Source organism: Tachypleus tridentatus, chromosome 11 (assembly GCF_004210375.1).
Source record: "Tachypleus tridentatus isolate NWPU-2018 chromosome 11, ASM421037v1, whole genome shotgun sequence".
NCBI lineage: Eukaryota > Metazoa > Arthropoda > Merostomata > Xiphosura > Limulidae > Tachypleus > Tachypleus tridentatus.
In genome coordinates, this window is record NC_134835.1 from 8,356,555 (window position 1) to 8,500,733 (window position 144,179).

Here is a 144,179-nt window from a genome sequence, read left to right on the forward strand (position 1 = left end):
GGTTCTAAATCTAAAGGATTTAATGTAGTTCAGGTATAGAAAAGAGTTTTCACATTTTTATCTGGCTGCTGGTATTCCTTTGACCAAAGAAACTGATGTCTGGTGACCAACGCTTCAGCTGTGACATGCCACTATTCACTCCACTTCAGTTAGCTGTATGTGTAGTACAGCTGTGCTATTTGAGGTACATGGGCTGGATAGTGAGTACTTCTCTCAGTAGGGTTCTCTGGTGTGGTTGTTTAGTCCAGTATCACAAAGCGCCATTAAAGTTTAAGATGCAACCTACTTGTGGGCCAAATTTTAACACCAATAAAAAAAAAAAAAAACAGATTTGTAGAAACAAGGAAGACTGCAACGTCTTTTATGTCATTTTACACACATTTGTTCAGAGGGTTTGCATTTTAATAATGTTTGCTTGAAAAAACGTAAAACAAAATTGTACAGTGGAGCGTCATTAAGTCGCGGACCAGTAAACCGCGAAATCGCTTAAGCCGCTGTAGCAAGTCTTGCCCCAAAATTTTTGATGTATAAAATCTACTACCTGGCTTTTTAAAGTTTCTCACACTCTCCATGTCGTTGACAACTGACATGACAAATGTGAGCGAGGATTATCGCGGCTTACGAATTTAATCCTGGCTTTATAACTTCAAGGGGATATTTAAAAAGGATTTGCTTTAATTTGGGGAATAAATAAAATATATTACAATAGAAATCGATCGTTAATCTACCTTATCCGCTCTCTATGTCAGCTTTATGTAGGCCGTCATTGTTACCGAATCACACCTCTCCATACATTAAAGTTAATCCGTGAAAAAAAGTGATCAATAATTGAAGTATTATTTTTAATTCGATAATCCGATATTTTTATGGAATTGTATAAATATTGGCCACAAACCGAATACATATAACTTCATTTTCTGAATTAATAACGAGCATATCATATTGACATGGCGGCCAACATGTAACACGGGAAGACGAAATTTTACAAGGAAAAGCGAACTATCACAATGCATTGGTCGTTTGTGTTAAAACGGCACTTGTCAATTGTATCTGAATAGTCCATACATTAATATTATAATGATCACGCAATGGCCCGGATGAGGCTCCTAGGCGGAGCTGTTGGCGACTTCGGCTTTTCAGTCACAAAGGTTTAAGCCGCGGTATTTGGGGGTTCAACCTGCTTAACCGCGGCTTAACGGCGCTCCACTGTATTTTTGTTAAATATCATCAATAACTCCTATCATATCTTCCTTCATCTATGCATTAATTGTCCTTCCATGAACAGTTTTAGAAAAAGGGTTTGAGGTTTGAGTTCTAAATGTAAAAAACTAGGCAAGGTTAATATAATTAACCTGAAATAAATAAATCTACTTATTCAGGGTTTAGTCACACTTCCAACTGTTAAGGGTTAGAAATGATTCGTTCATCACAGTGGAAGCTGTATGCAGAATTTAATTTTCATTTCTGTTGTTTGGTGTTCAGCCTTCAATGGCAAAACTAAGTAATTATTGAGAAAAGAGGAAACATGATATTCATTAGAAGTAGCGTGTTTTCTCTTACTGTCAAGTTTTTTTAATTCAACACATGTGCATAACTTTTGTTACTTTTAATTTAGTTTCAGATTTACAACATGATTAATGTTTAGTCATATATATTAACTGGTATGGAAATAATTTATTTATACCTTGTTTTCACTATTGCTTTGTTTGAATTCCACCTTAATAAAAGAAATACAGGTGAGGCTTGGACGATGAATTATGATAAACTGTATATTAATTTATTTCCTGAAGGAATGTGATAACATTTGTAATTAGATATTTGTTACAGTTCTTTCCTAAATATTTTTATTCAACTTTTTAAAAACATCTAAAGAATACAAGAGATTAACTTTGATCAAGGGTGTTACATATGTAAAAAATCACAAACACCTGACATTACCGTTAGAATATCTTTAAATGCTTTATATGTCGTGTCATGTCACAATAACTTGATAATAAATCAGAAATACTAGTAAGAAAAACAAAAAATTACAATCATATCCAAGTGAATATGGTTCAAACTGCCAAGTTTTAAACTTATAGGTACAACATAACATTGAATTCTAGATAGTTTATAAATACTCCCAATAACATTAACACTGTCATATATAAAACAGTCAATTAATTTGAAACATTTATCAAATAAGCTTCTGTGCAAAAATAATGTGATTTCATTATTTCTAGTTGTTGCCTCACTTATGCTAACAAGCACAGACCCACGTGTATATCACTGTAGTCTACTGGTCATCAAAAATTAACTGTTATAAGCATTTGAACTTCAAGTTTTACATCTCCTGAGTAGCCGAGTAATAATAATGTAATTTTTATTATTCCCTTTAAGTATATATTATAATGGTGTTAGTTTAAGCATGCGTGCATGCTTATAATATTAAGTTTTTATTCATTTTTTTAATAAGCTATCAGATAACTCCTTGTTAATATTTTATTTAACCAGTTGTTATGAGTAAGATTTGTTGAAGGAGAACGTTTATTATTTGTCTAGCTGTTTCACATATAACAGTTTATGCAAAAAAGTGTGATCAGAAGTCAGTGATATGCAAAAACATAACTAATCAGTGTTAACAAACTCTTGAACATGAAAATACTAACAGATCATATTTGTCTTACTACCAACAACAAGAATCAACATACCTCAAGAACCCAAGGTTTTAATATTTATATAGTAACATAATAAAGTTGAGCAAATTAATATCACTTTTAATTTTATATCTAACTGATATACAATAACTGGCTATCCAAAAATTATATTCATGTGAACTTTGATTACATTAGTTTGATTAGTAGGATATTGGCTAAGAAATATTTCAACAGTCTATAAATTCACTAACAACTTTCAAAATGTGGCCATGGCCATCCAACACTAACAAAAAAGCTTTTAAGTAAAATTATGCAGTTCAAGTAAGGCAAAGTTTACAGCAGCCACAAACTGTATGTATTATGAGCTCATACACGAGATGAGTTCATGACATAGTTGGTTATATTGCATACTATCACCCGAAATGCGCCTCATTTTCAGTCCCCTATCTGAGGGCCTTGGTCCATCGTATACTTCAAGCTCTATTTGTACACCATCAGGATGCTCCAATGAAAAACCTCTTTCCAAAGGTTGTAGTACCAGTGGCAATCCTTTTGACCCGAGTCTTTGTTGAATCTGTTCAAGAAGTTCTGCACAACATACAAGTTTGTCACCTTCAATATTAATTGTTAAGCAGATGCTCCCACTTGATGTTTTCTGAAGCTCAGAAGTACTAATATCAAACTCTAGAAACTTAGGGGAATGAGAAATACAATGAGCAAGTAACTGTGATGCACTTCCTCTTCCATGGTTAACAGTTTCTAGTGCAAGAGATGGAAAAGTCTGTCTTAACTGTTCATTAGTGGTGTGAAATTTTGACCACGTTAATAAGGATGATGTTAACTTATTACAAATACCTTCTTTTTCCTTTAATGAATTTACTAATCCCTGATCCTTGTATTTAAAATTGGCTGCTGGGTCTAAATGTTGAAAGTTATAAACTGTTTCTCTTTTACTGCAATCCATGTTAACATTTAAATCTTCTAAGCTCCTACATTGTGATGCTGACATTGGGAGGAACTGGGATGAACCTGTGGCCAAAGTCTGAAGTTTACCTGACTTGTTTTCTAATGGTGAAACTGTTGTTGTACCAATGGTGCCAGGGTATTCAGATGTGGGAGACAGCTGTACGTCCCCCATCTCATCTGTAATTCTTATCTTTGGAAACTCTTGACTGTGTGCTGAAAAATACAGACTAGTTTGAAATGGTTTTGGGTTTGGATCTTTCTGGTGAGTATGTTCAGTAGCATCTTCCTCAATCATATCCAAATTCTGAAAACCAGGAGAAGAGTTGTCCTGAGGGTATTGGCCAACTGGACTTTGAAGTCTAGGATAAATAGGTGACAAGTTTGAAGCAGAATCAAGGAAAGGCTGTAGTACAGAAGTTTGCTGTTGAATTGATGAAGTTTCACAAGAGTACGTACTTCCTGAACGTACTTCTGTAATGAACTGTCCTGTTGGTGGTGAGGATGAGGAAATTACATGGGATGTATTTCCATAACTTTGGAATGGATAGATGGGTGAATCCTGTCTTCCAAATCTAACATGACTACCTTGATGGTGGAGTTGTTGAAAGTGTTGAGTGAGGGCAGGAATGATATTAGATGAAGCATGATGAATAGGTGACCCAGAAATTGAAGGGGGTGAAGAGATGGAAGGGGTAGGTAGACCAGAATGGAGATGAGACATCTGCTGTATATGAAGAGCATGCAGTCTTTGCATCTCTGCTTGAATCTGGCAATCTACAGTTCCAGTGTCTCTCTGAAAATAATAAAAACTTATCAGAACATTTGTATATGGAAAAACAAAATGATTTTGGTAATGTCAAGAAATTTTAAACAATTAAAACTGAAAACAAAAGCAAGCCTTACAGTTGATATGTTGGAAGCTACAAAAAGTTGGAAGCTAACACGTCCTATATCCCTTCCTCTCAAAATGCCCATTTTGGATCCAACAAAGGAAGTATTCATCAGTTCATTTTTAAAATTCATTATTTACAGTTAATTTTTTGTTTTTAGTAACCATTTACGATGATAAGGATATGCCCAATATTTTAACTTGTTTTCAGACTTTTTGCTTTGAAATGTTTGCCTGAGGGAATGAATGACAATTTAATAATCTAGGAAATTGAAGCATTGAGCAGAAGTTAAACTCAGTATTAGTTAGTTCTGTGCTCTTCAGTCAATTCAGTGTCAGACAAATAATTTATTGTTACTAGTGGCTGTTATTGTGTCAATTCTGCTATTCAATTACTTTGTGGCCCCTCATTTGACTTGTAATCTCAGGGTTGCGGGTTTGAATCACCGTCACACCAAACATGCTCGCCCTTTCAGCCGTGGGGGTGTTATAATGTTACGGTCAATCATATTATTCATTGGTAAAGAGTTGGCAGTGGGTGGTGATGACTAGCTGCCTTCCTTCTAGTCTTACACTGCTAAATTAGGGACAGATACCCTTGAGTAGCTTTGTGCGAAATTCAAAAACAAACATACAAAACAGTTACTTTGTGATGTGCTAGTTTATCTATTAAAGCTAACCAAATTAGACATACGTACCAGTAGTCACAGACTTTCTATTTAAACATTATCTGTGATCTCAGGCCAACAATTTGTGTCAAAGTGAAGCAACCTTTAACAAACGTTATTGAAAATATAAATTAATTCATTATCATTCAGTGTACTGCACGACATTATTTTTACCACATAATCCAAAAGTTCTGAGTACAAGATGCGAGCTATATAGAAAATACAAAAACATTTAACAAAAAACTATTCCAATAAAATTCAAAATGAGGGATTTACTGATAATTATGTCACTAATCTGAAATCACATCATAACATATTTCTTTAAAAAATGGTAAAAGATGTAAAAATAAACGAAAAGTATAATTATTCAAACCTGCAACTGTTGATATTCCTGCTGGAGAGATTTCATGGTTGGAATTCCTTCATTCCATAACTGGTTATAAAGACGCTCCTGTACGCAGCGGTTAGGGCTAACAGTTGTGCCCCCATCGCTTGTTCGACGCATTACTAAACAATTGAAAAATTAATAAGATTGTAAATATATTATTGCTATTTGCTTACGTATATGTTTTTAAAACAATTTATACAAGATTACTTTTGTAAATCCAAATTTATTTATATCATTAATTAGTTGAAAGTATTTTATGTATATTTTGAAAGATACAATAAGGCAATGGAAATTATATGTCAATTTATAATCCTATGCTTGCATCATATCGAGAAACTTAGTCTTCTATTAAAAGCATGAATCAAATTTCAGAAGTCTAGAAGAAAAAAGATTCAAAATTATTTTAATTTAATCTTATGATTTCAGTACAAAATGTTGAAATTCTGTAATTTATTAAAAGAGCTAATAAATTTAAGAAAGTGTGTAAACACTTTACATCTAGATCAATTATCACTAATAATAATGTTTCAATTCTTTATTTAGGTGATTTCCCACAATAAGATCTTTTGCAATTTAAGAATAGTTCAAAAAGGTTTATGGAGTGCTGATTTCTGAAACCATATACCTGGCTGTTTATCTATAACTGTTAGAAGCCCCGATCTTCTCTGCCTAACTGGAGGTTGTATTCTCCTCTGACATTCTGGAGTTTCTTCTACACTGCTTCTTGGTAAGATATGTTGTTGCTTCATGTGGTTTAGAGGCTGGATGTGCCTAAAAAGAATCACTCCTGACAGATTACATAACACACAATTTACATTTAAAAGAGATTGAAATTGTATTACTTCCCAAATAATTCTAAACAGAAATTTTTGAATAAATAATTAACTATATTTCACTGTTAACCACATAATTTCCATAAAATATTATCATATGCCAAAAACTGATTAATGAGAAATTACAATTTAAGTTTGTGATATAATTACACTATGTAATAAAATTTTTACTTTTTGTTATTTCCAATTGCTGATGCCTAAACTAAATGGAAAAGACCTAATTTTCTATTCAAACTTTGTTTTTGTAACTTGGGTAATGAAATTTTCAAATTTACCCATTTTCCAGAACATTCCAGGTAGATTCAGTGCTGAGTAGCTGATAGAGAATTTTCTCGAACTTTCTAGAATGTTGTAGAACTTTCAAGAACTTTCCATTGTAATGTATATACACAGGGGCTCACCACTTCAGTTTAGTTCTACCTGCCTAAGTGAACACATAGATCAATCTGATTTTATCAAAAATGGCATCAAGAAGCTGCAAGCATTCTCCAGATGCATTCTGCTATGTATATGGGCAATTTATCAAGACAAGAGCGTAAAAGTACTCTGTGACAGCATCTGCTGAAATGTGTGAAGCCTACAAGGCATATTTTGGCAAGCCTGTCGTGGTTGAGACAAATCCTAGACACCTCATTTTACCAGCAAACACTGCAGAAAAACTCTAGAAGGTAAGATGGACAATTTTTGCTTGCTTGAATAGTAAGATTTTATATTATACACATTTTAGATCTCTTAAAATTTAAATATATTTTGGTGCACCTCAAAGAGGAAAACAAAAGCATCAGTATCTTGCTAGAAGTCTTGAAGTATGATATGTATTGCTGGGAGGTTATCGGACACTTCAAAATGGTGACATTCCTGATGGGTCTCCAAGGAGGTTTTACCAAGTTTTCCTGTTATCTTTGCTTTTGGGAAAGCAGGGATACCTCAGCACACTACAACATAAGCACTGGCCACAGTGGACCAAGTTCTCTGAAGGGAGGCACAATGTCAATTGTGAGCCACTATCAGACCTCTAGAAAGTGTTGTTCCCACCATTGCACATAAATTTGGATCTTATGAAACAATTTGTCACAGCTCTTCATAATGAGTCTGCAGCCTTCAAGTACTTTCAAGACTTCTTCCCTACACTGTTTGAGGCAAAAGTCAAAGCTGGTGTCTTCACTGGACCGTAAATATAAAAAAAATCCTGGAGTGCATAGAATTCCCCAAGAAGCTCAGTAGGAAGGGAAAAAAAAGTTTGGGGCAGCTTTGTTGCAATGGTTAGGAGTTTCTTGAGTAATCACAAGGCCAAAAATTATGTAAAACTGCTTGAGGCTCTGGTGAAGAACTACACCAAAATGGGCTGTAGGATGCCCCTGAAAGTCCATATCCTAGATGCTCATCTTGATAAATTCATGGAGAACATTGGAGCATACACAGAGGAGCAAGATGAGCACTTCCACCAAGATATACTGGACTTTGAATACCACTACCAAGGAGCATATGATGAAAACAAGATGGGAGACTATATTTGGGGACTGATACGTGAAAGTGGTGTACATTACTGTGGCAAATCTAAAAAAAAACTACTCACTTCTAAACATTTTGTACAACTTTAGTATAAATACATGTAAATCTTGATTCAGATGTTGTTTTGTTGAGACCTTATGTAAATGAAAATGTGCAAATTTGCCCGTTTCTACATAGAAAATAGGTTAATTTACAAATTTCATAAGCAATTAAGAAATAACTCATGCTATCCAGGAACAAAATTTGTCACACGGTGTTATAAGAGATTACTCTTACCTTCCTGTGTCATGTTTGTCATCATCATGAATTTTACATTCACATGGAGTTAGAGCTTGTAATGTTCCTGAAGTAGGAAGAAAAGCTGAAGTCTGCTGAAAAAAATGGAAGAAATGTATTCTAAATGTATACTGTTGCAGGTATTAAAAGTTTAAATTAAAGTAGAGAACAATGTTTCGACGTTCTTAAGTCATCTTCAGATTAATAAAGAAACTGGTTGTTGTTGTTTTCAACTTCTCAGTGAATCGGTATTGATATTTCACAGAAAGGAATGTTTTGATAACAAACTTAACAAGAAACTTATAATAAAGAGTCCTGATGGTATTACTACAAGGTACATTTAACATGTTAAATATAACATAAGCAACTGGTACCTTAATTTGAAAACTAAATACAGTAAGTTATGTACCTGTAATGTAATATTACACTTATGTAAATAAACTTACAGACACAATCTGATTTGAAGGGAGGATAAGTGATTCATGTAACAGGTGTTGCCGATAGAAAGTCTGAATGTTGGCTCCACTATCAGATGCTCGGCGACTTAATCCTTCATCTGTGTGAAATAGCAGTAAAGTATTTTGATCCAAACTCACTATTTATTTTTTAGTCTGATAAAAACATGAATAAAACATTAACTTTCAAATATTTAAAAAAAAAATAAATTTAAGTGTAATTAAAAATGCTTTTACCCATATAAAAGCTAGTGTTTGTTACACCACACTTGGTTTCTCAAAATAGAAATTATGAAAGCCAAAATGCATTTATCTAGATAGAATAGTTTGATTACTGTCTGCTCATTACAATATGCACGTTGTTGGTGCAAGGGAGCTGGAAAACCTTGTAAGAGTTGTGAGTGTTGGTTTAAACAAGCCTAAAGTAAAGACATAGTGTAGAACCAGCTATCCTGGAGGCAAGTGCATAAAGTTTATTATGAAAGTAAAAAATATGAATTGAATTTTAAACTTAAATTATTTTGAATTAAGGTATTTTCTGTTATATTATCAACGTTTTTAATAAAAAATGAAACCTCTTTAATCAATGAAGACTCTAAATTAAGAAATCAACAAATATTTTTACCTTTTTTTTGTCTGTACATTTAATTTTATAATTTCAGTACAAGTTCAGGAGTGCATATGGGGGGGGATTCTGTTAACTTTCTAAGTCTAGTGAGTGTTGGTTTATAAACCTAAACTAAAGATACATTGTTGGCTTGAGCACCCACATCTTGTGCAACCTTGTAAGTGTAGTGAGTGTTGGTTTATGAGCCTAAAGTAAAAATGTATTATGGGCTTGAGCATCCACATTTTGCTCTCCTAATTTTTATTCCTGTTCCTTCATTTCATTATTTAATTATTCTTTATATGAGACTAGCAAACAGAGGATAAGACTGATATTGATAGACAGTGTATTCCCACCACAATGTGGGTCCTACTTCCACAGTCACCTCCAAAACTAGGGTACATTTTATATCCCACATTATAGCTTGTACCCTGGGTTCCTTTTAATTTGTGCAGCATTTTGTACTTTTGTTTATACCTAATGCATACTTGCTACTGGTAGGTGTTCATAAGGTTTTAATTATAAAAATCTTAATAAAGACTAGGTTTGTGATACTCAGGGGTGTAGATTTTTTACACCCAATGGAGGGGATGATTTTTGCAACCACTTATGTGGACTGTTCAATTTACAAATTGGTAATCTCTGATTACATGAACCTGAAAGCTGTGAACATGCAGTCACAGAGTAATCTTGTTGCCACGATACTTGCATGTATACTTAGGCCTACTGACTGATACTTACAAACTATCGCTTAGATCGAAAAGCTTAGAAGCACGCCTATATTAAAGATGTACATTTCGGCTACTGAAAAAGCCTACATCTAGGCCTAATTATGTAATTCGATTGGTAAGAACACGAGAATGACAAGAACAAACACACAATTTGTAGGCCTGTGATGCAATAAAACAATTCAACAGACCAAACTGTAGGGGGGATGATTGTATGCACCATACCCCCACCTAAAATGAAGGGGATGTATACCCCCCATCCCCCCCAGGATCTATGCCCGTGGTGATACTTAATGGTAGGTATTTTACTCTATATTTAAGGGATTTTTAAAATAGTTTTCTGACACTAAAAAACTTTAATAATAAAATTTCTTTATGAAATAACAGGCACAGAGAGTGAACCTATAAAAATATATTTAGGTAATGGTTCGATTCATTTATATTTTTGACAATTTAACAGAGAAAATTAACAAACCATAACTTTCAGAGATATTTTATTTAATCTTATTATGACGGGTCAAATGTCATATGTTTGTTAACTTACATTCAAAATTTATTTAACTACTGTTTTGATGAATTTATTATGCCAATAAGTTTGGTATCAAACTGTAGATTATAATTCAAAATTTAGTATCATACATTTTTCAATTTCTTACTTTAAAAATACTTGTACATTGAGTTTTCTGTGTCACAGTATGTTGAATGTGTCAGTGGTTCATGCTAGTTGTTTGTCATGTCCAAATACTCAGTTTACAGTTTCATATGAATTAAGAACTCAAGTTACTTTATTAACAAGCTAGAATATAAAATACGAACCTCCTATCTTTTTTGTTTGCTGAGATGTCACTCGTGTATTGAATCAAATACAGTGAAGTAACTCACCATTTTTCCAGTTTTGGAAATGGACCCTCATACACATTTTAATATCTGATATGTAAACCAATCAGAATCATCAGATTGTCCCAATAATGGCTTCTTCAGCCATTTTCCTTTGTTTAAAAACAAGGTTTCAAGAAATTGGGTTGTATCTTTAGTCTGCTCAAAGTTTCATATTTTTTTATACCAAAAGACTGCTTAGTTTTACTGAACTTAATAAATTACAAGGGAATTCTATGGTTTTCATAAAGTAACTTAGGATTTTTTGGTTATTCAAAGGTGTGTAAAACCTAAAATAAATTTTGTTTCTCATCTTCCATGTGTGAAATTTCTTAAGGCTTAGCAAGCTACAAGAAGCAGCAAACATACTCAAAGGTCATAAAAAGAAAAGGTAATTGTTTGCTATTCTTTGTCATTTACTGTTCTATGCTTTAAGAAAAACAAGTTTAAGAACTTGTTTATAAAGAATAATATATAATGAATAATAACTGAAATGCAATTGTCTTTTACATAATACCAGTCCATTTTGTAAACACTAAAGGTCAGTTCTATATTAATGGATGCAGTAAATTAAGTGTACATACAACGAACCATTTTAACTTTTGTACTGTTTACCAGACACAACCAAAAGATCAATTTGATGTAATAAATAAATATAAATGTATAATGTAATGACATTTAAGCTATTTAGACTGAACATTTATATTTTTATGTTATAAGTGGCCATTCCAGAATGATAAAAATCATAATTTATATTTTTTTCCTAATTTTGTATTGTGATTACAAGGCTGGTCAAATTGACAGACATCACACCTCATATAACTATGTAGAGATAATAATACACAAAATATAAATTTTTACTTAAAACGAAAATTGAAAATGTACTTAGGAGGTTTTAGAGATTACAGAAATAACATTTGAGATTTTTGGGACAAAGAATAGATTTTTTTAATCATGACATGAAAATCACTTCTCACATGGACTAGTAATGAAACAGACTAGATATTTTCACACAGAAATCTTTAGTAAAATTACTTCATTAAAAAACTTTGATTTTCTCTGTACAAAAGACTTGTGATCATTACTAAGTCTACCAAATTTTGTGAAGATATACATAGAGCATGAAAAAATTATGAGTATTTATGTGCATAATATGTATCCAAACTTGTATTTTATACAAAAGGATTAAAAAACATGAATGTTTTACATTACAGTGATTTTGAATATGCAGATCAACAAGTAATGTGGCAATCATATAAAGTCATAGAGGAATGACCCATATAAAAACTACATTTTGAAATTAATTAACATTTTGTAGGTCAGATGATGCTACCAAAACCTAATTGCTTTTGGGAAGGTTACGTAACAGCCCACTCCAATGCAAACTATTCATAAATTTACTCAGATCATAATAATGGATTGAAATTTGTGATTTCTCTCGTAATTAATAGCATAGGACAATAAAAAAATATTGATAAACTTAGGAAACCATAATTATCCAGAAAAGATCTCCAACATGTCATATTGTAACCATGGTAATAAAAGTGCAACATAAATTAAATGGAAAAATACAATTCCATCTATAACAGAAAGTAAGTGTGTCTTATTGTGAAAATTTGTACCTAAGAGATGGACTTATAGCATGATCTGTGGCACAGGTGAGCTGCAGTTCTTTCCCAGCTAGAGAAAGTTGATCTACACAAATGTATAATGAGGACATAGCACGAGCACTTTTGTGTGTAACTATTGTTTCAGATACAGTCTTATCTCATTCACACACAGCTATTTCAATGTTCATCTTCCCCGTAAGCATTGCTAGAAAAAATTGTGATCATACACCAGTCAAAAGAATATACTTTGTCAATTTCTGAACGTGTGGGTATCGTGTGACCACTAATAGTGTTGTGCTGTCTCTACTGGCACAGCTCTCTCCATGTGCCATTCTTTCTCAATTAGTACAGCATTGTTTAAATATGTTTTTGTTTTGTTTTTTTGCATGTGACTACTGTCTATAAATGTGATTTTTGCCATTTAACTTTCTTTAATAGTTTTGTTTTACATCAGTCTCTGCTGGACAGTCATTCATGGACTACATGAGTAAAGCAAGAGGGGATTTCAACCCAACCCTGCCAAATCTTTGATTGAATAAACTGGGGCTGGTTTATCTTCCAAAATAGGGAATTGCAGATACCCACTGCACCTTCTCTGGTGTGACATTCCTCCAGATTCCTCAACATGTTTACTACCTCCCCCCATGTTTCTACTTCTCACCTCCCAGATCCCCCTAACTAGGATGCTGGACTGTGGATGCTTCTTGCAAAGTGAGTTTAGAAAGTTACTTTATCATCCATACTAATGTTTATCCACACAGTGATAAAGTGGGCACAAGTGGTTTCTCTCCTTCCATTCCCATTACAACTTTTTTTCCAGGTGAACATAGGTGGAATGGGTTTGGTTCGTGCAGGGTCCTCCTCATAATGCTGGGTTTGGGATGACAATGCCCTGTTTCTAAAGCTGTGTTCAGTATATGCCTCTGTTATTGTTATTTCTTTCTCTACTTCTATCATTGACTCTGGAAAACTGTTCCTGCTTTGTAATACTGGTAACAGGATGAATGTACTCTTTTCCTGTGATTGGGTAAATGTTCTCTGTCATCCTCATATCTCCAGGTGCAAGATGTCTCTTCCCTGCATTTACAATTGACTGAGTTATGATTTTACTCATAATACTGGTTACAACTATTACCATGTTCTTACCAGTTGAGCTGAAGCAACACCATGACCTCATAATGCCAAGTTTAGTTTCTTATACCTCTTGCTACTATCATTGTTTTGGTAGTTTGTCCAGTTTTGACCTAAATGTAACTTCCCCTTTGTAATTCCTGTTGCTTAACATACAAGACTTTGTTTACTTATGATTGGGATTTATGGGTGTGTGTGTGTGTGTATATATATATACATATCAAGGTTCAGTCCTAGCTACAGTTTTGTTGTTACAATTTTTTTCCCTCAACTTTCTACTGCTGAGGATGAGTTATGGAACCTTGTCTGGCTTTATGTGTTGCTATTGCTTGAAATATCAAAACATTACACTCGACCAATTGTTTTTTTCTTTTCCACTCATTTTGGATTAATTTCCAACTTTGGTTTGGTGAAGAGTTTGTCTGCTCCAAAAGCAGTGCAGTATGTTACTTTCCATCTCCGAGCACACCCATTCATTCTGGGTGGTTGCCTTTCACTTAGTTTCATATTTATGTGCCTGTACACCAGCCCCTCTACCTTTGTAATGTGGGATTCCAGCCTTCAATCAGGTATTTATCTTTTCCCATAATTCCTCCCCTACTAGCAGTGTTCTTTCAGAGTCTGCCAATTCTTGAAAATAAGAACAGAGTGGGAATAGCAGAAGAAACTAGTTGTGCCAGTGTAAGTGGCACAGTGGTACTGATTGAGATTAGCCACATGTTCTGAAACAGCCCAAAATTGATGGGGGCATATAGACTGGTGCAGTGATTGTGAAAACGTTTTAGCAATGCTTAAAGGGAAATAAATATGTGTGAGTAAAGGTAAGTACCTGTCAAATACATTTTTGACGTAAATACATAAAATGTATTTTATGTTCTGTATTGATTAAACAGATGTCCCCTACCACACCTGTAAAAGTATAACTCCACTAAGATCCTGAGGCAACTCTCTGTGAGTGTTACATAAGTAAAATATGTAAAACAATGTTAAGAACTGCTTCAAGTAATATTATGGTAGGGTGGGAACATAGGACCCTAGGTCCCAAAGGTGTTAATTCTGCATATCATACAAGCAAGCCTATAAAAGTGGCAACCAAGTACCACCAAATGGGCTTCTGGACACAAATGTTATTAATTTTTTTGTATCCCATAAGTGTACGATTCGTCACGAGTTAAAACTGAGTTTGCTCAGATGAACAATTGTGGGTAAACCTAACAAACAATCCATTACAATACACATTTTTTGTCAATCTGTGTTATATAAGTTTGTCTTTTTTCTGATTCCTGAGTTATTTTTAAATCATTTTAGTTTCAATGTATATATTCAACTTACTTTTGATTAAAAGTTCTAAATAATTATTCTAACATGGTATTGCTGAATATTTACAATCTAGTTTGATATGACCTCAGTATCTTTGTCTATTTGATTTGATTTAAAGTGTTGCAGACTTAGTTATTGATAAGGTAATTTCTGTTAGAGGGAAATTTCAACTCGAAAAACAGATTGAAAGGGCATAAATAAGTGTTGGCTTACTTTTTTACAATAAAACTATACACGTCACAATAATCATAAGATTTAATTCAATAACTTCCAGCATGGCCAGGTGGTTAAAGCACTTGACTCATAATCTGAGAGTTGCGGGTTCAAATCCTCGTCACACCAAACATGCTCACCCTTTCAGCCCTGGAAGCATTATAATGTGACAGTCAATCCCACTATTCATTGGTAAAAGAGTAGCCCAAGAGTTGGTGGTGAGTGGTGATGACTAGCTGCCTTCCCTCTAGTCTAACACTGCTAAATTAGGGACAGCTACCACAGATAGCCCTCATGTAGCTTCGTGGGAAATTACAAACTAACAAATTTCCAGCACTGACTTACCCTTAAGTTTTCTATCATACACTATATTCACTCTCCAAAATATCCCTTGATAAAGTCATCACAGTAAGTATATTCTATATTCTCCATACTTACCTGCTCCAAGTACTGGAGGTGGTTTCAGTAAATGTTGGTCCTTCACACAGAAATTTTGTGGATGGAAATTTTGTAGAAGTGGCAAATTTTGAGGGAGATTAGTATTTGGCAAAGCACTAAGTGGTAACTTTGTAGGTGGAAGAAGAGGTTTAAAATTTCGGCTCAGTTTGGATTTCGGGTAAACTTTCGGCAGATGTCTTCGACACGTGTTTATGCCTTGTATCGCTTGGACCAACCGTATGGCGACGCATCATTTGGTGATTAAGAGTAGTTTCTCTAATGGTTTCTTCTCTATCAGATTCCAACTTGACCTCACCAAACTATCAGAAAAATTATATTTTATGAAGAAGTAATACAGGTTGTGGGCTTCATGCTAAAGCAGTCAAACTTAACCTTGTTTTATAATTATCTTGAGATTGAATCAGTATCAACAAAGTAATAAGCACTGTTCAATGTAGAAACACAATCATTTTTTTAAATAAGTTAATATTATGAGATCTGGCACAGAAATTACAGAATCATTACACAGTTGCTATTCTCAGACACTGAGATAATCTGTCAAGTGCTTGTAAAGATGTTTAATATTTAATATTGTGTCACAAAGAGTAATGGTGAAATGATGCTAATGTCTATTATCTGAATACTTTATCTGTCCTTCCTAGTAATGGTGAAATGATGCTAATGTCTATTATCTGAATACCTTATCTGTCCTTCCTAGTAATGGTGAAATGATGCTAATGTCTATTATCTGAATACCTTATCTGTCCTTCCTAGTAATGGTGAAATGATGCTAATGTCTGTTATCTGAATACTTTATCTGTCCTTCCTAGTAATGGTGAAATGATGCTAATGTCTGTTATCTGAATACTTTATCTGTCCTTCCTAGTAATGGTCAAATGATGCTAATGTCTATCACCTGAATACCTTATCTGTCCTTCCTAGTAATGGTGAAATGATGCTAATGTCTGTTACCTGATTACCTTATCTGTCCTTCCTAGTAATGGTGAAATGATGCTAATGTCTGTTATCTGAATACCTTATCTGCCCTTCCTCCTCTTGTATAAAATATCTAAAGTTTACATACACGTATGATCCAAATCAAGAAGGGACATTCTCCCCTTTCAATTAATAATAATCAAACAGAAGAATAATGTATCAATGAAAACATCATTATAAATATAGTAACAAAACTTACTGTTTGGTTACTTTATAAATTGAATATTGGACCTAACTTGATAATTAGGACATTACATAAAAAAGTAATACCAAACATAAGGGTATGTGAAAATACCATGGTTGTATCTCTGCAAATAAATATATTAAAAAATTTAGCAAAGTAAACTACTCACTGTTTTCCTTAAATTAGCAAACAGCTATTTATTTATTAAATATGAGCTTGTATTGTGATTTACATTTTCAACGTTTTGGTTCCCGGCACACATCTGAGTAGGACTGACAGTCAACAAAGATTGGTGTTCAGAGTTACCATTCTCCATGTTAGGTGAACCTCGTTCAACTGCCAAGTCGAACAAAAAAGATGCTTTCACTTTTGTGTTGGAAAAAACATCAGATGAAGAGAGCATGTATCATTATGATTAAAACAGGTAATTTAAGTTACATTTTTCAAGGACAGAAAGTTAAAAAAACATAAAACGCATATCTTAATATCAGACAATTCACCAAAGCTTAGTGGTATATTTTATAAAATTACTTATTGTAAAATGGAATGACTTAATATTGTAACTGATTAAATATTTAACATATTTACATTTGAGTTCAAAACAATTACACATTCAGTGACTAATAATAGGATTAAAAACTATTTCTTAAAAATTCTTAAATTCTAAATTTTTGGACAAAATGTTGAAAATAACAGTAACAAATTTTTGTTTTTTTATTTGCATATTTTGACATTAAAAATAAAAAAAAGTTTGAAATGTTATTTGTTGATATTTTAATGTTGTATATTTAACAAATAAAAAGAGTATTTCATAAATTAGATATGACATTATATCATAGCATACTTACCAATTCCAGTTGTTATACTTGATTTTCTTTGTGGTTGAGCTGTAACTGGCAAGTTTTGGGGCAGCAAGGATGCCCTCTGGTGGTTTTTTAATTTATCATGAAGCAAGTGATATATGGCACTGCAGCTGTCAAAATATTTTTCTTGTACACACTGAAAATGATAATTCAGTATCATCAAGGAAAACAGATCATAATTAAAAATTAAGTTTACATGAACTGATTTCAAGACCTGTATAATAGCAGGCGAGACATTTCATGTTATATGAAATAAAATGTGTTTTCTTCTTGTATAATAAATCAGTTTTGCCTAGGTTTCAATAATTTCATGTTACGTAGAAACAACTATTAAGTAACATACTTTATCGCATGGTTCACAAATACTGAGTTGTTTAAATCTATCATATTACGTAACTTTTTTGAAACTCTGAATATAGAATAGTAACGAAACATCTTTAACACTATATACATAGCCTTATTTGTATAGTTTTGTTTTAAACAACAAAATATCCAAAAACACCAATGAAATCTTCATTAAAAATGTGTTGATTCATCATTTCTTTTAAACTGTAATCTGCCTAGCCTGTTATATAACACTGCCCCACAATAAGACAGTGATAAATCTATGGACTTACCATACCAAAATCTAGGTTTCAATTCCCTCAGGAGGATACAGGGGCTGTAGCAATAAAACCTGGTTATGCTGTAAAGCATGATTTTGAACTGATACAGTTAGCTGAAAACAGCTGCTGTTAGGACTTGGCTGTTTTTATTGAGTTTATTGCTAACTTAGGATCCTCTTTTTAATAAGTTCTTAAAAATGTTAAAGAGAGAAAAAGGGTGTAAGACAGGAATGTTTGCCCTGGGGACTGTGCTCCTGGTCCAGCAGAATGGTATCATTAACTTTACAAATGACAGACACCACATCCTAAGGCCCTTGTGCTGCTACCTACTGGGGCATTTCACAATAGCCTTGGCACTCAAGTTTAAAAAAGTGATTTCTTAAGATCTTAAATTCACTGATTATGAGGTAGGTGTATTCTCAAGTTACCATAACAGGATCCTGACTTAATAAAACATGAGTCACACTAAAAATAATTAATCAATTATAATAAATCCCATTCATTATTAATCACTCTGTGTATTTATCAGAAATTCAATGATTTCACCTAAACTTGGTTAATGGTTCTTTAAACCACTATAGTAACTAACAAAAATGTAACTGCATAATTTTATGCCATATTTGAACCCTACCAGTAGTAAATAACAAAAAACAAGTTAGTGATTTAATGGTTAGACATGCAACATTTATATCAGGTTATCACTGTTTTTCATGGTACCCATACTGAGGTTAAATGTTATAAGCTGTCAAATACAAAACCATGTATTCTAAATGTCATCTACAAACACAAAATTACACAAGTTAATACCATATTTTACCATGTAAACTGTTTTCCATCACAGATAACAAAGACAAGCATGTAAGGTAACGAAACCATGGAAATTCTTGACAATTTATTTAAACCCTTCTCGTTAAAAAATCTATCATAATTATATCAGAAATTCTTGTAGACTTTGCAAGCGTTTTGTTAAATTGGCTATATTAATTACTGTATTTACGTTTAGTTCTAACCTATGTAGGTAACCTAATGATAACCTCATGTAGGCATTAAACATTTCAACCATATATCATAGAGTGACTTAAGCTAAATTATGTAACATTCTAGATACTCCAATATTTTGTAAATTGGATAATATAATTAAATTATGTCTAGGAATGACAAACACTTCTATAAATATAATTATATCAAGGGAAAACACCTAAATTGCCTAACATACTTACGTCTACATGTGACAAAAATTCTGTAACCTGATTAGAATAAGGTTGAAATATGAAAATTTCTTGACACATCTAATCAACATTACATTTGTGTCACAACACTGATCTTGTCCAAAGACCCCATACACAAATCAAACAAACATGAACTGTGAGATTTAATTTTAATGTATAGATGTTACTTTCAAACAAGTCTCTGTTTATTGTTTAAGGAATACAGTAAATTAATATAGAAGTTCTTTAATTTTTTAAAGTGTGTGTGCATGTGTTTGTATATGTACAAAACAGAAAAGTATTTATACTGAAGAAATAAACAATCCATTCAACATATTGAAAGAAATGGTTTACTAAATATTTTAAACTCTTCTGTCTGCCATTGGAAACTATAATAATAACAATAATTCATTTTTTTAAAAAAAACAAGGTAAAGGTAATGCTGTCATCAATTTTAAGAAAGAGAGTATTTATGTAGTTAAACTAAAATTTAAGTTTGAATATGTTCCAATATGTTAACAAGGTTTGGAAACATTAAATGTTTTTGATAAGCAAATATTTTCTCTACAGTAGAATATAAAACTGATACTTTAATAATTTGTTCTTTGGTTAGTCCTGGCAGCTGGAGCATATGTTCTATTATTAACTCCTCAATAGGTTCATTTTCATGGACAGATCTTGATTGTTCCTCAAGTAATATCTTAACTTTAGGATCAAGTTCACCCATTTGAATCCACTTGTGGTGGAGAATTTGCTGTATAGTAAACCGCTTCTCTGGATCAACAACTAACATGTTGCGTATCAAGTGTTCACAGTCTGCAAAGAAAAACGCTTTAAATACAATATACCTTTAAATTTTATATATGCATTTAGTAGTTTTTTGTAAAATAATGTAAGATCTTTCAAACAGTAATTTGTTATGTAAAACGATTTATATGCATTAAAGAATCTCTAATTACAATATTAACTCTGTTTATAGAAATGGAAATAGATCAGTATTAGTGTGTCAGTAAATTTATATGCATAGTACATATTTGTTTGTTCAAAGGTATGTGTGCTATAGTACAATGGCTGACAACAGGAATTTCTTGTATACAGATCTTCAGAGATTGTTAGTTAATGTAGGATAAGTGTGCACCAACTATTTAACTTTTGGACTTGACCATACAGTAGAGTGGGGAGAATGCCACTCAATCAGTAACAGAGTCCAAAAAGTCAAACCATAAAAATGTCACTAAATTTGGGAGTTTTGAAACCAGCTTTTTGGCAAGAAAATATACATTTGTGTAACATCTTGGATAAAAGACTACACTGATCCCCTGGAATATTGATAATCAGGTTTAAACTTCTTAGTAAGTTTTGTAATAGACTTAGTTTAGTTGGTTTTAAGACATATGACTAAAATCAATACTTACTTTCAAAGTCCAAATTCAAATATTACAATCATACTCTTAAAAGCAAAGGTCACAGAGACATTCTGTTTTAGTCACTGAGCTGTAACTAAAGGAACATCTCTCTTCAAATACGTTTTAAAAGAATTTGTGCATACAATTTACTTAATTGTTGAATCTCATAATAAACCTTAGTAACTTACTCTGACAAAGTTCAAGTGTCACAATAAACCTTATTGTAAATTACTCTGACAAAGTTCAAGTGTCCCAATAAACCTTATTGTAAATTACTCTGACAAAGTTCAAGTGTCACAATAAACCTTAGTAACTTGCTCTGACAAAGTTCAAGTGTCACAATAAACCTTAGTAACTTGCTCTGACAAAGTTCAAGTGTCACAATAAACCTTTGTCACTTACTCTGACAAAGCTAAGGTTTTGCATGGATGTAGTAAAGTGTCAAAATAAACGTTATTGTAAATTACTCTGACAAAGTTCAGGTTTAAATTGGATTTATTAAAGTGTCACAATAAACTAAATAAAAACGTAGAAAACTTGTAGAAAATAAACTTACCTGTAGACATAAAATAGGGTATTCTAAATTTTCCAGACAGAACTCGAGTTCGTAAACTCTGAAGAGTGTTTGCATCAAAAGGGAGAGCTCCACAAACTAACACATAAAGCACAACTCCCATACTCTGTCAAAAATATTTTTTTGAATCAGATACAAAAAAATTACAAAGTTTGCTGCTATGAATTAGGCAAAACTTCTAAATATACAGCATGAAATGTAGACTTGACCGAGTAAGTTTGTTTTGTTGTATTTTAATGAGTTTATTGGAGTGAAAAAGAAACAACAACAAAAGTTAATCTTGATTCTTCACGCAAACTAAAGAAAATAACCACTGACTGAGTACTTAAGCTTACCCAAATATCTGCTTTGGTTCCATCATACTGTTTACCTTCAAATAATTCTGGTGCAGCATATGGTGGACTTCCACACCATGTTGAAAGAGACTTACCAGGTTCAAAATGGTTGCTAAAACCAAAATCTACAAAAGAAACACTACAACATAGAACTTTGCTCCAAGTTTTTATATTGTCTATGAAGATTATTCACATAACTATACTATTTGTATATGTATGATAGTTTATTTACAAAATGCATACATGGTATGTATCTTATGTAACTTGTACACAAGATTAATCATTCATATCTGCTGTTTTTATGGTGTAAAAAAATTATAGTTAAAGCACAGCAACTTATGATGTTAAATGTTTTCTTCATGGTCTACATTCTTTTGATGCAGCATTACATTTTTAGGCTTGAAATAGTTGCATGCAATGACTTCTGTTGACCATCTGTAACTGTAAGCTGTACTGCTAATACCAGGCTTTATTGGCCAGATTCTTTACAGTAGGTGCCTGTGACTTGTTGGTGATAAACTTCAACAAAAAAAAAACAGCAACACAATCCACTTGTTTTAAAGTAATATATTAAAACAAGTCAAACGTATATAAAAATGTTCATTACACTGTTAGTTATTACAATTGCATCTAGAGTTTCAAATAATTCTCTCTTTTCATTAAAATATCTTTATGTTACTTGCCACACTAATTTTATACTCATGCAAATGTTCAGTGTCTTCTCTCCACCTGAGATGTATACAAACCAAAGAAAGATTGAGTGCTCTAGTTTTAATACATGAACATTATGACACTGCTATAAACTTTGAAACTCTGTGTAAGTTATTTATGGGAAAAACACTGATGGAGAATGCCAATATTATTTCAGTGCTGCATACATGTATTTATATGACACACAATGATAGAAATACCTGGTATATTATTGTTGTACAGAGTTGTTTAAACATATGATTTAACAATTAATAACTACTCTACATGTAGACAGTACAGTACTATAACAAACATACAAAACCTTATGTTAATTTACGTTTATGTACCCATGCAGTGTTAGAACAAAATGATCATTTGTTAACTTTTCATTAAATGTTTGTGCATTTTATATGAAAAGCCATGCAATTATTTAAGTTATATTTCATGCAAAAGTTCTTCTGGATTTAATCTTATGGCACCTACTTTTTACATATTTTCTAGGGGAATATGGTCCCAAACTCCCATAGCATTAGTATGCTAATTGTTATTTACACAATATGTACCTGCTTTTGACCTTACAAACCAGAAATCCCCTTCCAAACATTCTGTGTACAAGCCTGCTTGACCTTTAAAACAGCTTTTAAGCAGTCTTCTAGTTTCAGTTTTTAAATCTTAGATTTTAACCTACTTGTAAAATTTTTGTCACTTTAATTATTATTTTATAATAATTAAATATATTAATAACTGTGATTAAATTTTAGTTATAATTTGTTTTTACCTGCTATTTTAATATTCATTTCTGAGTCTAGAAGAAGATTCTCAGCTTTCAAGTCTCGGTGTACCACATTTCGCTGATGACAGTACCCAACAGCAGCGACAATCTGTTGAAACTTTTTCCGAGCCTCACTTTCACTCATTTTTCCACTGACTACAAGGTGATCTGGCCTCACAAAAAAATTAAAATAGACCTTATTTTACTAAAACCTTGAAATTAAAAGATGTGCCCCCAAACTTACTAAAACGTCACTGAAATACAAGCATATCATTCAAATAATTCAAATTTGTAATAAATAAAATATAATGAATTTGTTCCTCCAGTATAACACATAAATGTAGTAAGTAATACATCATGTAAAGTCTGAAGTTAAGAAATGTTCTGCATATTGTCAAGACTCGTTGAATATTTTATAATGATTTTAATAAAATCATGCAAAGTTGATATGACTTTCATCAAAAATAACTTAAAAAATACAGAATATATATAAAATCAGCAGTCGTTAGTACCATGAGAAAATATATATATATATATCCTTGTTGGACTTTGATACTAACTTTAATGTTGAAACGTACAGAGGAACTATAATACAACACAATATATGAACTTTACAATAAATGTGTATACTAGAATTCATAGAAATATCAAAACATTTGCAAAGGTGTTTAAAAAGCACATCCTGCATCGAAGAGAAATAATTTAACTACACCCCTGACTCTATTGACTAGATACAGAACACATTTTAGACTGAAGTACAAGTACAGATATAATTCAAACTATTAGATTTCTCTTCTTTTTTTCACCACAAGATTTTGCACCGAGATTAAAAACTAACCTTTCATAAACTCTACTCAAATTACAGCATATCACCTTAACCCCATGTACACAGGGGTCACTGTACATTTTTTTATTTAATAACTATACTGCATATCACATTGCTGATAATGGTATGTGATACGTTCTTATAAAATATTTACTGTACTCTTAATGTGCTTTTATTACATACTTCATTTAATATTAGAATATATCTCCCAATTAATTAATTAGTCACTCCAGATAAGCTTTTGAATAATGCTGAAGACTTGTATGCTATGTATACAAATACATACACACCAAGCACATTGAAATAACCTAATTTTTAAATGTATTTTTCACCTCTGCTTATATATACACACACACATGTACTATTTGTGTTTAAATTGACAAACAAACATAATATGCAACTTTATATATCTACATACATACATTACCAACAATTAAAAATTAACATTTTTACATAGAATGTATTAAAACAACTCATTTACAAATAAATTCCAATTAGATGTAATTTTTCATATTTCGATTCCAAATCAAAATACCTTATGAAACTATGTCTTTCATTTGACAATCAAAAACTTGAAACATCCCTGAATGAACATATTAATTAAACTTAAAGAGTTAATTTCTAAAATACATGCAGGAATGTTGCCTTCACCCATACCCTAACATTATTAATCACCACCTCATGTAATCCAAACCCAAATGAATCTAAAAATAGCTCCAATGAACAAAATTTTGAAGGCACTTGTTAATATTAATAAAGGAAGCTGTCGACGACGTAGCTTCATACATACTCTGTGCCCCAAACCACTAGCATGATGGATACTTAGCATCCTCAGCCACAGGTACAAATACCTTTACCATTACTGGACAAGCTAAAAATAAATGTGGTTACACAAGGTCTTCTTTCCTTGTAAGAATGCCTGTCCTTAGGCAAGAAATGGTGACTAAAGAAATGGCACAGTTTCTTAGAACTCTTTATATGGCTTACAAAAACCTTTCCATAATATTTTTCCTATTGTAATGATACATATACAAATACTTGTTATGGAAGAATGGTTTGAAAACAAAAATACTTGAGAATAGTTTTAAACATACACCACTTACCAAATATTTCTCCCTGACTAGCATATTCTGTCACTAAGTAAATCATATTTTCTGTTTCCATAACCTTAAAAATAAAACAAACTTATTATTGAAGAAACCTTAGTTCATGTCTGGCAAACAAGAAATACAAAGCTAAAATATGCAGCTGGTTATGAAAAGAGACGTATTACCTTGACCAACAAACATCTTTCATGTGATAAAACAAAACTGTCTTGGTTCACAAACTTATATTTGTACTTATTGATTTCTCAAATCACTAACTTGTTTGTATACCCAGTTCAGTTGCTACATGTTTAAAATCTTGATTTGTCACTAGTAATTCTGGTGTTAAATAAAGTACATTACTTCCAACCATTTTGGAGCTAAAGTATCATAATTCCTACATAATACACTGGACGTATTTGAACAATCTGCTAATAAAATAATTATTAATCCAGGCAGCTAGAAAACCTGTAATTTTTTTACATTATCTACCTTAAAAGTACTTTCAAAAACTTTACAACACATAAAGCTATGAAATATTTGCCATCAAATATTTTGACTCAAATGTAAGTTCTGAAATAATAGTTTTTTACCAATTAAAATACATAAATAAATTAAAACAGTTTTAATTTTACCAGTTTGGTTTGTTTGTTTTTGGAATTTCGCACAAAGCTACTCGAGGGCTATCTGTGCTAGCCGTCCCTAATTTTGCAGTGTAAGACTAGAGGGAAGGCAGCTAGTCATCACCACCCACCGCCAACTCTTGGGCTACTCTTTTACCAACGAATAGTGGGATTGACTGTCACATTATAACGCCCCCACGGCTGGGAGGGCGAGCATGTTTAGCGCGACGCGGGCGCGAACCCACGACCCTCGGATTACGAGTCGCACGCCTTACGCGCTTGGCCATGCCAGGCCTTTTCCAGTTTGGTAAACGAACAGCATAAATCCTAATAACATTATCAATGGCATGAACTTACTCTAATACATAAATGCTAAATAGTAAATTCTTGCAACTTTTAATTTGTTAAATTACCCACCTGATACAAACGAACTATGTTGGGGTGATTGAGCAACTTCATTATTTGAATTTCCCTAAAAATTTTCCTTAAATTCTCTTCATCTAACAGAGTCTTGTCTATAATTTTGATTGCTACCTATGAAAATTTAGAAAGCAAATAATTTGAACTTAAATTGATATAAAACATAATTCTTATTTCATAAAATATCATCTGAACACCAACAATGAAACTTCAACTAAGGAAAACTGTTTTTACTTGCATATAATAAAGTACCACTAATAAACACTTGATCTAATTAGCAACTACAAAAAAATCACATAACAAAAACATGAAAAAGTTCAGGTGATATTCAGATGCATAACATGAAATAGAGATAATAGTGGACCACTTCTGTTCTCAAGACAGCTAATATGGGTATGAGCATTGTAACCTTCTTAGGTCATCTTCAGGTTGAAATGAAATGCTGTTCTGTACCTCATTTTAATTAAAGTGTTAATACCTATACCAGCTGTCTTGAGAATGCATTTTTACTTCAAATGGGTTTCTCGTCATCACTGGTGGACCACTTGGCCCTTCAAGGATGTCTTTTCACTCCTACTGTTAGGGAAACTAGAATTATAAACCATCCTTTATTTTTTCAGGAGATAATTAATTTGCTCTTAAATTTCATAAAAGTGCCATCCTTCCTGTCTTTTCCAAATCAAAATATCCTGCTCTCATTTTACTGTCTTCAGAGTACAACATGAAGATATTAGAAAGCCAGCATAATCTTGTAAACATTTATAACATCATGTTTCATCCTTCTTTTCTCAAGAGAAAATAACCTTAACCTAACTCTACAATAAGATAATCCCTCTGTACTTGCAGCCCTCCTCTGAACGTTTTCCAGTAGGTCAACATTTTTTCTTTGTTTAGGAGACCAAAACTGTAACACTATTCTTAGCGAGGTCTTAACCAACCAAATTTTTTTATAGATATATAATTACCTCTGATAACTTCTAACGAATATATGTACAAATAGCTTTAATATTCTGTTAGCATTAATAGTGCTAGATTATGGCATTTTGAGACCTTTCACAATATTAAGTTTAAGAAACTTCATACAATAAAAAAAATTGATACATAAAAAAAATGAAAATAGGGTCCTATTTAAATAAATAATCTGACTCACATTATGATAATCCACATACATTACCTTACACTTTACAATAATTAACGATAATTTGTTATATGTCTGTTCAACTTAGCAATTAATCCAAGTCATTCTGTAGTACCCCAATACAACTAGAAATACCCAAGAGATTAAGTTTACTAATTGACTAACTATGCCCCATCAATATCTTGAGGCACTCCACTAGTCATAAGGATATCCGTTGATAAGTCTTTTGATTTTTTTTCCATTCAATCAACCTTTAATCCAATTAACTTGTCTTGCCCCAACCCTTATCATAAACAATATGAAAATCTAAGCACACTAAGTCTATAGCCTTTCCATTGTCTAGATTACAATTAATACAGCAATCAGATTAGTAAAGCAAGATTTCCCTGTTGATCGCCTTTAATGTTACCATATTTGGTTTGTAAAGCATCTTTTTTCAAATGTTATAATTTTCAGAGCAACCCTTCTTCACCCTCTCCCAAAGGAAACAACAGAAGTAACAGCCACCGGATTGCTGTCTATTGACGTACTAAATGAAAATGACAGGTTTCCCTACCTGACCTTTGACCACAAAAAGAGCGATTTCAACGGCCTAAAGCCTCTACTCGAATTGTATTGCTAGTTTTTGTTTATGTGTTTTTATTTAATAGACGTGCTTATAGATATTATATCACAACGTGTTTGCCTTTTGATGAGTTTTAACAGGAATATAATATATTTGTGACTGTTTAAGTATTTTTCGAGAAACTTGCAATTACTTGTGTTGTAACTAGCACACATTATTGTCCCAGCGATGCTCAAGCGGTCAGTCGGTTCGGTAGTCACTGTGAAGTTCGCGCGTTCGACTTAAATACATTGTACAGTTCAGTCATACTTCCATTTTGTTCTATCATCGTTCATTGTACGTTAGAGTTTTTCAATAAAGACTGTATTTTAGTCTGTTAAGTCATCTGGGAAACAGATTCCAATTATGACAAACAAGCGATTGAAACTTTCCGATATTAGACAGTTCTGCAAGCCAGTTACTAGTATTACAAGTGACAATGTAGATGCAGATAATCCAACAACCTCAAGCAAAGGAATAGAAACTTGCCATACAGAGGAAATACCATGTTCATCAGAGGACGAGTCTGAAAATGCTTCTGCAACTATTGCTCATCATGAACCACCAGATAGTTGTGAAACAAGTTTGTGCAGTAATGAAAAATCTGATACTCCACAGATACATTGTGGAAAGCCATATCATCCAGACTCACAACTAATACCCCGACAGAAAGCAAAATTTCAAAATATCAACTTCCAGGGCAAATGGTTTGATGAGTTCCCATGGCTGCACTTCGACAATCAGACTTAAAAAGTCATATGCTTTCATTGTGCCAAAGCGGAAAATAGAGGCCTTTTTACAGGGAAATTGGAGATGCCAGTGGAGTATACCTTCATATACACCGATTTTTGCAACTGGAAAAAGGCAAAACAGAAATTCAACGAACACCAATCCTCCTCTCAGCACAGATTCGCTATATCTCCAGAAGGTTCACTTGATGTAACTCCAGTGACTGTCCAGCTACATGATGGAAAAAATAAGCAGCAGGAAGAATGCAAAAGAAGTCTAGCCAAAATATTCAGAAGTTTACGTTTCTTACTGCATCAAGGTTTAGCATTACGTGGACATACTGATATGGAGGGGAACTTCCTGAATTTAATAAAGCTCCTGAATTGACAACTTACTTGTAAAAAAAAACTACATTCACATCATCCCAGGCTCAGAATGAAATAATGGACATGTTCAGCCATCAAATACTGAGGAACATAGCACATGAAGTGCAGCAAAGTAAAATCTTTGCATTAATGGTTGATGACACTCAAGATGTTACAGGTGCCGAACAGGAAGCAATATGTGTATGATATGTAGATAAGAACCTTGACGTCCATGAGACGTTTCTTGGTTTATACAGTGTTTCCAATACAACTGGTGAAACAATATCCTCGACTATACTTGATGTACTGACTAGACTCAATTTACCACTGTCAGGATTAAGAGCACAAACTTATGATGGAGCCGCTAACATGAGTAGTGTGTACAGTGGATGCCAGGCAAAAATAAAAGAGAAGCAACCGTCAGCTTTGTTTTTTCGCTGCAGAGCACACAAAGTTAATTTAATAATGTAACATGCAGTTGAAGCTTGTGAATGTGTTCGAAATTCTATCCAGTGGATACATGAACTTGGTGTCTTGCTTCAGAGGTCAGGCAAATACAAGACAATCTTTGAAAATATTGTATCGTCAGACAGCCACAATGGTCCAGTTAAATACATCCGCCCACTGTGTCCAACACTCTGGTTGTGCCGCCTATCTGCAATTACATGTGCTAATGATCACTACAGTGACATTGTTGAATCTTTGTCTGAATTAGCAAATGAAAAATCAGATGTAGCAATGAAAGCACAAGGTCTGCTGGACAGATTTGGCAAAGGAAAGACAGTTTTAGGATTGTTGATGGCTCAGCATCCATCAGCTGCATTAGAGGAACTAAACCGTGCATTCCAAGCAAAATCAGCGACAGTATCTGGCATGATTGAAGCATCTTCAATGACAGTTGAGTAACTGTGGGTATTACAAACAGAGGAAAATTACGTCAAGATATTTGATGAAGCTGAGAAAAAGTTAACTTCCCTAGATCTGGTGCCTATTGAACTACCACGCATTTGCAGAACCCCTAGAAGGATCACAGGTGATGGCTCAGCACACCATTCTGCATCAGCTAGAGATTACTACAGAAGCCAATATTTCAAATTTGTGGACACAGTCATAGAACATCTGACTACTAGATTCAATGCAGACAACAATGACTTGAGGCAATATCTGGCACTTGAGAACATGATCACATCTGACAAGATTGACAACTTGGTTATAAATTTCCATCCAGAAATCTCTGCACAATGGCTCGAGTTTCAGTTGTCCATGTTCAAAGGAACAACAAAAGCAGTATCTCTGAAAGGTGCGAAAGATGCTTACTGTGAAATGCATGAAACCAGCCAGAAGATGTTCAGTAAAGTGTTTCTTCTCATGAAAATTTTGCTTGTATATCCAGTATCCAGCTGCGAATGTGAATGCAACGTTTGCGCATTATGACATTTGAAGAGGTGGTTAAGGTCAACTATGTCTCAGTGCCGCCTCAACCATGTGGCAGTTTGTCACACTCACAAAGATGAGGTCGACAAGATAAATATAGAAGAGCTTATGAAAGAATTCATAAACAGATCATCACAAAGGAAGTCTACGTTTGGGAACATGTAGACTAGAGGACTGAATGAATATTACTTCAATGAAAAGTATGAATAATTATGTGCTACATTGAACTGATGTGTAATTTTCAAGAGTTCGCAAAGACATTTTAATTATTGTTATCAAACAACATGAACAGTTTTTCAGTAGATATAAACTTATCAAGTGTAATTACCAATTTTATTAATATTTGAAAGCGTAATTCATGCAATGAAAGTTATTAGTAACCTTGTCAGGTATAATGGCCATCTTTACTACCGTGCAGTGTGCAGGAATAAATTCATGTGGCAGTTAATTTGTGACACATTTGTCATTATTCTATTAACATTTTGAAAACTGTTCACAACACCTCAATTATACAAACCCACATGGAAACTTTGAAGTATCGTGGCAACAAGATTACTCTGTGACTGTATGTTTACAACTTTCAGGTTCACGTAATCAGAGATTACCAATTTGCAAATTGAACAGTCCACATAAGTGGTTGCAAAAATCATCCCCCCTATCGGGTGTAAAAAATCTACGCCCCTGTCCTTTAGAAACCTTGAATAAAGGTTACGAATATTACTAATATCAAAAAGAGAACATTTCAAACTCAGTTATCTCACAGTCTTCTACAATAACTTATTCTTCAAAAGCCAAATTACCATTTGTACACTATGTTTACCATAACAAAAAAACAACAACAATCAAAATATATAAATATGTGACCCCATGAAACATTTATTGAAAAATCACAAACAATTTCCTCTGTTATTGGTGATCAAAATCAATCTATTTAATGTTTATACACTGTAATCTTATACTAATCAACTTATTATGTATGCCTTTAATGATTTGGCAAGTGTTTACTCAGTGAAGTTGAAATTATTATTGTCATTTAGTATATTTATAAAGATAAATATTGTTTAATACTAATAAACTGATTTCAGCTTTGTATACACAGGTACTTCTCACAATTTAGGCTCACCAAGTTACAGACGGCCAACTGCCATTGAACCGTTAAAATTATAGAACAATCTCTTGAATAACAGTCTCATCACAAAATAGTGGGAGAAACCATACGAGTTCCATAACATGCACACTGCGTGTAAAATAAATTTTTATGAGTATTAACAGGTGTTAAAAAAACATTTTATTTAAAGCTAATGTTTTTGATAATTAATGCACAATCAACCTATAAAGGGCAATGTCCTATTACAGTTTTACTACCACTAACTTACATGACTTGTAATTTTATATGAAAATTCTTCTGGAAATAGTAGAGTCATGACATTAATTGAAGAATCATGAAGTAAGAAACCAGTAACTAAAATACTTATAAACGAAATATCCCCTGATATAACACAAAACAGTGATTAAAATTGAATTTTGGCATTGAGTTAACACTAAAATTATGATATAATATACATTTTTTTAAGTATATGCCTAGCACTTGTTTTAATGCCATTAAAAGAAATATTAAAGTGTTCGATATAACTGTCAATCATCAACTAGTATATCAATTATATCAGTATATCTTACTATATATTTATCAAGTATGTAAATGTTAATATTTAAATTCATGAACTTCCATCCAACAACAAAATTCAATTTTGCAACAGATATTCTCAAAGGGACACAAATCAAATATCGCAAAGAAATGTTATCGATTTGCTTTCACTTACAATCTTTTGATATGGATCTATCTAAACAAGCTTAACGTAACTCGCTTATTTAATAACTTAGCGCGTTAAGGCGTGCAACTCATAATCCAAAAATCACGGATTCGCATCCCCGTCGCGCCAAACATGCTCGCCCTTTCAGCCGTGTGGGCGTTATAAAGTGACGGTCAATCCCACTATTCGTTGGTAAAAGAGTAGCCCAACAGTTGGCGGTGGATGGTGATGACTAGCTGCCTTCCCTCTAGTCTTACAGTGCTAGATTAGGGACGGCTAGCACAGATAGCCCTCGAGTAGCTTTGTGCGAAATTCAGAAACAAACAAAACAAACAAATTTAATGACTCTGTAATTCATACAACTTACATGGTATGCATATACGTGTACAACACGATTATTGGAGAACAACAGGAATTAACACAGAGGCATCCAATGCTATAATTTGTTTTTTATCATCCAACTGTAATAGATTTGTTGCTAAGAGGTTTTTAGAATTACGATTTAAAAAAGCTTGCCGTTATTATGTTTAGATTAATTTAAATCTTTACATGTTAAAAAAATTACCTGATATACGTGAATCTCTCAGAAGTGAATCCACAAAAGAGAAAAATAATAAGTACATCCATTATGAATTTTGCCTCAAAACATTTATACCCCTTTCAATAAATTTATATTTACATTTTATATGTTTGTTTGTTTGTTTGAATATCACGCAAAGCTACTCGAGGGCTATCTGCGCTAGCCGTCCCTAAGTTAGCAGTGTAAGATTAGAGGGCAGGCAGCTAGTCATCACCACCCACCGCCAATTCTTGGGTTAGTCTTTTACCAACGAACAGTGGGATTGATCGTCACATTATAACGCCCCCACGGCTGGGAGGGCGAGCATGTTTGGCGCGACCGGGATTCAAACCCGTAACCCTCGGATTACGAGTCGAACGCCTTAACCCACCTGACCATGCCGGGCCTACATTTTATATACATTGATAAATGTAACCATTTATCTTTCATATTTTTAACATCCTATCCACTAACAGTTCGTTATTGTGAACATTATTTCATTTCATATCATATTTTTCTGTATTTTACGTCTTAAATGAAATTCAGGGTTATTTACTATTTTATATTAGTTCATTTAAATAAACTTTACTTTTTAAAAAAACACAATTATCATAACAACAAGAATATGATATATATATAAAGAAAGAACGAGGTAACTGACCGATAGCTGACCAATGCAAATCAAATAAACACAATATAACCATAGAAAACACCCAAATACTAAATAAAGAAACAAACATAAACAAACGCAAAATTAAACAAGCCTTACTTTTACAACAACTCAAGCCCAAAATAAACCAACACAAAGGAACGCCTTTATACCTATATTAATAAGTATATCCAACAGCTAAGCACGCCCTCTACATTCCTACACTCAATTACACAACCCCCTTGAAACATGTGGTCAGCTATCGGTCAGTTACCTCTTTCTTTCTTTGTGAACCTCACGATGGCCGAAGAAGGTCGAAACGTTGTTCGCTCATCTACATAACAATTTTCTCAACCCAAACCAGCCGTTCTTACATGTATATGAGTGTAGGAATGTAGAGGGCGCGCTTAAGTGTTCCTTTATATTGGTTTATTTAGGGTTTAAGTTGTTGTATAAGTAAGGCTTTTTTAATTTTGCGTTTGTTTATGTTTGTTTCTTTAATTAGCATTTGGGTGTTTTCTATGGTTATGTTATGTTTATTTGATTTGCAGTATTCGGAAACGTGTAAAGGTGACTTTTTGTGTTCTTTGAATCTGGTTTCCATTTTTCTACTTGTTTCTCCAACATAGAAGTCGTGGCAGTTATAACATTGTATTTTATAAATAATGTTGGTGTGGTGTTTGTCAGTGTAGTTTTTACATAGTATAGACCTTAGTTTTGTGCCTGGTTTTTGAATAAATTTGGTATTAACTGGAATGTCATATTTTGTTAGTAGTTTTTGCCAAATGTTGGTTATTTGTCTGCTGATGTCGGGAATATATGGTATACAGCAGTATATGGTTTCGTGATTTTTTGATTCGTGAGATATATTTACTTTTGTTCGTTGATTTTGCTTTCTGTCTAGGTGTGTGTGTATAATGTTTTCTACGGTTTGTGGAGGAAACTTATTGATGTTGATGAAGTATTGTTTTATTTTGTCTAATTCATCGTTAATCTTATCTGGTGAGCATAGTTTTATGGATGTGTTTATTTGGTTTATTAGTATGTTTAGTTTATGGTTTTTTTCATTTGCTGAGTCCCAAGGAATGTATAGTCCAGTATGGGTGATTTTTCGATGCATTTCTGTTTTGAATTGTGTGTCAGTTCTTGTAATTTTGAGGTTAAGAAATGATATTTGATTGCTTTCTTCCTGTTCACATGCGAAGTTAATGTAGGGATGTATAGAGTTAATGTGATTGAAAAAAATTACGTGTGTATTCTGTAGATGTGAATCCCGCAATCGTGTCATCTACATATCTGTACCAGTATAGTGGTGGATGTAATGCTGTGTTAATTGCTTGTGTTTCAACTTGTGTCATAAAAATATTGGCTAGAATTGGTGATACTGGGTTGCCCATGCTTAGGCCATTTGTTTGTATATAGTTGTGGTCGTTGAACATGAAGTTTGTCCTTATCGTGGTGAATTCCATGAGGCTTGCTAATTTGTTGCTGGGAATGTCTATTGATGGGTCAAGGTCTCGGATATATAGTTCTAAGGCTTTCTTGCAGGCTTCAGCGGTTAAGACGTCTGTAAAGAGGGATATAACATCGAAACTGGCCATTAAGGCTTTATGATTAAGTTGATTAAGATTAGACTTGAAATTAAAAGAGTCTTTGATGATTGAGCTGGCTGATGTTACATATTTGGAGAATGCCCATGCTATGTATTTACCAAGATTGTAATTAAACGATTCATATGTGGACATAATTGGTCGTAATGGACAATCTGGTTTATGAGGTTTGAGGATGCCGTATATTTGTGGTGTGCATGAGTCGGTTTTACGTAGGTAGGAATAAAGTGTCTGTGAAATTGTGTTGGCTTTTTTTCATTTGTAGTAGTATTTTGTTTAGTTGCGTTTCGTGTGTCTTTGTTGGAATTGTGTATATTGGTTTAAATTTGTTAGTGTCTGATAGGATGTTCTTCATTTTTTGGATGCATTCATTCGTGTTCATTATGACTACAGCGTTTCCTTTATCTGGTTTTAGAATTTTTATGTTTTTGTCTTGTTTTAGGTTTTTAATTAAATTAATGCCTCTTTTTGTAAGATTGTTTTTTAGTTTTCTGTTTTGTGAAATTATGTTGATGGTTTTGTGAGAACATTCTTTGAAAAAATCGTTTAAGATGTTGTTTTTAGGTGTTTCTGGAAAATATAAATTTTTAATTTTTACCTGGGAAGTTTGGCTGTTGGATGTCAATAAAATTATCTAAGTTGTCTTCTTTCTGGTGGTTGTTTTTGGTTGTTTTCTTATTTTTGTTTTCTGTAGAATGTATCACAAGTCTCCTGGCTAGATCTTCTAAACATGTTTTGATTTCTATGGTTGGAATGTACCTAGGTGCTATCGTGAAGTTGAGTCCTTTGTTAAGTAGATGTATATCGTCTGTGTTTAATTGTCGGTTGGATCTGTTAATTATGAGATTAGTCAACGGTTTGTCGTGTTGGTGTCTTTTCTGTTGTTTGCATTTAGTTTTTCTAGTTCAGTTACACAACCCCCTTCAAACATGTGGTCAGCTATCGGTCAGTTACCTCTTTCTTTGTGAACCTGACGATGACCGAATAAGGTCGAAACGTTGTTCGCTCCTCTACATAAAAAAGAAAATTCAACCCAAACCAGCCGTTTTTACATGTATATTTTTCTCTACAAGTGGGTTTTCTCGTTATCACTGAAGAATATGGTGCAATTTGTAATACACAGTAAGTCAAAAAGTTTAAAATGTGGAACAATAAAAATGTAACACAAATGAATTTGTAAATTCTCTTGTTATAGTTTCAAATTCTCTTGTTATAATGTATTACGATATTCTGATAAAATATCTATTGTTTCAACACACAATAATCTTAACCATTCAAGATAATATAGTAGGAAACTTTGACACATACTCTGAACATTAAATTTTTTGAAGAACAATATTGTTATATTGCCCTAAACACCATAATAATTTTGTAAATATTTTGTAGACAGTTTGCTTTTAGCCAGTTAATAAGACGGAATATAATAATTTACATGACTTCACCACGTTATACATAGTTGAAACAACTTAGCAGACATCTTACTGTTAATGTTCATTTCTTAGTCCATGTAAATTTCTCACAGTCAACCAAATTGTGCTACCTAATACTGAACGTGACCAGTTATCAACCAAGCTGGTCTTGGCGAAAATGTACTTGGAAATCTACATTCAGAATCCAACATGTTCCTGAAACAGCTATTCTAAGTAAATATTTACCTCTGAAGTTTGGCTTCTTTATCTGATTAACATTATTCTCATTGGAATGTAAAAATGAAATAATGAAATGGTCACTCTATCACATGCGTTGTCCTGTCTCAATTTCTGAAAGCTCCAGTTTTATACAAACATGCTACTTTTCTTCCTGATCAATAGTATTCTGTATTTTAGTTATATATTCATCGTCTTGTTGCTCTACTCTATCATGAGCCACCAGATAGCGCTGACTTTAATAGCCAATCACTCTGTTTGGAGAACTCACTTTTTTTTTCTAGGCCCTTAGTTTCCTTTCCAAGATGCACGTTTCCCACCTCATGGAAAAGTGAGTCTGGCTGATGGACACCATCTTCCATTTTCAGACTCTAGTCTTCTAGCCACAAGTAAATTTAAATAGTGGGCTTAGAAATTTTTATATTGACACCCATTCAGTGCCAAGACATTTAGTTTTTATATTGTCACGATAGCTATCATTCATTAAATTCTCTTAAATTTTCTCACGTTCTAAATGCAAAGTTATCGGAGGGAGAATGTGTCCATAATCTTGGAATAAACCATGTTTTGCGTCATCTTCTTGATTTATTGGCAGGGTCCTAAATACTCGAAGAATTCTTCAAGTCTGAGGTAAGAACCCTATATGTCCTAAATACAATAGTACCAACAATTTATCGATTTATCTTTACTAATATGATTTTAATTGTCTTGGAAACAACTCTTCAGTCTCAAATATGTGCAAGAATATAGAGATGGTGTGAGTTACGTGGCATTCTGGAAAGTTCTGGTGGAACTTAAAGGTTTTATTATTCAGAATAAGCTTTGTTTTCGTTTAGTAAAATTCGTTACTGCAAATTACTACTGTGAAAGTTGACCAGTTCAATGTAATAAATAAATAGCACTTTTGTTATTGCGTTTTACTCACCACTGACTTCAAGCACGAATGGTTTGGTAAAATAAAAATGTTTTGTTTTCATTTTGTGTCAATTTCATTCATTTCTATTGAACAAGACTATTTACGTTTTACTCTCAAGGCCCACCTTCCCTATGATGTTTACCAAAGGTTATTACATTATTGAGATCATAAATAATGTTAACGTCAGATTAAAATATAATTAAAGTTTCTATCACTACATAGGTCAAACACTTTATTACTATAAATACAAATACAACAGAACAAATTGTTCAGTGATAAGATCAAGTTTAAAAATAGACAAAACTGAGATAATCCTACAAATATCATCTTCTGTCCTGTTTGGACATGTTCATCTAGAACATGCAAATAATTATAAAAACTTGTTCTAAACTTTACTTTGTTTATTTATTAAACACAAAGCTAGACAACAAACTATCTTTGCTGCTTATGAAAAGTCAATTTCAAGCAATGTTTACAGCCCTACTGCTGAGCTGGGAAATGTAACTTATATTATGTGGAAAGAACAGAAGCATATTTTTAAAGCTGTTAAAGTACAGAAATCAATATTTTTGGTTTTTATTGATATACACGAACAGAGATCAGTACTTTACAACATTCAAGGTCAAATGTTAATATATATATATATCTAAGCAGTTGCCAGCCGTTAGATATATCTAGCTATGAATGCTACGTCACTATGACATTTTATATTGCTCTTAACTCACTCTTAATTTCTTATAAATATGTTAACAAATGAACGAGTCATAACTAAGTCTGCTTGCCACGTCAGTGACGTCCGATATAAGTTATTAGACATTAGCAATGAACACTTCGTGTGAGCTGACTCGGTACAAACCGGTTTTCAGAATACCTCTGCTGTATCATTCTGAGAATAAGAACCATGAATGAACTCATGATGTTCCAAAGAAAATACCTGCAATTACTATTCATGGTAAAATCAGTGAAAACCTTACACATAGCCCTTTTACAAATTGATATGTTCTAATTTTCTGATTCGATGTCAGTTCTTATCGGCTAAAAGTTACTTGTTAACGTGATGACAAAACTTGGTACGTTTATAGTCTTTTTTGTTTTTTCTTTGTTTTGGAATTTCGCACAAAGCTACTCGAGGGCTATCTGTGCTAGCCGTCCCTAATTTAGCAGTGTAAGACTAGAGGGAAGGCAGCTAGTCATCACCACCCACCGCCAACTCTTGGGCTACTCTTTTACCAACGAAAAGTGGGATTGATCGTCACCTTATACGCCCCCACGGCTAGGAGGGCGAGCATGTTTAGCGCGACGCGGGCGCGAGCCCGCGACCCTCGAATTACGAGTCGCACGCCTTACGCGCTTGGCCATGCCAGGCTCCTTTCAAATATACATACAACTGAAATGTTGTTGATTGGATGCAGTTATCATGACCTTATGATGAAGCACTAAAACAGTCACTATGAATACATAAACCTGAAATTACCTCTATTCAATGACTTCCATGAACACACAAATATATACGTATAATTATGAATGTAATTCGAAGTGTGAAGCATAATAAATGCAATAAGTTTTATAGATCACGCTTACAAGAATAATTTTATTTACACACATAATCAATGTAGAAACCATTGTTCCAAAATTGTCCACTTCCCCCAATGGACGCTGTCTACTTAACTGCTGAACCAATGATCGGCTCCATGTTTAATCAAACTGAAATTTTAAAAACCTAGGGGTGCTAAAGCAATAGACTTTTTCAGTGTATAAAATATTTTATTTTTAGTGCAATAATTCTATATAGACTTAACCTTATAAATGAGTATCAATAAAAGTTGTATTTATTCAGTACTTGCGCGATATCTCTGAATGTATTCTAGTGACATCTGGTGTTGGTATTAAAACCATAATTAAACCAAAGTACAGTAAAACGTTTCAACCTTCTTATTTCACCTTCAGGTTAACCTAAATATAACCTCAATAGTGAATAGGCCGAAACGTTGTTCTTTACTTTATAATACCAACACCAGCCGTCACGAAAATACATTTTTATTTCATATGGATTTCTTGTCATCACGGATATCTTTTTAAGAAAATGGTGTCGTTTTCTTACATAATTAAATATAAGCTGCCTCTAAAACTAAAGACGCGTAGGTTAAATGAAACCGTTACTATTTTACTCGCTTTATGTAACAATGTAACACTGTTAAGTTTTAAGACTTTTATTTATACGTTTGGCCACAGAAACGCCAATCTTTCATTACGTGGATTTTGTTTGGATCATCTATCTAAGGATCAGTAAATAATATAACAGTCCACCAGGTATGGATATGTTAAGTAAAAATAGCAGCGATCATAACTGGACTACTTTTAAACAGACACGCATGACAACTGTAAGAAATTATGAAAACTATAACACCAAAGTAACTAGCATATATCTTCTATTGACTTAAATTACTTAAGTAAAAACACCCCAAAGTACAGCAATCAAAACACTGAGCTAAGAACGCGATAATCGTACGAATATAAAAATTGTTAAACATAGCATAGTACAAAGTATGCCCTATTACTCCGTATCTGAAAAATAACGTTATGGTAAGAAAAGGTAAACATACAACATGGTAACAAAATGATGGTTAAAATCAATGTAACAAAGAGAAATATTTTCTCAACCCAAACGAGCCGTTTTTGCATATAAAGAGAAACAGAGGTAGTGGGCGCTTAATATTTCGGTCTACTTCGGAAACTAGATCATGATATACCTGTCGACAAGTAACTTGTAGTTACAGTACGACTACTTGAAACCAGTACATAAAAGTAACTTGTAATTACAGTACGACCACCTGAAACCAGTGTGTATAAGTGGCTTTTTGTTGCAGCTACGGTATGACTAACTGAAACCAGTGTGTATAAGTAGCTTTTTGTTGTAGCTACGGTATGACTAACTGAAACCAGTGACCAGTGTGTATAAGTGGCTTTTTGTTACAGTAGCTACGGTGTGACTAACTGAAACCAGTGACCAGTGTGTATAAGTGGCTTTTTGTTACAGTAGCTACGGTGTGACTAACTGAAACCAGTGTGTATAAGTGGCTTTTTGTTACAGTAGCTACGGTATGACCAACTGAAACCAGTGTGTATAAGTGGCTTTTTGTTACAGTAGCTACGGTGTGACTAACTGAAACCAGTGTGTTTAAGTGGCTTTTTGTTACAGTAGCTACGGTATGACCAACTGAAACCAGTGTGCATAAGTGGCTTTTTGTTACAGTAGCTACGGTATGACTAACTGAAACCAGTGTGTTTAAGTGGCTTTTTGTTACAGTAGCTACGGTATGACCAACTGAAACCAGTGTGTATAAGTGGCTTTTTGTTACAGTAGCTACGGTATGACTAACTGAAACCAGTGTGTATAAGTGGCTTTTTGTTACAGTAGCTACGGTATGACTAACTGAAACCAGTGTGTATAAGTGGCTTTTTGTTACAGTAGCTACGGTATGACTAACTGAAACCAGTGTGTATAAGTGGCTTTTTGTTACAGTAGCTACGGTATGACTAACTGAAACCAGTGTGTATAAGTGGCTTTTTGTTACAGTAGCTACGGTATGACCAACTGAAACCAGTGTGCATAAGTGGCTTTTTGTTACAGTAGCTACGGTATGACTAACTGAAACCAGTGTGTTTAAGTGGCTTTTTGTTACAGTAGCTACGGTATGACCAACTGAAACCAGTGTGTATAAGTGGCTTTTTGTTACAGTAGCTACGGTATGACTAACTGAAACCAGTGTGTATAAGTGGCTTTTTGTTGTAGCTACGGTATGACTAACTGAAACCAGTGTGTATAAGTGGCTTTTTGTTACAGTAGCTACGGTATGACTAACTGAAACCAGTGTGTATAAGTGGCTTTTTGTTACAGTAGCTACGGTATGACTAACTGAAACCAGTGTGTATAAGTGGCTTTTTGTTACAGTAGCTACGGTATGACTAACTGAAACCAGTGTGTATAAGTGGCTTTTTGTTGTAGCTACGGTATGACTAACTGAAACCAGTGTGTATAAGTGGCTTTTTGTTGTAGCTACGGTATGTCTAACTGAAACCAGTATGTATAAGTGGCTTTTTGTTGTAGCTACAGTATGACTAACTGAAACCAGTGTGTACAAGTGGCTTTTTGTTGTAGCTACGGTATGACTAACTGAAACCAGTGTGTATAAGTAGCTTTTTGTTGTAGCTACGGTATGACTAACTGAAACCAGTGACCAGTGTGTATAAGTGGCTTTTTGTTACAGTAGCTACGGTATGACTAACTGAAACCAGTGTGTATAAGTGGCTTTTTGTTACAGTAGCTACGGTATGACTAACTGAAACCAGTGTGTATAAGTAGCTTTTTGTTGTAGCTACGGTATAACTAACTGAAACCAGTGTGTATAAGTGGCTTTTTGTTACAGTAGCTACGGTATGACTAACTGAAACCAGTGTGTATAAGTGGCTTTTTGTTACAGTAGCTACGGTGTGACTAACTGAAACCAGTGTGTATAAGTGGCTTTTTGTTACAGTAGCTACGGTATGACTAACTGAAACCAGTGTGTATAAGTTGCTTTTTGTTACAGTAGCTACGGTATGACTAACTGAAACCAGTGTGTATAAGTAGCTTTTTGTTGTAGCTACGGTATGACTAACTGAAACCAGTGACCAGTGTGTATAAGTGGCTTTTTGTTACAGTAGCTACGGTATGACTAACTGAAACCAGTGTGTATAAGTGGCTTTTTGTTACAGTAGCTACGGTATGACTAACTGAAACCAGTGTTAAAGTGAATGTGCACAAATCAACTGTGGTTACAGTATCATTGTTGCTACAAAGTTACAGTGACTTTGTAAAATAAATTGTAACCACGATGTGACGAAATCAGTCACTGTGGCTTCATATAAAAACATTATACACGTAGCGTTAGTGTTACCATGACTTAGTAAAAATACATTGTAACTACAGGGTGGCCCGTAAGTCCCTACCCATCCACATTGTATCTAAACAACATTATAATACTAATGATGAGTTGAAGTTAGTTGTTACCGCGGCATTTGGAACAACAACCCCTGCTATGTTGAGGAAAATGTCTCACAGAACATGGCGTCGCATAATATTATGCAGCGAGAATGAGGGACAGTACACAGATACACTGGATACATACTTACGGGCCACCCTATATATTACTGTCACATGTCTTGTATGGAAAAAATAACTAAAATAATATAATATAAAACTGACACGTTAACTCGTCATTGTCATATGTGTTCTTGAACAACTTTAATATATATATATATATCATCACTTTTCATTATCAGTCTAAAACACTTACACTGTCCAGTTTTTTTTATAATTAATGCGATTAGAATATCCGAGTTATTGCTAAAAGATAACAACAAAAACGGGTCCCTACTTAAAGAACAGACATGTAATCAGAAGATTTACTCCGCACGGAGGCGCTCATAACCAGATGTATTGATAACAGGAGCAGTTTCCAAGGCTAAAAATATAGAATATTGTAACTCTTCTTAAATTTTGACATTGTATTAAAAATGATCAAATTAAACATAGACAGGATATTCATAAAACAGTCTATACAATTTGGAAGAGTTACAATAAAACTATACAACTGGGGTCACTGTGACGTATCATTTCCTGTACGTAAAAACAACACGTATTTTACCAAAATACACTGGTTTTTCTATGTATTAAAAGTTGATAATTTAACCGATATTAATCAACAAATATTCTATGTATACGCCACGAATTCATTTTATGAACGATATTAATTTTGACTGGCTCACAAATGAACGTACCCACGTCTGAAAGTAGTAAAACTCGTATGCTATATATAGTTATATTCAGTGCATATGATTATACAATTAGAGATATGTTATAGTACAGTTATTACACAGATGTTTTTCGTGATTTTCAAATGGTCAAATCACAGTCTGGAACTGGTATATAGTGTGACAACTACACTAAAATTTAGCATGGATCATTTTCTCTCTAACAGATTCTGTTTATTTGATCTTCTCTCTAACATGTTCTGTTTACATGAAAAATACAGCTGCGACTTTCTTGCATTTTTTTCTCGGAAAACCTAGTGATGTAACGCTGTGAAGCATATCTTCAACAACAAGAAATCACGACGCACGTGGAGCACGAGTTTGAAGTCTTTACAGCTTCGAACTGAGTGAACATGTTTTGCATTTTAAGCCGTGAGCTTATTATAAGAGTAGCAGTCAGTCCTAATATATGGTTAAGAGTATGCGAGGCTATTACTGCTCCGTTATCCCTTTACCATTGTAGTCTGTAGCTCTAAACTAAGGACAACTAGAAACACGTATTATAGGACTTTACCAAGTTAGTCGTGTAACGTGACGTTTAGGTTAATGCTGTTGTCGATCTGATTGATTCCTTTTCGTTTATCAATACGAGAACAACAACAACGTATGTAGAAGTCTTAGCACAATTTACGTAACAAAAACTGGAAAAAAACACTCAGTGCTTCCAATAACATTTATATTAAACACAATTTGCCTCACTGCAGTTAGCATCCGAATCAATATATTTCTTAGCCGTTTTACCAAAGGTCACTGAATTACAATACGGTGAAATTATCTCCCAGTGCCTCTCCATTATAAAGCATCTTATATCCGATGATCGTGATAAGAAAAAAAAAAAAGACAGGTTAGTCAATGCGAACAAATATTCTTTACAATTAAAGAATTGCAACACCAATTGATTGTTATAAAGAATCGGGGACTAGAACTTACCTACAACCCGCTGGATTCATCCGCTACAATAACCTACTGTTATTTGTATTGTTAATATCACGTGTTGAACAGTAATGGGAAGGCTGTAAGAGAAAGCCGTTGAGCAGTAAACTGTGTTACTAACATCCTGTTTATTAACTCAGTTGATTTTGCATAATTAAAATAATTAGCTTAGGCTTAGACTAATTGCTACTCATACTGTTTTCCAAAATACTTTTGACCTTTTCCATCTGTTTGTGTAATCTTGTTTCTAACCCGTTTCTTTTTGTCCGGTTGACTTCTCCCCGTTGTATTTTTTCTTTATCTTTTTGCCCTTTTCTTTATTATTTAAATTTCAGGAGAATGTATCATAAAGCCTCAATCTATTTAATCACATTTCAAGACAATGGTCAAATGTGGCTCATTTTAGCTCAAAGCTGCACAATAGACTACATGTAATCAAACTTCAAATTTTTGTATAGATAGTCCTTAAACCTACCGCTCGATCATCGGAAAACTCCACGACATCCTCAGAAAAACACAAATAAAGTGATACGGTTCCAATATAGCTAAATATTCTGCTTCATTTGAGGGATGAAACATACATACGTTTTGATATGTGTCGTTTTGAAGTAATTGGTGTTACATAGGCATGCTTCAAGTCCTGAAAACTGACTTATTCGTTCAGTCATTTCCTAAGCCTTATGTTTGCAGCTTTAATGTACACACGTAAGTTTCAAATACGGGTAATTCTGTTATATGAAAATGCATTTCTGTTACGAAGGCCTGTAAGAAGGTTTGTAACATTTCTGATTCAGCACGCGAATTTTAATGCAGTGTTTCTATTCAATAAGTATTTAATGCTAGCAAACAAAATATATTTCCAGATGATTATACCCGAATATTAATTTAATTACAACAATGCGTTTGTAAAATATTAGCTACAAAATTACAGTTTTCCCATGACACATCTTATCGAGGTAAATTTTACATTTAGTGTCATATATGCAAAATATATAATCACATACATTCTTGCTGAATAATTTTGTATTTTATGGTAAAGTTATCAAGTCTATCCGCTTCCATCACTAATTTTCAACTACTGATTAGAGAGAAGGACGTATGTCCTCGCTAAGGGACTGACTGTCATTCTTATAACACACTCCAAGCTTAATGTGCGAGAGATATTTCGCGACTACCAGCGCGCGCACCAACTACGAAATCCACGAGGTCAACCCAGCCTTGCGTGTGCGTGCAGTCGTCTCTACAAAGTGTAACATTTGCACAAATTTAATAAAACATAGATTTATTGGAACAACAAAATATGTTATGAATTTCTGAATTATTTAGTTCTAGTATGGGAAAAAAAAACACAACAACAACGCAATTGTTAAGCTAAATACTAATTATTCTATGGGTTGTTTTTTTCAAAATATAAACAGACGAAAATTCTTAAACACAGAATTTGACGTCAAATTGAATATATATCGAGTAACTACGTATCTACCTTAGATTTCCCAAGCAATAAACATTCAATTTCTTTTCTATACTCGCTAATACGAAGACAAAATGCAGGGCACGTTCCTCTATACAAATATACTTTAGTACTATCAAAATGTCGTATAATAAGGAAGCATATACAAATTATGTTATAACAAAAAACGAAAAAATTTATTTCTCAAGATACCAACATTTAAACAAAGTAACAAACATTTAAACAAAGTAATCTTTAAATTATCGTGTAATATATTTAAATACGCCGAGGGGATTCCCCCTCTTGTTACTAACGTCCCACCATCTTTGCCATCCATACCACAAAATGCATTCATACATACAGTACTCAATTAATTATATTTAGATGTATTATTACTAAAGGCACAGTTATTGTCATTCAATTCCCTTACAGCTTCTTTTTTTTTTGGGGGGGGGGTTAGGGAGAACTTTCTAACGGTCAGCTAGTATAATTTAACGGGTCATATTTTGTAGACTGTGCCACTGGGGAGCTGTCTAAAGAAGACTTCGGTTAAACATTGTTTAAAAAAACTGATTAATTTGTTATTATGCAAAAAGCTACATAAAGGGCTATCTGTACTCTTCCCGCCACGGGTATCGAAACCCATTTTTAGTAGTAAATAAAAACCAAAATTTCTTGTGGATATGATTGAAAGTAAACAAAACGTTGCCTTAGACTAAGTGTGTTTGGTTTGCTGAACTTAATAAAGAGAAGCCTATGGTATAACCTATACACCTTTCATACTGCAACAAGAAAATCTGTTGCACAACTGTTTTGTGTAATAAACAAGGCCAACTGTCCGTCACATGGTTGGATAAATGCCAGAAGGTCGCAGTCCTACAACGCACGTACCGAATTAATAACATATACTAATTTATAACAGTGCCGAATGCATAGTACAAAGTCTTAGTAGATCTAGTGAAATGAGCGACAAGCGCATCGTAACGTATAATACTGAAGATTATGAAAGAAATACATAAACTCACTTAGATATTGTTTTTTTTCTTGATTCGAGTATCCCATAATATTTTGGGGTGCTTTATAAATCTACAAGGATATAACGAAGAATGTAAGAGGCGAAATATAAATTCACTGAAGTTTTTCTTTCTTCTTTATTAGTTTTTAGGCCTACAGTAAATATTTGTATTTCGGAGCTGGTGAACCTGGTTCGAATCCGTACGATGTTAATAAATACACCTCCTTTAAGCTGTGGAAGCGTTATAAGCGCGGCAGTCAAATCCCTTATTGTGTGTAGTAGGATACTGCAGGCCTTCTCTCTCGTCAGTTCTAGGTTAGAGATGGTGACAGGTAGTTTTAGTAGATTGGTGAGAACTATACAAAATACCTACTTTAAGAACAGTCTTTTGTTTTTTTCTTTCTAAAGAAATTCCTTCGACTTATAAAAATGAGTTTTAGTATAAGTGTTAAACTGCGATAAGGAAAGATAAACATCAAAAGCTATGCTGAAATCAGGTTAGGGTTTACAAACAAGGCAGTTGTTCTATATATAATACACTCATTACAAGCTACGTGATTCACCTAATGTAACCGAAAATAGTGTGAAATTACCTTAAAAATATTTTATATTTAATTAAGTTCGATACGTATATGACTTTTTAATCGAAATTGCACTGAGGATTTGTTTGTTTGTTTTTGAATTTCGCACAAAGCTACTCGAGGGCTATCTGTGCTAGCCGTCCCTAATTTTGCAGTGTAAGACTAGAGGGAAGGCAGCTAGTCATCACCACCCACCGCCAACTCTTGGGCTACTCTTTTACCAACGAATAGTGGGATTGACCGTCACATTATAACGCCCCCACGGCTGGTAAGGCGAGCATGTTTGGCGCGACGGGGATGCGAACCCGCGACCCTCGGATTACGAGCCGCACGCATTAACACGCTTGGCCGTGCAGGGCCTGCACTGAGGAAAAAAATATTTTGTTATCTTAATAGTTGAAAAGTACCTCCTCCCTAGTGGCACAGCGATATAAACATGCTGGAAAGTGGGTTTCGATACCCGTGGTGAGCAGAGCACAGATAGATAATTGTGTAGCTTTGTGCCTAATTTCACACAAACAAATACCTGAACAACAATATTGCCTATATGAAACTGACATCAGAAAAAAAACAATTTCGCATTTAGTCTAATGTACGCGGAATAATTTTGTTACTGTAAGCTGTAATTTAATACGTAATCTAATTATTCAAAATCTTCACGAGCTTGCATAAAACAGAAATGAAATTTGCAACTATATGATGCGTAGTCAATCATGTAATAGAAAATGGATACCGATGCATAAACCGATGTTCGCTCTTGGCTGAAATAATCCTAACACCTGATACATTAGTGTTGGCTAGACGAAGCAGTTCTTGCTATAAGCACTTCCACTAACCTTGAGAAAACCAGTCTCTTGTGTGTGTTTGGATGATTTATAAGCACTTTGATTTACTACAGTTAAATTTTTCACTACAAATAAAATATTCTGAGCGTGAGTTAAACTATGAATTCTTCACAGATTTCCCGATGAAATAAGTTTCGACACATTCGAGTTAAATAGAAGAAACGAAACTGTAAAACACGAACAGAATTTGAGTTACAAACACCGCTTGTCTTCAAGATAAAATTCCATTTTAGTGGTCGGATTGTTGCTTGGAAGTTTTCATTTTAGTGGTCGGATTGTTGCTTGGAAGTTTAATTTGACGACTGATAAAAGCATTCTATTTCATTGTTACTAAATATGATTTAACGTGAATAAAATAGTGTGACGTTTCGATTTTAAAACGAAACTGAATATATTATATACAACAACGACTCAGTGGGACCTATGACGTAAGTTCCCTGACGTAAAAACTGGAGAAAAACAGGATAAAATGACAGCCTCGGGCAATATTTATTTACCAAACGTACAAAATATTATGTTCATAGTCGCGCACAAAAAATATACCACTATTCACATCTAAACATATATACGTTTATTATATACCTACAGATGTAAATTTTCATGACTTTATTAAGTGAACACCAGAGAAGAGGTAAAAGGTAATATAACTTCAACTAATAAAATGCTAATCACATCAGTATAAGTCCAAACAAATCTCAACTTTCCATAATTAATATATTATCTTCATAAAATACTTGGATTATCGAATCAATGTCTCTGATTTCTGATTCACAGTACTCTTTGTCAGAAATATTTGTTATGTATTTTTCTAGCCTCATTTTGTGGCAACAGTCATATTTTCTCACTGGGTCTTTCTTCAGGACTGACAAAGAACTGAACATGAAATTCACAACATTGCAGGAGAATCACTTACGAGACTTTATAACGTGTCCACTACAATTCCAAAGTCCATACTAAGTCAACGTGACATGTACTTATTTTTTTAAATAAAGAGTTATGAACAAGACTTAGAAATATTTTATAACTTTCGTTTTACCAGTTTATATAAAGGTTTGTTTTGTGTTTCACAGGGGCGTAGATTTTTTACACCCGATGGGTGGGATGATTTTTGTAACCACTTATGTGGACTGTTCAATTTACAAATTGGTAATTTCTGATTACATGAACCTAAAAGTTGTAAACATGCAGTCACAGAGTAATCTTGTTGCCACGATACTTGCATGTATACTTAGGCCTACTGACTGATACTTACAAACGATCGCTTAGATCGAAAAGCTTAGAAGCACGCCTATGTTAAAGATGTGCATTTCGGCTACTGAAAAAGCCTACATCTAGGCCTAATTATGTAATTCGATTGGTAAGAACACGAGAACCACAAGAACAAACACACAATTTGTGGGCCTATGATGCAATAAAACAATTCAACAAATCAAACTGTAGGGGAGATGATTGTATGCACCATACCCCCACCTAAAATGAAGGGGATGTATCCCCCATCCCCCCAGGATCTACGCCCCTGGTGTTTCAGTAACTTGTGTGTGGACTAGTTCCAACCTCCTAACCAGCCTTTCAGCTTCTAATGACAGAAGAAATGTGTTATAGTAGTTAGCACTGGTACCTGTTTCTTACAATCAATGGCGAGGGACCAGCATGTTAGTGAATATTGTTCAGCTTCCCTACTAGTCAACACAAAATTAATAACATAAATCTTCCCTTTTCAGTGATATCAAGGGGGAAATATGAAACCCCCAACTTACCGACTTGAAACTTTCATATATTATATTATAATACTTTTCAAACCTATCAAAATACTCTATACTAAAAACAACAACAACCCTCAAATAATATATTTGGTGAAGTCACTGATAGAGGAACCCAGCATATTTAGTGGGATTAATTGCAGTATATACTGGTAGAAGACGAAGGGTAACAAGGTATCCCGGAGTAATACTGTCACCTCTGTAAGTTATCTAGAGTGAATTAGATTAAAGTAATCTTCACGTGGCTACATGAATAAACACATTAATGGACAAGTGCCAATGACAATGATGAAAATGTGAATGTATTTTTGAACAAAACCATGTAAGGTAAACACTTTTAATTTTCACAGTTAAAAAAAAATAGATGCTTCAAAACATTTCACTATCATGAACAAACAAGTACAGTTCAAGCTTATTGCGTTTTTCATATCTGCTTTACGATAAGTTCCATTGGATCCAAATTTTCTGTACTATTTTCAAAGATAATGCGTGACACACTGTTTCCCGATCACTGCCGATAAAACTTAATGATGAATGAGTTCGATGTGTATCATTTTACTACATCTTATAAATCGGTGCCCGATCAGAACGAGTTCATTACTTCAATATCTAACAAAGGTCTAAGCCCAATCTTTGTTTCCAATAGAAATGGTATTTATAATAATTTAACAGTGTAAGACTAGAGGGAAGGTAACTAGTCATTACAACTCACTTTTGGACTACTCTTTCATCAACGAATAGTAGGATTGATCATAACATTATAAATGAAAGGACAAGCAGTACTTGAACCCGTGACCCTCAGTTGGCGAGACAAGCGCACTAACCACCTGGCCATGCCGGACATAATGATGATTCATTAAAAACTTATTGCATTTTCAAGGTATTAAAAGCTACGGTAGCCATCTTATCCTTCTTTCTTCTATATATGCGAAGTTTAGAAAAAAATGTTTAAAAATATATGTATCCCTATTGTAATTGTAGGACTAAACAACTGCTTGCACTAGTTTAAATGTTTAATTAACTACAAACTATTCTTTACTTTTCTTTTAGAGCTATTGATTTGTTTTACAAGTGACAGTGTAACAACTATCAGTATTATCTGGCGTGATGACAGTGAACAGTTACCAGTATTACCTAGTACTGTGTCAGTATAACAACTGTCAGTATTACCTAGTACGGTGACAGTGTAATATCTGTCAGTATTACCTAGTTCAGTGACAGTGTAACATCTGTCAGTATTACCTAGTTCAGTGACAGTGTAATATCTGTCAGTATTACCTAGTTCAGTGACAGTGTAACAACTGTCAGTATTACCTAGTACAGTGACAGTGTAATATCTGTCAGTATTACCTAGTACAGTGACAGTGTAATATCTGTCAATATTACCTAGTACGGTGACAGTGTAATATCTGTCAGTATTACCTAGTTCAGTGACAGTGTAACAACTGTCAGTATTACCTAGTACAGTGAGAGTGTAAAAAATATCAGTATGATATAGTACAGTGACAGTGCAAAAACTATCACTATTATATAGTACATGTGACAGTGTAAAAACTATCAGTATTATATAGTACATGTGACAGTGTAAAAACTATCAGTATTACCTAGTACAGTGACAGTGTAAAAACTGTCAGTATTACCTAGTACGGTGACAGTATAAAAACTATCAGTATTATATAGAACAGTGACAGTGTAAAAAATATCATTATTATATAGTACGGTGACAGTGTAAAAAATATCAGTATGATATAGTACAGTGACAGTGTAAAAACTATCAGTATTATATAGTACATGTGACAGTGTAACAACTATCAGTATTATATAGTACGGTGACAGTGTAAAAACTATCAGTATTATATAGTAAAGTGACAGTGTAAAAACTATCAGTATTAGATAGAACAGTGACAGTGTAAAAAATATCATTATTATATAGTACAGTGACAGTGTAAAAACTATCAGTATTATATAGTACATGTGACAGTGTAACAACTATCAGTATTATATAGTACAGTGACAGTGTAAAAACTATCAGTATTATATAGTACGGTGACAGTGTAAAAACTATCAGTATTATATAGTAAAGTGACAGTGTAAAAACTATCAGTATTATATAGTACGGTGACAGTGTAAAAACTATCAGTATTATATAGTACGGTGACAGTGTAAAAACTATCAGTATTATATAGTACAGTGACAGTGTAAAAACTGTCAGTATTATATAGTACGGTGACAGTGTAACAACTGTCAGTATTATATAGTACAGTGACAGTGTAACAACTATCAGTATTCCCTTTGTCTATATTTAATAGAAACAGAAAATTCACACATAAAACGTCACTCAATCTTTCACTGATTGTGCTGTTCGACTCAAAACATTAAAAAAATGTCGAATTCCATATTAGTGGAAAACGTTAACCACTGATTCACATGGGGAAGCATGTAATCAAAACTAAAGAGAATGAGCTAATTAACATGTACGGTAAAAACTATTCTCTTGGATTAACTTTATTTTCCTTAATCATGTAAACACGTCTATTGTGTTCGGTAAAAGGCACAAACACAAGTATTCTGGAAGAACAAATACGCTAAATAAAATGACTTGATAAATCCTGTGGTATTTGTGTCTTGTTTTGTTTTTCTTGGGGTTTCCAGAAGTTTCATCAGGGTATCATGAAACTTTAAGACGCTTGTGGAAAGTTAAAGTAAACATTCAGTGTGCCAACCTTGGGTCTGTGTACACTTGGTTTTTTTACTGTATTAAGAAAACCCACACAACCAACGTCTCCCCGTACATTAGTTGCTAAATTATAGAACGAAAGTAAACATCACTTAAGTCTACGAGCATTTTTACAGATATCTGCACAAACATGAACAGTGACATGAAACATTTATATCTCAGATAGATATCTCTAATAGACTGAAAGAAATAGGATTTACAACAAACATGTAGGTTTAGCAGCCAGATCGGGTTTAAATCATTAGTGTCAAATGTCAAATTTTTACATTATACGGACAAATCTATGATCTCTCTCTTTTCGTCTTTGTTGGAGTGATCGTAATGTACGGTGTATTAGTTCACATTTAGAAACTGTATGAAGTCCTATTAAGCGACTGTTGAATTCACCGAATCAGCTGGTCTCCAAATGTTCGAAACTACGGCTATCGAATGGTTTTGATAGAGATTCTGTAATGTCGTGCAAGCTTCTATATTACATTGTTTTATGGTTTCAAAATATTGTAAATTTTCAATGACAGACTTCTCATTTCATCTTTTAATCAAATTACTATTCTATAACACCTCGAGTTTAAAACTGTTTTCGAAGTCTGTCTAGAAACGGGGACACGTCTTCGCAAAATGTTGGTTTCATTAATTTATTTGTTAGTAAGTTAAGCACAAAGCTACACAATAGACTGTCTGTGCTCTGCCAAATCCACGGGTATCGAAACTTGGTTTCTAGCAGTGTGAGTCCTCAAGCATACCGCTGTGCCGGAGGGGGGGTAGAAATGTCTAAATATTAAGACAAACATGTGTATGTCACTTGAATAAGTGCAACTCCATTCAATCTGAAACCACAGAGAACTGGTTACAATGAAACTGGTAAAACAATAATAAGAAAGAGAATCATAAAGTGTCAATTTTGTTTTCTGCTAGCTAACCTACGACCCAGTGGAAGAACGGCCCGGCATGGCCAAGCGTGTTAAGGCGTGCGACCTCGTAATCTGAGGGTCGCGGGTTCGAGTCCCCATCGCGCCAAACATGGCCGCCCTTTCAGCCGTGGGGGCGTTATAATGTGACGGTCAATCCCACTATTCGTTGGTAAAAGAGTAGCCCAAGAGTTGGCGGTGGGTGGTGATAACTAGCTGCCTTTCCTCTAGTCTTACACTACTAAATTAGGGACGGCTAGCACAGGTAGCCCTCGAGTAGCTTTGTGCGAAATTCAAAAACAAACAAACAAACAAACCCAGTGGAAGATGTTAACTACGTGTTTATCTCTCTTTTCATATTAAAACGGTAACTGTTTTGGTCATTACATAATTATTTCGATTGGCAAGAGACAAAGAGCGCTTCCTTGCAATTTCTAAAACATCTCAAAGCCTGAATTTTAACAGATCTAATTTGGAAGATTCTGGAAAATATGGAGGGACAATTAAAATCGTATAGATAGTGTGGAAACAGGAGTGAAGTTATAAAAACATTAACTGGTTAAATAAAAGAAAGTTAAAACATGTACTACCACAACCGATATTAACCAAACGTACAGCGTATGAGAAAATTATAATGGTGTCATGTTCAATTTACTCCATGTACCATCTACCCCTAGCTCGTGAAAACAACTGTCGGTTAAGTTGACCACGATGAATCTTCATGCTGTGTCCCCCAATGTGTGAGGTTTTTGATAATTTACAGTTTGTGTAATCCAGTGAAGCGTTACTTGAGTTTTCGATTTGAATAACCTTCAAGTGTGGTGGTAACAATAACACAGTCCACCCTGGATCCAAGTTAAGTTGTCAGCACACAGGATCACTTACAAAAGTTGTAATGTTTTCAAAACGAGACCCTAAATTCAAGCACTTTCGAATAGTTAAATATTGTTTTCCAGGAGAAAGAACAGTCAACTATTCCAAAGCGTCTTGAGTTTAGGATTTCGTTTTGAAAATATTATTGTCCACTCTGACTCCAAGTAAAGTAGTCCAACCCATTAAATTCTACTTTCTTAGTTATATAAACTTGTTTTTGATCGATATTTACATACAGTACTGTGCTCGCCATTTCAGCCGTGGGAGCGTTATAATGTTATGGTCAATCCCACTATTGGTTGGTAAAAGAGTAGCCCAAGAGTTGGCGGTGGATGGTGATTACTAGCTGCCTTCTCTCTAGTCTTACACCACTAAATTAGAGACGGCTAACGCAGATAGTCCGCGTGTAGCTTTCAGTGAAATTCAAAACAAACCAGTACTGTGCAAATATATTAGGAAAAGAAAGTATCTGGTCATTATTTCTATTTTAGGGCTAATTCATCCATACCCCAAATGTTTCACTGATCCCTGTTAAATGAACCAGAGTGAGAATACTTATCATTCTTTATAATTTTCATATACTTGTATCAAGGGTATGTCATAAGGGTTCTGGTTGAATGAACATACTGATTAAATTTATGGTATGAAATAACTGTTATAATATCTAATAAAGTGTCTTAACTATATAAAAAAATCTAGCATATGGTATCGGTATATGCTAGAAGAAACCAATGTAATAACACTCAACGAATAAGCCTTGATAAAAACAATGTTTAACACTACATATTAAGTTTCGTTTTCATTCCATGGTCCAAAAATCGTAGAAAATTGTTAGTAGAGCAGAAAGTTGACATAAAAGCTTTATATGATATTGGGTGGACTCTCCTACAAATTACTATAGATTTGAAATGTTCCTTAAACACTATCAAGTACACACTAGATCGTGAGACAGAGACAGGTGAGTTTGAAAATCGTAAAGTAAGAGGTAGAACACCTAAACGTAATGGTACTGTTGTCAAGTATATTTGTTTATGTAGCCTTCAGGTTAGAAGGAACCTTGCTGCTAAACTCAACCACGAGATAAAGGACCATGTACAAAATGACAGGCAGTGTCCACATCTAGAGAAGACTCAACGAAAATGGAATATTTGGTCGTGTAGAAGTTATAAAACCTTTACTTCTATCTTCAATTATTGTCAAGTGACTAAAATGTGCAGAACGTACAAAAACTGAACTGCTAATGATTGGAAAACGTCTAAATAAGATGAGTCTAAATAAGAAATATTTGTTAAAGGTTGTACGTCCGGCGGAAATAGGTGAAAGATACTTAACCTAATGCACATGAAGAATAGGGGAAGTAATGTGATGGTTTGAGGGGTTTTTCTACTGAGATGACAGGAAATATTTGTAAAATTGATGGAATAATGAACCAACGTAAATACCATCAGATATTAATCCGTCATGGTATTCCCAGTGTTTTCTGTATTGTTGATAAAGTATTGATACTAATCCGTCATGGTATTCCCAGTGGTTTGTGTATTGTTGATAAAGGATTGATACTAATCCGTCATGGTATTCCCAGTGGTTTCTGTATTGTTGGTAAAGTATTGATACTAATCCGTCATGGTATTCCCAGTGGTTTCTGTATTGTTGGTAAAGGACTGATACTAATCCATCATGTTATTCACAATGGTTTGTATATTGTTGATAAAGGATTGATACTAATCCGTCATGGTATTCCCAGTGGTTTGTGTATTGTTGGTAAAGGATTGATACTAATCCATCATGGTATTCACAATGGTTTGTATATTGATGATAAAGGATTGATACTAATCCGTCATGGTATTCCCAGTGGTTTGTGTATTGTTGGTAAAGGATTGATACTAATCCATCATGGTATTCACAATGGTTTGTGTATTGTTGATAAAGGATTGATACTAATCCGTCATGGTATTCCCAGTGGTTTCTGTATTGTTGGTAAAGGATTCTACTGTCAAGAAAACAGTGACCCCCAAACACTCATCCAATATATTCTTAAATTACTTAGCTAAGAAAGAAGCTGCTGGCGTAATTGAAATGATGCAATGGCCCCCATAGAGCTCCGATCTTAACCAAATTAAGAAGATCTGAGATTTGATTGGTCAAAAAATTGACAAATCAAAGTTACTCTCAAAGAGACTTTATGGGAGTGTATTAAAGGAATTTGAAGTAAAATCTCAAAGAACACTTTGATTAAATATGTTGTATCAATGTCTGAAACACCATCTGCAGTTTTTAAAGCAAAAGGATACAAAATATTAACTGTTTGCTGAACTCAACCACTTCTACTGAGATTATGTTATAACTGGATTTACCTTCCATTGTTCTTTGAAAGTAGCATGAAATATAATTTTTAACATTGTTATTACACGTTTGCACAATATTTCATAAGCCTATAATTCAGTTTGCTGTTTGAATACATACTAACAAACTATGTGGAGTACCCGTTTCCTGAAGGGAATTTATGTAAGTACATAATTAATGAAATATTATCTTAGAGCATGAAAAGTTGCTTTCCTTACACGATATTATAAAAAAAAAAACGCACAAACACCCATAAAACTGTAGAACACAAAGTTTGTAACCACAAATTTTGGATGTATCTCCGCATGGACCCAACAAACCTTTATGCCAGATCTATCAAAGGAAGGTGTGGTAATGGTAAGAAACACCCATAAAATCCAGTGAAAGCAAAATGCAAAACTGAAAAAAATTATAATGTATTTCTTCATGGGTCCAATGAATCACCACACCAACTTCGATGAAAATTCATCCACACTCTGTGAAATAGTTACATGGACATAAAACAGACAGTACTATTATATTTATGTAGATTAAGAATATCAAAGTCTTTTTTCCTTTTTTTAATATAAAATCCTTTCACACTTGAGAAATGTTTCAACGTATTAGCTTAACAACAGAAATACAATGATGAAGTTAGAAGACCACAAACTTCTGTGTAGGTTTTGAAACGAAAAGTGAAGACCAGCCGAAAACTTGCCATTCAGGGTCTGATGTCAGTAACTAACATGGAACGAGTGCTGTTATATTGAATGAATCAAGTGACCATGGTGAAATGTCAACGATTACCAATAACAGTTACCGAATGTCCTGTTTATAGCAGTATCATGCAACTTGAGTTGAATGATAGCACAAGAACAAAACAGTAATGGTCAAAACCCATCTGGAGCACGTGCTGAAAGTATACCGCGAATATGACTGACTTTGGAATGCTGTGACCTCATTATTGTGTTAGACATACACTGTCTAGACCGGGCTAGCAGACAGGAGAGGTAAAAGCAGCAAATGCCCCGAAGTCCGGGCAAATTAAACCTGGTTATCGTAAAACCAACAAGCACCTTTAGGCTATATCTAAGTTCATCATGAAAAAAACATAGTTTTTGGCATTTCTTAGTGTTAAAAGTTATGCGAATACCATTACTACATTAATTTGATGTTTTAACATCAAAGGTTACTATATTTACGATTGAGCACCAACACTAATATGAAAGTGATACAATGATTTTTATGCGTTTTTAGACCACATGTTTAAATGAAATATTCAAAAAAATTACTGAATAATTGCTTTGTAATGTGTTGCGTTGCAACGTCCAATGTTTATGTTTTGAAGCTTAAAACTATACGTTTTGGAAACCATGTGTTTATGTACAAATAATCGCCATTTTTGTTATCAGTATATTAAGTGTAAATTATAAGCCTAACTCTAATAACAAGGAATGTCATTAATGTTCCGAAGTTTCAATTAAAGCGTTTCACTGAAATAAAACTCTTTTTGTTTTTATACTTCTCTGTAAGATTATCAAATGAATCAAAGACACTATTATCAAAATATTCTTTGTATTACTTCATAGTAACGCAAGTTGGAAGCTGCATCTATTGGCTTTAAAACTCCCTTCCTTATATTTGTTCCCTTTTTGAGAACGCCCTTCAAAGCTGATTTCGAAGCCTCGCAAGTAACTGTAGATAATGTTAAGGCAATGTTTCGTAAGTGGTTTTGAATTTTGCGCAGTGCTATATGAGGGCTATCTGCGCAGTTAATTTAGCAGTGAAGGCAGCTAGTTATCACTACTCACCGCCAACTCATGGGCTACTCTTTTAGCAATGAATAGTGGGATTGATCGTGACATTACAACGCCTCCACGGCTGAAAGAGTGAGCGTGTTTAGTGTAATGGGGATTCGAACCTGCGAACCTCAGATAACGATTCGAGTGACACCTGGACATACTGGGCCGTGATGGAGTAATATAATTATAAAAATAAAATTTTGAATAAGACTCTGTCAGTTCAATATATTTATTTTAAATTCATGCATTTTAGAATAAAAACAAAAATAATAATAAAGAAATATACAAAACAAATTGACTGAAAACTGTTCATCGGGTTAATGGTAAAATTGCTAAAATCTGGGATTCGATCTCTCGATGTGGACAGAACTTAGATAGCTGTTTGTTTCATATTTACAGGTAAAGGTTTTGTTTGTTTGTTTGTTAGTTTGGGAATTTCGCACAAAGCTACTCGAGGGCTATCTGTGCTAGCCGTCCCTAATTTAGCAGTGTAAAACTAGAGGGAAGGCAGCTAGTCATCACCACCCACCGCCAACTTTTGGGCTACTCTTTTACCAACGAATAGTGTGATTGACCGTCACATTATACACCCCCACGGCTGGGAGGGCGAGCATGTTTAGCGCGACGCGGGCGCAAACCCGCGATCCTCGGATTACGAGTCGCACGCCTTACGCGCTAGGCCATGCCGGGCCCAGGTAAAGGTACACAGGGTACACAGGGGTATTTATGTATCCTTAATTTTGAAATGATGTTAACAATTACTGGGTTAATGACTGTCTGACAGAATACTGGGATCTAATCGTCATTGTTATAAAACACCCATGACTTCAAAGTGTGGAGTGAGTTTATGTGGCAACGGGTCGCGAACTTGGAATCCTCGGATTCGCAGTAGGGGGTACATGAAAGATTTCAGTGAAGTAATATGATAGTTAAGCATAAGTTTCTAAGGCTTTAGCACACATTTAACAAAGTGGATTCTCATATTATTACAGACTTCGAGTTTCGATACTCGTGGTGGGCACAGCACTGATAACTCATGGTATATATTTTCGCTTAACAAACAAACAAACAATGAAACTTATCAGATTCATCAAAGTGTTTTAAAAATTTTATCAGGATAGGAAACATCCAAAACACATGCTTGTGATCCTGAGACGCTGTAGCTTTATTATTTATATAGGTGTTAGAACAACGCCCGGCATAGTCAAGTGGGTTAAGGCATTCGATTCTTAATCTGAGTGTCGCGGGTTCGAATCCCCATCGTACCACACATAGCAGCCATTTCAGTCGTGGGGGCATTATAATGTGACGGTCAATCTCAATATTCTTTGGTAAAAGGGTAGTCCAAGAGTGGGTGGTAATGAATAACTGCCTTCCTTTTAGTCTTACACTGCTAAATTAGGGACGGTTTGTCCTCGTGTAGTTTTGCGCGAAATTTAAACACAAAGAAACAAACGTATTTTAATAAGGTCACAGAAATTATTGCAATACGTTTATTTAATGGCGTAACACAGAATACTTAATAACAAGAAATCTTAATATCACTAGCTAATATTAAGTTCCGACTTAAAGTCACATTTTAAGTTGTTTGAGGCCAATATGCTGTAACCTTTTCACAAATATCTGAATAAATACAGAGTCATTATAAAAGAAGTCCTTGTGAAGTTTGAATTTTCATAACTTTAGTTCTGTACATGATAAAATTAACATGTAAGGAGCAGTGAGAGTGTGATGCAATTATTTTTATTTTATTAATTTGTTCGTTATTTAATTTGCAGAAATAGGATTGACCAATGGCAAGTTTACTGTGTCCTGTGGCTAGCCGAGCTAAAATCTGTCATCGCGGTCCAAAGAAGATTTAGAACCAATTACAATAGAGATGCACAACAGAGGAATTCCATTACTAACTGGATGAATAAGTTCAAATTAATAGGTTCTGTCAATGACAAGTCACGATCTGAAAGGCTAAGTGTTAGGTAATAAAATGTAGCAGCTGTAAAACAATCCTTCATTCAAAGTCCACGGAAATAAGTAAAACGGGCATCTTTGGAACTGGGTATTCCAGACTCAGCAGTGCGTAAATTTTTCAGAATGAAACTTCACATGAAAACTTACAAAATTCAAGTCCACCAGATGTTGCTGGAAGAGGGTTGTCACCACGATTGGCTTTCTGTCATATAATTAGTGAAAAATTTGTCAGTAATGCCTCATTTTTGGACCATTTAATGTTCTCCGACGAAGCAACATTTCACATTAGTAGTAAAGGCATAGCATAACTACCGGATATGGGGCAGTGGTAAAGGCATAACTACCGGATATGGGGCAGTGGTAAAGGTATAACTACCGGATATGGGGCAGTGGTAAAGGCATAACTACCGGATATGGGGCAGTGGTAAAGGCATAACTACCGGATATGGGGCAGTGGTAAAGGCATAACTACCGGATATGGGGCACTGGAGAGCAGCTACAAGAATTTGAGAAACACCAAAGAGATTCTCTTAAGATTAATGTCTGGTATGCATTAGGAAAGGACCGCATAAATGGGCCATTCTTGTTTGAAAGGCTGGTTGTTAATGGTGACCGTTATTTAGAAATGCTGCGAGATTACTTTATTTCTGAACCTGCAAGATTGGGACTGATAGTAGATACAGTTTCAGCAAGATGGCGCACCTTGTCACTTTGCTCTGACAGTTGGGCAGTTTCTGAATGAAAATTTCCCTTGCAGATGGACCACTCTCCTGGCCACTACGGTCACCGAATATGAGCCCATTGGATTTCTTTTTATGGGGAGATGTGAAGACTAGTGTTTATTCAACAAAACCTCGCTCTTTAGATGACCTGCGGAGTAAGACAACCAACGTGATTTGGGATGTTACTGAAATTCAACCGCAAAACGTATTTGTATTGTTATGTTTGTTTTGAATGTCGCACAAAGCTACTCGAGGGCTATCTGTGCTAGCCGTCCCTAATTTAGCAGTGTAAGACTAGAGGGAAGGCAGCTAATGATCACCACCCAACGCCAACTCTTGGGCTACTCTTTTACCAATGAATAGTGGGATTGACCGAAATATTATAACGCCCCCACGGCTGGGAGGGCGAGCATATTTGGCGCGACGGGGATGTGAACCCGCTACCCTCAGATTACGAGTCGCACGCCTTAACACGCATGGCCATGCCGGGCCCACGTATTTGTAGAACTTCGGAATTGTATCACGGTTTGTATATGTAATGATGGTGGACATGTTGAAAATTAAACTATCAAAAATAAATATGTATAAAGGTAGTAAATTATTTCATTAACTCTTTTTACAGGTTGACTTTTATCATGTATAGGACTGAAGTTATGAAAACTTGAAAGTGCACAAAGACCATATAATGATCCTGTATATTAGTACTTGACTTACTAAACACAATGGAACAGCAGCGACATGTCTTTACGAGCTAAATAGGAGCATACACCATTACCTGTAAACCACCCATCTGAAACTTGCTCTGTAACATAAAGTTTCAAATTAAACATGACAGAAACAAAAGCTGTATAAATATACAGGGTGTTCGGAAAGTCACTGTGCACTTATATATTTATTAACAGACATGTTTCAATAGAGAATACAAGAGGTAAATATGAATGACAATTATAAACGATGTTGAAAGTGACCCCAGTTGACATCAATACAGGTCTGGATCCTTCTTATTTTGTTTCTAAACACCGCTATCAGTTGCTGGCTTGAAATAGACTGAATAGACATATGATTACAAAACTGCACAGTGACTTTCCGAACACCCTGTACAACCACATAAAGACTTATGTGTTTCTCGATTCTATTTCAGTACCTTCTCAGTTATAACGGAATTTAAACAACATTTTTGTAAAAATGATATTTATTTCATTCAGTGCAGATAAGAATAAATAAATACTAAATATAACACCTGTTTTAAGACTATTTCTTCAAAATATCTTGGAGACATTCAAATCGGTTTATCATACTCGTTTGTTACTTGTTATTGTTTTTCTCTATAGAAGCTTTATTAATAAAGTTTATTATAACTCAAACTCTGGTAGGCATGGCCAAGCGCGTTAAGGCGTGCGACTCGTAATCCGAGGGTTGCGGGTTCGCATCCCCGTCGCGCCAAACATCCTCGCCCTTTCAGCCGTGGGGGCGTTATAATGTGACGGTCAATCTCACTATTCGTTGGTAAAAGAGTAGCCCAAGAGTTGGCGGTGAATGGTGTTGACTAGCTGCCTTCCCTCTAGTCTTACACTGCAAAATTAGGGACGGCTAGTACAGATAACCCTCGAGTAGCTTTGTGCGAAATTCAAAAACCAAACTCTGGTGTCATGTTTTGCTCACCGGAATTTGAAATTTTGCTCCTAAATAAAGCACAAATATCGCCTTAGTTAAAATGAATAATTCAGTACAGTGTTGTTCGAGTTACACACAGTTCGTAATGTAATATATTCCGATATAACTAAAAATATTCACACGAGGCTATGTAATTTATAATTCGACAATGTGAATTGTCAAAACTAGTGAAGAATAAATACATTCTAGACGTCGAGAATATGTGACTGCTGACAGTTTATTTAAAGTCTGTAAAAACAGGGTGTGCTAAGACGTTAAACTAAATTAAACACCATCTGAATTTTGAAATGCTGGTTTTATTAAATAATGTGTAACTGTTGACGGATATTAATTTGTTTAGGAAGGCTTGCAATTAATGACACGTACTGATTTTAATATTGAGTAAAATAATTTCGTTTCTAACACATTATTTTCAATTCTATGATACGTGTTTTTAGTTTGTTATTGTTTTGAATGAAGCACAAAGCTACACAATGGGCTCTCTGTGTTCTGCCCACCACGTGTATTGAAACCCGGTTTTTAGCGTTGTAAGTCCACAGACATACCGCTGAGCCACTTGTTATTACCAAAACAATTAGAACAACAATTAACTGAACTATATGATGACTGAAAAGAGTAAGTTTAGTATACAAGTATCGTACACTAAATTATGCGATTGTGAGCACTGGTTCCTTCTACATTTATGAATACGGAAGAAATGAAATATGTATAAGTAATTTGATAGTAGCTTGTTTTGGTTTTCGCGTAAAGCTTACAACGAGGGCTATCTACGCCAGCCGTCCCTACAGTGTAAGACTAGAAGGAAAACAGCTCGTCACCTCCACCCACCGCCTACTTTTGGGCTACTCTTTTACAAACGTCTTTGATGGTCACATGATAACGCACCCACGGCTGAAAGGGCGAGAATGTTTGGTGCGACAGGAACTCGAACCCGAGACCCTCAGATTATGAGTAGAACGCTTTTACCCACATGACCATGCCGGGCCTTAATATAAGCAGATACTTGTGATAGACATTTAAAACAAAAGGAAAGGTAAAATAAGAACATTGATGTTAATTACGCACCGTGAATAAACACAAATACAAAGATTAAACCTCATCTACCGAATTAAAGATTAGAGTCCTTACACAACAGTTTATCATCTTTGTGATGTGTTTATTCTCTGAATTATCTAAAGTTTGACGTCTTAAACTAAATAATGATAAACTGGTTCAATCATGAACGAAATATGTGCATCAGACCTGATCTACCATCAAGTTCTGCTACCACTAACAAAGCAAGAAATAATGGTTGGGCTGAATCAAAAAGAGAGGTGTGAAAACTGACATTAATGATAACACAACGTGATCCTGGTGTGCACACTGACATTAATGATAACACAACGTGATCCTGGTGTGCACCCTGAGATTAGTGATAAAAATGTGATCCTGGTGTGCACCCTGAGATTAGTGATAAAAAATGTGATCTTGGTGTGCACACTGACATTCATGATAACACAATGTGATCCTGGTGTGCACACTGACATTAATGATAACACAAAGTGATCCTGGTGTGCACACTGATATTCATGATAACACAATGTGATCCTGGTGTGCACACTGACATTAATGATAACACAATGTGATCCTGGTGTGCACACTGACATTAATGATAACACAAAGTGATCCTGGTGTGCACACTGACATTCATGATAACACAATGTGATCCTGGTGTGCACACTGATATTCATGATAACACAATGTGATCCTGGTGTGCACACTGACATTAATGATAACACAATGTGATCCTGGTGTGCATACTGACATTAATGATAACACAAAGTGATCCTGGTGTGCACACTGACATTCATGATAACACAATGTGATCCTAGTGTGCAAACTGACATTAATGATAACACAACGTGATCCTGGTGTGCACACTGACATTAATGATAACACAACGTGATTCTGGTGTGCACCCTGAGATTAGTGATAAAAAATGTGATCCTGGTGTGCACACTGATATTCATGATAACACAATGTGATCCTGGTGTGCACACTGACATGAATGATAACACAATGTGATCCTGGTGTGCACACTGACATTAATGATAACACAAAGTGATCCTGGTGTGCACACTGACATTCATGATAACACAATGTGATCCTAGTGTGCACACTGACATTAATGATAACACAATGTGATCCTTGTGTTCATACTGACATTAATGATAACTCAACTGTGTCAGAGTTCTCTTTACAAAAGATGTAAGTAAACTCTCTATCACTGCTATCAAAGTATACCCTAAAGCACATGTAAATAAAACACAGATGACCAAGGCTCTTCAACAGGACTCCCTTTACAAACTTAGAGCTTGTGAAATTAATTCAGATGGTGACACCAGTGGGTATCGACAAATAACCTACCAGTCGAGGCAACCTCGTCGCCCACCAGTCTCTCTTTCTCCCTTTCTATCAACAGGGGTAGGTTTGAGGCTATTTACTTTATGGGGGTACCCCTGATTGAGAGGATAAACAAAATTAGTACTCATATGGAACACTATTAGTCGCTACAATCACATGGACTCGACGTGATATACAGCTCATCAGAAAAGTACAGTTAAAACGACGTCGACCAAATATTAACAATAATAATAATAATAATAATGTATAATAATAATAATAATGAATAATAATAATAATAATGAATAATAATAATAATAATGAATAATAATAATAATAATGAATAATAATAATAATAATCTAACTTTGAATATCTCGCCAAAAAAAAAGGTTCGACTCATTTGTTTCGAATCTGGTTATCGCTCTGGTCAAGCAAAAAACTGTAGTAACTATCTTCCTTTTGGAACAAGGAAATTCTTAAATGGTTGAAACATAGTACTAGGAAGTACATACAAGAACGTTATCTGGTTCTATTGGAAAATTTTTTAACGCGCCAATTAATCCATCTCTTACCACATGAGAGTTCATCACACCATTATATAACTTAAACAAGTTTTCTAAAGTCTCTCTCACCTTAATGCTGTCGAATCATAAGTGGGTTTTAACTGTAATATTATAGTTTTCTACAGTATCTCATGGTAAGGCTGTTGAATCATAAGTGGGTTTTTAACTGTAATATTATAGTTTTCTAAAGTCTCTCATGGTAAGGCTGTTGAATCATAAGTGGGTTTTTAACTGTAATATTATAGTTTTCTAAAATATCTCATGGTAAGGCTGTTGAATCATAAGTGGGTTTTTAACTGTAATATTATAGTTTTCTAAAGTATCTCATGGTAAGGATATTGAATCATAAGTGGGTTTTTAACTGTAATATTATAGTTTTCTAAAATATCTCATGGTAAGGCTGTTGAATCATAAGTGGGTTTTTAACTGTAATATTATAGTTTTCTAAAGTATCTCATGGTAAGGATATTGAATCATTAGTGGGTTTTAACTGTAATATTATAGTTTTCTAAAGTCTCTCATGGTAAGGCTGTTGAATCATAAGTGGGTTTTTAACTGTAATATTATAGTTTTCTAAAATATCTCATGGTAAGGCTGTTGAATCATAAGTGGGTTTTTAACTGTAATATTATAGTTTTCTAAAGTATCTCATGGTAAGGATATTGAATCATTAGTGGGTTTTTAACTGTAATATTATAGTTTTCTAAAGTATCTCATGGTAAGGCTGTTGAATCATTAGTGGGTTTTTAACTGTAATATTATAGTTTTCTAAAGTATCTCATGGTAAGGATGTTGAATCAATCGATGTGACGTTTGTTGCACTTCACGTGTTTATTCAACATTTTATTTCTGTCTTTAATCACGTGACGTTACAGTGTTCTCTCTAATATAAAACTAAACGTACAGAGTTTCGATAGGCCACGATTACATAACGTCTTTGAAAAGCAAATAACAAAATTGGGGGGTTGGTAAGGGCATTCCCATGAAACCAACATTTAAAACAATCCCCCCCGCTAGTACAGCGGTACGTCTACGGATTTACAACGCTAAAATCAGGGATTCGATTCCTCTCGGTGAGCTCAGCAGATTGCCCGATGTGGTTTTGCTATTAGAAAAGACACACGCAAACAGACATCAAGCAATCACATAGTTTATCTTGAATACGTAAATAAACAGTGTTCATAAAATATGTGAACGCCTGCATGTTAAGAGGGGGGCTAACAAAATAATTAGTGAAAAATACATCGTGAACATGTTAACTTACTCTCAACATTCGGTAAAGAATTTATTTATTTTTAAAGCAGTTATGCGAAGTGTTCAAGTTTTCTCAATTAATTCATAAATAAACATGAATAAATATAAAACGCCTTGATTCTACAAGGGAACGGTATTCATGAAAGTTATATGATTACATAGATAGCTGTCATATTCAAAAGTTTGTATTCTATATGAAGAAACATTCAGATGCGGTATATTTGTACAGTTATTTTAATTCTATAAAAATGATTGAACTCTTTGCTTTTACGCCAACACTTCCGGATAATCTCTCGTTATTGTAACCAAGAAGATGTCTATATTAATTAACATAAATAAAAATACTGAAGTAAGTTATGAAGTTGTTCCCTTGAATACTTTAAACAAAGTGCTCCAGCAGTCTTAGTGATTCGGAGAGAAAGTTCATAAGAAGGGACTTTACCATATGTCCCCGGTTTCTGAGAAGAATCCCAGGAATGAGTAATGTTGTCTCTGGGAGAAAAATATCCCCGTAAATGACGTCGATAGTAAAGTATCTCCCAGATATGCCACGAAATTGATTTCTTATATTGATTATGCATTACAAATAATGTGTGAAGTCACTTTTATTATCGTCGCCACTGAAAGTTATATTGGTTATGAAGGATATGTTTTGACATTGACGTGTTTGTGTGTTTGTTAACAATATTTCTCGAAAACGGCAAAGTGGAATTTGGCCAAAGTTGGTATATCTTTGGACAATGACCCATTTCAGAAGAGATGGGTTTTTGTAGGTCAAAGGTTATTAAAATCCAGAAAATGATCATATCTTAACATAGGAACTATTTTTCACACTATTTTTGCAGTAAAAATCATTAGATTTTGATTAAACTTAGGGAACATATGTAGAATATAATTACTCTCTTGTCTCCCCAAAACAGTAAATGTCCGTTGTTAATCACGGACGTATGAACACATTTTCTTATCATTTAACAACAGAATATGATCAACGCTGAATGGTTGAGAACGCCTACTGCTAACACAATAAAACTACAACTGTCACTAATACAATAAAACTACAATTATTTCTAATAGAGCAAGCCTACTAAAACTGTCACTAATACAATAAAACTACTATTATTTCTAATAGAGCAAACCTACTAAAACTGTCACTAATACAATAAAACTACAATTATTTCAAATAGAGCAAACCTACTAAAACTGTCACTAATACAATAAAACTACAACTGCCACTAATATAACAAACATACTACAACTGTCGCTAATACATCAAACATAATACGACTGTTACTAATACAACAAACATAACACGACTGTCAGTAATACAGTTAACATACTACAACTGTCACTAACACAATAAAACTATTACAGCTGTCTCTAATATACAGTTACGACAGAAAGTGTTCGTACCCCTTCGTCCCGATTGGTTTTTTGCTCATAACTTAAAAAGTATCACGATTAGGATAATAGAAGTATAATATATTATAAATATTATACTAACACACATCTACATAAATTTTTATGTAAATTAAGCGACAAATAAACTGTTTATAAACAAATAACCAAAAATAGGAGGAGCAGAAAGTGTTCGTACAGTTCAGAACGTATGAAAAACCTAATATTCCCGAAAAGCATTTTGTTTAGTTTGGCGAATAAACTACATTACACTATTCTAGAACTAAACACTGGGTTTATAATTATTGAAATTTAGCCAGCACAAAATGTGCTTCCGGCAATTTAGCGCCGTCTCCGTCATTATCTTCTTGGTCATCATGGCGAACAGGAAACAACTGTCCATTGATTTAAAAAACCGAATCATTGTAAAATACAAGTCTCGTGTGTCTCTTTCCGGCATTGCTACGCAACTTAATGTGCCGAAATCGACTGCTCAAAGCATAATTGCCAAATTTAAGCTTACAGAATCAACTGCTAACCACTCCAACAAAATTCCAGAGAGAACCAAGAGGAAGGTTCTCAGAAGTTAGTAGGAACCCTCGTTTAACACGTAATAACATACATAAACTAGTAAGGGAAACTAAGGTTGAAATAAGCACCTCCACAGTTACGAACATTTTACGCTCTTCTGGGTTCAAAGCATGCCGTCCTCGTAGAACTCCATATTTAAAGCCTGTTCATTTAGAAGCACGATTGAGGTATGCAATAATGCATGTAGATAAACCCTTTACCTATTGGAAGAGTATACATTGGTCAGACGAGACTAAATTCGAGGTTTTTGGCCACAATGATGTTCGCTATATTTTCCGTAAGAAGGAGGAACGAAGTCTTCCAAAGAACACCGTCCATACAGTTAAACATGGAGGTGGCTCGATCATGCTATGGGTTTCTTCAGCTCTTCTGGTGTAAGCAGCCTTCACCACGTCAACGGAATCATGAAAAAAGAAGAGTACGTTGATATATTAGGCACTTATATCAAGGATGATGCTCGGAACTTGCGGCTTGGGTGTCGTTGAATCTTTCAGCATGACAATGACCCTAAGCCCACATCGAAATATGTGCAATCCTGGTTGCAGAGGAACCATATAAGCGTTCTGGAGTGGTCACCGCAGTCACCCGATCTCAACCCAATTGAAAACGTTTGGCATGAGTTGAAGACCAGGGTTCATCAGCGTCATCCGATAAACTTGCAAGAGTTGGAGACCTTCTGTGAAGAAGAATGGAAGAAAATACCAATCGAGTACTGTCAAACGATCATGGAGGGCTATGAGGAGAGATTGCGCCAAGTAATTCATCTGAAAGGCTACACAACTGACCATTAAAGTAGACGCACAAACACTTTCTGCCCCTCCTATGTTTGGTTATTTATTTATAAACTGTTTATTTCTCGTTACATTTACATAAAAAATTATGTAGATGTGTGTTAGTATAATATTTATAATATACTATACTTTCATTACCATAATCGTGATACTGTTCACGTTATGAGGAAAAACCAACTCACGACGCAGGAGTACGAACACTTTCTGTTGTAACTGTATCAAACATACTACAATTTTAACTAATACAGAAAACACTAAAACTGTCACTAATATACCAAAAAACACTACAACTGTCACTAATATACCAAAAACACTACAACTGTCACTAATATACCAAAAACACTACAACTGTCACTAATATACCAAAAAACACTAAAACTGTCACTAATATACCAAAAAACACTAAAACTGTCACTAATATACCAAAAACACTACAACTGTCACTAATACAACAAAACTAGTACAACTGTCACGAATACAACAAACCTTCCACAACTGTCAGTAATACAACTTTCACTAAAACAATAAAACTACAACAGTTGATATATCAAACATACCACAATTTTCACAAACATACTAATACTGTTACTAATACAATAAACTTACAACTATCACTAATACAACAAACACTACAGCTGTCACTAATATAAGAAACACACTACAATTATTCCTAATACAGCAAACCTAGAACAACTGTCACAAATACAACAAAAATACAACTGTCAAGAGTACAACAAACATTCCAGAAACTGTCAGTAATACAACAAACATACTACAACAGTCACTAATGATAAAACTACAACTATCAATAATACAACAGACACTACAACTGTCACTAGTACAACAAATATATTACAACTGTCACTAGTACAAGAAACATACTACAACTGTCACTAGTACAAGAAACATACTACAACTGTCACTAGTACAAGAAACATACTACAACTGTCACTAGTACAAGAAACATACTACAACTGTCACTAGTACAAGAAACGTACTACAACTGTCACTAGTACAAGAAACGTACTACAACTGTCACTAGTACAAGAAACGTACTACAACTGTCACTAGTACAAGAAACATACTACAACTCTCACTAACACAAGAAACGTACTACAACTGTCACTGGTACAAGAAACATACTACAACTGTCACTAGTACAAGAAACATACTACAACTGTCACTGGTACAAGAAACATACTACAACTGTCACTAGTACAAGAAACATACTACAACTCTCACTAACACAAGAAACGTACTACAACTGTCACTAGTACAAGAAACATACTACAACTGTCACTAGTACAAGAAACATACTACAACTGTCACTAGTACAAGAAACATACTACAACTGTCACTAGTACAAGAAACATACTACAACTCTCACTAACACAAGAAACGTACTACAACTGTCACTAGTACAAGAAACATACTACAACTGTCACTAGTACAAGAAACATACTACAACTGTCACTAGTACAAGAAACATACTACAACTCTCACTAACACAAGAAACATACTACAACTCTCACTAACACAAGAAACGTACTACAACTCTCACTAACACAAGAAACATACTACAACTGTCACTAGTACAAGAAACATACTACAACTCTCACTAACACAAGAAACGTACTACAACTGTCACTAGTACAAGAAACATACTACAACTGTCACTGGTACAAGAAACATACTACAACTCTCACTAACACAAGAAACGTACTACAACTGTCACTAGTACAAGAAACATACTACAACTCACTGGTACAAGAAACATACTACAACTCTCACTAACACAAGAAACGTACTACAACTGTCACTAGTACAAGAAACATACTACAACTGTCACTAGTACAAGAAACATACTACAACTCTCACTAACACAAGAAACATACTACAACTGTCACTAGTACAAGAAACATACTACAACTCTCACTAACACAAGAAACGTACTACAACTGTCACTAGTACAAGAAACATACTACAACTGTCACTAGTACAAGAAACATACTACAACTCTCACTAACACAAGAAACATACTACAACTCTCACTAACACAAGAAACATACTACAACTGTCACTAGTACAAGAAACATACTACAACTCTCACTAGTACAAGAAACATACTACAACTCTCACTAACACAAGAAACATACTACAACTCTCACTAACACAAGAAACGTACTACAACTGTCACTAGTACAAGAAACATACTACAACTGTCACTAGTACAAGAAACATACTACAACTGTCACTAGTACAAGAAACATACTACAACTCTCACTAACACAAGAAACATACTACAACTCTCACTAGTACAAGAAACGTACTACAACTCTCACTAACACAAGAAACGTACTACAACTGTCACTTGTACAAGAAACGTACTACAACTGTCACTAGTACAAGAAACGTACTACAACTGTCACTTGTACAAGAAACATACTACAACTCTCACTAGTACAAGAAACATACTACAACTCTCACTAACACAAGAAACATACTACAACTCTCACTAGTACAAGAAACGTACTACAACTCTCACTAACACAAGAAACGTACTACAACTGTCACTTGTACAAGAAACGTACTACAACTGTCACTAGTACAAGAAACGTACTATTAACTGTCACTTGTACAAGAAACATACTACAACTGTCACTAGTACAAGAAACATACTACAACTCTCACTAACACAAGAAACATACTACAACTCTCACTAACACAAGAAACGTACTACAACTCTCACTAACACAAGAAACATACTACAACTCTCACTAACACAAGAAACATACTACAACTGTCACTAGTACAAGAAACATACTACAACTGTCACTAGTACAAGAAACATACTACAACTCTCACTAGTACAAGAAACATACTACAACTCTCACTAGTACAAGAAACATACTACAACTCTCACTAACACAAGAAACATACTACAACTGTCACTAACACAAGAAACGTACTACAACTGTCACTTGTACAAGAAACGTACTACAACTGTCACTAGTACAAGAAACGTACTACAACTGTCACTTGTACAAGAAACATACTACAACTCACTAGTACAAGAAACATACTACAACTCTCACTAACACAAGAAACGTACTACAACTGTCACTAGTACAAGAAACATACTACAACTGTCACTAGTACAAGAAACATACTACAACTCTCACTAACACAAGAAACGTACTACAACTGTCACTAGTACAAGAAACGTACTACAACTGTCACTAGTACAAGAAACATACTACAACTCTTACTAACACAAGAAACATACTACAACTGTCACTAGTACAAGAAACGTACTACAACTCTCACTAACACAAGAAACGTACTACAACTGTCACTAGTACAAGAAACATACTACAACTGTCACTAGTACAAGAAACATACTACAACTCACTAACACAAGAAACGTACTACAACTGTCACTAGTACAAGAAACGTACTACAACTGTCACTAGTACAAGAAACATACTACAACTCTCACTAACACAAGAAACATACTACAACTGTCACTAGTACAAGAAACGTACTACAACTCTCACTAACACAAGAAACGTACTACAACTGTCACTAGTACAAGAAACATACTACAACTCTCACTAACACAAGAAACATACTACAACTCTCACTAACACAAGAAACGTACTACAACTGTCACTAGTACAAGAAACATACTACAACTCTCACTAACACAAGAAACATACTACAACTCTCACTAGTACAAGAAACGTACTACAACTCTCACTAACACAAGAAACGTACTACAACTGTTACCAACACAAGAAACGTACCACAACTGTCACTTGTACAAGAAACATACTACAACTCTCACTAACACAAGAAACATACTACAACTGTCACTAGTACAAGAAACATACTACAACTCTCACTAACACAAGAAACGTCTACAACTGTCACTAGTACAAGAAACATACTACAACTGTCACTAGTACAAGAAACATACTACAACTCTCACTAACACAAGAAACATACTACAACTCTCACTAACACAAGAAACATACTACAACTGTCACTAGTACAAGAAACATACTACAACTCTCACTAGTACAAGAAACATACTACAACTCTCACTAACACAAGAAACATACTACAACTCTCACTAGTACAAGAAACATACTACAACTCTCACTAACACAAGAAACGTACTACAACTGTCACTAGTACAAGAAACATACTACAACTGTCACTAGTACAAGAAACATACTACAACTGTCACTAGTACAAGAAACATACTACAACTCTCACTAACACAAGAAACATACTACAACTCTCACTAACACAAGAAACGTACTACAACTCTCACTAACACAAGAAACATACTACAACTCTCACTAACACAAGAAACATACTACAACTGTCACTAGTACAAGAAACATACTACAACTGTCACTAGTACAAGAAACATACTACAACTCTCACTAGTACAAGAAACATACTACAACTGTCACTAGTACAAGAAACATACTACAACTCTCACTAACACAAGAAACATACTACAACTGTCACTAACACAAGAAACGTACTACAACTGTCACTTGTACAAGAAACGTACTACAACTGTCACTAGTACAAGAAACGTACTACAACTGTCACTTGTACAAGAAACATACTACAACTCTCACTAGTACAAGAAACATACTACAACTCTCACTAACACAAGAAACGTACTACAACTGTCACTAGTACAAGAAACATACTACAACTGTCACTAGTACAAGAAACATACTACAACTCTCACTAACACAAGAAACGTACTACAACTGTCACTAGTACAAGAAACGTACTACAACTGTCACTAGTACAAGAAACATACTACAACTCTTACTAACACAAGAAACATACTACAACTGTCACTAGTACAAGAAACGTACTACAACTCTCACTAACACAAGAAACGTACTACAACTGTCACTAGTACAAGAAACATACTACAACTGTCACTAGTACAAGAAACATACTACAACTCTCACTAACACAAGAAACGTACTACAACTGTCACTAGTACAAGAAACGTACTACAACTGTCACTAGTACAAGAAACATACTACAACTCTCACTAACACAAGAAACATACTACAACTGTCACTAGTACAAGAAACGTACTACAACTCTCACTAACACAAGAAACGTACTACAACTGTCACTAGTACAAGAAACATACTACAACTCTCACTAACACAAGAAACATACTACAACTCTCACTAACACAAGAAACGTACTACAACTGTCACTAGTACAAGAAACATACTACAACTCTCACTAACACAAGAAACATACTACAACTCTCACTAGTACAAGAAACGTACTACAACTCTCACTAACACAAGAAACGTACTACAACTGTCACCAACACAAGAAACGTACCACAACTGTCACTTGTACAAGAAACATACTACAACTCTCACTAACACAAGAAACATTCCACATCAATTAGTAATACAACAAACATTCTACAATTGTTACTAATACAATAAAATTACTACAGTTGTCACTAATAGATCAAACATACTACAATTGTTACAAATACAACAAACATACAGCAACAGTCACTATTATAACAAACACACTACAATTGCTTCCAATACAGAAACCTACTACAACAGTCACTAATACAGCAAACACACTACAATAGTCACTAATACAATAAAACTACAATTGTCACTAATACAATAAAACTACAATAGTCACTAATACAATAAAACTACAATAGTCACTAATACAATAAAACTACAATAGTCACTAATACAATAAAACTACAATTGTCACTAATGCAACAAACATACTAAAACTGTCACTGATACATCAAACATAATACAACTGTCAAAAATACAACAAACACACTATAATTATTTCTAATACAGCAAACGTACTGCAACTCTCATGAATATATCAAAACTACTCCAACTATCAGTAATTTAACAAATATACTACAACTATTCCTAATATAACAAACATACTACAGCTATCACTTTGAGGCGATGAAAAACAACATGACTCACAATGTATACACACCTAAAAAACTCACTTTGAGGCGATTAAAAACTACTAGGCTCGTACTGTATAAACAAGTAAACGGCTCACATGGAAGAAATAACAAAAAGAGTCTGCAACTGTACATACACTTAAACTTCTCACTTTTGAGGAGATAAAAAACAAGTATACATAAACTGTATACATAACTAAACGACTCACTCTGAGGCGATTAATGATACTATATAGACAACGAAAGGACTCACTTTGAGGTGATTAAAAACATTTGGAGTCATACTGTGTACACAACAAAACGACTCATTTTGAGGCCATTCGAAATAACTAGTCTCATGCTCTATACTCGACTATATGATTCATTTAGGGTCTATTAAAAACAACTAGTTTCATAACATATACAAAACTAAACGACTTAATTTACGTCGATTAATAACAACTAGGCTCCTGCAGTACATTGAACTAAAGGACTAATTATAGACGATTAAAAAGTATTAATTTCACAACGTATGCTCAACTAAACGACTCACTTTGAGGCGATTCCAAATAACTAGACTCATACAGTATACTCAACTAAACGACAAAATTTTATGCGTTTAAAAAGAACTAGACCCTTACTGTATACACAACTAAACGACAAAATTTTATGCGTTTAAAAAGAACTAGACCCTTACTGTATACACAACTAAACGACTCACTTTCAGGCCATTAAAAACAAATAGACTCATATTATATACTGAATTAAACGACTCAATTTGAGACGATTAAAAGCAGTGACTCGTACTGTATTCACAGCTAAAGGACTCTGTTTGGAAAGATTGAAAGCAAATAGCCTGATACTATATACACATCTAAACGAGTCACTTTGAGGCGATTGAAAGCAACTAGGCTCATACTGTATACTCATCTAAATAACTCACTTTTAGACCATTAAAAACAACTAGACTGATTCTATATACATAGTAAAACGACTCACGTTTAAGGCAACTAAAATAACTAAACGCATACTGTATGTAAAATTAAACAGCTCACTTTGAGGCGATTAAGAACAACTATACTCATACAGTACACTCAACTAAACGATTCATAGTGAGCTTGACTAGACGTGAAAGTCTCTTGATGCAAATATGTTGTATCGAACTTGTATCTGAGTGCTTGTCATTTTGTTACATACCATGCTTGGACATATTTCGATGTAGAAAGGTAATTATTTTTCTTCTTTTTTATGAATTATAAACAAGGAGATGTTTGAACATTGGATCTTTAAGAGTCTGATATGGATATAATCTGTAAGAAGTTGGTATGTTCTGCTGTATTATATATCAGTAATGTAACTGTTTAATGGTAGTTATACAAACACAAAGCTTCTTACCAGAAGTACAAAACCATAGACATTTTACAAGTCTATTACGGTAGGATAATTCTTTATCCATGTAAATAGAGTCCAGCAGTAGGCGAGACGACACGTTCAGTTTGCAATTCCCACCACATATGAAACAGTCTACATCTTGGTGGATGTAATTACCATATCTAATTGCAACAGTGAGTCGGCAGAATTGAAACAGAAACAGTTTATCCCAGTTATAAGGTTTTTATTTCATTAATATCGAGACTTATTGAACTTATGTCTTTTTCCAAGATCATGAATGCAATAGTAGCTTGAAATTATTTGGACTATTGTTAAGTGAGTCCATCTTGTAAAATCCATTTGGCCTTGTAGTGCCTAACATTATTTAGATTACTGTTAGTAAGTCCATTCAGTTAAATACATTTGGATGTGTATGTTCATATCTGTGTATGTTTGTTTGTGTGTTTTGAATTTCGAGCAAAGCTCATCGAGGGCTATCTGCGCTAGCCGTCCCTAATTTAGCAGTGTAAGACTGGAGGGAAGGCAGCTAGTCATCACCACCCACCGCCAGCCGTTGAGATATTCTTTTACCTGTGTATGTTTGTTTGTTTGTTTTGAATTTTGCACAAAGCTACCCGAGGGCTATCTGCGCTAGCCGTCCCTAATTTAGCAGTGTAAGACTAGAGGGAAGGCAGCTAGTCATCACCACCCACCGCCAACTGTTGAGCTACTCATTTACCAACTAATAGTGGGATTGACCGTAACATATAACGACCCCACGGCTGAAAAGGCGGGCATGCTTGGTGTGACTGGGATTCGAACCCGCGACCCTCAGATTACGAGTCGAACGCCTTAACACGCTTGGCCATTCCGAGCCCTTCATTCACAACTGATATGTTAAGTAATGTTGCTCAGATTTCTCATCTGTGTATGCTATCAACTTAAAGTTATTTAGCTTTACATGTAGTAACAATATGGGAGAATCCTAATAGCTGTTTTTCTTTTCAGAAACTGATTTTTGTGTATGTTTTAACTGAGAAAAACAAAGATATAAGTTATGTGACTTACAGGCAGTTTGTGTGGTTACCATTATAAGCGGTTACAATTAGACAACTCGTGGAGTAACATTTATTTAAATAAGTTATTCAGTTAGCTTCAGATGTTATGAAAATGAACAATGGGAATCAAACCCAAGACCCTTGAATCATGAGCTTCCCACTTCCCAAATGGCTAAGACTAAAAGATGTGGAAAACACAAACTAAAACTAAGCAGAGTACAGAGAGCTCATTATGTAGCTTTATGCACAGTAACAAATATCATAGTGATATTTTGATCAAGACTCACAGTAGCGAATCATGCGACTGAGAAAAAGTAAGCATACACACCCCAAAACTTACAGCCACAACAAAGTCTTTTTACATGACATTTCAATATGACGCTCTGAGATAGTTTCAGTGATGTGGAGAAAACCCACTTGTAGAGAAAAATATATATGTAAAAACGGCTCGTTTGGGTTTAGAAAATATTTTACGTTGAGGAGCGAACAACGTTTCGACCTTCTTTGGTCATCGTCAGGTTCACATTATATATTCAAACATCTAACACCGCCCTCTACATTCCGACATTCAGTTACACAACCCCTTCCAAACATGTGGTCAGCTTCCGGTCAGTTACCTCTTTCGTTCTTTGTGAACCTGACGATGACCGAAGAAGGTCGAAACGTTGTTCGCTTCTCTACGTAAAATATTTTCTCAACCCAAACGAGCCGTTTTTACATATATATGAGATAGTTTAAGTTTTTAATTTTGTTTTGAATATATTAAAAAAAAATAAGTTAGTAATCTTACATTCCGTAAAGCCATAAAAAGATATTTTAAAAATACATTAAAGTATATTTTAATTTATTTTCCGCCGATAAATAATTTTCTATATTTGCAAATAATGAATGTACAAAGTGTTCGTAACGCTTATTTAATGATATCAGGGAAGCGCTGGACAGAATGTCGTGTCACCAGACAAGGAGGCTGGAGTTTATGTGTTTACAGTTTGAGATTTGTTTACACGTACTTAAAACTTTAGGCTAATAATATTTCCACCAAATGAGGATATAGTTTTCAACTTTGCCCTAGATTGAAGTCGGGGTGAGCTGGCTATTCGAGCGACATAAACTTTTCGCTCTCGTAAAATAGGTCAAATGAATCATAACAACAGTTTTAAAAACTTTGTTTTGTTCACACATATAAACACACACACATCTGTAATACGTGTATTATGTTTGTTACACTCACCTTAACTTTTGTTATGACATGCGAAGCCAGTTTTACAATAGCAAAATTTCCCTTTCCTATAGTTTTTTCTATTTCATAAAATCCAATACGAGTCAAACTGGTGTTCAAGTTTCGGTTCTCTAATTTTGTCTTGTCTGCAGCCATGCTCGTCCACTGTTGTGAACATGCACATTCCAGCAACGTCGTCTTCAGGTCAGTTCAGCTGCAACGGTTCATGGCTGTCAAAAGTGTAGACTCGGCTTACTATCTCGTAATTAAACATAAAATATGTGTAGAAGTTGCCATTTAATATAATGTTATATATATTTTGTAAAGACGAAATACAAATCTTTACAAATTTAATGTGTCCACTTTCTTAGGTTAAACAAACACGTTGAATTCCACACAGACCAGTACTAGTTGAATAGGTTCAGTACAGACAAGGGTCATCTTAAAGTGTGTTACTTCTACATTGGGCTATCACAGTTTCAAATCTTCTCTAAGGTCAGTAAGATAAACCTGAAACGTTAGTGTAGCTAAGGGTTTTCTTTTAGACGAATGTATTAGAAACCTCGGCCCGGCATGGCCAGGTGGTTAAGGCACTCGACTCGTAATCTCAGGGTCGCGGGTTCGAATCCCCCGTCACACCAAACATGCTCATCCTTTCAGCCTTGAGGACGTTACAATGTGACGGTCAATCTCACTATTCGTTGGTAAAAGACTAGCCCAAGAGTTGGCGATGGGTGGTGATGACTAGCTGCCTTCCCTCTAGATTTACACTGCTAAATTAGGGACGGCTAGCGCAGATAGCCCTCGAGTAGCTTTGCGCGAAATTTAAATAAATAAACCAAACTAAATATAAGAAACACTTTCCAACATCTCTAGTGAGGCGTTGAAACAAATTCCGCGATGATGAAAAACTATTTTGAAGTTTACTTTCCTCATAGTTTAAAGTTCAGTTTACTTTTTTATACATTTAAGTAAAAGCCTCTTTACAGAATAGCCCTAGCACGTTCTACTTAGTTCAGGTTTTAAACCTCATACGTATTACCAGTTGTTCTCGAGCTCACAACGCACTCTCATTGACGTCATTTCCACAACATAGCGCGACAATTCAAGTCTTTTTCGTTTTCATGACAAGCGTGCAAGGATTTCGTGTTTGTCATATATTAAACACCGAGCATGTTCATCATAAGTATGTTTACATTCAGGTAAGGCCTAGTGGCTTATGTCGAAATGAAAAGATGAGGTACTGGAACCGGCTATTTTTTACACGTTTTTTGTGGTCACTGCTTTAATTACGTTTTCTAATATTAGAGGTCACTTACTATAAACAAATGAAGGTATTTTGGAATAAAAAAAATTACCGGTAACAAGAATAGGTCATGTGATATTAGATTTCACAGTTCAGCTAATTCGTTTACACTTCTATATCGGATTCTAAAAACCAACGCGTGCGTCTTTCAGAGGCTAGTTTATTAGTAAGTAAGAGACAGAGCATAATTAACTAATGTATCAAATATAGAAAATTAAAGCTACTCACATTGTCTCTTTCCAAATCCAGTTAAATCAAAATTTGATCGAGAGCATTGCAGCACACACTTCACGAGACCACACCACTATGTGATATCCCATTTGGCGTCCCACAAACAAGGGTGGGACCTTGAATGGACTGCGAGTCCCAAGCTAGACGCAAGCCTGACGTCACGTTGCTATAGCAACGCAGTCGCTGCTGTAGTATGTCTAGCAGACTGAAGAGAAACAGGCAAACATTTTTATTGGAAGTGAAAAAACCGAAATATCAGCCAATACACTTACTTACAATCTGTAGAAACAATAAACCTATATGCATTTATATGTACATATTCATATTATAAAAGATTACAATCAGCCAAACCATACAGCTTGAGAAACTTAATTTATAGATCTATATAATACCTGACATTTAATATGACTCTTACGCTTCAATGACTGTAACATTGTAACATTCTCGTGCGATGATTTTTGTTAACACCTACCAACTTTAAAATAGCATCAACGGCAGAATAAAAGACGCAATTACAAACCTTGGCTAAATTTCTCATCTCTAAAGCATTAAACATGGTAAAATATATACTTTATTTAGGTAGGATGAAAACTCAATCCACAAGCGTATTATCAGTTTCAAGTACTTTTTCCATTGTTTAAAACTGTATTTTTGAAAGGATATGATAGCATGGACGAAAAATAAAATCTAACTAAACAGTGTGAAAGTTGCAGATAACAGAGCTCGAAACTTGCATCTCTAATGTGTGTTTTTATCCAGCAATGTCTATTGTTGTTGTTTCAATTAAGCACAAAGCTACTCAATGGGCTATCTGTGCTCTGCCCACCACGGGTATCGAAACCTGGTTGTAGTAGCGTTGTAAGTCCGCAGACATACCGCTGAGCCACTGGGATTTCGATTTAAAATTACACACTTTTCGCTAAATCATTTCTAAAAAGTTGTCTTTAAAATATGGGGTTTTAAATTAAGTTTTACATTAAAAAAAAAAAAACTGGTATTACGTTTATACTGTGCATGTTTGAGATGCATTCACATACCTGCTTTATTTGTGATTCGATGAATAAATGTGAACTTCGTGTACATTTAACATTACATTTTGTCATGCTGTTTGACAGCTTACTTATTTTTAATAGCGTTAAAATGAAAACAAGCTAAATCATGATTTGTCATGTGACCTATAGTCCTGCAGGTTTCTCTACAACTTTTAAAACTAAGTTTTGTTCTAAACAGAACCGTGGTTTGTTATCTGACCCATTGTCCTACAGGTTTCTCTACGTTTCTTTGTTAATCTGAAGATGACCTAAGAAGGTCGAAACGTTGTTCTCTGCTTTATTTTGGCAAAAGTGTTAACACCCATACCACCCGTCCTGAGATGCAGGTTTCTCTACGGGTTTTAAAACTACGTTTTGTTCTAAAACAAAAACAAACAGAACTATGGTTTGTTATGTGACCCATTAAAACGCACGTTTTTTTGTTTTTTTGCGTTTTTTTTTTCCTGTGTGAGATCGCGTAAGGAAACATTATACTTAACGTATTTTATAGCATATGAAACATTTAAGACTAATCGCAATCCATTGTAGAAAAACACAATTAACAATGAAAACATTTCGAAACAGCTGTATCAGCGTTCGAATCTTTGATTGATAATGCAAGAAAACCAAACAAAAATCGTTGATTTAATAAGATTAAAATCTATGGAAACAATCAATACTTTAAATCCTTGTAGTTTGCGAGGGAAAATTAGTTACATTTGTTTAAGAATACTTAATAATAACCTACGACGATAACATAACGGTTACCGAATGCTTTAGTGTTAACCTACAAACAATAACATAGCTCCCGCCGACTTTTTAAATCGTAACTTACTAAGAATAATATAAAGCTTTTCGAATTGTTTAATTTTAACACATTAATAATAATCTAGCTTTCGCTTCATATATAGGTGATAACCTTCAAACAATAACATAACTCATCCCGTTATTTAATAATCATCCAATAAGAATAGCATAACTTTTGCGGTTCCTTAATAATTGGCCCGGCATGGCCAAGTGTGTTGAGGCGTTCAACGTGTAATCCGAGGGTCGCTGGTTCGAATCCCGGTCGCACCAAACATCCTCGCCCTTCAGCCGTGGGGGCGTTATAATGTGACGGTCAATCTCACTATTCGTTGGTAAAAGAGTAGCCCAAGAGTTGGCGGTGGGTGGTGATGACTAGCTGCCTTCCCTCTAGTCTTACACTGCAATATTAGGAACGGCTAGCGCAGATAGCCATCGAGTAGCTTGGCGCGAAATTCAAAACAAACAAACAAATCCTTAATAATCACCCAATAACAATAACATAATTCTTGCCGTTCCTTAATAATCACCCAAAAACAACAACATAACTCCTGCCGAATTTCTTAATGATAAACCACAAACAATAACATGACTCCTGCCGAATTTCTTAATGATAAACCACAAGCAATAGCATAACTCCTGCTGAATTTCTTAATGATAAACCACAAACAATAGCATAACTCTTGCCGAATTTCTTAATGATAAACCACAAACAATAGCATAACTCCTGCCGAATTTCTTAATGATAAACCACAAACAATAACATGACTCCTGCCGAATTTCTTAATGATAAACCACAAACAATAACATGATCCCTGCCGAATTTCTTAATGATAAACCACAAACAATAACGTAACTCCTGCCGAATTTCTTAATGATAAACCACAAACAATAGCATAACTCCTGCCGAATTTCTTAATGATAAACCACAAACAATAACATGATCCCTGCCGAATTTCTTAATGATAAACCACAAACAATAACGTAACTCCTGCCGAATTTCTTAATGATAAACCACAAACAATAACATGATCCCTGCCGAATTTCTTAATGATAAACCACAAACAATAACGTAACTCCTGCCGAATTTCTTAATGATAAACCACAAACAATAACATAACTCCTGCCGAATTTCTTAGTGATAAACCACAAACAATAACATAACTCCTGCCGAATTTCTTAATAATAAACCACAAACAATAACATAACTCCTGCCGAATTTCTTAGTGATAAACCACAAACAATAACATAACTCCTGCCGAATTTCTTAATAATAAACCACAAACAATAACATAACTCCTGCCGAATTTCTTAGTGATAAACCACAAACAATAACAAAACTCCCACATCATATATTAATGAGAAACAACCAATCACGACATAACTCTCACCGAATTCTTTAATAACAACCAACCAACAATGACACAACACCTGCCAAAATTATTAATAATAACTCACAAAAAATGATATAAATCCCGCGAAGTAATTAACGATAACCTGTCACTAATAACATAACTCTCAACGAATTTTTAATGATAACCCATAACATAACGTTCGTGGTATTCTTAATTAAAAACCAACCAAGAAAAACATAATTCCCGCCAAATGTTATGTGTAACCTACTACTAACAAAATAACTTCCTCCCAATTTTTACTGATATCCTGCCAACAGTAACATAATGTTAGTCAAGTTGATTAGTGATAGCCTATCAACAACAACATAGGCTAATTTGTCAATGATAACTTCCTTCGATTATCAAAACAATAGCATAACACTTTGGATATGTTTAAATATAACTTACCATTAATAAGTGCAGCTAAATACTTTAACGTTAACCTTCGAGCTACCGTTAAAGTGTTCGCTACCACTGAACACTTTAACGATAACCTACTAACAACAATGTAGAAATCCCTGAACTGTCACGTACCAATAATAAAATAGTTCCCGTTGAATTGTCCAATAATAATCGACTAACAATAACATTCAATGAATTCTTTAACGGTAACCTACTAACAACAATGTAGAAATCCCTGAACTGTCACGTACCAATAATAAAATAGTTCCCGTTGAATTGTCCAATAATAATCGACTAACAATAACATTCGATGAATTCTTTAACGGTAACCTACTAACAACAACGTAACAGAGAATGAGTGTGTGCGTTTTTTATAGCCAAGCCACATCGGGATATCTGCTGAATCCACCGAGGGGAATCGAATTCCCTGATTTTAGCGTTGTAAATCCTAAGACTTACCGCTGTCCCAGCGGGGAACAACGGAAAATGATTTGTATAATTATAATCTTCCAATAATAACATAAAGCCAACAAAATGTTTAGTGATACCAGCAATAAATTAACTTCCCCCGAATTCTGTACTGGTAACCTATTGTGTATAACAAAACTCCTGTAAAATACATAAATGATAACATGCTCACAATAGTTTAGCTCCTGTGTAATTTTTTAATGATACCTCACCAATGATGACATAACGCCCGCGGGGTTTTCTTAACGGTAAATCCCAAAAATAACATAATTCCCGTGGATTTATTTTTATATAACCTACTAAAATAACTCCAGCCGAAGTGTTATCTTACCAATAAGCATCACTTTCATCGACTGTTTTAAATATAACGTACGAAAAAAAAAAAACACCCGAAGAATTATCTAATAATGATTTTTATTCTTGTTTTGAAATTAATCACAGAGTTACACAAGGAGCTGTTTATGTTCTGCCGACAACGGGTATCGAAACTTGGTTTCATCGTTGTAGGTCCGCAGATATAATGTTGTACCAATGGGGAGATTTTTTCTGATAATCTACTGATAATAACGAAACGTCCGCTAAATTATTTAATGATATCCCACCAACAATAACTTCCCGTTTATATTTCTAAAGATATTCTAGTAGCAATAACGTAACGTCAATTGAATTCTTTAATTATAACATACCGACAATTATATAACTCTGTCCAAATTCTTTAATAACAACATTTGAACAATAACATAACTCTCGCCGAAGCCTTTGTGATAACCTACTAATAATAAAATAAACTGTCAAATTGTTTAGTGATAACCTACCAACAATAAGAGAACACCAGATTAGTTTTCGAAAGGATAACCCACCAGCCATAATATAATCACACCCTAAATTACTTTATTATAACCTAAAAACAATAACATAACATCCATCGAATTTCTTAATGATAAACTACCAACAATAGCATAATCCGTGCCTAATTATTTTATTTAACTTACTAATAATGAGAACCTGATTCATATTGTTTTAATAATAACCTAACGGCATTAACATAATTACCACCGATCGTTTTAATGTTAACTTACCAAGAATAACATATCTATCGCTAAATTGTTTAAAGATAACCTGACAACAATGACATGCCCGGCATGGCCAAGCGTGTTAAGGTGTTCGACTCGTAATCTGAGGGTTGCGGGTTCGCATCCCGGTCGCGCCAAACATGCTCCCCCTTTCAGCCGTGAGGGCGTTATAAAGTGACGGTCAATCCCACTATTCTTTGGTAAAAGAGTACCCAAGAGTTGGCGGTGGGTGGTGATGACTAGCTGCCTTTCCTCTCGTCTTACACTGCTAAATTAGGAACGGCTAGTCCTCGTGTAGCTTTGCGCGAAATTTAAATACAAACAAACAAACAATAACATAACTCACTCAAATTGTTTAAAGATAACCTGACAACAATAACATAACTTACTCAAATTGTTTAAAGATAACCTACAACAACAACATAACTCTAGCCGAATACTTTAGTGATAATCTGCGAAGAATAACTTAATTTCAATTGAACTGTTTAATGATAACCTGCGAATAATAACTCGTAACAAACTGTTTAATGATAACCTACTAGTAATAACTGAATGCCTACCGAATTCTCCAATGATAGCTTACCAACAATAATATAATTCCCGCCAATATTTTTATTTAACTTACAACTAACAAAATAATTTTCGCCGAATGTTTTAATCATAACCTACAAACAATAACATAACAACGAATTATTTCACGATAACCTACCAACAGTAACATTTCGCCTGCCGATCCTTTTAATAATAATCTACCAACAATAACATAAAACTACCGATTTATTTAATGATAATCTAACAATAATATGTCGAATTATTTAACAATATCCTAACAACAATAACATGATATTGAACCACTTGATAATGACAAATTACCAACATAACAAAAATACCTCGATTTTTTAACCATAACTTAAATCACGCGACCTTTTAATGATAATATGTCAACAATAACATAACTCCCGAAGAATTGTTTAATAACAAACAATCAACAATAATATAATATTCGAGAATTTCTTTAACGATATAATCTACCAACAATAACGCAACACTCGCCGAATTTTCTAATGATAACCTACCTACTGACATTAACATAACGTATGACGAATTGTTTGATGATAACTTACTAGTAATAAAGTAATGTCCACCAAATTCTTTATAAAACAACCTACAAAAATAGCATAACACCCTACGAATTTCTTATTGATAACCTAGGAATTACAGTACATACAACAGTACTTTTTTGAGGACGATGAGAATAATACTACTTCAGTATGTAAGAGGGGTGTCATACCAATTTAGTGTCTAGAATGAGTGTAATACCAGTTTAGTGTGAAGGATGGGTGTGAAACTAGTCTAATGTGTAGGAACGGTGTAAAACCAGTTTAATGTGGAAGATGGTGTAAAATCAGTTTAATGTGGACCATGGTGTAAAACTAGTCTGGTTTGTAGGATAGGTGTGATACTAGCTCAGTGTGGACGATGGGTGTAATAGTACTTTAGTTTGGACACTGGGTGCAGCAGTAGTTTAGTGTGGTTGATGGGTTGAATAGTGGTTCAGTTTAGATGATTGGTGTAATTTCAGTTTAGTGTGAAGCATGGGTGTGATACTAGTTTAGTGAGGACAATGGGTGCGATACCAGGTTAATGTGGAAGATGGATGTGATACTAGTTTATAAAACAGTGATAGAGATTCATTCTAGTGGTTTTATTTGCTTGTCGTGCTAGTGATATTACGAGTATAATGAAGGCAGGAGCGCCATCTTCAGGAGGTATGTTTACCTGTTTAACCATTACACTATGTAACACAAATTATGTTCCTGGATAGTATGTGTTATTTCTTTACGGTGCTTATTCCCTTCAAACTTTGCTTTTGTAACCTGGATAACGAAATTTAGAAATTAATCTATTTTCTATGTAAAAATGGTCAAATTTGCACATTTTCATTTACATGAGGTAGATAAACAACATATGAATCAAGATTTACATGTATTTACACTAAAGTTATACGTTTTTTTTATTTTTGAATTTCGCGCTACTCGAGGGCTATCTGTGCTAGCCTTCCCTAATTTTGCAGTATAAGACTAGAGGGAAGGCAGCTAGTCATCACCAACCACCGCCAACTCTTGGGCTACTCTTATACCAACGAATAGTGGGATTGACCGTAACATTATAACGCCCCAAGGCTGAAAGGGCGAGAATGTCTGGTGTGACGGGATTCGAACCCGCGACCCTTGGATTACGAGTCTAACGCCTTAACACGCCTGGTCATGCCGGGCCCACTAAAGTTATACAAAAATGTTTAGAAGTGAGTAGTTTTTCGACATTTGCGACTGTAATGTAAATCGCTTTCACGTATCAGCCCCCGAATATAGTCTCACATCATGTTTTTGTTATACGCTCCTAGGTCACAAAAGCAAAGTCTGAAGAGAAAAATAGGTCTTTTCCATTTACTTTAGGCATAAGGAATTGGGAAATAACATTTTCTCCCCAGGAACAGGAAAAAGTAAAAATGTTGTTACATAGTGTTATTAATGATAGAAGTCTGTTTGTTTTTTTATTTATTTTTCACTTTATTTCTCTAACAGTATCCACCAATAGACAATACGTCCCAACTGTTATGTGGGTCCTACTTCCGCTGTCAGCTCTGAAACCCAAGATACATTTTGTATCCTACATTATTCTCTGGTCCTCTTTAGATGATTTTGTTGTGAAGCCTTTTTGTTTAATATTAAAAATATCAAACATATATATAAATAACGGAGAGTTATCCAGACTTTTTACAGTAACGAACTTACCACGACAAGACAGAGTTTCCATAGATATTTGGAGTTGTTGTTCTTCAGGTAAAGTAATTGATTCTGTTAATTAACAGCAAAGTTTAGACTTCTGTTCTCGCCTACTTTTAACTTTTGTGAAAATATTTTTTTACTTATTGTATAAGATTTGTTTCTTTGTTTTTTACTTTTGCGCAAAGCTACACGAGGGCTATCTGCTCTAGCCGTCCCTAATTTAGCAGTGTAAGACTAGATGGAAGGCAGCTAGTCATCACCACTCACCGCCAACTCTTGGACTACATTTTACCAACAAATAGTGGGACCGACTGTAACATTATAATGCCCCCACGGCTGAAAGGGCGAGCATGTTTGGTGTGACGGGGACTTGAACCCGCGACCCTCAGATTACGAGTCAAGTGCCTTATCCCCCTTGCTATGCCAGGCCTGGGAATTGAGAATCAACGGTGCTGTTGGCTATAGTTGACTACTCTAGTGGGTGCTGTTGGCTATATTTGACTACTCTAGTGGGTGCTGTTGGCTGTATTTGATTGCTCTAGTGGGTGCTGTTGGCTAGAGTTGATTACTCTAGTGGGTGCTGTTGGCTATAGTTGACTACTCTAGCGAGTGATGCTGATATACATGACTACCCTCTGGTGGGTGCTGTTGACTATACTTGGATACCTTCTGGACAGTCACTTCACAATTAGGGATGGCTATGGCCGATATCCTTTGCGTAGGCTAACCGAAGCACGTCATTCGTAGTAGAACGTATTTGTTTACAATAATTGTGCGGTAAGGTTCTCTTGAAGACAAGCCTCTTCCTAACCTCGAGTAAATATATTGTGGGGTCACAGGTGTTTAAACGGGAGAGAAAAGGCAGTTTAAGCTTGAAGGTGTCATTTTGAAAGTCTAACGTGAACAACAACTCTGGGAACGAGAATGTTATAACTAAATGTATTGATTTTAAGAAATAAACCTAAAACCGTAAGGTATACACACAAAATGGCTATAAATACCTCTGACATATAAAGGCTTTCTAACAATTAATATTTATATAACGCAATGACAGGTTATTGTGAGAGCCAGCACAGAATGGTTACCAAAAGGTAAAAAGACACCCACTCCAGAAAGACTGCCATTTCAAGAACAAACATAAAACAAAGCGAAAAAGACGGTCATTAGTATTTAGTAGACTGGCTCTTTGAAATATTTCAGAGAGAAATAGTTGGACGTCTTGTTTAGAAGAATTGGAATTTAATGATTCTGTTTACACGTCTAACGAATAACATGTTAGTTGTTGGGAAGAATGTACATAGAAGGACTAAAGACTGACCACTCATGTTCGATAGAGTCCATATCCTGCCACCCTGACCTTAAAGACGTGTTGACTGCAGCTGATTGAGGAAGAGCTTCGTCACAAGCTGTATATTAGACAGCTGTGACAACCTAGTCCGTAAAGATAGCCATTTGATAATTTTATGAAACTGAGGTTGTATGAGTTTTATGTAACTTACCTGTTACTTAGATTAACACCATTTATGATTATTGTAGAATTTTAGCTGGCAGAAGTTATTGCATATTCGAATAGCACCAACTTTGATCTTCCAGATACGTGATATCAATAGACTGATATAAGTACTGAGTTTGTTATGTTGTCGTAGAAACCTTCCTGGAGGATGACCCACTGTCCGAGAACAACACAAATATGTACTCGATTTTTTTTCGGACGGCAGGAAGGTTTGTGATGCTCAGTTTTGTCGACGTCCAATGTTACCCGAATAGAGGACCATCTTCCGACCAGTCACTCTGGCATTCAGGTTCATTCCATAAAAATAAATAACCTGTGAGGAGCGCATTTCCATCTCTCCTGCTGTGAATCATTTATTAACCTAACATCATTATAAATATTAACCTAACATCATTATAAATATTAACCTAACATCATTATAAATATTCACATTACATCATTATCAACACTCACCTTACATCATTATAGATAATCACTTTACATCATTATAAATACTCACCTAACATCATTATAAATACTCACCTTATATCATTATCAACACTCACCTTACATCATTATAGATAATCACTTTACATCAGTATAAATATTAACCTAACATCATTATAAATATTCACCTTACATCATTATAAATATTCACCTAACATCATTATAAATATTCACCTTACATCATTATAGATAATCACTTTACATCATTATAAGTATTCACCTAACATCATTATAAATATTCACCTAACATCATTATAAATATTCACCTAACATCATTATAAATATTCACCTAACATCATTATAAGTATTCACCTAACATCATTATAAATACTCACCTTACATCATTATCAACACTCACCTTACATCATTATAAATATTCACCTTACATCATTATATATATATATATTCACATAATATATGTAATATGTAAATATTAACTTTACATCATTGTAAATATTCCCCTTACATCATTATAAGTATTCACCTAACATCATTATAAATACTCACCTTACATCATTATCAACACTCACCTTACCTCATTATAAATATTCACCTTACATCATTATATATATATATATTCACATAATATATGTAATATGTAAATATTAACTTTACATCATTGTAAATATTCCCCTTACATCATTATAAATACTCACCTCACAGCAGAAAGAATGCGGTTTGTTGTCGTTAAGAAGACCGTTCGTGAACTGTTGTATTAACAATTGTAACTCTTATACCGTTCAGAGAAAACAGTTATTCTATAAGCGATCTGGCGATTTGTCGCTGACTTTCAACTTCCTTTAATCGTCTAACTAGGCGACTTCGTGAAAATACGATTAACGAAAAATTTATTTTATTTGTCATATATTCTGTAATCTGTACAGAATTCAAAGTTATTTGTAAATGATGTTGTGAAGTTGGTTTATTTTCTAGGAGGTGTCTAGTTACTTTTTGTAGGCTACGTATGTATAATTATATACTGTTGTTGTCACATATCTAGATTGTCACCGATAAACAAGTAATATTTAATATTCAAATACTAGTTTGTTCAATGGTGTCAAAACAGAAATAAATTTTACTTCTGCCTTAGTCGTCAACTTGAGTCATGACAATGGTTAGAGTGTGAACTAATACTAAACGACTCAGTTGCAGCTTTTGAAGTCTATATATCTAAATATATCACCGTGAACTACGTTAAGAAGAGAAGGACCCAACAGGATGAATAATAATAAATCTGCCTAGATTGCACGTTCCTTTTAACTAGTCCATTACAGATTTCAAATCAGAAGCGTGTGAATGAATGCACTGTGACATCTCAGTCGCGGGAGGTCAGTTCGTCTGGACAGGATGGCAAACTTTATCACAATTATTTGGTTGTATTATTTTGCCAGTTTTCAGAGTTTAAGATGATACAACACATGTTTATTTTTCACGTAAAATAGCCTTCATTCTACTAACTTATCCAACTAGCGAGTTATAACACTGACGAAATACCTTACGGGTACTGAAATGTTCAAATGAAGACATAGTTTCCAAGTGTTACTTTTGCAAACTCCTGGTTTGAACTTGGTAACAGATTAATTGATAGGAACGTGGGAAATCATCAGCAGTATAGTGTAAGTTGAGATCAAGTAAAAACGAAAAGGTCTTTGTTTTGTTAAAATAGTCGATACTGTATTTATATTCTTTAGATACATGATTTGTTAAACTTACTTTACAACGCACATACGTAACCAGTCATAAGTGGCTAGCACTAACCTTTGATTTAAAAAAAATAAACTTTGAATTACTTTGACAAATGAGAAAAAACAACACCTTACACTTCCCGTACACTTACCGAATTTTACAGTGTCTTCCACTTCATCAAGAGCATTATATTAGAGAGCTTAGAAACTCGGTGGATTAACTACACGAGTTTATTATGTCATAAAAGTCGCAGTAAGTTTGTCCTGTGTATTGTGCTATTCAAGTTATAGCACCTTACCTAATTCTTTCTTATTTCGAAGTTGTCATAGTTACTAACGTAAGATATTCAACTCTAGCGTAGCTTCTTACATTTAACGATTTTGGTCCTTTGTAAATAGTTTAATGTCTCTTAACACCGGATATATTAATCTGTCCATCCATGCTTTGAAGAACTTACACGCAATAAGGTTAATTAGAGAGGTTATATGTGAAAAACCGGAACTTCTGTATACTTATATAGAATAGAAAGCCAATAACCGCTTCTAACAACAACAAAACACTAGCTTTCATTAAATTATAATTCTGCAAAACACACTTAAAAGAAAACGAAGTGACGCATGTATTCTAGCAACATGCATTCTTTCGATCCAGTTAATAGTTGCAGCTGCGAAGTTACACTTTACTGACGTCAGTGTGACGTAAGTCCACAACATCGCGCGCACTGAGGACCTGGTGAATAAAATAATTCTATAGAGCTTGACGTCACTTGGTCCGAAATGGATTACAAGAATCTGTTTACCATATTCTGATGCCAAAAAGCTACATTGAATTTAAAATTACACTCTAGAGAGACGGCACAGAACAGTAACAGAATAATGAATATATATACATAGTAGAGACAGTAAAATTTTTCCTCTTGTTTATGGGCTGGTATAATTTATGACTTTGTTACAAGCAGAATAGGACTTTATACACCCCATACAACTAAAACACAATTAAAATATGATAAAAAATTTCTCAACACACAAATCTGCTTTAAAATAAAATAAAAGGGAAATACAATACCCTCCTCATACAAGTGTGAGTTTATGTGCATATATATATATATGTTTGTACGGTGTTTGTGTGCACATCTGTGTGTTTGTATGGTGTTTGTGTCTATATCTGAGTGTTTGTATGATGTTTGTGTCAATATCTGAGTGTTTGTATGGTGTTTGTGTCTATATCTGTGTGTTTGTATGATGTTTGTGTCAATATCTGAGTGTTTGTATAGTGTTTGTGGCAATATCTGAGTGTTTGTATGGTGTTTGTGTCTATATCTATGTGTTTGTACAGTGTTTGTGTGTGTATATGTGTGTTTGTGTGGTGTTTGTGTCTATATCTGAGTGTTTGTGTGATGTTTGTGTCTATATCTGAGTGTTTGTATGGTGTTTGTGTGTTTCTCTATTTGTAGCTTAGCTGTAAAACAACAGAGAGTCTTACCTTAGTTTAATAGAGACTAAAAGTTGATTCATGTATAATTACCCTTTTTTAACACGTAAACATTCACATCTAAAACAATTCAAATTCCTTTTATTTTTAACCCCTGCTGGATATGTGATAATATTATCATACTGTAAAGCAGAGACAGCACATTGTGTTGATTTGTGCTTAGCTGCAAACAAACATTTTATATTTATAAACACGTCGTTTGCTACATGAAGTGTTCATGAACGAATAAACAGCGTCAGTGATTCGTAGAAAACGAACAGACAGAACACAGCTTAAGAAACGGGTAATGCAGGCAACTTCGTTTTTCTTCAAATTTCCAGTTCGCTCCAAAGCAAACCAGTTATATCTTCTAGAAATACGGATTTCTTCATTATAATATTACCAGTTACCTATGATCAACACATCTGTTTTTAGTTTTACGTTTGCACTTCACACACGTGTATTTTTTCTCGTGATAAATAAAATGCTTGAAATAACAACGAAACAAGTCGATTAGAGAACTAAATCCCAGGTGGGTTTCTTTCCCACGTGTATCTAAGTCCTGACGGTGAAAACACAAATCCTGCTACGGATGAAAAATATTGAACCTTTTCAGAGAACACAGAGTATCTTAATGAATTGTTCACAGCAGTGAACTTTACTATATTTCAGCAATTGTAATAAGATGACTATAAGACACATACACGTTAAAAATTACATTGTGCTTGTATATATGTACTTGTTACATTAGCATAAAATCAAGCACAACATACTCGTATTCAGACTTTGTTTCTCATAATCGTAAGTTTCTGCTCTTATTTCAAACTTTTGCTCAAATCTACGTAAAGAGCTGTTAGCGCATAGCCTTTTGTAGTTATAAATCTACAAACAAGAGGTAGGGTAAGTTATTCATTACTAGCCACCCTAACCTTTGGACTGCCAGGGAGAAAGAATAAATGCGTTATCTCTTTGTTTGCTTAGCATTAAGAACAAAGCTACACAATGAGCTGTCTGTGCTCTGTTCGCCAAGGGTATCGAAATCCGGTTTTAAGCGGCGTGAGTCAAAAACATACTGCTGTGCCACAAGGGCTGAAAATGAGTTAATCAATACCATCAATCACAAATTATTGGGTTTTGGAGTGTAAGGGAGTTAATCAATACCATCCACCACAAAGTATTGGGCTACTGCAGTGTAAGGGAGTTAATCAATACCAACCACCACAAAGTATTGGGCTACTGCAGTGTAAGGGGGTTAATCAATACCATCCACCACAAAGTATTGGGCTACTGCAGTGTAAGGGAGTTAAACAATAATATTCATCACTGAGTTACTGGGGAAGATAATAGTGGTTTTGAGCATCATTGTTGTTTCGCATTTTCGGCCCCAAAGCGAGGAACAAGATTTTTTTTTCGTAACGGGTAACGAACCATGGATTCTAGAAACTAAAACACGCTCTTGTGGTAGGAAGATTTAAAATAAACTAAATACTGTAATATTTCACTTTTTTGCCGTAAGCTATGTTCAAGGTGGTTTTAAGAACAGGGCAGCTTGAAAAGTGACAGATATACGGAGCAAAGATACAGTGGTATTTCGTGTAATTGTCGTTAGGTTCATACGTTAGTTTTTTATCTGTATAATAACAACAAATATTTGTTATATTTTTAAAGAGGAGTCAAATTATAAAAATTTCGCCACTGTTATATTTAACATATTTTATCTTCTGCGTCTGATTACCTAAGATTTGTTCTATGAAAGAAATTCCACACATATGCAAACGTTAAGAAATTTCCTTCCCTTCAAATTCTCCCCGTCGCGCCAAACGTGCTCGCCCTTTCAGCCGTGCGGGCATTATAATGTGACTGTCAATCCCACTATTCGTTGGTAAAAGAGTAGCCCAAGAGTTGACGGTGGGTGGTGATGACTAGCTGCCTTCCCTCTAGTCTTACACTACTAAATTAGGGACGGCTAGCACAGATAGCCCTCGAGTAGCTTTGTGCGAAATTCAAAACAAACAAACAAACCCTTCAAATTCGTAATTTCTTAAAGCTACTAGTAGTAATTATTTATTATTCTAAGTTATGAATCTTGAATCAAGTACTCGGAAAAGTAGAACAGTCAAAAAACGAACAGCTACATAATGTAATTAAACCAGTGTTCTACCAAGTTCATTAGTTATCACTATTGTTATTATTACTATGTCGCGTGTTACTTTAAAATCTGTCTTATTTCGTAATACTTCAGAAATAATCAAGTGATAACGAAACATGACATCTAAGACTTAATCTCAGATCAGTTCAAGCAAAATTAATGCATACAAAAACAAATAAGGAAGCAAAAACCTCTGCATGCCACAAAACTTCTAAAAACGAATCTCTGCAGAGATCATAAAACACCTAGATACTTTTTAACAGCAACTCTCACTGCCAGAGAGACTAAGAGATGTGTCTTATACATACTCAAACGGCCTGCCATGGCCATGTGGGTTAAGGCGTTTGACTGGTAATCTGAGGATTGCGGGTTCGAATCTACGCACCAAACATGCTCGTCCACTCAGCTGTGTGGGCGTTATTATGTGACGGTCAATCCCGCTATTCGTTGATAAAAGAGTAGCCCAAGAGTTGGCGGTGGGTGATGATGACTAGCTGCCTTCCCTCTAGTTTTACACTGCTAAATTAGGAACGGCTAGCGCAGATAGCCCTCGAGTAGCTTTGCGCGAAATTCAGAAGATCCTCGAACACAGAAAAATAACTTCTGTCTTCATTAGTTATGATATATTTTATATCCTGGGACACAGATATGCAACATCTATTTCATTAGCTATGATATATTCTGTATCTTCAAATACAGATAAACATCTTTTATCTTCATTAACTATGATATAGTTTTGGTTTGATCACAGATAAAGCTCTACTTGTATCTTCGTTAGTTATTATATATTTTATATCCTCCATCACAGATAAACACTACTTGTATCTTCGTTAGTTATTATATATTTTATATCCTTAGTTATTATATATTTTTTATATCCTCCATCACAGATAAACACTACTTGTATCTTCATTAGTTATTATATATTTTATATCCTCGATCACAGATCACAGATAAATTTTATATCCTCGATCACAGATAAACACTACTTGTATCTTCATTAGTTATGATATAGTTTTGGTTTGATCACAGATAAACACTACTTGTATCTTCGTTAGTTATTATATATTTTATATCCTCCATCACAGATAAACACTACTTGTATCTTCATTAGTTATTATATATTTTATATCCTCCATCACAGATAAACACTACTTGTATCTTCATTAGTTATTATATATTTTATATCCTCGATGACAGATAAACACTACTTGTATCTTCATTAGTTATTATATATTTTATATCCTCCATTACAGATAAACACTACTTGTATCTTCATTAGTTATTATATATTTTATATCCTCGAGCACAGATAAACAACTTCTATCTTCATTAGTTATTATATATTTTATATCCTCCATCACAGATAAACACTACTTGTATCTTCATTAGTTATTATATATTTTATATCCTCCATCACAGATAAACAACTTCTATCTTCATTAGTTATTATATATTTTATATCCTCGATCACAGATAAACACTACTTGTATCTTCATTAGTTATTATATATTTTATATCCTCGATCACAGATAAACACTACTTGTATCTTCATTAGTTATTATATATTTTATATCCTCCATCACAGATAAACACTACTTGTATCTTCATTAGTTATTATATATTTTATATCCTCTTCATTAGTTATGATATAGTTTTGGTTTGATCACAGATCACAGATAAACACTACTTGTATCTTCATTAGTTATTATATATTTTATATCCTCCATCACAGATAAACACTACTTGTATCTTCATCCTCGATCAGATTACTTGTTATTATATATATTTTATATCCTCGATCACAGATAAACACTACTTGTATCTTCATTACTTGTTATTATATATTTTTTATCCTCCATCACAGATAAACACTACTTGTATCTTCGTTAGTTATTATATATTTTATATCCTCCATCACAGATAAACACTACTTGTATCTTCATTAGTTATTATATATTTTATATCCTCGATCACAGATAAACACTACTTGTATCTTCATTAGTTATTATATATTTTATATCCTCGATCACAGATAAACACTACTTGTATCTTCATTAGTTATTATATATTTTATATCCTCCATCACAGATAAACACTACTTGTATCTTCATTAGTTATTATATATTTTATATCCTCGATCACAGATAAACACTACTTGTATCTTCATTAGTTATGATATAGTTTTGGTTTGATCACAGATAAACACTACTTGTATCTTCGTTAGTTATTATATATTTTATATCTTCCATCAGATAAACACTACTTGTATCTTCATTAATTATATATTTTATATCCTCGATCACAGATAAACACTACTTGTATCTTCATTAGTTATTATATATTTTATATCCTCCATCACAGATAAACACTACTTGTATCTTCATTAGTTATTATATATTTTATATCCTCCATCACAGATAAACACTACTTGTATCTTCATTAGTTATTATATATTTTATATCCTCCATCACAGATAAACACTACTTGTATCTTCATTAGTTATTATATATTTTATATCCTCCATCACAGATAAACACACTTGTATCTTCATTAGTTATAAACACTACTTGTATCTTCATTAGTTATTATATATTTTATATCCTCCATCACAGATAAACACTACTTGTATCTTCATTAGTTATTATATATTTTATATCCTCCATCACAGATAAACACTACTTGTATCTTCATTAGTTATTATATATTTTATGTCTTCCATCACAGATAAACATTACTTGTATCTTCATTAGTTATGATATAGTTTTGGTTTGATCACAGATAAACACTACTTGTATCTTCATTAGTTATTATATATTTTATATCCTCCATCACAGATAAACACTACTTGTATCTTCATTAGTTATTATATATTTTATATCCTCCATCACAGATAAACACTTCTACTTGTATCTTCATTACTTGTATCTTCATTATTATATATTTTTATATCCTCGATCACAGATAAACACTACTTGTATCTTCGTTAGTTATTATATATTTTATATCCTCGATCACAGATAAACACTACTTGTATCTTCATTAGTTATTATATATTTTATATCCTCCATCACAGATAAACACTACTTGTATCTTCATTAGTTATTATATATTTTATATCCTCGATCACAGATAAACACTACTTGTATCTTCATTAGTTATGATATAGTTTTGGTTTGATCACAGATAAACACTACTTGTATCTTCGTTAGTTATTATATATTTTATATCTTCCATAACAGATAAACACTACTTGTATCTTCGTTAGTTATTATATATTTTATATCCTCCATCACAGATAAACACTACTTGTATCTTCATTAGTTATTATATATTTTATATCCTCGATCACAGATAAACACTACTTGTATCTTCATTAGTTATGATATAGTTTTGGTTTGATCACAGATAAACACTACTTGTATCTTCGTTAGTTATTATATATTTTATATCTTCCATAACAGATAAACACTACTTGTATCTTCATTAGTTATTATATATTTCATATCCTCGATCACAGATAAACACTACTTGTATCTTCATTAGTTATTATATATTTTATATCCTCCATCACAGATAATCACACTTGTACTTGTATCTTCACAGATTACTTGTATCTTCATTATATTATATATTTTATATCCTCCATCACAGATCAACACTACTTGTATCTTCATTAGTTATTATATATTTTATATCCTCCATCACAGATAAACACTACTTGTATCTTCATTAGTTATATATATTTTATATCCTCCATCACAGATAAACACTACTTGTATCTTCATTAGTTATATTACAGATAAACACTACTTGTATCTTCATTAGTTATTATATATTTTATATCCTCCATCACAGATAAACACTACTTGTATCTTCATTAGTTATTATATATTTTATATCCTCGATCACAGATAAACACTACTTGTATCTTCATTAGTTATTATATATTTTATATCCTCGATCACAGATAAACACTACTTGTATCTTCGTTAGTTATTATATATTTTATATCCTCGATCACAGATAAACACTACTTGTATCTTCATTAGTTATTATATATTTTATATCCTCCATCACAGATAAACACTACTTGTATCTTCATTAGTTATTATATATTTTATATCCTCGATCACAGATAAACACTACTTGTATCTTCATTAGTTATGATATAGTTTTGGTTTGATCACAGATAAACACTACTTGTATCTTCGTTAGTTATTATATATTTTATATCCTCCATCACAGATAAACACTACTTGTATCTTCATTAGTTATTATATATTTTATATCCTCCATCACAGATAAACACTACTTGTATCTTCATTAGTTATTATATATTTTATATCCTCGATCACAGATAAACACTACTTGTATCTTCATTAGTTATTATATATTTTATATCCTCCATCACAGATAAACACTACTTGTATCTTCATTAGTTATTATAGTTTTGGTTTGATCACAGATAAACACTACTTGTATCTTCGTTAGTTATTATATATTTTATATCCTCCATCACAGATAAACACTACTTGTATCTTCATTAGTTATTATATATTTTATATCCTCGATCACAGATAAACACTACTTGTATCTTCATTAGTTATTATATATTTTATATCCTGGATCACAGATAAACACTACTTGTATCTTCGTTAGTTATTATATATTTTATATCCTCCATCACAGATAAACACTACTTGTATCTTCATTAGTTATTATATATTTTATATCCTCCATCACAGATAAACACTACTTGTATCTTCATTAGTTATTATATATTTTATATCCTCGATCACAGATAAACACTACTTGTATCTTCATTAGTTATGATATAGTTTTGGTTTGATCACAGATAAACACTACTTGTATCTTCGTTAGTTATTATATATTTTATATCCTCCATCACAGATAAACACTACTTGTATCTTCATTAGTTATTATATATTTTATATCCTCGATCCATCACAGATAAACACTACTTGTATCTTCATTAGTTATTATATATTTTATATCCTCCATCACAGATAAACACTACTTGTATCTTCATTAGTTATTATATATTTTTATATCCTCCATCACAGATAAACACTACTTGTATCTTCATTAGTTATTATATATTTTATATCCTCCATCACAGATAAACACTACTTGTATCTTCATTAGTTATTATATATTTTATATCCTCCATCACAGATAAACACTACTTGTATCTTCATTAGTTATTATATATTTTATATCCTCCATCACAGATAAACACTACTTGTATCTTCATTAGTTATTATATATTTTATATCCTCCATCACAGATAAACACTACTTGTATCTTCATTAGTTATTATATATTTTATGTCTTCCATCACAGATAAACATTACTTGTATCTTCATTAGTTATGATATAGTTTTGGTTTGATCACAGATAAACACTACTTGTATCTTCATTATTATTATATATTTTATATCCTCCATCACAGATAAACACTACTTGTATCTTCATTAGTTATTATATATTTTATATCCTCCATCACAGATAAACAACTTCTATCTTCATTAGTTATTATATATTTTATATCCTCGATCACAGGTAAACACTACTTGTATCTTCATTAGTTATTATATATTTTATATCCTCGATCACAGATAAACACTACTTGTACTTCGTTAGTATCTTCACAGATAAACACTACTTGTATCTTCATTATTATAATATATTTTATATCCTCCATCACAGATAAACACTACTTGTATCTTCATTAGTTATTATATATTTTATATCCTCGATCACAGATAAACACTACTTGTATCTTCATTAGTTATGATATAGTTTTGGTTTGATCACAGATAAACACTACTTGTATCTTCGTTAGTTATTATATATTTTATATCCTCCATCACAGATAAACACTACTTGTATCTTCATTAGTTATTATATATTTTATATCCCATCACATCACAGATAAACACTACTTGTATCTTCATTAGTTATTATATATTTTATATCCTCGATGACAGATAAACACTACTTGTATCTTCATTAGTTATTATATATTTTATATCCTCGATCACAGATAAACACTACTTGTATCTTCATTAGTTATTATATATTTTATATCTTCCATCACAGATAAACACTACTTGTATCTTCATTAGTTATGATATAGTTTTGGTTTGATCACAGATAAACACTACTTGTATCTTCGTTAGTTATTATATATTTTATATCCTCCATCACAGATAAACACTACTTGTATCTTCATTAGTTATTATATATTTTATATCCTCGATGACAGATAAACACTACTTGTATCTTCATTAGTTATTATATATTTTATATCCTCGATGACAGATAAACACTACTTGTATCTTCATTAGTTATTATATATTTTATATCCTCGATCACAGATAAACACTACTTGTATCTTCATTAGTTATTATATATTTTATATCTTCCATCACAGATAAACACTACTTGTATCTTCATTAGTTATTATATATTTTATATCTTCTATAACAGATAAACACTACTTGTATCTTCATTAGTTATTATATATTTTATATCCTCGATCACAAATAAACACTACTTGTATCTTCATTAGTTATTATATATTTTATATCCTCCATCACAGATAAACACTACTTATATCTTCATTAGTTATTATATATTTCATATCCTCCATCACAGATAAACACTACTTGTATCTTCATTAGTTATTATATATTTTATATCCTCGAGCACAGATAAACAACTTGTATCTTCATTAGTTATTATATATTTTATATCCTCCATCACAGATAAACACTACTTGTATCTTCATTAGTTATTATATATTTTATATCCTCGATCACAGATAAACAACTTCTATCTTCACTGTAAAATGATCAGAATGCAGAAATTGTTGAAATAATTTTAACAGCAATTCATAATAAAGAAACGGCTGATAAAATACCGTACAAAATTAATGTTTTGTAAACTCCATATGTTTAGATACCTTGAATGATTTGAATCGATACCATTTCGCTTCTCTATGACTCAACACAACTACATCTTAGGTGTCGCCAATTTACTAATCATATTACTTTATTCAACCCACATGACACCTTCAGACTGAAGTTGGAAACAAGGTTTATCCAATCAAAGTTTCTATTTGTCTTTGTGTTGTGCTACTGCCCTATTGATCCACTATTTTGAAGTCGTTAAGGTTGAGCTTCTGTCCGAACTATTGGCGTGTCTAAGTTGAAAACATTGTGAAATATATCACTTGTTGGTTTCAGTTTTATCTTCTACGTACACTAAGTCAAAGCAATTATGAGATTTAACGTCAGATCGTGTCTTTTCTGATTGCTACAACTTTTTTTTTAAATACTACTAGATGCTGGTCCTCGTTAAGGAAGTAAATACTGTACAAAGGACTATTTTAAATAATGTTTTCCTTCTTTTTTGTTTAAATCTCTGATGACCATTATTTAAACGCTAAATCAATAACCTACTTCGTAGAAAATAACAACTGAGTCATTCAGCTGATAAAGTTATCATATATCTTTAAATTCAAACATAAGTGTATAAGAAAGTGGAAATATTACTTGTTATGAATGTTCATCCTTTTGGTCAAAAATCCTAAAACAAAGTAGGTCATGTATACTGTCGGACAGTGTCCAGTTACTATAAAAAAAATTACCACGATTAAGCCAACAACTCAAAGTGATGCAAATAAAACATATAAATAAAATACTATAAGTTTTATCCTTATTTCATTGTCTTTGAGCTTCCGATCTTCTGCAAACCACTTGGAACAAAATAACCAAAATACATCACTGGACAGTTTCCACAGTGGCCAACTATGTGTGAAGAATGCTAACATACATACATATACGTAAAGGGTCATCTTCACAGTGAGATGGTATGGATATTTAGATCTACATGTAGCATACTTCTGATCGTTAGATATAAGTAGTTCTTTTCAATACCTATCGATTCTTGAAGCAAGTCAACTATAACAAGTGTCTGGATCTATACCAGTTCAGTTGTGTAATTACACTGCAACACTATAACACTTCTAAGATCATTTAGTTTCGTATTATGTTTTTATTTTAAACTGTTTTGAAGAGGTACTTCAAGGATTTCCATTCTTAAGACTGATAACAACTTACCAACGTTTAGGTAATATAATGATATCTACGAATATGCTGCCATTCTAGCATTCTTGACTGCGTCAGCGATGATCGAGAGAAATCCAGTGCCAATATCTAAGTTTATTATCCAATCGAAGATCTGATCCAAAGATCTAGTGCCAGACCCAGTGATGAAACTCACGTTTCCTTTTCTAAAGTTGTTTAAAGACAGACATTATCTACTTCTAGAGGTTCAATGACACTTGTTTGTAAAATCTATCGAAAATTAAAGTTAAATAGAGTCCTCTACTGTAGATCGTTTGGTCGACACTTTGTTACAATGGTGATATACTCAACTTCGTTTTTCTCTTCAGTCTATCAACTTTATTCCTATCAGAAACTGACTCACGACTTATAGTAAAGTCAACATTGCTGTCTATTACAGATTTTGAAATAAGTTTCGTTTTTTATTACTTTCTTTTTCGCATCTCTCTCTGTTTATTCATTTTTTTTTCTCGCAATCACATCTCCTGATCTTTTATTGAACTCCTGTCTTTTGTATTTCTTTCTCAAACCTACGTCAAGAAAGTTGTCTCTCGACCTTTCACCTGTTTGTTGTTTATCTAAAATTAATGCTTTTAATCTCCATGCCTCTGATTAAGGAATGCAGTCTTTCACTGCAGTCATTTTCTAACTATTTAGATTAGTTTAACTCCTGAGAGACTGATCAACAACCGGAAGTTTTCTCATTTTCTAACTATTTAGATTAGTTTAACTCCTGAGAGACTGATCAACAACCGGAAGTTTTCTCATTTTCTAACTATTTAGATTAGTTTAACTCCTAAGAGACTGATCAACAACCGGAAGTTTTCTCATTTTTTAACTATTTAGATTAGTTTAACTCCTGAGAGACTGATCAACAACCGGAAGTTTTCTCATTTTCTAACTATTTAGATTAGTTTAACTCCTAAGAGACTGATCAACAACCGGAAGTTTTCTCATTTTTTAACTATTTAGATTAGTTTAACTCCTGAGAGACTGATCAACAACCGGAAGTTTTCTCATTTTCTAACTATTTAGATTAGTTTAACTCCTGAGAGACTGATCAACAACCGGAAGTTTTCTCATTTTCTAACTATTTAGGTTAGTTTAACTCCTGAGAGACCGATCAACAACCGGAAGTGTTTTCACCTCTGTCAACTCTAACTGATGCTTCTCACACTTATCTCCATAACTTATACATATTTTATTCTATGTATATGATAATTTTTCCTTGTTTTCTCTTGTATTTTGTTTCACTGTCTTGGCAGTTTTTATCGTGGGGTTCTAAAATTTATCTCACCTACAAAGAAGTAAAGCTTGGAATAAATTGCACGTCAATTTAAAATTTTGGTATTTGGTTCGTATTAATGACAACTAGTGTTATAGCCGTTTAGTACATTCACCAATTGTGTATCCAACTACTTACATAAACTACCAGTACTGCAAATACCTCATTTTTCATAGAAAATAAAATAAGTTACACCCTTCGGCATGGCCAAACGTGTTAAGGCGTGCGACTCGTAATCTGAGGGTCGCGGGTTGGCATTCCCGTCGCGCCAAACATGCTCGCCCTTTCAGCCGTGGGGGCGTTATAATGTGACGGTCAATCCTACTATTCGTTGATAAAAGAGTAGCCCAAGAGTTGGCGGTGGGTGGTGATGACTAGGTGCCTTCCCTCCAGTCTTACCCTGCTAAATTAGGAACGGCTAGCACAGATAGCCCTTGAGTAGCTTTGTGCGAAATTCAAAAACAAACAAACAAACAGAAATCACTTTTAAAACTATGTTCTAAAGTGAAACCGTATGGAATCAGTGAAACCTCACTGGGTGAACTGGGTGCATAACGTTAGTTGTGTTCGGTTTATGTGTTCATAATCAATACAATGTTTTTGTACGCTTCTTTTCAAACGTCTAATTTTACCCATTGCCGAATCCAAAAACGTCGTTTTCATATTGTCTTCAATAAGAAATAACATTCAAATTAATTTTAAATCAAAACATATCTTGGAAAAGTATGGGGTAACTTGGCGAAATATTTAGTATAATAGAAATAAAACGTATCTATATTTTTAGTTATTTCAAATGGGTAAGAGATATTTTGTTAATTATTCTTCCAAAAAATTAATACTATTTTTATAAATATAACGATACTCCTTTAACTTGAAGACTTATTAACCACCAGACAAATATAATCCCATATCTCATGATTCACTTTGAATGTAAAAAAATGAGATGTCTTAAATCTATAAATAATTGTATCGCATTAATTCCGCCATAGGTGGTAGTTCAACCGAATTAGAGGTCGCAACCAAAATACGTGATGACGACCACAAATTAAAGTGCTGTTTAATACCGATGTCACATTCAATAAGTTTTCTAAATGAAATAATAGATTATACGGTTGCTAGAAGCAAGAATTCTAAATTTTTCTTTATTTTTAATTTTTTCAGACAACGAGAAAGAAAGTATAAAAGTGTGTCCACTCATCATGGCGTCAGCTGGCAGATCTCTGCCATTCAAGATGGCTGTCCACGAAGTGCGATGCGATTATTTTGTCTTTACAGAATATATGAAATTAATTAGAGGTTTATTATAAAATATCATCAGTGATGGTAATAACTCATATACTGACTAACTACTACCCTGTTTCTTTCGTTAACTAATTTTCTGATTAAATTACATTTGACTTTACTTCACTTGGCTTGTGGCAGTTTGGTCGCTTATATTTATAAGTTACTAATCTAATAACACTTTTAAAACAATATATCTTCAACAGCACTGTCATAAAACTAAACAATAGTTAAATATTAAGTCACAAAATAAGCCTTCCTAAAAGAAACGCATTTATAAAATTTATACTATGTGCAAAGATTTTTCTTAGTTCTTACAAGAAGTCTCCTCATGTGGTCTGCACCAACACCTTCAGTCCCATATTAGTCTTTGTTCGTGTAGGACATTCGGTAAGGCTTCATTTTTAACAGGATCTATTGTCTTTGTCTTGACGCCACCTAACCTATCTGTATACTGGCACAGCAGATCTTTATCTTTTCTCTTCTTCTAGGAGTCTGTTCTTAATTTGTGTTGACCTCCTTGTATGTTTCATCTTCACCCAGTAGTTTTGGGTTTAGTAAACCTTTATTTTCTATAAGAAAAGTACTGTATTAGGATTCTGCTCCTAGGAAAGCCACACCTGCCATATACATCTGTATCTCAACAGCTGCACTAATAAGGTTTTCTCCTCCATAAAAGTATGTCTTCAACAACGTGGTATGGTAGACAGACAGAGTATGTCTTCAAAAACGTGGTATGGTAGACAGACAAAGTATGTCTTCAACAACGTGGTATGGTAGACAGACAAAGTATGTCTTCAACAACATGGTATGGTAGACAGACAAAATATGTCTTCAACAACTTGATATGGTAGACAGACAAAGTATGTCTTCAACAACTTGGTATGGTAGACAGACAAAGTATGTCTTCAACAACTTGATATGGTAGACAGACAAAGTATGTCTTCAACAACTTGGTATGGTAGACAGACAAAGTATGTCTTCAACAATTTGGTATGGTAGGTAGACAAAGTATATCTTCAACAACTTGGTGTGATAGATAGACCTTGTTCGTCCCATCCACATTCACCTTATAGCGCATTCTGTTTACCATTTCCTGTTATGTAAAAGGTCCTTTCCACTGCCAACTGAGTTTGTTATTGGTTGTGTTTACCAATAACTTTCTAAAAATTGCCGATCCTTGGCCTTCTTGTTATAGAAATACTTTTCACTGTCTTAAATGGGTTTTGCTCCCGCTTCCCAACAGAACTGCTTCAACAATTGGTTCAATACTCCTTTCATGTACTCTGTTTTTTGTCTTGTGCTCGGTGTTTGAAGAATTCTGTGACGAATGGTCTTCGTTCTGCGCATCTTTCAGCTCCCGTAGCTGACGTCACTTTTTCAAGACTTTAAGATACTTGATATTTAACTTGCTCTTTCCTCCTTTAGTTCTTAGAGTAGCTACAAATATCACGTCAGTTTCGTCTAGTTCCTCCAAATACATAGCATATTTCCGATCATCGAGCCATGTATTGGTGCTTTCATAAAGATGGCTTCAAGGAGTTCTACATAACGCTCAGTATCCACCTTTATTCTTGCTATGGAAACCTTTCTCACTGTTCCATCAATTAAGACACACAGATGTACATTGCCTCTCATCTGGTTATCATATGTTACTCTGGCTCTCAGTACTGCACTATTGCATCTAGTATGTCATAGGATCTCCATTTCCTTGCTTGCCTCTGACATAGCCTTCACCTATTAACACATTATGATTTGTTGGCAACCTCTCGATATCTTTAACACACCTTGACCACTAGAGGAATTGTTAATCTATTTGTTTAATTGAGCCGACCATTATTTGTGCACCAATCAACAATGAGAATGGCACTTTCTTCTTGTGGTTTCGTTTGAATTTTACTCAAACCTACACGAGGGCTAGCTGCGCTAGCCGTCCCTAATTTAGCAGTGTAAGACTAGACTTCCTTCTTGTGATGAACCTCACGTGTTTCTTTGATTCTGAAACTGAGTCAAACGGTGATTTAGACTTAAAAGATAAATAAATGTATCGAACTCGTGCCGCGTGCCAACAAGATTGATACATACATTTTTTCTTCAATACAAATATTTTTTGATATATAAATAATTATTTGTTTGGAATTAAGCACAAAGCTACACAATGGGCTATCTGTGTTACGCCCACCACGGGTATCTAAACGCAGTTTTCAGCGATGCGAGTCTGCAGACATACCGATATGCCACTGGAAAGCTATACAAATAATAATAGAGCTTACAATAATGGTTATTGCACATAAAGATTTATATTAAAGTTTTACAAACTTACAAAAAATATTGAGTCTTGTATCTGATATGGAAATTCCTTGCTACCTGACCCCAGCTAGGCCCGGCATGGCCAAGCGCGTTAAGGCGTTCGACTCGTAATCCGAGGGTCGTGGGTTCGAATCTCGGTCGCATCAAACATGCTCGCCCTCCCAGCCGTGGGGGCGTTATAATATGATGATCAATCCCACTATTTGTTGGTAAAAGAGTAGCCCAAGAGTTGGCGGTGGGTGGTGATAACTAGCTGTCTTCCCTCTAGTCTTACACTGCTAAATTAGGGACGGCTAGCTTAAATAGCTTTCGAGTAGCTGAAAAGGCGAGCATGTTTGATGCGACCGGGAGTCGAACCCGCGACCCTCGGATTACAAATCGAACGCCTTAACGCGCTTGGACATGCCGGGCCTATAGAGCGCTTGAAAGTGCGTCAGCACAAACATTATCAATCCCTTTGACTTGGATTATCTTTAGGTCATATTCTGTTAAGGATAAACTCAATTTTAACAGTCTTCTATTTTTTGCCTTTCATTTGTACAAATCCGTCACTGAGTTGTGATAAGTGTAAATGACAGTAGGTTGTTGTGATGCAGATACATACATAATGAAAAGTTCTGAAGCTAACACTAAAACCAATGTTGTTTCTTTTACACAGTAGAATAAATCTAAACCTTTTTAGAAATATAACAAACAGAGTGTTCAATACCTTTGTCGTATGGTTGTAACAGAAGTGCACTAGCACTACAATCTCTAACATCAACAGCTAATGAGAAAGGCTTATCAAAGTCAGGTACTATCATAACAGGGTTAGTGCACAATAAATATTTAACCTTCTTCAAAGCAGATTAGCATGTTTAAACCTTTTATTTTTCTTCAATAGGTTTGTTAGTGTTTTCAATTTTTTTACGAAACTTACTGTAATACCCAGTCATTCACAAAATCCTTATCAAACTTAGCTTGTTGGTAAAGTATTGATAATTCACGAAACAATCAACTTTGGTTTGAATTGGAGAAGTTAGGCAGTAGTCTACTAGTACATTATCTAAGTAAACAACTTCGGCTTTACAAGAGCTAAGTGACTTTTTTTTGCAAAATTTACAGTGAGTTTGTTTGTTTATTTTGAATTTCGCGCAAAGCTACACGAGAGCTATCCGCGATAGCCGTCTCTAATTTAGTAGTGTAAGACTAAAGGGAATGAAGCTATTTATCACCACTCACCGCAAACTCTTGGGTTACACTTTTACCAACGAATAGTTGGATCGACCGTCAGTACGTAATGCCCTCCAAAGACAAGCATGATAGAGATGTGACAGAGATTCGTACCCGCGACCCACACAATACGAGTCGAGCACCCTAACTACCTCGCTATGCCGAACCTAGTTACGGAGAGATTGGCTTTCTTAAGCCTGTCGAATATTGGCTGGAAATTTTAAATAACATAATATTTACATTATGCTGGTATAATCCATCAGTAGTGACGAAAGCACAAATTTTGTTTGCTCCGCCAGTTAAAGAAAAAGCCTTTAGCAGATCACACATTGTGATACATCTGATTTTTTCAATTTTATCAATATAATGTTGGATTGAAATTGGATTAGAATCTGTCTTTGCCAAAGCATTTACTTTGCGAAAGTCTCTGCCGAATATAACTAAATCACCAGATTCAGGAACCATTACATTAGGTGAAGACCAGTCACTTTTACAGGATTCTATACTACCGTTTTCCAACACATATTTCTTGACTTATGTTATTAGTCAACATATAGACGTGACACAGCTGGGTAGCCTTTCGGCTATCGGGTCTTTTTACAACATGGTCTGTCTAATTGACTTTCCGAATAATCTCATAGAAACCATGGTACCTAGCTTTGAGTGGATGTCCGATAGGGGGTAAGAATTCTAAGACCATGTCATCAGGACATAACTTACCTTCTACAGCCTAGTGACCATAAACGTTTTTTTCATTCTAGCTTGGGATGACTTCAAATTTTCTTGAGCCAATTCACAAACATCTAATAGTCTGGAACGAAACTTGGCATCCAGTAAGTGCGTTTCCTCTGGGTCATTTTCTAATCGTCGCTACTTCAGCAACGTAAAAGGACCATGCACTGAATGGTCAAACAACAACTCGAAAGGGATAAGTCCTATAACCCCTGAACTCACTCACGAACAGCACATGATGATAAGTTTACTCCTTCGTTCGACTCGTAAACTGAGGGTGATGGGTTTAAATCCCTGTCACACCAAACATGCTCGCCCTTTCAACCTCGGGGGCGTTATAATGTGACGGTCAATCCCACTATTCATTGGTAAAAGAGTAGTCCAAGAGTTGGCGGTGGGTGGTGATGACTAGCTGCCTTCCCTCTAGTCTTACACTGCTAAATTAGGGATGGCTAGCGCAGATAGCCCTCTTATAGCTTTACGTAAAATTCAAAAACAATAAACAAACAAACAAACTCCTTCATCTCAATTTTTTTTGTTATGGAGACAAAGTTCGCATCACATCTCACAAGGTAGAATGAAATTTCAAGATCACCTTGCGATTTTACATGACACGCACTAAATTTCATCTGTTTAGCATAAACAAACTTGTAGAAACAACTTGACAATCCTTATGAGACTAAATATATTTGGACAAACCAACAAAGATAAAGAAATTAACCAAAGCCTTATAATTTTTTGGGGGCTGAAATGTTTCTAAAATGGATAGCTTCATGGAATCTAGTGGATGTACACATGTTAGACAACAAATACTGGTTTCCTGATCGACATTTTTGGCAAAGAACCAACACATTCAATAAACACACGGCTGAAGGGTTTTTGATAATATGGGATGGGTTTCAAAGAAGAAACAGGAAACTTATGGTTAGGTTTTTCCTACCAACTGACAAGTTTTACAAAAAAACTGAGAAACGTCTTGAATAATTTTTTTTTGCCAAAGTAAATGTTTCATAATTTTGTCAAATGTATTGTTGACAATTAAATTGCCTTCCATGGTGAGTTCATGGGCAAGTTTCAATGTTTTAGAAATAACGATTTCCTAAATTATAGCCCAATTCTATGAAACTGGCACACCTGGTGGTCAAATTTATAAGCACGCCATTTCTCAACAAATAATCACATGTAACTTACTCCAGTTCATGTTTTGGGAGTGCAGATTTAAACAGTGAAAATACCCATGACTCCTTCTGTTGTTTAGAAATCAGTTTACTTTTAGCTAACAGAACTTCACCAAATGAACCAGATCCCTCACGTCCATTATTGTCACAAACTGAAGAATAACAAGTAGGGCAATCATCCATAACATCCCTGTCGGATCCAAAAATATCTTAGATACTGTCTTTTGAACACCTATCTGTCATTTGTTTTGGACTTAATTTATTGGAGCTCGAATCACAGCAAAAGAGGAAAACAGATCAAAATTCTCCTGAAGAACAACATCATCCTTAAATGAAACAGAGATCAGCTTTCCAAGTATTATCATTTTCCAACAATAATGATACACTCATTATTAGCAGTGTAGGTCTTAACTCGAACCACAGCTGATTCCAAAACTAGGCCTGATGCTAAGTAAATGTTGTGAAGAGGAACATTAAACAAGACACCATGAGCAATAAGAGTTTATCTGTTTTTGAATTTCGCACAAAGCTACTCGAGAGCTATCTGCGTTAGCCGTCCCTAATTTAGCAGTGTAAGACTAGAGGGAAGGCAGCTAGTCATCACCAACCACCGCCAACTCATGGGCTACTCTTTTACTAACAAATAGTGAAATTGATCGTCACGTTATAACGCCCCCACGGCTGAAAGGGCGAGTATGTTTGACGCGACGGGGATTCGAACCCTCGACCCTGAGATTACAAGTCGCACGCCTTAACACGCTTGGCGGCAATAAGAGACTTACCAGTAACAGAACTGCAATCCAAAGGCAATACAACGTTTAACAACAATGATTGATTCGTTTTTGTTTGTTCTAGTTTTTGAATTTCGCACAAAGCTACTCGAGAGCTATCTGCGCTAGCCGTCCCTAATTTAGCAGTGTAAGACTAGAGGGAAGGCAGCTAGTCATCACCACCCACCGCCAACTATTGGGCTACTCTTTTACCAACGAATAGTGGGATTGACCGTCGCATTATAAAAGCCCCATGGCTGAAAGAGCGATCATGTTTGGTGCGACCGGGATTCGAACCCGCGACCCTCATATTAAATAAACTATTTAATGAAAGTAAGTTTCAAAAGAGGCTTTACTTTTGGAAATGAAACATGATTTGGTGGTTAGGTCTCATAATCAGCGGATGACTGTCAAACTCAGTGGTGCACAAACGTTTGGAGTCAGGGGCCACAAACAGACTTCTCGTAACCGTTGGGGGGACACAAAAAAGTGAAGATTAAAATCGTTCCACAGTTGTTTCACACAAGATGGACATCACATTTAAGAACACACAAATAACGATTACATCAAGAAGTTTGCACATAATTCTAAGAAATGTTATGATACGTCAACTGTCACAAAGTCAGTGCGATGGATGGTGCTGCATGTCATCTACGAGCTTAGAAATGTCCGGCTTAATATTTGACATTAAAAGACGCATGATTGCTTTCAGATGATCATCAGTCAGCTGATTGCGAGTGTTTTGTTTTTTTCAGTTTCATATGCGAGAAAGCCCGTTCGCAGCAGTACGTGCTGCCAAACATGTTGATGTGGACAAGTGCGTTCTCTTTCAGATTAGCAATGTATCAGACAACGTTTTGTAGAAGTCAAGCAAACTGTTTTCTCGGTAAATATAATGCAGCTCATCAGATGCCTGGAGATCAGTAAGTTCGAGCTGATATTCTGCTGACAAGTCATCCACTGACACACTGAACGGATCAGCAAAAAGTATCATCAACACTCTGCATTGGTCAAAGTCATGAAACTGTGATTTGAAGGATTTAATCAAGATATTTAGCTTCCCAACATAAATTTGTGTGTCAATGTCCTGATTCTTCTGTAGCTGTGGCTGAAAAGTTGGAAAGTGCACAAAGTTGCCTGATGCTGCTTGCTGCTGGAACAACTGCAACTTTGTACTGAAAGCTGAGAAGTGATTTGCAAGCTGACAGACAAGCTGATTTTTGCCTTGCAACTTCAAATTCAGATCATTCAAGTGTTGTGTCATGTCGACCAGAAAGGTCAAATCATGCCGGATCAGTCATGGAAATCACTTCTGTGTCTTTATTTTTGCTTCTGAGGAATTCTATCATCTCATTGATCAACTCCCAGAATCTTCTGAGCATCTTTCCTCGACTCAGCCAGCATACTTCACAGTGATACACAAGGTCGCAATAGTCTGAATCAATTTCTTCAAGAAAACTTCGAAACTGACGGTGATTGAGCCCTGACGGTGATTTGATGAAATTAATGGTTTTCATCACTAATGCCACCAGTGCCTGAAAACCAAGTTCTTTACTGCACAGGTTCTGTTGGTGAATAATACAGTGCAACTTCACCAACTGTCTGTTCTGCTTTCCTCGATGCTTCATCAACAATGCTACCAGCCCGCTACTTTCTCCGGTCATGGCTGGTGCTCCATTAGCTGTCACACTTACCAGTTTCGTGAAATACAATGAAACACTACTACACAGTCGTACTGTCTCCTCGACTAGAGCAGACCCAGTTGTCTGACCCTTCAAGAAACCCATACCGATTAGTTCCTCTGTGACGATAACGACAGACCACGAAAACAACTAGTAGCTGTGCTGTTGAACTGATGTCAGTCGACTCGTCTGCTGCCAAAGAGAAGTAAACAAAGTTGGTTGCTTTATTTGTAAGCTGCCTTGTCACGTCTGCTGAGAGGTGAAAAATTCTTCGTTGAACTGTCATACGATTCAAAGCCACCATCTGTAGCTCGCGAACTGCTTCTGGACACAACTTTTCCGATGCAGTAATCATACATTGTTTGACAAAATCACCATCAGTAAACGGTTGGCCAGATTTTGCTATCATCAACGAAATATCATAACTGACCTCACATGCTGCACCTAAATCTCCTGACTGCTTTGAGAAAACGTTCTGCTGGTGATTCAGCGTCCGCCGCAGAGATTCAATTCGAGCTGTTTGTTCATCACCGATAACGTTGTGGATATCTTTATGCTTCGACACATAATGACGCTTTATATTGGATACCTTTGCCACTGCTACTGTCGAATGACACAAGACAAATCACGTTCTTCTGTTGTTGAACAAAACAGTATTGCGCAGTCCAATCATCATGAAACTGCCGGTTTTCGTCGTCAACTTTTCTTTTACGATTAGCTGCCATTTTTGTTACGAAATAATATCAAAATAGGGCTCGTAAGTAAATCTCGAAGAACAATTGTAACGCGTGAGATTTCGTAATTACTGAAATATTACGTCATTGCGCCAATGATTAAATGCCTATGCATTAACAAGATTTGCTTATTAAATTTTCTTCATTGCCCGACACAAATATGGAACCATCCAGTATCTAATCTAATGCATATTCTTCTATAGCGCTTAATCTTTGCGCAGGCGCGAAGTTTCTATGTTTGACTTTCCCGTTGGACATCTCGGACCATTCGGCGACTAGTCGCGGGCCGGACTTTGTGCACCACTGTGCGAAAGGAATTATATTAGGCTTAACGCATCTTAGAAAAGATCCAAATTATGACTATATTAAAAATAAATAACAACCATTTTCTGACGCGCATGGCTTACGACCTATATTCTTTTGACGCGCATGGCTCATGACCTGCATTCTTTTGACGCGCATGGCTTACGACTTGTATTCGTTGGCTAATGTTCCAGAAACACTGTGCAGCATATAATATATTAATAAATTTGAACGTAATTTAAATGTTCAAATACATGGAGTTTCATCAGAAAACTTTAACCTTGTAATATATTCAGCTTCTTCACTCTCAGAGAAAATATATCTGTGGTATCACGATTATCGTTTCGAAGTTATAACGTCCATGAAAGGTTCCCTCGGGGTAAGTTATTACTGTATGTGATAAATCATTTCGGAGTTTAAATAAACATTATTGCTTAAAGTATTGTCACGTTTATTGTAGTAGCGAATGTCTGTTGTCTACAATCAAGGTAAATCAAAGAATGGTTTGTTTCTATAAGGACAGCGTGATATTAATAGTGTAATAAGTGTTATATCATTATTGACAGAAAGAAACGAGTTTCCCGAATTTCATCGTTGTGGTGAATACGTTTGTATAAGATGTAAGTTATGTTTCAACAAATGTTCACGTTTCCTTCAGGACAAACATGTCAAAGATTTGTTTTAAAAATTTTATTTTTTTTTTATTTTGAGACATATAAAGAAACAAAAATTCACGACGTAAAGTACTGTTTGGTCCCTGACTTTAACAGAAAGGAAACAGTTTTGAAATGTATAATTCGTGTGACGAAATATATAAATCATACAGCGATAACCCATAAATATGGAAGCTTTTGATGTCCAATTTATATTGAGTTATCTTATTCGTTAAGGAATACAACTCGAAATGATTGTAAACGGTGGTAAAATTGTAATTATGGCTGTCAAAAGCCTTAGAATAAAAATATTGTTTGTTGTTTGTTTTTGAATTTCGTGAAAGCAACACGAAAGCTATATGCTAGCCGTCACTAATTTAACAGTGCAAGATGAAAGAGAAGACAGCTATTCATCTCCACCCACCGCCAACTCTTGAGCTACTCTTTTACCAACGAATAGTGGGATTGACCGTCACATTATACACCCCCACGGCTGGGAGGGCGAGCATGTTTAGCGCGACGGGGGCGCGAACCCGCGACCCTCGGATTACGAGTCGCACGCCTTACGCGCTAGGCCATGCCGGGCCGACCGCCAACTCTTGGGCTTTACTTTTACCAACTAATAGTGGGATTGACCGTTGCATTATAACGCCACCACGGCTGAAAGGACGAGCATGTTTTTGGTGACGGGGATTCGAACTGTTGAATGCTATAATTTTATATCTATGTCTTTGTCAGTGTTTCCAAAAAAAACATTTCTATTGAAGGATCGCAAAAAGGATAATTCTCTCATCTTTTTAACATCAAGTTAAATCAGAAATATCGAGGACTATTTTGAACACCAATACTTACTCTTCTGGCACTAGTCGAATTTTATGTGTCAGAATCAAGTGATGAACATTTAGATCCAGTCCAATCTTATCTTCATGTAAAGACCAAGATTATCAAGTATGATGGTACTGATATAAAAATGGTGACAATACCTCTGTACCTGCCAACTTGTTACTTCATTTTCTGTTTTCTCAAGTTGTACGCTAATGATAAACTCATTTCTTTGTCTCACAACCTTTACACATATAAGACTTACATAGAAACTTTACTAAGCTATAATGGTGAAGCTAAAATAAGTCATTTGACATCATACATGTGGATAAGAGTCACAAGGAGCAATATGTGTCATCTAGATTTCAGTGATCGGTGCTATTACGTAATTATTCAATATGGCGGCAGCAGTATACCCCTGGTGAAAACCTTTGGAACTATAATATCGTGTAGAAACACTTTCTCTATTTTGTAACATAATTATCCATCATGGCCGCCTGTCATAGCGGCCTAACAATACGGTCCAGACAATAGGCTCTCTGGTGACAACTTGGACAAATTTCCCCCCGTAATGGCGGCCTAGCAGCCCTGATGCAACCAATCAGCTTGAAGTAGCATCCTTTGGATGTTTTAGTTGCGGACTTAATACTAAAATTACATAGTGTTTATCTTGTTTTAAGCTAGATAGTCTCTTCGGTCGTTTTGTTTTCGTCCAACCAGATCAGGAGAGATTTGTTTCTGACATACAACCTTAGCTTTCCCTTACATTTAAAGCACCACGCGATCACTATAACTAGTAGTTCAACAGACTGAAAGCTAAGAAAAAACGCGATATGTACCACTACATCAGAACTGAGTTTCTTCTATTGAAGTCGTACTTTGTCTTCAGGCTTTTAACATTGTTTTTTAACTATCCTCTTAGAGTTTAGACCTTAACTACTGCACATGTGAGAACAGTTGGTCATTGTTTTGTATGCCATCATGGTGTATGGTATTGATTCTGGTAAATTTAGACAATGGCCTCAATAACTTTTTCACTGAAACCATTAGACTAAAGATAGTTAAATTTCTACAATAAGTTCATTGTTGAATTTTGCTTCTTGATTAATTTGGATCTTTGAAATCACTCTGAAATTCTTCCACCAACTGTTTAGTCAAATCATCAGTAATGCACTGTAGGAAATTATTAACCAGCAGATATGTTTTGACTCGTTTGGTCAATCAACAGTTAGCAATCAGTACAAGAATATCGTCTTTATCAGCTTTAGAGATGATGTAGGTATAGCAAGATATCTACACAACAATAAAGAACATGTAATTATTGCTTTTTTTTTCATTGTACAACAGTGTAGATTTTATACACTCTTTACATCTTGTCGTGTATGTAATCAGAGTAACCGTTTCCGAATATTAGAGTGCATTGTGCTTTTTGCCTCTCTCTAGTCAGTGTACCATGCAAAAGTCAAATAATCTTTTGTCTCAGAGGCCTTGGAACAACTACCTTTACCACAGGTTGAACGTCGTATTTACGTATATGATACTGGCGATACAACACATTTCTCATACAAATATTGCTGCATTCACCAAACCACATGAAATACATTCTATATCGATACAGTTGGTATGACACAAACCCCAGACAGCGACGCTTTTTAATTGTTGTTTTAAACTGGAACCAGTTCTTAACCACCGAAATCTTTTCAGAATCAGAAGATGCTGAGTCTCGGCATTCGTTCCAATCAAGATATTCTACACTGATACACAGTTAGCAAGAGTTTTCCAATACCTGCCAGTGTTCACCAAGAAATTTGAACGTTCGTGGTACTAAAGTACTAAATTTTTAATAAAATACCTACGTATCCTCAACAGTCATAACAACTACTAGTATTTTAGAATTATATTGAATACCTCAGTTGACCTATATCTAGTGATCTATTGGAAAGCAGATAATCCTTTCTGCAAAATAAACCCCACACAACAAAATATTATCCAAAACGTCTGTCATCTAAAAATAATAACATTTGATTAAATATAGACATTTCTACCATCTCAAGTGCTAAAAACCATCTTGTATCCTTCTTTGACCCATTATATTTACCATTAGCTGGACACCAGGTCTAATCTGTGGAAGTAATGGTCACCTTACAAGTGTATATGCTTTTCATCACTGCATTAAGTCCAGATTGTTTGCACAAACGTTGATCAGTGACATGAAAGTTTGAATATGTTCGGTGAAAACGTGCTGCTGTTCTCATAGATTCCATTATTGCTTTTCACTCAGTTATCTGCTCTTAGTTGTAAGCCAGAACTGTCAAAGAAAATACGTTATGATCAAGAACGTGCAGACTTGTTTCCTTGCAGAAAACAGAATGCTTCTTGTGTTTGTTTTATCAAAGCAAAAGACGGTGGATACACACTTTGTGTTACTCCAAAAACACCACTTACACATTTGATGTTACGACTTTCAACTCTATACGTACTCATACAATCTACTATCTCTGGGCTCTGACACATCAGTAATGGACTATTTTTATTGCGGAAATGTAGCTAATCTCTACCACAAGTCATACTGACAGATATTATCTATAACAAGCCCATCCAGACCATAAACCATGATGTTTCTTCTTATGCAAAAAAGTTGTACTTCTCTGCTTACTTTGGTATTATTTCCATAAGCGAGAATTATGTCAATACTGACAAACTGGACTGGTGGATTTACTTGGAGTTTTTGATACTTTAAGAGGCCAAATGGAGTTAGTACCTACAAAAAATCATCTCAGCATTATGCATTTTAAAAACGTATGCTATGTTATGCCTAGACTTAGATGAACGTAGCTGACCATCATACGTTTGGACGCAAGGACACCTGCACTAAGGTGGTCACATCCAACGTAGACTCCCCCAGAACAGCAGTAGTTGTTTAACAATGACCTTCCGGTGCTTCTAGGGAGACAGGTATAAAGCACCTTTCTGTCTTCTCTGCTATATGACAAGATAAGACAGACTTTCCTCCAAAATAAAGGCAACTCACTACAAAAGGAGTGATCCAAACATCGTGATCTGTAACGACAATCAAACACTAAAATAGTAAACTGCTACTGCCTAATAAACCATTTTTAACCCCATTAGCATCAACTAGTATATCAGTGTTTACAGCAAAGATAATCGATATTGTAAATTGTAGGAAACGTTTCTCTTTCTGCAGCATGTTTCTATTATTGCAAATTATCTGATTTGACAGAATAAGCCACGTTGCTACTTGGACAGCTTTTGTCCCTAAATCTATATGGTTTGTGTAATTTTGCTTATGAAACCCTCGAAAACTTGCTGTTAATACTTTACCTCATATAGTTAATGCTATAATATAGTAAGTATTGTCAAGTAGCCATCCAATATAATCAGTACAAACGGCTAAGTTTTCACTCTCAAGCATTACATTCAACCATCTTCTTATCTTGTTCCTTTATGGAATCTGCCTTTTGGCAGAATGAAGCCACTCACTATTCCACTCGAACTGGTTTTCTTTAAAATGCTTTACAGCTTTCAATGAAAGGCCATCATGACTCAACTCTGGGTGTTTTCTTCCTTTACTTACTCCAGCCAGTTGTGTCATTCAGTTGCTTGGAGTACTTCAAGAAATATAGCTCTCATTCATACTCCAGCCAGTTGTGTCATTTACTTGCTTGGAGTACTTCAAGAAATATAGCTCTCATTCATACTCCAGTCAATTGTGTCATTCAGTTGCTTGGAGTACTTCAAAAAATATAGCTCTCATTCATACTCCAGTCAATTGTGTCATTCAGTTGCTTGGAGTACTTCAAGAAATATAGCTCTCATCCACTTTTGTAAACAGCCTCTGGCTTATTTGGTAGCTGGTCCATCTTCTTATCGAAGTTCCATTACTAGTACTCAGTCTTCCAGCAAGATACTTATCACTTCTCGTAATGGAAGTCCAGATGTTACTGATAGGCATTCGGAACCATATTATGCTCACTAGACTACTGAAGATAGGCCAGCAGTTTGTTGGATCTCAATTCCCTTGACTCTAGGTCAAATGGACATAGTTCTCAGGTCAGTTGTTGTTTCTTAATCACAAGTCATTTGTGTTAGTAGTAACGACTTTTCAAGTTTAAACAGAATCGAGAGGAAAACACTTCTGACTTGAACATCACAATGAATAAATTATTGGTTTCGGCATCAAAATTATGATATTATAACTTGGTAGCTTTTAAATTATACTGACATGAAGTAAAAAGTTACTAAACTACAAAACAAGTGCCTTGGATGATTTTCTCGCAAAAATTCATACTTATCCATAAGTAAGAGACCGAATGATAACTCACATGGAAACATAATCACGGAATAATGTAACACGTGAGGGATAAACATGGTCATCCTTCCCACCTTGAGGCCGGATCGAACAGTTCCACATGGAGGCATAAACACAGAATAATGTAGCACGTGAGGGATAAACATGGTCATCCTTCCCACCTTGAGGCCGGATCGAACAGTTCCACATGGAGGCATAAACACAGAATAATGTAGCACGTGAGGGATAAACATGGTCATCCTTTCCACCTTGAGGCCGGGACGAACAGTTCCACATGGAGGCATAAACACAGAATAATGTAGCACGTGAGGGTTAAACATGGTCATTCTTCCCACCTTGAGGCCGGATCGAACAGTTCCACATGGAGACATAATCACATTGCTGTAACACCTTAAAAAGGAACATTTTCCTTAATTTGTGGTTGTCTTCTTCTCCATCGAGAACAATACAAAATATAACCACATTATAAGTTCACTCATGTGAATAATTGATTAGACGTTCAATTCTCTTTACAGTTTATTTAGTCCTAAATGAACCAGAACTTCCAATACGTTACTTACGTCGCATGACTAGTCTCACTAATAAAAAATGGAAACTAGGAGTTACAGCACATGTGACCAACACAGTTCTTAAATTAAAAATACACTCAGTGGGAAAGACCGCAAGACGGAGAAAAATAATGAAAAGAACTTTTCCAACAGAAGTAAAAAACATGTCTGTAACAGAAACGAAATGTTAATTTGCAGCGTTTCGGCAAAAGCCCTTGGTCAGTCAGTTTTAAACTATGATATAAAGACAAAAAAAAAAAAACTTATATTCGTTGAAGGATTAGAATAAAAATAACTGGTGATAACCGACAAGTTGGTGATATAATCGCATGTAAAACAAATGGTTCTTCCACACGGACGAGTTTGGCCTAGCATGGCCAAATGGTTAAGGCACTTGACTCGTAATCTGAGGGTCGCGGGTTTGAATCTCAGTCACACCAAACATGTTTGCCCTTTCAGCCGTGGGGGCGTTATAATATTACGGTCAATCCCACTATTTGTTGGTAAAAGAGTAGCCCAAGAGTTCGTAATGGGTAGTGATGACTAGCTGTCTTGTCTCTAGTCTTACACTGCTAAATTAGGGACGGCTAGTACAGATAGTCCTCGAGTAGCTTTGCGCGAAATTCAAAACAAAACAAACGAACGTGATTCGTTAGTTTGTACAAGTGAAGACGATCCAGTCTATATTTTGTAATACACTAGAAAGATTTTCAAATTCCTTTCACGTTTATAAGAAAGTAATGATGGAGAAAAGTGTCATGAGGTGTTTTGTTTGTTAGGTAAAGCTGTGTTGGACAGGGTGTTTTGTTTGTTAGGTAAAGCTGTGTTAAACAGGGTGTTTTGTTTGTTAGGTAAAGCTGTGTTGGACAGGGTGTTTTGTTTGTTAGGTAAAGCTGTGTTAGACAGGGTGTTTTGTTTGTTAGGTAAAGCTGTGTTGGACAGGGTGTTTTGTTTGTTAGGTAAAACTGTGTTGGACAGTTCTGCTAGTCTGTCTGGTTAAAGGGTGGTAGATTAGGACTAAAGGATTATGGAATTTATTCTTAAAGTTGAGACAGTTAATTTGTGATGAATTGAGTGTGGTAAGATTTAGCTTTAGCCTTCTCAATGGTGTTGTGAGAATAGTTCTTATGTCTAGAACAACATGCTGTGTAAACCTGAAGTCAAACATAGCGACTGTTTCTTAGAAATAGTATGTTTGTGTTCAGAGGGACGGAAAGAATACGATTGTAAGTAGAAATGGCTGTCTAAAAATATTTATATTGTAGAAAATATACTAGTGGAAACTAATAAATGAAAAGTGAACTGATGAATTGGTCCCCCAGGGCACAGCGTTATGTTTGAGGACTTACCACATTTAACACCGACTTTAAAACTCGTGGTGTGGAGGAGTATAGATATCCTGTTGTGGAGATTTATGATTAAATATAAGCAATCAAACATCATGAACGGAATTAATTTTATGTAAATATTTGTACTATGTACTAAGATATTGTTCTGGTTCTATTGATTTTAGCATCTTCAAAATATTATGTGACGACTTTGATTTTACCTTAAGGTTAGTGTAGGAAATCTCCCATCCTTTAGTAATAGAATAACCTGAAAACTTTACGGAGCTCTGCTTTATAAGAGAGGTTTCTATCTGTACTACTCTTAAGGTTACTTATGGTAACGTTTGATTAGTGCTTTCAATACCACAGTTACTACAAAATAAATTTCTAAATGTGATCAGACTCTGATGTTTGTAGTTAATGGCCAGTCATGAAAACAACAAACTACACAAACTACAACAAACTACACATGGAAATGTTAAGTAATTTACTTCAATATTTGCCACAACTGGATTAGGTGGATGTGATATATTTACATTTGATTCTAAGTTTCCACTAATTCTTAGAACAAATAAACTGCATTTGAAAACGCTAAGCGTGTTAAGGCGTGCGACCGTAATCTGAGGGTCGCGGGTTCGCATCCCCATCGCGCCAAACATGTTTGCCCTTTCAGCCATGGGGGCGTTATAATGTGACGGGCAATCCTACTATTCGTTGGTAAAAGAGTAGCCCAAGAGTTGGCGGTGGGTGATGATGACTAGCTGCCTTCCCTCTAGTCTTACGCTGCTAAATTAGGGACGGCTAGCACAGATAGCCCTCAAGTAGCTTTGTGCAAATTAAAAAAAACAACAACAACAAACAGCATTTGAAAACGACAATCTAAATAAATTCATCCATGCCCAGGGATTGGTTCCCCACAGTGTACGTGTAGCTCAGGTACTTTTAGCCCATTATGCAGTTTTGCGCTAAGCTAAAAACTAACTTGATTTTTAGCGTTGAATGTCCTGACTCTTACAATTGAGCCACCAGGTGACTTCTGAAAATAATCTAATACGTTTGCCACTAATATAACGACAAACATACACGTGACAGCTATTATTATCGAAATAGCAAAGCATAACATTCGACTTTCAAAATATTCTAGTTACATTTATCTTTTAATAAAACTAAAATTACAAAGTGAATAATAATGGAGTTATCTCGTAATAACTCACATATAAGAACTACTTTACTGTCTCGTACGCACCAAATAACTCCATTAACTTTCTCTCTCATCTCGCGGTTCAGAGTTACGGCATTCTGTAACATTCCACTATAAAATAAAGTTTCGCTCATTCAATAAATATTGTTTGTTGTTATCCATCTATAACACAAACTGACTGAAATAAGTACTTTGATACAATTCGCAAATTAGTAACAACAACAAAAGTAAACTAATAGGTCCGAAACAACATGTATAACTTAACATAAATTATGTACAACCTGCTCTAAAGTAATGACTTCAATTCAGTTTTGGGTTAACTAGTTTACTAATAAATGTTTCAATTACGTTTTTAAAATTGAGCCCCACAGCTCCATACTTCGAGATAACGAGAAAATCCACTTGTAGAGAAAAATATATATGTAAAAATGGCTGGTATGAGTAGAGAAAGGATTATGTAGAGGAGCGAACAACGTTTCGACCACGATGAAGACAAACTTCATGTTCAACAACCACAATTATATACAAACAAAAGGCCTAAGTATGGGCAACTCAGTATTACCAGTTGTAGGCAATATTTTTATGACACAAGTTGAAACACAAGCAGTTAACACAGCATTATATCCACCACTATACTGGTACAGATATGTAGATGACACGATTTCGGGATTCACATCTACAGACACACACTTAATTTTTTTCAATCACATTAACTCTATACATCCCTACATTAACTTCACATGTGAACAGGAAGAAAGCAATCAAATATCATTTCTTAACCTCAAAATTACAAGAACTGATACACAATTCAAAACAGAAATCCATCGAAAAATCACCCATACTGGACTATACATTCCTTGGGACTCAGCACATGAAACAAAACAGAAACTCAACATTCTAAGAAACTAAATAAACACAGCCATAAAACTATGCTCACCAGATAAAATTAACGATGAATTAGACAAAATAAAACAATACTTCATCAACATCAATAAGTTTCCTCCACAAACCGTATAAAACATTATACACACACACCTAGACAAACAGCAAAATCAACAAACAAAAGTAAATACAGCTCACGAATTAAAAAATCACGAACCCATATACTGCTGTATACCATATATTCCTGACATCAGCAGACAAATATCCAACATTAGGCAAAAACTAGTAACAAAATATGACATTCCAGTTAATACCAAATTTATTCAAAAACCAGGCACAAAACTGAGGTCTATACTATGTAAAAACTACACTGACAAACACCACACAAACATTATTTATAAAATACAATGTGATAACTGCCACGACTTCTATATTGGAGAAACAAGTAGAAAAATGGAAACCAGATTCAAAGAACACAAAAAGTCACCTTCACACGTTTTCGAACACTGCAAGTCAAATAATGACAACATAACCAAAGAAAACACCCACATATTGAATAAAGAAACAAACATAAACAAACGCAAAATTAAAGAAGCCTTACTTATACAACAACTCAAGTCCAAAATAAACCAATACAAAGGAACACCATTATACCTATATTAATAAATATAATCAAACATCTAAGCACGCCCTCTACATTCTTACACTCAGTTACACAACCCCCTTGAAACATGTGGTCAGCTGTCGGTCAGTTACTTCTTTCTTTCTTTGTGAACCTGACGATGACCGAAGGAGGTCGAAACGTTGTTCACTCCTCTACATATTGTTTTCTCTATCCATACCAGCCATTTTTACATGTATATTTTAACTCCAAACTTTTGTCTCCTCTAGAAATAAATGGTCGTTAATTCCAATCAAAACGTAACAAGAACTGAATTATAAGTATTATTCTATAAACAACAACAACAAATTAAAAACGTTACAATGTATTAATGATATATTTTCGACTGCACATTATCTTATCATTTCAATCTTTACATAAACGTCGCCACTTTAACTCCCAATGGTGTAGAATTATTCCGATAGATGGCGCAACGACGAAAGAGGTAATTCTAGGCCTGTACTTCGTTTCTGATGTATCGCGAACCTCATCTTAACAACAAATAAAACAAGTATACACAATGTGAATGAGAGAAGAACTAAAGAAACGAACGACAAAATTATTAGTGAGTGAAAAACGAGCTTGTTAAGTGGTTGGTTTTAATTTTTACTTTTCTACAAAACAGACAAGCCCGCGACAGAACACAACTTTTCATATTTGAAAGTGTATATAATCATATATTAGTTTGCAATAGCTTAAAAATAAGCCGAAACAAAAATCAATCAAATAAAATACACTGTAGTAATTGTAAAGATCCCGAGGTACAAACTATAATATGGGATAGCTATGGAGGTAACTGAAAAATAGGGCCTGCACTGCAGTGGGGATACACCGACTATCACTCCCAATCTGCATGCTCCAGCCTCACATAAGGAATACGAAAATAGCAACAGATATAGAAATATAAATTAGGAGAGCAAGATGTGGGTGTTCAAGCCCATATCGTCCCACATCTATATCACTCTTTAATGCCTGCAGACACTTGTGGGAAGGTGATTGTTCTCCAAAGTAAATTATTCATATATTATAAAATTTGTAATAAATTACAATGGTTCAGCAGTAACATTAAAATAATGACAAAAAATAAATAGTTAATGGATTTACAAAGAAACTTTAAATAAAATTATTAATCTATTCTGTAAAAATATAAGAATATATTAGATGAATATAATGAAATAGAAATTACAGAACTTTTAGTTTAAATTTTTAATAACTATTTTTAGTTATGAATATGTTTATTTAACAACCTGGCACTACTTTAAGCAGATGTACACCTTGTCACATATAAAGGCTTCTTTTTAGCATGATAGCCACAGTAGACTTAATAAATGGGAGATGGTTGAGAGCTATACTAGTTTTCTGTGATGACGATGACCGAAGAAGGTCGAAACGTTGTTTGCTCCTTTACTAGTGCCCTCTCTACCCATACCAGCCGTTTGTAAATATATAATGCTATACTACTTTGTTTATATAACTGGATGGGACGCTTCATACCAGTATAATTTGTCTACTGGGCTACTAATCAATGCCTTTCTCCCATACTGGGGGCTAACTTCAGGAGCTAAGTTTATTTAATTTACGTACCCCTAAATGATAGCTCCTTATTTTCTTATACTTATTTTTATTTCAATTAATTTTTATTCTTTAGCTTGGAGAGCAATCACCTTCCCGCAACCAGTGAAGAGTGATACAGATGTGGAACGTTATGTGCTTGAGCACCCACATCTCGCTATTTTAATTTCTATTTCTACACCTTTTGCTATTCTCTTAGGTCTCATGTGAGACTGGCGAATGGAGGTTAAGTCTGATAGAACTATATAACAAAATTTTACTTTTTCTTGTTCTTGGGCAGGAAGTGTTATTTCCCAATTGCTTATGCCTAAAGTAAATGAAAAAAAAAGACCTATTTTTTCTTCAAATTTTGCCTTTGTGACCTGGGTAATGACATTTTCCAATTTACCCATTTTCCAGAACATTCCAGAGAGCTTTAAAGTTGGCTATTCCAAGAATTTGGCGTCAACCCACTCACTTCTCAAGCAATTCCTAATTTTGCATAGTAGACCCTTCCAAACGTCGAGCTGGCAAGAATGCATCTGCTATCATGTATCCGGACCTTCTATCATCCATCGTTCCAGTGCCACACTGCCCTGAGCTCTCTGTACGTACTCGGCCAAAGAGGAAACAGCCATTCTCAGAAAAGAGCAGCAAATCAAAAGAGGAAGTACACGTTGAAGTTCCACATTACAATTTTAGAGGTGCAGCAGCTGGTAAGAGAAACCCATACAACCCTAACCAAAGAGATCTTAATAACTTGATCAGAGATCTTCGTCTAACAAAGTCGAATACCGAGATTTTGACATCTGGGCACAAGGAGTGGGATTTGTTAGATGAAAGTATGCAAGTCACAAGTTAGAGGAAGCACTACCGACATTTTTCAAGCTTCTTCACTCGTCAAGATGGGCTGTGCTTTTACCACAATGTATCCGATCTGTGCGAGGCAATTAGAATTGCCTGTAACCCGAATGAGTGGTGTCTTTTTATTGACAGCTCATCCAGAAGCCTCAAAGCTGTGTTGCTTCATAACGGGAATAAGTATCCGTCTCTTTCCCTGGCTCATTTGGTGCACCTCAAAGAGGAATACAACAGCGTCAAGATCTTGTAAGAAGCCTTGAAGTATGATGAGTATAGCTGAGAGGTTATCGGAGACTTCAAAATGGTGGCATTCCTGATGGGTCTCCCTTTACAAAGTTTCTCTGTTATCTCTTCCTTTTCGACAGCAGGGACATCGCAGCGCACTACCCCAAGTTCTCTGTGGGGAGGTACAATGTCAGTTGTGAGCCACTATTAGACCTCTAGAAAGTGTTGTTCTCACCATTGCATATAAATTTGGGTCTTATGAAACAATTTGTCACAGCTCTTCATAAAGAGTCTGCAGCCTTCAAGTACCTCAAGCCCTCTTAGTAGAAAGAGATAAAAAGCTTGGAACAGCTTTGTCGCAGTGGTTAGGGATTTCTTGGGCAATCACAAGGTTGAAAATTATGTAGAATTGGTTGAGGCTCTGGTGAACAACTATGGCAAAATGGGCTGCAGGATGTCCCTGAAAGTAAGTATCCTTGACGCTCATCTTCATAAATTCAAGTAGAAAATTGGAGCATATTCAGAGGAGCAAGACGAGCGCTTCCACCAAAATATGCTGGACTTTGAACGTCGCTATCAAGAAGCGTATAACGAACACCTGATGGAAAGCTCTATTTAGGGGCTGATACGTGAAAATGATTTACATTACAGTCGCAAATCTCGAAAAACTACTCACTTCTAAACATTTTTTTATAACTTTAGTGGGCCCGGCATGACCAAGCATGTTAAGGCGTTCGACTCGTAATCCGAGGGTCGCGGGTTCGAATCCCGACGCACCATACATGCTCGCCTTTCAGCCATGGGGGCGTTATAATGTGACGATCAATCCTACTATTCGTTAATAAAAGAGTAGCCCAAGAATTGGTGGTGGGTGGTGATGACTAGCTGCATTCCCTCTAGTCTTACATTGTTAAATTATGGACGGCTAGCGCAGATAGCCCTCCAGTAGCTTTGCGCGAAATTCAAAACAAACAAACAAACGTGCTCTATAGTTTTATGATCATAAAGTTATTTGTATTAATCGTTAATTTCTAAATTTCATTATCCAGGTCACAAAAGCAAAGTTTGAAAGGAATAATGGCCATTTCCTGTACTTCTACAACATAAGCAATTAAGAAATAACACATGCTATCCAGGAACAAAATTTGTGTTACATAGTGTAGTCGGTGTATTCCCACCGCAATGCGGGTCCTACTTCCGAAGTCACCTCCAAAACCTAGGGTACATTTTATAATCCCACACTACAGTTTACACCCTAGATTCTTTTCAGTTAGAGCAGCGTTTGCTGTTTAATTTGTTTTTGTTTCGGCTTGTTGTTTTAAGCTAAAACAAACTATGGTAATTAGTCAGTGGTTTGGATTTGCTGTTTTCAACGCAGTTCTTTCTTGTGGTTCTGATTACTTAACTTTATCAAAATGTATTAATTTTCACTAATAATATATTAATATAACTATGTTAGTTTGAAACTTCCAAATATATACTGTAGAACAAAAACTGACACTATATCAAACAACTTGTCAACTGAAATTACATACTGTAAGGAAGAACTGACATTGGATCAAACAACTGTCAACTTAAATTATATACTGTAAAGAAGAACTGACATTGGATCAAACAACTGTCAACTTAAATTATATACTGTAAGTAAGAACTGACACTGTATCAAACAACTTGTCAACTTAAATTACATACTGTAAGGAAGAAGTGACATTGGATCAAACAACTGTCAACTTAAATTATATACTGTAAGAAAGAACTGACATTGGATCAAACAACTGTCATCTTAAAAATTATATGCTGTAAGGAAGAACTGACATTGGATCAAACAACTGTCAACTTAAATTATATACTGTAAGGAAGAACTGACACTGGACCAAACAACTTGTCATCTTAAATTGTATACTGTAAGGAAGAACTGACATTGGATCAAACAATAGTCAACATAAATTATATACTGTAAGGAAGAACTGACATTGGATCAAACAACTTGTCAACTTAAATTACATACTGTAAGGAAGAACTGACATTGGATCAAACAACTGTCAACTTAAATTACATACTGAGTAAGGAATAACTGACATTGGATCAAACAACTGTCAACTTAAATTATATACTGTAAGGAAGAACTGAGACTGGATCAAACAACTTGTCAACTTAAATTACATACTGAGTAAGGAAGAACTGACATTGGATCAAACAACTGTCAACTTAAATTATATACTATAAGGAAGAACTGACATTGGATCAAACAACTGTCAACTTAAATTATATACTGTAAGGAAGAACTGACACTGTATCAAACAACTGTCAACTTAAATTATATACTGTAAAGAAGAACTGACATTGGATCAAACAACTGTCAACTTAAATTATATACTGTAAGTAAGAACTGACACTGTATCAAACAACTTGTCAACTTAAATTACATACTGTAAGGAAGAAGTGACATTGGATCAAACAACTGTCAACTTAAATTATATACTGTAAGAAAGAACTGACATTGGATCAAACAACTGTCATCTTAAAAATTATATACTGTAAGGAAGAACTGACATTGGATCAAACAACTGTCAACTTAAATTATATACTGTAAGGAAGAACTGACACTGGACCAAACAACTTGTCATCTTAAATTGTATACTGTAAGGAAGAACTGACATTGGATCAAACAATAGTCAACTTAAATTATATACTGTAAGGAAGAACTGACATTGGATCAAACAACTTGTCAACTTAAATTACATACTGTAAGGAAGAACTGACATTGGATCAAACAACTGTCAACTTAAATTACATACTGAGTAAGGAAGAACTGACATTGGATCAAACAACTGTCAACTTAAATTATATACTGTAAGGAAGAACTGAGACTGGATCAAACAACTTGTCAACTTAAATTACATACTGAGTAAGGAAGAACTGACATTGGATCAAACAACTGTCAACTTAAATTATATACTGTAAGGAAGAACTGACACTGGATCAAACAACTTGTCAACTTAAATTATATACTGAAGGCAAAAACTGACACCGGACCAAACAACATCTCAACTGGAGACTAGGTCCTACTGATCAGCTACAAGTTTGGTAAAATACTTCATATAATTTGTTTCAGAGTACAACCACATTGGACTATTTGCTTTATTCAGAGCGGAGAATCGAACCCAAGATTTTATCACTGTTAGCCTATAAACATACTGCTGTCCCACAGGAGGCGGGCGAAATAGTGAAGTTGGCTTTACCAAAAGAAACAACTAAGCTCGTACAGAGAGTTAAAATGCAATAAGATTAACATATCCAACTCACATTAAGGTTGAATGTATGAAACTGAAACATATTAAAGAACAACTGGAGTAAATATATAGAAATGTGGAATTTTTGTCTGTTACCTTCTACCTTTCTCATCAATTATGTGAAATTTGAATCGCAAGTTTCTGTTTTTTGTTTAAGCTAGGAAAGCATGTCCGCCAGTTCCACTACAGCCTAGCATAGGACACTCAGTAGATTGCATTTAGAAGTTAAAATTAATTGCAGTGCTATCACAACTATTACTTATTTAAGTTATCTCTATTCTAAATCTATTTTTCTGGCCACACTAAATGAATTAACACAGGAAATAACCAAACTGAGCGCTAGCGCCCCTGTTGGATAAATGTGTGAATATTAATTCAATTACAAGAACTAGAAATAAACGTTTTTGGTATTATTTTGATTTAAGTAAGAACTGTGTTTTAGTGCTTCACTTTGAATAAACTATACCAGGTTGCGTTCTAAAACACATTCGTGCTTTGTTATCTTTACAGATTTGCTGATATTCGACCGCAGATACGTATAGCTGTCTGCACGAAGCCGTCCATAATATTGAACTGACAGAGGCACAACAGTCAGATTACAGCACCAGTCACTGAATAGTGGAGTTTGACTGTCAGTTTTATAATGCACACACGACCAGAAAGAGTGGTGTGTGTGTATATGTGTGTTTTTCTTAAAGCAAAGCCACATCGGGCTATCTGCTGAGTGCACCGAGGGGAATCAAACCCCTGATTTTAACGTCGTAAATCCGTAAACTTACTGCTGTACCAGCGGGGGACCCAGAAAGAGTGGAACTCATGTTTTTGTTTGAACCTTCGAATTCACATTTCGATCATACTAACTAATAGGTCACATCTTTTCCATTTGGGACACAGTTTTGTTATTATGTAGCTCACAGTTTTATTTACCTAACTATAATTTTGTTTGTTTATTGAATTTCGTCCAACGATTTTTGAAGATGATAAACTGTAAGAAAGACAGCCAACGAAAAATGGGATTAAACGTCACCTTACAAAAACCCCAGTGCTGGAAAAGGAAATATGTTTGGTGATGGGATCGGAACCCTCAACCTACGGATTGCGCTCTAAACTCTAAATAGTTTACCTTTCCTAAAATACTGCATTTACTAATGCCTTAACATTATTATTATAACTTACTTTCACAATGCTTGTGTTTTAGTAATAGGGACAATTACTTTTATTTAGAAGTAGATAAATAGCATATAAATAGACTATAGATAAGTAGCTCTCATTACGTAATACACTAGCTTTAATACAATTCTGAATATTGTTTTGAGTGCCATCTGTTGAGTACTTTAGCAAGCGTAGTTTGTATATAGTCAATGTTGACAGATTTTTTAACTCCTTTGTTACAGCAGATGGATGCATTAATTTACACATATTATACTATTGTCTCGGTGTAAAAAAAACGTCATATTCTGTAGTGTGTCCTAAGAAGTACATAAGCTAATTCTGATTTTACAAAATGCAAAAACATATACGATTAATGTATTAATATTTTTCTCTAAAGCATTTTTAGAAAAACAAACGAATAAATTTCTTAGCTTCGATTGTGCTGACGAATTAGCGCTTTGAAAGCAAATTTTATAAAATTATAATATCTTCCACTGTAAGTTGTATTCTTATTCATGCTTGGGATTGATTTGGGGTATTGTTGGATATATTCAAGTTTATTGTGTAGAGAAAGTTACACTGTCTCTTTGTTGGCACGTTCAACATTTTACGCATTATTTACGAATAAAAGCGAAATTCTTCCAGCGCCGAAACTACGCGCAGAATTCGGCATCGAAGTGTTGTTTCAATTACGCATTCATCCGGAAAGGGATGCTAGTTTATCTTCGGTTAACCCCAACGTATATTCATTATATAGCTGCATAGACTGAAGACTATATGGTAGAGTGTCTAATTATTATATCACAGAACACGAGTCTTAAAGCTGCAACCTTCGAATTGCATGTCTAGAGTGTGCATGATCTGCTACGTTCACGATCAGACGAGACTCAACTGTTATGTTTGTAAATTATTTTTAGGACTAAGTGGTTAGTTTATTGTAGTTAATTGTGTAGAACTATTACAGTTTTGCAAGATAAAATCCTTGTTTTGAAACTAAAATACTTTCCTTCAAATCGTACTGAGAATTTACTGGCTCACATTTGATTAAAAGTCATTTTGCGCAACAGTACTTTGAGAGTACATAAACAATTATTCAGAAGTCAGACAGTACTGACCTAAAATCAGCTACTGTTCTTCAGAACTCTTCGGAAACGACAGCGCTCGATACAAAACAAAAAAAAAAAAAAAATTAACAAACGTTAGTTCTTGAAACCCACATAAAAGTAGTTTCTACAATCAGACATTCCACGTCAACTTTTGTTTTTCTGTCTGCCCACAGTACTAAGAAAATCACTGACGTAATTACTAACGTGCTGGTTGGGCACTTGTAGGTGTTACAGATGGGTGGGAGATAGATAGTAGGTTCACTTGGAAGTCGCTTTGCGTGGCCAGGTGTTGGTGAGCTCGACTCAAAAATTGTGGGTAGCATGTTTGAATCCTTCTCACCGAACATGCTCGCCCTTTTAGATGTGGGGGCGTTTTAAACCCACGACCAATCCCACTTTTCGTTGTGAGAGAATAGCCCATGAGTGATGTTAACTAGCTACTTTCATTTAGTCTATCACTTCAGTAACGAAATCTGAATACTTAGAGATTGAGCTACAGATAAACATGGTAAAACTTCTATGTACTATAAACTACGTTATAGCTATTGTTACAGCCATCCTTAATATTCATCTGATAGTAACTTAGATTACAGCAGTTCACTAGAACTCACAGTTGGAATCTACTCTGTCATGAGTGCCTAACACATATTGTAAATATGCCTAATTTTATTAATTGTTTCCGGTTGTATTAAATTCTTTTAAACATTTATCTTTTCAATGTAGTTTAATTGTTTGAACATTAAAGTTTCATCATATTGTTAAAAGTCCAAAACCTAATATACAATAGTTGATAGACGTTTCTCGTGTACTTCAAATCTGAACTTTATTTGAAATCTGTATTGATTGATTCCGTTCGATAAATTAGAGACAAGATTAATACATGTGGACATGATTCTTTTACGTCGAGGCAGAAACTTATTGACTTTACTGATTGAATTACAAAGAAAGTTAAACCACATGGTGGGCTCTCGTAATAATTAAATTATATCTAAATTTTAATCACAAATATAAGAACAAATGTATTTACATATAAAAAAAGTGAATATTACTGAAATATTGTGAGACACACTGAACGAGGACAATACTTCGACTTTCAGTTCTGTGAACATCAGAAACAAATATTTCTGAAAATTCTAGAAACTGTTCCCAAAATATTATCTTTCTTTCGAAAGTTTACTGATCAGAAATTCGATGTTACGCATATGGAAATACCTGTTCCATCTCACTAACTCATTGGGCTGATCGGTCTGAAAAGGTGTTCCGTCTTTTGAAGATTCGAACCATTAACTTTCCCGATTTTATGATTGGAGTACACCGCTAAGTGGATCACGAAAGGGAATAAGCCCAGAAAAATAATATTATACAATAGAATAATACCATAAAACAATGAGTAGGACACAATACAATGATATCATAAAACAATGAGCAGGATACAATACAATGATCACAATGCAATACACTGATGCCGTACAACAATGAGTGGGACACAATATAATGATATCATAAAACAATGAGCAGGATACAATTTAATTATATCATTAGAATAATGAACAGGGTAGAATACAATGATACCATAAAACAATAAACGGGATACAATACACTATACCATAAAGCAATGAACGGGATACAATACAATGATACCACAAACCAATGGTCAGGACACAATACATTGATACCATAAAACAATGGGCGGAACACAATACATTGACACTACAAAACAATGAACAGGACACAATACATTGATACCATGAAACAATGAGCAGGACACAATACAATGATACCATGAAACAATGAGCAGGACACAATACAATTATACCATAAAATAATGAATAGCTTCCGAACCCTATAACAGGAAGTAAAACTTGATTCTCAGTTTAGCACAATGATCTCGACTAGATTCCAAATATTCGAAACAAAAACGTTAAAAATAAAAGTTCGATTTTTAAAATAATATCATCTAGGACAGTAAGACTTGTGGTACAACATACATACGTCGGAAAAAAAAAAAGCCTTCATCGTGTTTACCCATAGGATTTCAAGTGTCAGAAAACACGTAGGTTCAAGAAGTCTTCTTAATATAAACCTGAGTACTTTCGAAGGGTGGACCTTTTTGGAGATAAACTGAACAGAAAGGTCCACGTTTCGAATTTTATAGTTTTGTACAGACGAGGTTCAATAATTGTGGTACATACGTATCACTGTTTTCCATAAAACCAACCCCCCCCCCTCAGTGGCTCAGCTGTATGTCTGCGGACTTACAACGCTAAAAACCGGGTTTCGATACCCGTGGTGGGCAGAGCACAGATAGCCCATTGTGTAGGTTTGTGCTTAATTCAGAACAACAACCGTAAAACCAATTGTGGTTTCAAACTATTAAGCTTAATTCAAATATATTACAACAACAACAACAACTAATGTGGTTCTTCATTCTGATATGTAAAACCAATTGTGTTTAATAACGTTTCAAATTATTAGTTTAATAACGTTTTCGTTAAAACATTTCAATGTTTAATAACGTATATATTGCAGAAAATATTGATAACGTGGTTCTTTAATCTGATATGAATATTTTTATGTTTAATAACGTGGTTCTTTAATCTGATATGAATCTTTCTATGTTTAATAACGTGGTTCTTTATTATGATATGAATCTTTCTATGTTTAATAACGTGGTTCTTTATTATGATATGAATCTTTCTGTGTTTAGGTTATTCTTAATGTAATTCTCAGCCATTCTGAAATAAACTTTCAGTTTTAACAATCAAGACAGAGATTATTCATTCCTTACGTATAGACTGGTTCAGTATATCTCGCTGTGGATCCAAGATGCTAACTTCGAGATGCTGTTAAACACCATCTACAAGCTGAAAGTAACTTATACAAGTGACAGTCAGTACCTTTATTTAATTCAAAAACCCACAGAAAGTCGTAATAGCAGCAAGAGAAGTTGGTCACCCGCTGGTTGGTAGTTTAAAATTAAAGATAGCTATAGATGAAGTCTAGGCATTTGTTTATTATTTATCACGCGTGGGCATGAAGTGGTATTCAGGTTAAAAATCCATTTCCGGTTCTTTAACTGTTTTTAACGGCAAGCAAACTTTATATGAAACAATTTTTCTATTCCGCTAATAATTTACAGATTTATTAATTTACCTGTCCCGGCCTGGCCAGGTGGGTTAAGACGTTCGACTCGTAATCTGAGGGTCGCGGGTCTGAATCCTCGTCGAACCAAGCATGCTCGTCATTTCAGCCACGGAAGCCTTATAATGTATCATTCAATCCCATTATTCGTTGGTAAAAGAGTAGTTCAAGAGCTGGCGGTGGGTGGTGATGACTAGTTGCCTTCCCTCTAGTCTTATCCTGCTAAATTAGGGACGGCTAGCACAGATAGTCCTCGTGTAGTTTTGTGCAAAATTCAAAAACAAACGAAACAGTTATTTACCATTTAATGATTTACATTTTCCTGATTTTGTTATGTTTTACAATACAACAAAACGAAGTCGTGATACTTAATTATATATTTCGAACCGCTGTGTCACTGGGACGGGTTTGGTTTGAATTTCTCGCAAGACTACACGAGGGCTATCTGCGCTAGTCGTCCCTAATTTAGCAGTGTAAGACTAGAGGGAAGGCAGCTAGTCATCACTACCCACCGCCAACTCTTGGGATACCTTTAGTAACGAATAGTGGGATTCACCGTCACATGATAACTGATTACAATCACGCTAAGTTTAAAATGCTTGCCCGTTTGTTTCATTTTAATTACCGCTTAACATTTGTTAGTTAACGTTACCGTTTTTTGGTCTCTATATTTTTGTTATCTTCACATTTGATTGGAATTTTAAAGTTTAAATTATTATATTTGAAATCAACAAACCGACACAGCTTGTCCACGCATTTGGATACCATACGACATGTCTAGACATGTTTTTGGTTCAGTAAAGGTGTAACTTCCTGTATTTGTAGCACAATATTAGGTGTGGTGAATCTTTGTAGCTGAAACTCTGCTATCTTTAAGAATAAGATTTTAACGCTACAGTGACTTAGAAGTGATGCTTTTGTGGTCTATCAATACAGTGTTTTCTCACTGTTCTTCTCTGACAGGGGAAGTTCGAAACGATGCACAAGAATTATATGCACAGGGTAAGACGTGTGGTGAACCCTGTCGGCCTCCTTTTGGAAAGAAATTAACATTATATAAATGAACTAAACAATAAACGTCCTAGGAGTTTAGAAGTACAATAAAGACGTGTTAGGAATTATACAACACATTCGCCCTGAATCCAGTGTAATCTGTTTAAAATAAATTTTTCCAAACTCGTTGTATAGCGTATGAAAAACTTTAAACCAAATCAACTGTAAAACAGAACGAAGTAAGGATACGATTTATAACAGAATAGCACACAGGAGTCGAAAATACAAAACGGTTATCTTAATGTGTGTGGAAGATAAACGATAAAACTTTAGACTAAGAACTAAGTTGAATAACTTCTGTCTGACACAAGAACGTTCAAACATTTCTCCTGATGTGAAAAGTGTGCGCAGATTCCAAAACTGATTTCTCACTTGCACAAAGTGGAACAATGTTGAAAGATATTTGTTGACAGCCACAACAAAATATTATCATCGGACATTGGAAAATAACAGGTAGTCCTGGATACAAACGATGTAGAATAGAGTCCTTAAATACAGGAAAATAACAGGTAGTCCTGGATACAAACGATGTAGAATAGAGTCCTTAAATACAGGAAAATAACAGGTAGTCCTGGATACAAACGATGTAGAATTGAGTCCTTAAATACAGGAAAATAACAGGTAGTCCTGGATACAAACGATGTAGAATTGAGTCCTTAAATACATTATTGTCACAGAACAATCTTTGTCTACCAGTGAAACATTGTCAACCAAAATTTACGTTTCGTTACAAAAAAAAGATCCAGAAGAACACACAGAACCAATTAAGTTCTGGTTCTGGTAATATATTTCACATTTCCTTGAAATCACTATTAAATTAATATTTCTGGTAATACATTTAACATTTCCTTGAAATGACTATTAAATTAATGATTCTAGTAATACATTTAACATTTCCTTGAAATGACTATTAAATTAATGATTCTGGTAATACATTTAACATTTCCTTAAAGCAAGCAGTAAATTCGAAATAAGTGAAAAATTAAATAACTATTTAACTAATTTTGCAGTTAATTAAAAGTGTTATTTAACGTTAAATTTAATGATTACTGTAAATGTTTTATGTTTCAACAACTAGCTTGGTTTTATTAAAATTAGTCAAAAGGAATTTTAAGCTATTTTTACGTTCAGTTTGTTTTCCTTAACTATTGAGCAAATGTACAAGTTTATAAGATGTCGAAGTTAGCAATACCTGACCCAAAAGCCTGAACAATCAATATATTATCTATCAAATTCAAAGGGCTGAGATGAGTTTTTCATTTCTAAATTAACCTTAATATGAACACTGCGTTCTAAAAGCACTGTATTTTATATATTACAGATTATTATAAACAGAGCATAGTAAGAACTTGAAAGAAATAATAAAGTTTTATTTTTTGTCATAAAAGTCCTTAAATTGTTATAGTAATAATTTTTATGAAACAGTTCAACCGAAAAAGTAAAATAAAATAAATTTAGAGAAAGGCAGCTAGTCATCACCACCCACCGCCAACTCTTGGGCTACTCTTTTGTCAACGAATAGTTGGATTTACCGTCTTGTTATAACGCCCCTACGGCTGAAAGAGCGAGCATGTTTGGTGCGACGGGGTTTTGAAATCTCTACATAGTTCTGTACCCGAAAAATACCTTCACACCTAAGACTAAAGCCCCCACTTAGTTCTTAGACTACTTGCAATGTATCTTTATGTATCTATGCGCAATTATTTTAGCACAATTACATTTCACACAGTAGTGGTTCCCAAATTTTTCATAGAGCGTGATCCAACATTTAAAAAATTACAAAAAAATTATAACAATAATAATAATATTTTAATTTATCGAATTTTTCGTCAGAGAAATTGATACAATACAACACTGAATTACAGATTATAAAAATGTTATTACGCCAGTTGAAAAGCATTGAAAAAAAATATGACTTAACACCAAGTTTCTTCAAGCATGGTTGAAGACTTGTTAGTTCTAGTTGCCACAATCTAATAAACTATAAAATATTGATAGTTTTTTCTGTACGTTCCACAAAAAAATTCTTTTCTTGAGCGACACAAAACTGGGGAAAGCCTGACCTGAAACATCGAAGGCAGTGTTGTCAAAAAGATAATTTGTTCTGTATGTGTTATCACTGGTCAAATTTCTAAAATGATAAACGGAACAGATGCAGTGGTGGCTCCAAATTTGTAATTTAAATTTTGATTTTGATTAAAAGCATGTACTTTTTGTTTTTATAAAATTCAATAGTGTTATAGTGGTTATTACTAATCCTTTTGTGAATGCTTAACTTTAATATCAGGCAAGCGAGCGAGAACGAGATAAAACATGCTTAACAGATTAAACTTAACATTTTGTTTGTGCAGCTACTTTCAAAACAAAGTAAACTGGATAGAAAAGTAACACATCTAAAGACAAAAGAAATTTAAGCAGTTTAGTCGTGAAACAGAAGATTAACATCGCTAATATTACCATATTTATACTAAATCCTTTGCTAGCGACTTCTGTCAATGATATGAGAGTTACAACGAAAACTAGCTATACGACAGATGTTAGCCCAGATGGCAGAAAACGAGCCAACACCGGAAGTGGCGGATGGTATATTCTTAGCCCACTCGTAGTGGGTCTCCCAAGAAGGGGCGTAACGTGTTATGTGCAATAAGCTGAATGATAACTAAAAGGGGTTTTTCTCATATTTATGAGGATGAAGAAATATATCATTATTTAATTATATCGCATCTTCATAGCAATCATTTTCTATAAATATTAGAGTCAGCCTGAAAAGAAAACGAAATTGTCTTTGCTACAATATTACTGCTTTGGAATTTAAATAAATAACATAACGACCCAAGCCTTTATTATATTATACAATTCTCGTTGATTCAAGCATTCTCTGAGATAAGTAGTATGTTATTTATGACTCTAAAATATTATAAAAAAATAAACTTGAAGCAAAAGCTTACGAATCAGTTATTACAATATATGTAAAATAATAATAAAATAATGTTCATATCTATCTAACTTGTAGCCCATCGATGACTCAGTAGAATGTTTGAGGACTTAACACAAAAATTCGAGGTTCGTTTCTTGCGATAGAATATAGATATCAGACATATTCTGTTCTGCGACTTAACAACAAGTAATGTGAGCTGTGTGAAGGAAATACTCGAAAATTTAGATATTCAAATTTGTAGATAAGTTGACATTCATATCAATGATTGAAATACACGTACAATGAGAAATGATAAGTTAATGACATATACATATGGAATGAGCACATAATATTTGTTCATTGTACAAAGCTTTTAAATTAACAATGTTTACATTCTGTAGGTGAGAAATATATCTATCATTTTCGTTTGTTTGTTTTGAATTTCGCGCAAAGCTGCACGAGGGCTATCTGCGTTAGCCGTCCCTAATTTAGCAGTGTAAGACTAGAGGGAAGGCAGCTAGCCATCACCACCCACCGCCAGCTCGTTGGCAACGCTTTTACCAACGAATAGTGGAATTGACCGTCGCATAATAAAGCCCCTACGGCTAAAGGGGGAAGCAGGTTTGGTGTGACGGGGATTCGAACCCGCGACCCTCAGATTACGAGTAGAACGCCTTAACCCACCTGGCCATGTAAGCAAAGAAAAACTGAAAACCAAATTACAGTTATTACAAAATACACTACTTACGACAGCATATAGAGTACCTAGAACCATCTCTTCAAAGTTTATGCATAAATATTCAAACACACAAACAATAACAGATAGACTCCTACACAGTTCAATAAAATATTTTGATAAAATTGGAGAAAAAATGAACTATTATGCGAACTCGACAGGTACTGCATATATGCTGATGATAGTCCTAAAGACCTCTCCCTCATTAATTTATTTATTAGATCATTAATAATAAATTATTAAATAATTAAAAAGGAAAAAAAAAAATAAATAAATAATATATATATATATATATATAATAATTAAGTACTAAAATAAAAACAGGCCACCTATGAACTATACATCAGTGAAGGAACTGTTAGTGCAAGATACATGGACATCAGTGATGTCGAGAAAACTCACTTGCGGAGAAAAATATATATGTAAAAATATACATGTAAAAACGACTGGTTTGGGTTGAGAAAATTTTGTATGTAGAGGAGCGAACAACGTTTCGACCTTCTTTGGTCATCGTCAGGTTCATAAAGAAAAAAAAGAGGTAACTGACCGATAGCTGACCACATGTTTGAAGGCGGTTGTATAACTGAGTATAGGAATGTAGAGGGCGTGCTTAGATGTTTGATTATATTTATTAATAAAGCTGTTCGTTTGTATTGGTTTATTTGGGGCTTGAGTTGTTGTATAAGTAAGGCTTCTTTAATTTTGCATTTGTTTATGTTTGTTTCTTTATTTAGTATTTGAGTGTTTTCTATGGTTATGTCGTGTTTATTTGACTTGCAGTGTTCGAAAACGTGTGAAGTTGACTTTTTGTGTTCTTTGAATCTGGTTTCCATTTTTCTATTTATTTCTTCAATAGAGAAATCGTGGTAATTATCACATTGAATTTTATAAATAATGTTGGTGTGGTGTTTGTCAGTGTAGTTTTTAAATAGTGTAGACCCTAGTTTTATGCCTGGTTTTTGAATAAATTTGCTATTAACTAGAATGTCATATTTTGTTACTATTTTTTGTCAGATTTTGGTTATTATTTCTGATTATACAAACATCTAAGCACGCCCTCTACATTCCTACGATCAATTACACAACCCCCTTTAAACATGTGGTCAGCTTCCGGTCACTTACCTCTTTCTTTCTTTGTGAACCTTACGATGACCGAAGAAGGTTGAAACGTTGTTCGCTCCTCTACGTAAAATATTTTCTCAACCCAAACGAGCCATTTTTACGTATATGCATGGACATTGTCCTGAAAGAGGCCTGAGTGAATATAGGTCACTCTGGCTCTCATGTAGTAATAATTAATATACCAAGCAGTTCACACCAACAAGGAAAAGGAAGGAAGAAGAGGTCAAATGAACCTGACCCCTCTGGGTATACACATATATGCCTGAACAACGGAAGAGAGATAATTTCTTTACTGGGACCAGACGTGACCTATTGGGTTTCCTGCTGAAATGCAGATTTGAGTCTAAGAAGAATGTAAGGAAGGTCAACCCAGCTTAGATATACTGAACGAAGGAAACATAAACAATATTTTAGGTTAAATGAAAGTTTGTGAAGGAATAGAGTGTAAGGTTGTACATGCAAACTGGTTTCCACTGGACACTAATGAAACTA

General features: G+C 34.5%; 1 pseudogene across 1 annotated transcript; it reads right to left on the bottom strand.

Moving 5' to 3' along the window:
- Positions 1-1,798: 1,798 nt before the first annotated feature.
- On the bottom strand, positions 1,799-81,309 carry LOC143231656 (serine/threonine-protein kinase SIK3-like; annotated as a pseudogene). Its single transcript, XR_013017099.1, has 16 exons — positions 81,195-81,309; positions 79,673-79,915; positions 26,131-26,247; positions 25,109-25,172; positions 23,186-23,347; positions 21,718-21,842; positions 21,365-21,488; positions 19,992-20,218; positions 17,575-17,725; positions 16,959-17,062; positions 15,547-15,866; positions 8,615-8,724; positions 8,169-8,263; positions 6,173-6,318; positions 5,533-5,666; positions 1,799-4,395 (listed from the first exon to the last, which is right to left on the bottom strand). The product of XR_013017099.1 is annotated as a serine/threonine-protein kinase SIK3-like (transcript).
- Between the last annotated feature and the right edge of the window lie 62,870 nt (positions 81,310-144,179).